This window comes from Pinus tabuliformis, chromosome 2_2 (genome assembly GCF_031772625.1).
Source record: "Pinus tabuliformis cultivar Carrire ecotype Pingquan chromosome 2_2, CPIR1, whole genome shotgun sequence".
Lineage (NCBI taxonomy): Eukaryota > Viridiplantae > Streptophyta > Pinopsida > Pinales > Pinaceae > Pinus > Pinus tabuliformis.
This window is the reverse complement of record NC_142300.1, coordinates 1,208,844,283-1,208,988,461: the sequence shown is the minus strand read 5'-3', so window position 1 is coordinate 1,208,988,461 and position 144,179 is coordinate 1,208,844,283. Positions and strand designations below refer to the sequence as shown.

Here is a 144,179-nt window from a genome sequence, read left to right as displayed (position 1 = left end):
TGAGAATATATTCACCTGAAATCCTTCTCATCCAGGAGACTAAGCTGGAGGAATCCCTTCTCCTCCAATCCAGTAAAGTATTTTGGCAAAAAGATCAAGGAAGAGCGGTTAGTGCAAGAGGGGCTTCTGGTGGAATAGCCACCTTCTGGAACAGCTCCATTTATGATCTCATTCAAGAAAAAAGCAGTCCCCATTGGCTTTTCACTCAGCTCCTTCACAAAGATTCTGGTCAACAAGTAAGTATGTTTAATTTATATGCTCCTGTTTTGCCAGGGGAAAAAAAAAATTGTTGGAACTCGCTTCAATCTTTTCTTTCAGAACAAAATCCAGGAAATATTATCATTGCAGGGGATCTGAATGTCACCCTTGCTCTTGATGAGAAAAAGGGAGGCTCCATTGTCAGGGACCCTGCTAGAGAATGGGTTGAAGATATTATGCTGGGCTGGGACCTGGAGGATATAAAACCTACCTCAGGCAAATTCACCTGGTCCAACAAAAGATTAGCCCCAAATCATATAGCTGCCCGTTTGGACAGATTCCTTGTCCATTCATCCTTCCTGACTTGCGGTCTAATGGCCACTTCTAAAATTCTTCCAAATCTCATTTCCGATCACAAGCCCATCCTCCTTGAGCTTTCAATGGATGGTAATTTAGGTCCCATTCCATTCAGGTTCAGCCCTCTGTGGATTCAGCAAGAAGGATTTCAAGATGTAGTTTCGGTTGCCTGGAATAGGCCCGTCCATGGGTCCCCTTTCTATGTGTGGGAAGAGAAAATTAGAGTTTTAAAAAGAAGTCTTAAGGAGTGGGCAAAAAGATTGGAAACACCTTCTGCCAAAAGAAAAGAATCTCTCAACAACCTTGCTGCCCATCAAACAGCAATGGAGAATAGTCCTGTAACTCAAAATCTCCTTCAAAAAGAAGTCGAGCTGCAAAAAAAGGTTCACAAATCTAGCAGGGAGGAGGAAGAATTTTGGAGACAGAAATCTAGAAATTTATGGTTAAAGTCCGGAGATAGGAACACCAGCTTCTTTCACAAGCAAGCCGAAGCCAGAAAACACTTCAAAACAGTTTCTGAGATACAATACCAAAACACAGTTATAAAGGATTTTGATGGCATCAAGAGAGCTGCTTATTCTTTCTTCAAAGATCTTTATTCGGCTCCTGAAGAAAACCCTATAGATCCCCAGGCCTATCCGATGGATTTAATTCCCAATAGCGTTAAGGATTCGGACAACGACATGCTGACTGCTCCGATCAGCTTGGACGAAATTAAGCATATTCTGGATTCTATGGAGCCTGATAAAGCCCCAGGTCCTGATGGGTTCACTGTCAGGTTTTTCTTGGCCTGCTGGTCGACAATCAAAAAAGATTTACTGAGAATGGTCAGAAAATCCCAGAATTGTGCAAAGCTGGGAGGTGGCATCAATTCGGCATTTCTAGCATTGATCCCAAAGGAGAAAGGCGCTTCCGACTTTAGCAGATTTAGGCCCATCTCATTGTGCAACTCTAGCTACAAGCTGGTCTCCAAAATAATTGCCAACAGGTTAAATAATATTTTGCCTTCCATCATCCCTGAAAATCAAGGCGGATTCATAAAAGGAAGAAAGATTTTGGACAACATTGTGCTGGTGCAAGAAGCTGTCCATTCAAGTTGCCAAAGAAAAGAGAAAGGTATGGTTATTAAGCTCGATCTGGCTAATGCTTTCGATAGGGTAAGACATGATTTTTTGTTCAATGTAATGAAGAATCTAGGTTTCTCATCCGCCTTCATAAACTGGGTAAATGCCTGTATTGCCTCGCCATGGATCGCACCTCTGGTCAATGGCCGCTCAACTGACTTCTTCCAAGCCTCTAGAGGCCTCAGACAAGGTTGTCCCTTGTCTCCTCTCCTTTATGCTATTCAGGCCTCGGTCCTCAGTTTCCAGCTTGATCACAATCAGAAGATTCAAATTCTTCCTGGCCTTAGAACGACTCAGAGGGTGAAGGATATCAATCATGCACAGTTCGCAGATGACACTTTGCTGCTTGGAGGAGCCAGCCTTATCTCTGCCAGATCCTTCAAGAAGGAGCTGGACATTTACAAATCGATCTCAGGAAGCAAAATTAACTATCGGAAATGCTCAATCTATGGCTGGAACTGCACGATTAAGGAGTTGTCTGACATTGCAAGGCTTTTAGAAATGGATGGAAATCGTAATTGGGAGTCTCTTAAATATCTCGGGATCCCAATCTTCAAAACCAAACCCAAACTGGCCCATTGGATGTCGCTGCTTGATAAGTTAAAGAACAGAATCCAAGCTTGGGGTGCCTCATGGTTGAATAATGCAGGGAAAGTCATCCTGATGAAGTCAGTCCTTATAAGTATGCCGCTTTACCAAAACTCAGTTCTCCTCGCCCCCAAATCCTTTCTCAGCAAAATGGACAGTTTGTTGAGAAGATTTCTATGGGAAGGTGGGAACAACAACGACAGAAGGATCCATTTAGTGAACTGGGAGACCATCAAGAAACCTCTTCTGGAAGGCGGCCTCCATCTGCGTAACTTGGCTGCTCAAAACCTTGCTTTGGGAACCAAGATCTTGTGGAATTTAGTTTCCGGTAAATCTAGTTGGAGCAAAAGAGTCATCTGGAAGAAATACTACCAAGGACAACGCTTGAGATGCCTGGATAAGCCTCCAAGAACCTTAAAAGGATCTCCGATCTTCAATCTCTGCAGTCATGCTATGGAGCAGTTCAGCCAGCATCTTTACTGGATCCCAGGTAATGGGAGAAAAATTAAAATCTGGGAAGATTCAATTCTGGGAGACCAACCTTTGATTCAAGTGGAGGGGCTTGCAAATATCAGAGCTTGGCTTCAGTCCTCCAACTTGCACACCTTGTGGGACATATCCACCTGGAAGAACGATCCTGATAGGCTCTGGGATTGTTGGAATTTAGGAGAGATTCCTCATATGTTGCAAGGAGAAGCTTCATTTCTGCTGGATCTGCTTCAAGGAAAGTCTCCCTCAAAGGCCACCTCTAAAGACAAAAGAGGCTGGGGCTCCCTCTCAGGCTCTTACACAGCTGCCGAAGGTTACAAAAGTATTATGGCTGTCCCTTATGCTCCTCCTAACCCAGCTATATGGAAATTCATATGGGATTTCCCCTCTCTCCCCAAAATTGACTTTTTCTGTTGGACTGTTGCGCACAATAGCATTCTCACCAGAGACAATTTGAGAAGAAGAGGGATGGAAGGGCCCTCCAAATGCCCCCTTTGCTTGGCTGCTGAAGAAAATGTCAATCATCTGTTGTTGCTCTGCCCTTTTGCCCAGGTAGTATGGAAGGGAGTTCTGAGGTTAAACCACGCAAATTTTGTTCTTCCAGAAAGCATCTCTAATCTATTCCAAACCTGGATCATTCTTCCTCCCTTTTGCCTTAAAAAAAAAAGTCTTCTCAAAATAAGCTGGATGTGGATCCCTAAGTTTATATGCTGGAAGCTGTGGTTGGAGAGAAATAATAGGATTTTCAGAGGAGAAAGCTGCAATCCTATACGGGTAGTTTCCAAAATTAAAGCTCTGCTAGGCGAGGCTTTGGATGTCAATTCTACTTCCAGGAATGAATTGAAGTTGGTCAAAGAAGAGGAGCAATGGCTCCAAGAACTGGTACCGAAACTGAACGAAAGATCCACACCTTCTGCTCCTATCCATGCCAACTGGGAGATCAGACTTGAGGAACAGGAGTTTATAAAGTGGAGATCATCCTTAGATGAATACTGTTTGTTCTTTGATGGGGCTTCTAAAGGAAACCCTGGGGCGGCAGGCAGTGGTGGGGTTCTTTTGAAACCTGGAGGTTCAACAGAGTTGCGATTCCATTGGGGCATGGGCATCGAAACCAACAATAGAGCAGAGGCTCTAGCACTGTGGCAAGGGATGAACCTGGCAATTAATCGAAACATCCTCTCTCTCTGTGTTTTTGGAGACTCTAGGCTCATCATCCAGGCAATATCCTCTCATAAGACTCCTCATCAGATCCATTTAGCTACTGTTTTCAAAAAAATACAACTCTTACTGCCTAAGTTCAGGAAAATATCCTTCTATCACATATTAAGGGGGCTCAACTCTCAAGCAGACTTGGAGGCCAATCTTGGCTCCCTCTGCAACCGAAGAGCACTGATGGTTAATTCGAGGGAATCCTTCTGTCCTATTCCATAAGGTTTATGCTGTTCGATCTGTTGTTTCTGATCCAATGGTTATTTCATTGCTCCGCCCTCCTCTGTTTCTCGGATCCCTCCCTCAGGGTAATTTCAAAGCTTTATAAAGTATCGATTTCAGGTCAGACAACCCTCTTTTCAATACACCGATCTCCTGTCAAATCTTCTCTTGCGGATTCAAAACTCCTCTATAGTTATCTCAGATCCTGACCGGAACCTACCCTGCTCTCTTACCCGAACTTTGATTTCCTCTCATATCTGAACACCCTCAAAGCTTTTCATTCCCTAATGGAGGCACTCGTTCTGTAGTTTCAAGAAATGCATTACTGTGCGAAGAAGATCCTCATGTCACCTGTATATCCTTCAAAGAAACCGAGGATTCACATAAGCTCGATTCACCTCTGCTAGCTGGTTCAAGGTTTGTCCAAAGAAATCCGTCGACCTCGGGCGATACAGCGATCAAAGCCGGGCAGCTCCTTCATCAATGCGGATTCTTCTCTTATCGAAACATCCAATGCTTCTGTAATGAATCGCCTGTTGTGTTTTTCCTGTTCTCGGCGTTAGTTTGACAGATCAGTTTCTGAATTCTCTTCTTAGGACAAGCTGAAATGTAATGCTAGCGGCAGGCAGTTTGCCGCCATAAATAAAATCAATACCCGTTAATGTCAAAAAAAAAACAATCATGATAAAAATCAAATCTTTGTTGAAAATGCGCAATTTCAAGAAAATTACCATAAGATTCCTTCACCTAATACAACAATCTTGTACCTACGTCACATAGTGCTTATTTAGAGGCAACCACAATCAATAGACATTGTTTTCCATCAACACCTGGTGAGTAATCATCGTTGAGTAATTCATCACTCTAAATACCATAAAAAAAATTAAGTGAGTTATGATACCAGAAAAGGGAGATAAAAATAGAACAAAATGACACCTTCCTGGACCGATCAACAAATTGAACACTCTAAATTTGTTGTCATGCAGATGCGAAAGTACAAAGAATTACCTCCACTAAGGGTACCACATCATTAAAGATTCCTAATTTTTGAAAGAAAGAACTCAAAGCATCATGCTCAAATCATCTTAAAACCATTATCCAAGAAATAAAATGATGAATTTTAGGGAAAGAGAAAGATAACCAAGTCATAGTATGCAATTAACTTTAATTCCATAGACATGGCCCTATTGCTCGCAGGTGCCTATAACCTCGGCAGGGATGTCTTTTAACCCAGCGAAATGCCTATGTCCCAATTACTAGATATATATTCAGAGTTAGCTTATTTTACTTTTTTAAAATTAGATGAAGGCCACTGTCCTGGCTTGGTAACCAGCTGATGGCAGTGCCACTCACAAGAAATAACACGGATGAACAGGTCGGCTCGTGATGAGACCTCCTGTCTTCTAGCTTTTCAGTTGAAAGCCATTATTCTGGCTTGGTGACCAGCAGCAGTAATGTCATGCATGTTAAGTCTCATGATTGTGGTAGGTCGGCTTAGCACGAGACCTCCTATCCTCCCCTAAATTATAAATTCTGATTGTGATTAACCTTAAAGGTTACTTAATAAGTGGGGAGACAGATCTACTCCTTAAGAGTACGCGATGACATGAAAAGTTAATAATGAATTCTTCTTAGGGCCTTAGTATTGGGGACCAAGGGCCTTAATATTGGTTCACCATGCTTAACTTTGTTGACTATGACTGACCATGCTAATAATAATTGACCATGTTGCCTCAATAGTTATGTCTCATTGCCACATTTTTGTTGTTTGTCTTGTGTCAAATTGGTACATTCTATAATGGTTACATTATAATATGATTTCAATTATGGTTTTTTTCATTATAATGTCCTAAAGGGTTACATTTGATTTCAATATTACCCAATAGTTATCACATTGAAATGATGATCTTAGCTGACTATGTATAATTGTTGCATTCCTCAATGGTTACACCATATTCTAACATAACCATTATGATGTGGTGTCTCCCAAAGATGACTTTTCTTGCCTATGATGACTACCACTCACTTTTTTGGTGATGGTTGACCTCGTTTGAAATATGTATAATTGTTGCATTCCTCAATGGTTACACCATATTCTAACATAACCATTATGATGTGGTGTCTCCCAAAGATGACTTTTCTTGCCTATGATGACTATCACTCACTTTTTTGGTGATGGTTGACCTCGTTTGATTGTACTTATTAATGATTCTATATTATGCTTGACAATTTGCTAACCTTCGTTGACTATGTGTTAATATTGGTTAGCTATTTGGGTTTGTACGCTTTAATTTTGTTTACTTAAATTTATTTATACATATTGACTTTAGTATGCTATGTTTGAATTTGCTTGATTCTACATTATAATTGTTTATTATGGTTTGACTATGATTGGAGTTGATTGTCAATCACTTTTTTTTAACTATAATTAATGCTTTTATTTTACTATAATTAATTTTGGTTCTATTACTTAGGTCATTGTTGATGAATTTGGTTTACTATGACAAATGTGTTTGTTTGATTTTTGTTAAATATGGTTGATTGATTTTATATACATCGAACATTGCAACTATAGTCATTTTTAATCGATTATGGTCGTATATAATTTAAATTGAGCATTTTCTCTTGAAGCACATAATTTACTCTATTAGTTTGCTTTAATGTTTTTGGATTATATTAATTAGAGGTTCAATTCAAAATATTTTTATAGTGTGGCATTAAGAGGTTATGGTTGGGCTACTTAATTAGTAATAGTGGTTGATTATTATTAACTATTGGTAGACCATGTAGACATAGCTGACTATTCTTGCATTTAAATGATTATGGTATTCTATAATATTTTAAAATGATGTTATGATTTAAATTGATCATTTTGTATTTAGAGCACATAATTTAATCTACTTATTTAATTTAATATTTTCAAATTATATCAATAAGGGTTGAATCCAAAATTTTGTCACAATGCAACATTAAGGGGTTATGATCAGTCTATTATAGTTAAAATAAAATAACGATTCATTCTTGTTAACTAATTTAAACCATGTAGAAATTATTTTACTATTTTATTATATCAATTATACATGACACTAAGGGGTCATGGTTGGTCTAATGTAGTCAATAACATTGATCGATTATTGTTAATAATTGTAGAACATGTAGACATGGTTTGATCATTTTTTATTATAGTTGATTATACTTATTTTTAATTGATTATTTTCTTATATAATTTAAAATGATGACAATATAAATTGAATTTTTTGTCTCCAAAGAGCATAGTTTAGTCTACTTATTTCTTTCAATGTTTTTATTATGAAAACGAATACAAAGTACACAAATGGTATATTTATCATTGTGATATTTTGTACATGGTATTAATTAAACTAATTAGGTATAATGCACATAATTGGGATTTTGTATGAATCAAAGTTGTTTGGAGAACATATTTTTTTTATATTTGCAATCTAATATTATACCCACAAGAATATCTCAAGCAATTATAGATTATAGATTACTATTTTAGCTTAAGTTAATTACATAATGAAAATGTATAGTATACATCAGAATTTTAAAGAACTTTATAATTAATATAACAAGTGTCAAAATAGAATCTGTTTTATTATATGTGGTTAAAGTTGTTTTTTTCTCATCATTTTATATAGAATTTTTTTATATAAACTGTCCATAGTAAGATCTATAAAATTAATGTGGGCACAAGATTTTCTAGTAGCTTACGAAAAATTTAGACATCGACTAACGATGTTATGTTAAAAATTTAGCCTATGCTTTTAAACATTTATTATCAATGATACTCTTTCTTGTGCAATCCATGATGTTGGACCATTTTTTATTTTAATTTATTTATCCTTTTATTATTTTTATACAAGGAGTGCCCATAATAAGATTTGCAATCAAAACTCAAATTAAATGTTTTCATAAAATTAAAGTTAAACATTGTATGACCAGTCTAAATTTAAATGAGTGATATATCTCAAGTTTCATTTTAAAAAATGTCATTAATAATGTTACTCATTATTAATACATTTTATAAATCAAACAACAACAACATCAACATCATATGAAAAAATATAATATACATGAATGATATCATATCAAATATACAAATAAATAAACATGAGCATTATACATGTGAAATATATATTTCATCAAAATCAATAAGTGTGTCATATATTTATCTAAAGTCAAATACATAATGATATGCAACAATAAGCTAGGTTTGTGTGGAGCACTGGAAAGGTATGTTTTTGACGAACAATTTAGTAACTTTTCAGTAACAATTGTAACCCTTTCTGCATAATGAGCTTAAAGAAATAAAGAATTTTAATAGAATGTGTGAGAATTAGCATGGAAAACTTAATCGCTGATAATTGTTATTTTTCCATGCAGGAAAGGGTGGAAAAGAAGGATTGCCATTCGAAAGGAAAAGACAAAGAAGCAACAACTGTTGTCCCTTTAGGAGGGAACCGGATGCGAACAAGATCGAACAGATCGAAGCAAGACGACCCTGGAAAGGAAGGAGGATTATCGACTCGGCGGAGCAGGGGAAGAAAAGTAAAGGATTAACGGCTTGGTGAATCCCTCAGGATCTTTGATCCTGAGGGATCGCTGTTTTGCTTATTTTTGTTACCTAGATACCTCCGTCGTTACTCTTATAAAAAGGGACAGCAGCGTTAAGCAAGAGGACTTTTTGTTCATATATGTAACTGTGAATTCCAGATTCAACTTTGATCATCGACTCTCACTAAGACTTGTTTTGCTGTACATTTGTTGATGTTTTAATACAAAAGACTTGGTGTTTATTTCATCTCTGCGTCTGGAGTAACCTAAGGCAGTGTGCCGTTGGAAGCTAAGGGCCCGGCTCCGAAGGACACTTGCTTTTGTATCATTATAATTTGGTTTCTGTGTGATTTGTTTATCTTTACAGTTCGGTAATCTGATATGTTTTTCATATGCTATTCCATGCTCTGTTACAATTAATTCATTAATGGTTTCTGTTGAGAAGATTTATATCGTGACTTTGTATTGCGTAAGTGAATCTCTTCAGAGTTGATTGCATGTTTGCAGTCTAAGCCAACTATTTCTGTTACAGAGCCTTCATGTTGAATATTGCTGTATTGGATTCATTTGAAATCTCAGTTATTGGAATCCGGAAGTAATATTATTCTACTTGGAAACATAGTCATATTCTCTTTAATCATCAGATTGCTATAGTAAGTGTGTTGTGTATATACGTTTGGTGATTGTTGTTCCATAATTCATTTGTGAATATTGTTCCATAAAGTATAGAGAGAAGATTGCTATTTGATTGCAGGATGTGAGTTTAATTCAATAGAGCAAGCATAGTCTGACTCGCGAGATTTAGTTTATTGGATTGCTGTTCCATTTCTTGCTATTCCATTTATTGTTGTTCCATTTCAGATTTGTTGTTCCATTTTACTTTCTGCCGATTCCAGTTACTTGCATTTACTGTTTTGGTGTGAGAGAAGGTCTAAGGCTGTAGTGAGCCTCAGCAAGTCGCTGCCTAGCTCCCAGACCTATGGTCCATGCTCTAATTTCCTTTTCATCAGTTTCTAGAGGGATGGGTTATCGCTTCCGTACCCTTGACTGATAAACTGCGTTGTGTGATTTTATTCTTTTTAAAAGCAATTTAGTCATAGATTTAGCAGCCGTTTACTCTTGTATTTTCTAGACACTGTACTACTAAGCATTACTCTGACGAATAGCCTCGGATTGAGCTACTCTTTGCAATAACAAAGCGTTCCCGGATTGACTTATTAATGTAGCATAACTAGAGGTGAAAGAGACCCTTGTTACAGCTCTACATTTTGGCGTCGTTGCCGGGGAAAGAGTACAGCCATTTGTCTTTTACAGAGTAGTGTACGAGTCTGCTAGGGGAGAGTTGGATTTTAAAAACGGAAGGTAAGAACCTGCGTACGGAGCATGTAAAAGCCCTGCTCCACCGTCCGCTTTCTTGGCAGAATTGTGGGTTGAATAGAATTTGGTAGTTTATAGAGTGTATGACTAAGCAGAAAAAGCCAGAAAAAATTATCAAACCTCCGTTCAAACCCGAAAAAGCCAAAGGGCCGGTGACCCTTGGCCGAACAACCTTCATAGACGAAATCTATAAGAAAACTGAATCTCAGCCATCAGTAGGGTTTAGGAAAACCAATTCTAAACAATCTACTAGCTCCCTTCAGGCCGCAGGATCACCATCTGTAGCCTTCGCTGAGGTGCATAGTCAGACTGATGAACAGGACTTTCAAGAAATTGAAAATTCTATTCCAGAACGACTGCAGGAAGGGAATCTAAGCAATCTTTGTGAAGGAGAAGGGGAAACAGGAGAAGTTGAGGAGCCAAAATCTCCTCCTAGGATAATTCATCCATTAAAAAGCCCAGATAAAGGAAGCGCTGTAAAAATCACTGTTGAAGGGATTCAATCTCCTCAAGCAACAGGGACTCTCATTATTCCAGATAAAGGAAGTACTATTAAAACAATCCCTGTTAAGACCGTTCCTTCTCCGCCTAGGAATACCCTCTTAGAAATCCCGGAAGGTTACTGGCACATATTCGATCCCATGGCACAGAATCAGCCAAACACTCAAACTTCTACATTACAATATCCTATAGTGGATTCCGCAGCAAATGCTCCTATGAAAGCAATTCCCCTTCAACGCATTCCTACATTTCATGGACTTACATCAGAGGATCCTGATGCATTCTTATTTGAATTTGATGTATTATGCAGGGGATATGATTACACCACTGACCCCCAGAAATTAAAGTTGTTCCCCTCCACTTTGAAAGGAGCAGCTTTAAGATGGTTTATGGGTTTAGGTGGTGGGGTTATAAATAACTGGGAGCAGATGAAAGAATCTTTCCTAAAGAAATATCAAGATTATTGTAGGTCTAGAGAACTGAAAGATGAAATATTTCAGATGACAGCTAGACCAAACGAAACACTAGAAGAATATGTAGAACGTTTTCAGTATAATTTGCAGAGATCTCCATATGCATCACTACCTCTGCCTGATAATGTGTTAAAAACAGCGTTGATTAGAGGCATGAAGGAACAATGGATTGAAACATTAAATATCATGGGAAAAGGGGATATTTATCAAGAAAATTTTGCTGACATCATTGATTTATGTATCAGGAGCTCGAGAGGTAGCATGCGGATAAAGCCAGCAGAATATGATCGGTTTGTCAGAGATAACAAAATACCAACAGAAGGAGTAACATGTGTAGAACTTGGGAATTTATTAGAAAATTTTAAAACTGATATCCTAGGGACATTGACTACACAACTTGATATTGTGCAGGCTAAACAGAAGCAGATAGAGGCAGAACAGAATTTGGCGATCTTCTGCCCCCGATGTAGAAGAAAACATAGCCACAAGGAATGTCCGCTGGATGCAGTTCAAACATGTGCTATTTGTACAAAAGATCATCTTACTGAAAGTTGCCCCTCACTTCCTGGATTGAAAGCAGTATATAAGGAAGCAGAAGAAGAGCCAGAATCAGCATACTTCGTTAACCAGCGTCGCCAATGGCAACCAAGGCAATCAGGTATGTTTTCATATCCAACTTCTTCTTTTCAGCCTCCACAATATAACGCTCAGCAATATAGTATGTGGCAAAACCAATCTCAACCTCCATTTCCGAACTGGTCATCACCACCATTTCCTTCTTCAAATCCATGGATGAATCAGCCAAACCAATTTGGTTGGCCAAATTTTCCTTACGCCCCACCATATTGGCAGAATAGCTCATACCCTCCGCAATGGACCCCCCCTACTTCACAAAGTTCACCCTGGCAGACAAATTGGCCAAAATCGACATATCAGCCAACAAGAACTATTCCGCTCCCTCAACCGACTCTGCCAGCTTTGCAACAAAATCCCCAGTCTAATCTGAGACCGCAACTCCCAGCCCAACCCAATCCTAATCCTAATAACAGGCCGGTCCAATCCCTCCAAATTATAGAATCAGCAGAAATCGAACCCGAACTGAGGGAGTGCAATGATCTTCAGTTAAGATCTGGACGTATAATAGAAACAGAGGGAGATAAAACAGTTCACATTGAAGATCAGTTACCAATAGAACAGTCGTTACAACAAGAGGGTGCAAATAAGGAGCAGACTCATCATCAAGCAAATACACCCTCTCCTCCCTTCCCAGAACGATTAGTCATACCACGACCTGTACAACATCCAGACTTTGACATTCTGGGAGAGCTACAAAACCTGTACATACGAATTCCTTTCCTCCAAGCCATTCAAGACATCCCTATATATGCAAAAACTATAAAAGAATTGTGCATAAAAAAACCAAGGAGGAATGTAACCACTAACCCAAGAGTCCAAGTAGTCGGTACTTTATCTGACCTGTTATCAGGAGCACCCATTAAATATGAGGATCCAGGAAATCCAATCGTAACTGTCCAAATCTATGGCCAGACCCTGACTAATGCTTTAGTTGATTTAGGAGCTGCAATTAATATTTTGACAACTTCTACTTGCCAAAAGCTCGGTATTACATCGGTAGAACCCACCTCTACTTTGTTAGAATTGGCTGACCGATCTGTAGTTCGACCAGAAGGAACTCTATATGATGTCATGGTCTCTATAGATTCTTGGGAATACCCAACTGATTTCCTGGTAATTAATCCAAAAACCCGACTGGATGGACACCCGCTAATTTTAGGTAGACCTTGGCTTGCTACCGCCGATGCTTACATTGGTTGCCGGCAGGGGAATATGACCATAACCAGAGGACCAGATATTAAAAACCTAGTCCTATACCCTCCAGCACAGCCAAGTCTGACAATGATAAAAACTAACCAGCACCCTGTATCATACCTTACTGACAATATCAGATCACCATTGACTATACAGAGGGCCCTAGACTTTAAAGACCAAACAGAAGATGATGCCATCAATAACTTTGTTAGTCAAACTGAATCTAGACCTCATGCACAGTGTTTTATGATAGAAGCTGCATTCGAGAACGAACTAGAAGAAGATCCCTTGAAAGATACACATGACCAAACGATACCTGTAACTTCTGTTGCCAATAGTAAAGCAGTGGAAATTGAACCAGGAAAAACGCTAAACATAAATGCCAACCTTACACTGGATCGAGAAATAAAACTCATCCAGCTGTTACGGAAGCATCAAGAAGCATTTGCGTGGGATTACCCCGATATGAAAGGGATTGACCCCCAATTATGCACCCACCATATTTATATAGAAAAAGATGCAAGACCTGTCCGCCAACCGCAAAGAAGACTCAACCCTCACCTAAAAGATGTTGTAAAAGCAGAACTTCAGAAGCTTTTAGATGTTAATTTTATCTATCCTATCTCTGATAGTAAGTGGGTCTCTCCACTTGTGGTTGTACCCAAGAAGAATGGGAAATGGAGGATTTGCGTGGATTATAGAGAGTTAAACAAAGCCACACAAAAAGACCATTTTCCCCTCCCATTCATAGACCAAGTATTGGACACGTTAGCAGGAAAGAAATTCTTTTCTTTCCTGGATGGCTTCAGTGGATACAATCAGATTCAGATTGCCCCTGAAGACCAGGATAAAACTACCTTTACTTGTCCTTGGGGAACGTTCGCCTATAGAGTTCTACCCTTTGGCCTATGTAATGCTCCTGCCACATTCCAAAGGGCCATTCTTAGCATCTTTGCAGATTTAATAAATGATGGGCTTGAAGTATACATGGATGACTTTACACCATACGGAGATGACTTTGATCCAGCTCTGGACACCCTAGAAAAGGTCCTACAGCATTGTATTGATACCAGACTTTGTCTAAGCCACGAAAAATGTTATATGATGATGACTGAGGGACTCATTCTCGGACATTTCATCTCAGCAGCTGGAATTCAGGTAGATCCGGCCAAAATTCAAATTCTGTTGCTTATCCCCACCCCCACTACTCAAACAGAGGTACGCAGCTTTCTTGGATTTTCTAGGTATTATAGACGATTTATAGAACATTATTCACACATTGCTGCACCTTTATATGCATTAACTGGTAATGTTGATTTCATGTGGACAGAAAAATGCGACCGCGCTTTCCAGGATTTAAAGAAGCTTGTATCAACAGCTCCAGTCCTTCGAGGACCAAACTGGAATTTACCATTCCAAATCTCATCTGATGCCTCAGACACAGCAATCGGTGCAGTCCTGGGGCAGGAGGAGGATAAAAAACCATACGCTATTTATTATATCAGCAAAAATTTATCCCCTGCTGAATTAAATTACACTGTCACCGAAAAGGAATTCCTCGCTGTAATACATGCTGTCAATAAATTTAGACATTATATTACAGGCTATCCCGTTGTTTTATATACAGATCATTCTGCTATCAAATATTTAGAAAATAAGCCTGTTACAAATGCTAGAATAACGAGATGGTTGATCTTATTGCAGGAGTTCGATATCACAATCAAAGATAGACCCGGCAAGGAAAACCCTGTAGCTGATTTTCTCTCACGAATACCAAAATCAATTGAGGCAGCAGCAGTGGAAGATCAATTTCCCGATGAGCACCTGTTTGCTGTTGTTGTTCAAACACCTTGGTATGCTGATGTTGCCAACTACCTTGCAGTAGGTAAGCTACCAAAACACTTAACCCCTAATGAACGTAAGCAGATTGTTCAGAAGAGTACTCGGTTTTCGTGGATCGGGGGTTATTTGTTCCACACAGGGGCAGACATGCAAATTAGAAGGTGTATCCGAGAAGATGAAATTTTCGACATCTTAGAAGCTTGTCATAATGGACAATGTGGGGGACACTTTGTCGAGAAACGAACAGCACATAAAGTATTGCAGACGGGATACTACTGGCCTACAATCTTTAAGGATTCAAAGAAATTTGTTCAAGCCTGTGACAGCTGCCAGCGAGCAGGACGACCTGGTCAAACCGACGAAATGCCTCTGAGGCCACAATTAGTTATTGAACCATTTGAACGATGGGCTCTTGACTTCGTTGGACCCATCAACCCATCATCAAATCAGAGAACATATATTTTGGTAGCCACAGAATATGTTACCAAATGGGTTGAGGCCGAATCATTGCCTAGAGCTACAGAAGATTCAGTAATACAGTTCCTGTTCCATTTGTTTGTACGATATGGCCTTCCGAGAGAAATAATCACAGATGGAGGACCACAATTTGTCGGAAACAAATTAGCTGCAACACTTGACAATTATCACGTCCAGCACAAAATTACTACCCCATATCACCCGCAGGCGAATGGGCAAGTAGAAAGTAGCAATAAGGTAATAGAATCAATCTTAACAAAAACCATTGCTTCACATAGGCGTGATTGGGCCGCCCAACTACCTGAAGCACTCTGGACCTATAGAACCACCTGGAGAAGCACCACTGGTTATTCACCCTATCAATTAGTGTTTGGGAAACAACCTATTTTTCCCATAGAATTCGAAATCCAAACACTACGAACTGCACAGGAAGTTGGCCTAGATTTAAGTGAGGCACAAATCAATCGACTACAGCAGATTAATGAACTGGACGAAATAAGGCTCTCTGCATTACAAAACACAGCACTTATTCAGCAGCAGCGAGCTAAATGGCATGATGCACTTATTAAGAATAAAGTCTTTCATGAAGGAGACTGGGCTCTGTTATATGACTCACGGTTTCAGGATTTCCCGGGGAAACTGCAGACTCGTTGGTTGGGGCCATACGAAATCCAGAAAGTACATGATAATGGGACCCTTACCCTCATCACAATCGATGGTTCTGGATATGCATTCAAGGTAAATGGCCACCGAGTTCGTCTCTATCGCAGGCCACTCACTAGGGAATCCTTCTGTGAGCAGCTACGTCAAGACACTGACATGGAAATTTTAGGAGAGGAAGTAAAACCTTCCTCACCTATAGTTCAGTAAGGAACGCATTTTTTTGACCTGTACATAAGTTCTTGTATATACGTTTTCTTAATATTTCTTTGATCTTTCTTTCTTAAGATTGCTTTTTACAGTCAGCGTGTTTTTGCTGTTCCTTTTCCAAAAAGGAACAGCAGTTGCTTGTTTCCGTGTTTTTGCTGTTCCTTTTTCAAAAGGAACAACATTTCTGTGTTTTTGCTGTCCCTTTTTCAAAAGGAACAGCATTTCTGGGTTTTTGCTGTTCCTTTTCCAAAAGGAACAGCAGTTGCTTCATCGTGTTTTTGCTGTTCCTTTTCAAAAGGAACAGCAGGTGTGAGTTTTTGCTGTTCCTTTTTCAAAGGAACAACATTTTTGGGGTTTTGCTGTTCCTTTTCAAAAGGAACAGCAGTTGAGAGTTACAGCAGTTGCTTATTTTCATGCTTTTGCTGTTCCTTTTTCAAAAGGAACAGCATTTCGTGTTTTTGCTGTTCCTTTTTCAAAAGGAACAGCATTTCGTGTTTTTGCTGTTCCTTTTTCAAAAGGAACAGCATTTCGTGTTTTTTCTGTTCCTTTCTCAAAAGGAACAGCATTTCGTGTTTTTGTTGTTCCTTTTTCAAAAGGAACAGCATTTCGTGTTTTTGTTGTTCCTTTTCAAAAGGAACAGCATTTGCGAGTTATTGCTGTTCCTTTTCAAAAGGAACAACAGTTGAGAGTTTTTGCAGACAGCACTCATGATCTTAGGCTGTTTCTTCTCAAAGAACGGCATCCCAACTATTTGCTTGCATGGATTCTTCTCTTTCAAAAGGAATACCATAGCCATATCTTTGCTCTCAGTGATGATTCATATTAAGGATGCTTCACGCCTATGATCTCTCCAGTCTTTAAGATACAGCTATATACTTATGCAATGAACATCAATTACAACATGCCGAAGTCAACAGATCATAAAATCGCTATCTTTATAGAGCCTAGTATTGATAAGAGGACAAAAGGAGGGACATACTTTACTTCTAATCACCATTGTCATTGACTTATTCCCATTGTCCTGGTTGGTTATCTTTATCATGGTGATCTCCTTAAAAATCTTTCTCTGATTATTACACAGGAATAAGAACAGAGGATTTATATCTTCTTGTTGGGATGATAAGACTTCTTCCACCATTCCCACTCTTAAGGAGTGCTGAACCACCCTTATGTGTAAATAAATAAGAAAAAGGTGCTTTGCAAAGAAAGAAATGATAATCAATATGGATTATTAATTGTCAAACGCAGGATAGGGGGTCTCATCAAGAGCCAGCCTACCATGATCATCAGGTTGGAAGCGAAGTGGCATTCCCAACATGGCCACCACACCAGGGATATGGTCCAAAGGTACACTAAATAAACAGACCTTGGAACAGGGGGTCTCATCACGAGCCGGCCTGCCCACGATTCGCACCCTCCTTGTGAATGGCATTATGGCTACCTGGTTACCAAGCCAGCATAATGGTCTGCGTTTTGACAAAACACTTTTTATACACATACAGGATCATGGTTCCACGGGTGAAATAAACAACTCTGCCAAGGTTATGAACACCTGTCGGCAGCAGAGCTCTGTTAATGGTATCGAAGTCATAATAGTTACACCAACAGGGATGATATTAATACCTCTTCGTCTCTTCTATCCTATGAATAATTCATATTTTATTTCCCGATGAACATATCGCACGAACACTCATTACTACCAATCATGGCAAGGGAACTGACAATGACTTCTAGGGATTTCGTACGATTGACAGACGTCCCATCCCCCGGCCTCGCATCATATTACGCAGGCACTTATGTAAAACGCGATCCACCTTTTTGCCTCGATTTCGGTATTTCATTGTCCATCTAAAACATGGCGTAATTCTATATGCTGTTCCTTTATGACTGGTTACACGATGGCTGCTGCTCCTCTATTTGACGGCTAGGGCAGCCTATCACATCGCGGGGGGGAAGGTAATCTCATTACTCCATGAGTTACGTGTCAGCACACTATTCGGGGTAGATAGTGTACGAAAGTATGGCATGGTCTAACGGTATGATAATTCTATTTTACGCAAAGTTGCCATCCGCAATCCATTTTTGTTGCATACTCTGTTTTTTTTCCACGACGATCACCTTCTCTGCATCCCAAAACAGCACAGGCAGTTGCTGTTCCATTGAAAATCCTTAGTAGAACCATGGGAGGAAAGGCAGTCCGAAGCGAACCTCAAGAATTGACAGTCTCTGCTGCTACCCGGGAGATCCTGGAAAAGGCTGGATGGCTGAATTATTTCAGTCGCCTACAAGAATCAAACGAGACAGTGGCGTTGGAATTTCTGCAAAACTTGCAGCAGGACCACTCCATAGTAAGAGAAAGGCGGATAGCGGTCACTGACGATGTAATTGCAGAAGTTTCAGGCCTACCAGCCACCGGACCGGTATGGACGCTGAAGAAAGAAAGACTGCAGAAGATTATGGAGATTTTTCAGGACGAAGGCCAAAGCTTGACAGTAAAGGGAAAGGGAGTTCTGCCAGCAACGTTAGGAGAACCCTGGACTGAACTAGCAAGGATAGTACAGAGCTACATTACGTGCGAAGGAAGGAGGGACGTGGTAAGACCACGCCATCTTAAACTTTTAGCTGTTTTGAAAGAGAAATGTTTTGTAAATATGCCTGCACTTTTAAATTCACTATTGCATGATGCGGCCCGAAGCCTGAAAACGGCACAGCACGTAGAAGCAGTTGTTAGCCACCATAGACTGATTCGATTGATAGTGAGCCATAGTCTCACTCAACAACAGAGCAGCTGGGAGGAGCTCGTTGCATTGATTGAAGGGAAATTGGCTGCACCATCCCCAAAACCTAAAACTTCCTCTAGCACACCGGAACGATCAGAGAAACGCAGAGAAGTGGCAGCAGGAAAACGTGTTGCTCTAAAACGAAAGCATTCTTCAAGTACACCGGAGCAACCAGAAAAACGCAGAGAAGTGATAGCAGAAAAACCTGTTGCTTGCACACCTGAACAACCAGAGAAACCAAGAAAGTCAGTCCGGCTAGCTCGAATTCGAGGGAGGCTGGAAAAGATTCGAGAAAGCACCAGCCAACCAATTGAGATCATAGACGAACCTCCAGAACCAGAAGGAGTACTTTCCGAAGAAAATGCTGGGCAATCTGGGGGCGAAGCTGAGCAAGCCAGAGGAGGAGGTGAGGAGAGAGAAGTGCACTCTGAAACAGAAACGGAAGCTGGACGCCCTAAGGTAGTCACTGAACAGGACAATCGGGAGGAGGAAGTAATACAGCCAGAAAGCAACCCGCTGCGAGACCCTGTCGGCGAAGAAGAATTGGCCGCAATCCTAGCCAGTTTGGGGGAATATGGCCAACCCTCCAGCCCAGCAGGTCCTCCCAATGAACCTCCAGAGGTAGACATACCTGAGGGTTCACATGCAGAAAAGGAAGGAGAAGAAAACCCGCCCATTCATGAGGAAGAAATAAGGGACACCAACCAAGAACAATCTGCTCCCAAGGCACCAGAAGAAACTCTAGATAGAATAGGAGCAGATTTAAGGGCCAGTCGCAAACCCTCTGCTGAAGCAAGGGAAATCAAGAAATTAAGGACTAAACAGCAGAGGCTGCTGAACACTATAGCCCGGCTCCGACAACAAATTCAGATTTTGAAAGCCAGTCTGAGGATACAAAGGACCACAAGGAAAAGAAAGAGGACCACTGCAGCAAAATCCCGCAGAACAAGAAGACGAAGGACTTACAGTCGCACTGTTGGTCGAAACCCGATTGGAAGATCTGCTGCTGTTCCAAATGACACTGAGGAACAAACTGTTGTTCCAATTGTCACAGAAGAACAGACTGCTGTTCCAAATGACGCTGAGGGACAGACTGTTGTTCCAATTGACGATGAGGAACAGACTGCTGTTCCAATTGATAATGAAGAACAGACTGCCGTTCCATTTGGGGCAGAGGGACAGGATGATGTTCCATTAACAGAGGAACCACAACAACCTTTCATTCGGGTTAAGAAAGAAAAGGAGAATAAGGAGATCCAAACAGAGGCACCGCCCTCAGGGGTGATCCGGGTTCTGAACTCCAAACAGCATAATAAAAAGGTTCAGGTAAAACTCCCGGCCTCTACGGCCCTATGGAAAAAGGATCCAAAAACACGAACCTTGCACAAGATGATGAAGCAAGCTCAGCAAGAAGCTGAACAGTTGAAGGAACAAACAGTCCCCCGGGAGAAATATGAAGAGTTGCAACAGCAACTTCGGGATATTAGTCAGTCCGAGAGCCAGGCCTTCGAAGGCTGGCAAAAGGAGCAAGAAAAGGTTGCAAAGGTAACTCGTCGATTAGATATTGTTGTTAGGCAGATGGACACTGTGTGTTCTTTGTATAATGACGTTCTGGCCTGTAGGGCCCCTGCTAAAAACTATGCTTTATTTTTGCTTGAACGATATTTACGATTAAAGATAAAAGCTGTCAGGGCAGGTGCCCCTATACAAATCAATATTGTTAATGATTTCATAGATTGTTGCAAGCATTATGGAGTTAAGGTTCAAAGGTTATTATGTGAATTTTACTTGCATAACCTCGTGCTAGACCAGGAAACTGATTTAAATCCTAGCCCTTTTGTTGGGGACATCCAATTGCAAGCCTTCGTTTCCTTCGGGGTTAATCAGGTAAAATGGCTCAGGGCTTATAACACTTTTCAGAGACAGGAAAATATCCTAGACTTGTGGGTAAGAGCCGAGCCTAGAGACCCAGTACTGTTATGGAGAGCACATAGGAACCTTATGAGAACCCCGGGTGTTATGGAGACATTAGGACCCATGCACGAGGACCTAATCCGACAAAATCTGGAATATTTTCTGACTATTAAAGACCTTGCCATTGATGCTGCAAAATTTCGATACCAGACTTCGAACCCAAACATCCAGCTCAGGGAACCATTCAGATATGAAAATTTTGAGCTAGCTGCCAGCCGATTGAACCTTTATGGCGAGCGTATTTTGCAAGCAGGGCCATCCTGGTTAGGGTATCGATTTCGTAGTCCAATTATTTGGCACCATGCACCTGGATATCAAGCCTTGTATGAAATAACTGAAGGTCAAACAAATCAGTTCTTTGATGATCTAGTTGCTCATCACGGCTGTAGGCCTCCACACGAGGTTCCCTCTCCAGCCTATTCTCTTACCGCTTTGCATGTCAACTATAATGTTTTCATGAGGGCATGAAACAGGGTAAGCAGGGGGGTGTGTGGAGCACTGGAAAGGTATGTTTTTGACGAACAATTTAGTAACTTTTCAGTAACAATTGTAACCCTTTCTGCATAATGAGCTTAAAGAAATAAAGAATTTTAATAGAATGTGTGAGAATTAGCATGGAAAACTTAATCGCTGATAATTGTTATTTTTCCATGCAGGAAAGGGTGGAAAAGAAGGATTGCCATTCGAAAGGAAAAGACAAAGAAGCAACAACTGTTGTCCCTTTAGGAGGGAACCGGATGCGAACAAGATCGAACAGATCGAAGCAAGACGACCCTGGAAAGGAAGGAGGATTATCGACTCGGCGGAGCAGGGGAAGAAAAGTAAAGGATTAACGGCTTGGCGAATCCCTCAAGATCTTTGATCCTGAGGGATCGTTGTTTTGCTTATTTTTGTTACCTAGATACCTCCGCCGTTACTCTTATAAAAAGGGACAGCAGCGTTAAGCAAGAGGACTTTTTATTCATATATGTAACTGTGAATTCCATATTCAACTTTGATCATCGACTCTCACTAAGACTTGTTTTGCTGTACATTTGTTGATGTTTTAATACAAAAGACTTGGTGTTTATTTCATCTCTGCGTCTGGAGTAACCTAAGGCAGTGTGCCGTTGGAAGCTAAGGGCCCGGCTCCGAAGGACACTTGCTTTTGTATCATTATAATTTGGTTTCTGTGTGATTTGTTTATCTTTACAGTTCGGTAATCTGATATGTTTTTCATATGCTATTCCATGCTCTGTTACAATTAATTCATTAATGGTTTCTGTTGAGAAGATTTATATCGTGACTTTGTATTGCGTAAGTGAATCTCTTCAGAGTTGATTGCATGTTTGCAGTCTAAGCCAATTGTTTCTGTTACAGAGCCTTCATGTTGAATATTGTTGTATTGGATTCATTTGAAATCTCAGTTATTGGAATCCGGAAGTAATATTATTCTACTTGGAAACATAGTCATATTCTCTTTAATCATCAGATTGCTATAGTAAGTGTGTTGTGTATATACGTTTGGTGATTGTTGTTCCATAATTCATTTGTGAATATTGTTCCATAAAGTATAGAGAGAAGATTGCTATTTGATTGCAGGATGTGAGTTTAATTCAATAGAGCAAGCATAGTCTGACTCGCGAGATTTAGTTTATTGGATTGTTGTTCCATTTCTTGCTGTTCCATTTATTGCTGTTCCATTTCAGATTTGCTGTTCCATTTCCTGTTTGCTGTTCCATTTTACTTTCTGTCGATTCCAGTTACTTGCATTTACTGTTTTGGTGTGAGAGAAGGTCTAAGGCTGTAGTGAGCCTCAGCAAGTCGCTGCCTAGCTCCCAGACCTATGGTCCATGCTCTAATTTCCTTTTCATCAGTTTCTAGAGGGATGGGTTATCGCTTCCGTACCCTTGACTGATAAACTGCGTTGTGTGATTTTATTCTTTTTAAAAGCAATTTAGTCATAGATTTAGCAGCCGTTTACTCTTGTATTTTCTAGACACTGTACTACTAAGCATTACTCTGACGAATAGCCTCGGATTGAGCTACTCTTTGCAATAACAAAGCGTTCTCGGATTGACTTATTAATGTAGCATAACTAGAGGTGAAAGAGACCCTTGTTACAGCTCTACAGTTTGGCACTAGAGCGAGAGGCATCAGTGCCCCGATTACTAGGGATGCTAGAATGTCTATCAATTTCAGTTTCAAACAACAATGACATTGAAGCATGAAATTTCTCTCCGTCAGTAGGTATATCACCCAATTTTACCATGCCATGTACAAAATCATTAATAAAATATCGTGGCATAGTTGTAGCATAAATGGAGGATGGGGAGTAGTGGGTGGCTCAATGGAATCTGGTGCAGTTGGTGACACATTCGGAAGAGGAGGAGGAGGTGGTGGTGAGTCAGTGGATGGTCCAGATAATGATGTATGTGGAAGAGGAGGAGGAGGAGGCAATGGTGGATTAGTGAATGGTCCAGATGGTGATGTCTCTTGAGGAGGAGGGGGAGGAGGAGGATGCAAACTGTGTCAATGTTGTGACAATAAGGGACATGCACCTAACACCCTTTGTACCAAAGGAATTTATCCACAATTATTCACTAGTAATTTGTAATATCGTCACACAAATAATCTATGGGCTGACATATCTCTGTAAATATGCCAGCTAGCTCTCTCTTGCAGTACCAGATGGTAGAGCAAGGAAATGGGGCCAAACCTCCCCCTCCTGGAAATCCTAGTGATAAAATACATGTCCTCCTTTATGAGATGATACCACATATTAGGACTAACCTTGAATACATGGCTCCCATGATCACACCAATGGATCAACTGCAGTAAAATTGGGAGATACCCCTCAAGGATGCAGCATCATTATAAAACTTGACGAGACCAACATCCCTCAAAAGGAGATGCATCTAAGGTGTAATAAGGCTAGGGATCCTCTCCCTTTCACTCCCCTAAGCCTTGCACACATGTACAAATATGTACATGTAAACCCATTGTTGTTTCTCCTACTCCTATACTCATCATCGTCATCTCTATTATCACCCAAAAAGTGATCACCTAGCCATTTTCTACTAGGATGATCGAAATACACCATGTAATATGGGTTATACACATTAAAACCCACTTTCACCTTAGGAAATAATTTAGAGAACCACTTTTCCTAAATCATTTATGTTTAATTCATTTACCCACTTGAAAATAACCCAGAAATCCATTTCAATGATTTCATGTTTTTTTCATGTTTACCTATTTTGTGAAAATAATTAAAACTATTTTCACCCATCAATAGGAATAATTAAATAAATTATTTATTTATTTATTATTCCTTAATCATTAACTTTTCTCCCTTGAAATATTATTAAATCATTATTTACTTATTATTCTTTAATGATTACCCTTCTCTCCTATGAAATAGTTATCAAATCACTATTTGGTAATTATTTCTAACTTATTTTTACCTTATCTCCTATAAATAATTAATTAATCATTTTCATTTTCTAATTATTTCACCAAATTTTCTTAATTAACTCAGTTAATCATTATTTTTTAGTTAGTTAAGTAAATAAAGATTATTGACCATTTCATTTATCTTTCCTCTTCTAAATATAATAAAATACTCATAACGGTTAGATCTTGATTTGATCTAATAATATTTTATTATTTGGTGAGATCTAGATCTATCCTAATATTTTATTATAAATAGAGAGGTTTTTTCTTACCTTACACACACGATCACCATCATCACCGTCCCTCTAATCACATAACTCTTGAGCTCTCCACATTGAGTTCTAGATGTTTTCTTCTTTTTCCCACTTGCAACCAAAGGAGAGAGAAAGCAACTATTTGAAGTGTAGGGACACAAAAGAACCCTCCTACGGAAGAGGATATTAAAGACCCAATTCATTTATGTTCTACTCCACAAGTGATATCTTTGATTAATAAAAAATCAAATTTGTCTTTCCATTGGGTTCTGTTTTGTTGTTTCTAGCATATATTTTCAGGTTCCACAAGCTTTTTGCGGGTTTTCTCTAAATTTTCTACAAATCTAAAGATAATTGTTGAAGATTAAAGGGTTTTGGAGCTCTTTTTTTATTTTTTTATTTCCAAAGTCGTTTTGAGGCCCTAAATGATGTTTTTTTGGGAAAACTGGGGCCAACATGTTGCATAGGCTAGTGTGGGCTGGTCGGAAGTTGTAGTCCTCGAATAGATCTTTCTAACGAGGTATTGTGTGTGTCAAACGAAGATTGTATGCCTAAGTTATGCCCCCGAGAAGTTGATGTACCAATTTACCCAAACGGGGCCCATCATTTTGGCGCTTCATCTCCTAGGGTTAGGTTTTTGGATGTTTAGGGTTTTCCATTGTTTCTCAATAATAAATAGGCCTCCGAGCCTCATTGTAACACAGTTCAGAGGCATGTAGCCACCACATCTCTTCTCAGAGATAAGCTACCATCACCCGAGCTAGTCTTATTTCCATTCTATTTGTAAGCATATTTCAGTGTTTGATATTAATGAAATGAAGTGTTATTTCTGCTGCATCTTTGTATTTATGGTTATATCTATAATTTCTTACGTTCCTATTTAAATTTGGATCAAATTAAGGTACATGAGAGATCCCCACTTTTGGCTTGAAGTTGAGCTTGATCTAGTTCTTCAACTTGTCACTACTCATTCTCTTCCCATGAAAATGTCATACCAGTGCCCATTCCCTCATCTAGACAATTTCAAGAAGTTTGGTTTTACCACCCAAGTTTAGGTTGATAACCTCTTGGCTCTTTTTGATACACTTACGCTTGGTTTTTTTCAATCTCTCCTATGACTGCAACTTGGCCACTTTCAAATAGAGGATGGGGCTCCACTTCAGAGCTTCAAGTCCAATATATTGCCAACAAATCCATAACCACAAAATATATCTTGACATCTAACTACAAAATTGTATAAGAAATCAACCTCATTATATACCTTATTTAATGGGCTTATAATCTCATAACTTGTGTACAATAAACTACTATCCTTATATGACTAGGCATTCATGTTGGTGGATTTGCATGATCTGGTTCATAATGCCTAGCGTGAGGTGAACCATTAATGTAATTACAAGCCTTGAAATGGTCACTAAAGAGACCTTTCTCCTCTTCATCCATTTGGCCCAGGGTCCCCTCAATTTGTTTTATAAAATCTCGTGCCAGCTCACTCAAGATTTCCATGGTGACCTCCTTCATCAACCTAGACCCCATTTGATACATCTAATCACAATATTACGTATCATCCAATTGACTTAAACTATGGTTAGGCCAAATCAATCCACTTTCTAATAAATTGTTAGAATAGTCCATCACTTCCTCCTCAAAACCCATTATGTAGTGCATGTAATCCTTGCCTAACAACATCAATGTCAAGTTTAGCATGCATCCTCCACAACAACTCTTGCGGAAATCCTCTGACCCTTCACCTCTCATCTTCAATTATCTCCATCTCTTGATTGCTTTCTCTCAACATAACCACACTTTATCTCAACCAGACATTTTAAAATATTTTCAATTATGACATATATACACCTACCTATATATGATGCATGTTCACATATATTTTCATCTATTCCCTAAAACCTACCTATGGTGCATTTTCACATGGGTTACTGCAATGTCCTTGTCATTATGCATATGAGATACAACTTATTATCATTTGTTTTATATAAGGGGGAATCGATAACTAGAACACACTATCATTTATGCCACTAAAGATTGCATTGCAGTGTCGCCACTATAACCCCTTATCCCAATATAATAGCTCACAAACTATACTAGATCATTTAGCCAAGATTTGAATTGAAGTGGGCTATATTAACATTGTTAGTCCCAACCACCCAAGCTACCCCGAATGAGAAAAATACATCTTATTGGGTCCAAAGGAGGGAGATGTGTAGGGGTTAGAAGTAAACAAATTTAAATTCATTTTTTTTTATATTGTAAGTTTGTTTTTATTAATAAAATTATTAACAAATTTTTAGATAAAAGAAAATCATAATATACATATCACATTAAAAATATAAATATAAATAATAGTTATAAACGAGCCTAGATCCATCTTAACTCCAGATCTACATCTTAACTCGAGATCTAATCTCTTTTCACTTTAAAAAATGTTTATATATCAAGAGATTTGATCCCTCTCAGGATTTGGTAGATCTAAAGTTAAGATGGATCTAGGCTAGTTTTAAAAATAATATAATTTATTGTTTTCATTTCATGTCTCAGATATATTTAAGTCTTAATGTTTTGTTTATTAAATATTATTTTTATCAACGAATATAAATTATAATACATTAATAGTCATTTATGTTGAAAATAAATAAATAAATATTAATTTATTATTTCTTTAAATTATTAACTTTTAATGGTTGAAATTCAAATTTGTTAATTAATAAAGATTAGTTATTATCTTAAACTTAATATATATAGTCATACATATAGTCACATTTTATATTAATTATTTTAATGGACCACACATATAATTTGTATAATAAATTTATCACTATGTTAAATTTTGATGGTCAAATTCAACTACCCTACATTAATATTAGTTATTTTTTATTAATCATAATTGATTTTTAAAATATTATTAGATTATCATTTTAATTTCTATTAAATGAAATATTATATATAAATATCACTTAAGTCTATTATTTACTAAACCATTCATTTTAGTGGCTCTATTTGATTTTGTATTTTATATTTATTTAATATATTAGTTTTTGCCCATGGTCTTGTTAGAGCCCATGGTTTTGTATTTTACATTTATCCAATTTATTAATTTTTGTTTGTTAAAATTTCTTTTTATAAATTAAGATGACCAAGATAAATTATTCTTAGGTGAAATTATTTGACTTTCGTTTACATTTTACATATTATATGTTTTCATTTGACTATTAATTAAAACATATGAAGCCTACCTTTTTTTTTGCTTTCTAACTCAGTATGGAAGAGATGATACAATGTCTGGTCCTTTAAACATTTTGACTAGGGCGAGTTATATAAAAATAAAATTAAAAATAATATAAAAAATAAAATTAATAACGTGAAAACATTTTTACTTGGTCAAAATAAAATAAAATAAAATAAATAAAAGCTTCATGGTATTGACCCATGGTATTCGTGTGGAATATAGCTTATTTAAAGGGGGAAATTAAACCAACCTGGATCCATCTTAACTCGAGATCTACTAAGTGCAGTAAGTGCAAATCTCTTTTAGAGCGAAAATATATTTGACTATAGTTATTAACAAGCTAAATCAATGTTATTATTAAAAAAAAAGGCATCAAGTTTCTAAAAGTGCAAATCTCTTTTAGAATGAAAATATATTTGATTCTTGTTATTAACAAACTAAATCAATATTATTATTAAAAAAAAAAATACAAACGTATTAAATTTTAGATATTAAAAAAGTTTTTTTTTAATATAGTTATTTATTTTTGATAAAATAAAGTTTCAATCTACTTTTTTTTTTTTTTCTTTTTTTTATTATAATTCTAATGATCTATTTCTTTTTAAAATATATTAAAATTTTAAAGATAAAATATATATAATCAAAATTCCATTAAATTAAGGAAAATTACAATTTTTTACAAAATAAATAAATTCACTTTCCACTGAAAACCATGATATTCATACAGGTAGGTTATACCTCCAAAAGTAGGTTATATAAAACACGTTATATTGTTTTTTATTTTGGTGAAAAACTTTGACTTTCAATTAGCTCATAGAAACAATATCGTCTTTCAAAGTCCACTATCCCTAAACACTTTTATAAGTCCAAGCACTTAATTTGTTTGGATCAATCCAAAATCCTAGCCTCTATTCCATTCTATAACTCTCTTATTATAGGTGAAGTCCTCGAAATAGAGAAGAATCCTCATAATTTTAATAAGAAGGATGGTTACAGCCAATCCTGTAAAGTGTAATCTACCATCTCACCCATTGATTCCTAACCCTCCCTTGGTTACATTTCCTAAATTGAAATTTTGGTCATATTAACATATTCTTAATTTATTATCTTATTAACTTTAATTTTACTTTTTATTTATTTATTATTTTTGATTGTTTAATTATTATCTCTTTTAAATCTTTTAACTTCTTTATGTTCATTTAATACTTATTTTAATCGTATCTCTTTTTTTCCTCATCTTTTATTCTCATTTTTAATCCTTATAATTTTCTCATTAACATTTATTTTATTTAAAACTTGTATTTTTTTTGTTAATTTTAATTAAAAATTTCATTTTAAATGTCAACTAACAACTTTTTTTATTAATTAATTCTTATTTGAAATCTTATTGATCTGAAATGGGGCACTAAAGACTTCTTGTCTACTCAACTGGAACCTCTCCCACTCCAAAGCTTATATATTCCCAAGATCTATGCTTATGAGTGATAATTTATGGAATAAATAACTTGAAATAGGTGTATGCTTGTGTTTGTACTTTAACTGTTAAGTGCTTTAAGTTTATTTGCTTGAATTGATATAAAACATATAACAGCAAATACAATGCAGCAATAAGCAATCACACATAACAACAATATAATATGGAGTTCACCCAAACCTCTTGGGCTACATCTCCTTGAGCTCTAATCAACTCGATTAGACTCTTTGGGATTATGGCTGAATTCTTTTCCAAGTTCCACACTCAACTCTAATAGGTTACGATTGAACCATTGGGCTTAGAATACCATTTTTATCCTTGGTCGTTTGGCTTTCTAGCTCTCGGCTCTTGGCTCTCGCTCTCGGCTCTCGCTCTGGCTCTCGGCTCTGGCTCTGGTTCTTGGCTCTGGCTCTGGCTCTGGCTCTTGGCTCTGGCTCTTGGCTCTGGCTCTGGCTCTCGGCTCTGGCTCTGGCTCTGGCTCTCGGCTCTGGCTCTGGCTCTACAACTCTGCTGCGCTCAGCTCTCTGGGAAATCACCCCTTTTTTATCACCCCAACCTCTGGTGGCTTCTCGGATTTCACAAGCTTCTAGTTTCACTCGACCTCCAAGCGACCCCTTCTCAATTGTGCTCTCTATGTTATCTCTTGGCCTTTGCAAATCCCTGCTAATTGTGTTCTTTGTGTTTTTATAACACATTTGTTTTCACCTCCCAAAAGCATGGAAGACCGATCATTTGATCAAAGAATCCATTTTCCAATTGAAAGGAACGGCAACACGGGGTAACCCAATTGTTTTGCCTTCCTCCTACAGAAATCCCGAATTCGAACACGTAATGGCAATACATAGGAAAACTCACGAAAACACATCATGAGTCTTTAAGCCGGATCTCAAATTATATGAAATCACGCTTATAATCCCATCGGGTCCGCCTTTGGTCACAATATCACAATCGCACAGGCGTAAGCCCAAGAAACCCAAAAACACAGAAAGACAAAGAAAATCCGCAAATCCGGATTCAAATTATATGCAGTCGCATTTATAATCCCATCAGGTCCGCGCTTTATCGCAAGTCGCAATCGCGTTGCGTAAGGGCCAAAGGTATACCTCCCATGCTTTTTTCCTCGATGCAATCAATATCGCCAATCCCTTTATTGGCATATCGCGAGTCGCTTTATCGGCATATCGGTCCCATCGCATGTGATCCGATCTCCGATCGCTCCGATCGACACTATCAGAGTATCGCAATATCACTTATCGACGTTTCAGCATATCGGCAGTCGACATATCGCTGGTTCCATGGCCCGCAGTCTTGCCTCTCCGATTTGCGATCACCAATTGCATATCGACTGTTGATTCCCTTTTGCTCCAACGGCTGACAACGCTCATCGCAATCGCCCCATCGCAAGTCTTCACGCCTTTGGTTAAGTCTTCCCTTTGGCTTTTGCCTGATTTCTTTTTCGACCAATCAAACAAGGCCATGTGGCCCAATCCCGACCTGCCATGTGTTAGCTGTGGATTGGCCCATGAGCCTATACCAAAAATCAACATTTTCAATATAGTTTGAAGATTAATGAAATTGTCTCCTTTTCTAAGGACATTGGACAATTTTCATTTTACAATAACTCCTTCATCCGAAGTCCGTTTTAGCCCATTCAAATTGCGTTAGATTTAGAATGAAGAGATCTATGCAACGAGACTATTTTTAAAATCATCCAATGACTTTCATTTTTCATCTGTGAGGAAAATTCATAGACTTAGAAGTCTATGTTAGATCCATTTTGGATCACGCCTTCCCACTAAAAAGATTTTGGACTCCAAAAGACTGATATATTGATCTGAACAGTGAATGAGAGTACCTAACCCTCTTCTTTCAGCCTCCATACACTTGCCTTGCATAGTGCCTCTGGACCAAAGCCTTTGAACACTCCCTTCTTGGATGTGCTTGTTCTCCTGGGAAGAACTGTCTTCCTCCTTGACTTCTTGCAGAACTCCTACTGAGAAGGTCACAGAAGGTAGTTTGAACTTCTCTGCCTTGATCATTGATCCAAGGTGGCTCAAACCAATGTGAAGTTACATCTGCTTCACAAAATTTTCATTTGTACCTGTTTGACATACTGTCAACAACAACTGTTAACAACAATAGGATTACATACAACAACTGGATGGCCTAAATTCCCACTTCAACAAAAGAAATAGATTCCACATTTTGTGAACACCTCCATGTCTTTACATCTGCATACAAATGATTGACTAGATAACAAGCCAACAAAACATGCCTTTAAAACAATTGACCCTTCAAGTCAAGCATGTAGAAAAAGAATTCTACAGTTCTTTTTCAAAAATGAAACACTTCATCATCATTTCCATCTTGGAAACCAAATCAACTTTTCTCAAGTCAATATTGCATTACATGCATGTTTACAACAAAGTAATCAACCCTTCAAGTTAATCACACATACATGTTCAAATACAAGGAAATCATCAACATCCATGTGTTCATGCATTTCACCTTTCAACTTTCGCTTAAGTACACTGTACTTTCAAAGCTGAGATGAACATAATGTTGCAGCAATAAAGTGAGTCTCCTACTCAACTTTTCCATTCACCTTCTTGGTAAACCCTGCAACTTGCATTCCATTAACAAAGAAATGCAAATAGATGCATTATATCAATAAACATGCAACCTTTAACTGGATAAGAACTCTAACCATTTCTTACCAGTCTATTTCTTACCAATCCATTTCAAAGGTCCTTCCTTTGTCTGCACATCAGCATCAACATGTGAATCATCTTGAAACACATCACTCATGGAATCTTTCTTTCCATTCTTGTCATTCTCTCTTTCTACCTTCTTCAAGTTTTGTGGAAGCATTGTTGGATTCAAAGTCCAACACTTTTCAACAATGTGTCCTTGCTTATGGCAGTAAGTGCAATGCATGTGCATCTTCTTGACAACATGATTTGCCTTGTCCAGTGGACCTTTGGCTTCTTGCTTCCTTTCTTTCAAAAGTTTCCTGTATGTGGTCATTCTCTTCCAACATCTAGAAACATTATGGTTATCCAACCCACAAAAGGAACATGCAATTCTTTTCCCATACTTATGTGGAAATTTACCATGCTGAACATAATCAAAAGGAATATGGTTAAAACCAGATTTATACCTTTCTCTTTCACCTTTATTGCCTTCATGAGGAGGTGAATTGAATGAAGAAGTAGCTCCCTTTGGAACACCATCAACCTCTTCAATGGTTTCAGAGTTTCCACAACTCTTTGGTTCAAGTGCATGCTTATGAACATCTTCTTCCTGAAAATGATGTTTCAAGCTATTGCATTCCCCAAGAATACAATCTTTACACTTTTGAGATAGAAGACCTGACATGAAACTCCTTCTAGGAACTATTTCAATTGTCTTCATGGCAGCTTTGGAACTTTCTCCATAAGATTGTCCATAGCCAAGACCCAAATACTTAGGCCTTTCCTCAACCATTATTGGCTCAACAATATCCTGTGCATGTTTGCCCAAGCCTTTTCCTTCATAGCCCATCTTGGACATTAACTTGGAACCTATGCCTTTGGTATGTTTTTGAAAAGAACCAATATAAACATTCTTAGAAGAATTTGAAGACAAAGAAGAATTGTTTACCTCTTCTTCAAGCTGATACTTGACTAAGGCTTCTTTGGCAACAAAGAGTTGTGTCTCAAATTCATGCATCCTTTTCAGGTTCATATTTGCAAAATGAAGTTGCCTCTCCATTTCCTGCAGTTTGTCAGAAAGCAACAGCTTCTCTTCCTTCATGGAATTCAACTGCTCTCTAAGTATGATGCTCTTCCTTCCATCCTCATACATTTCTCTCACCCTATCCATCATGGTGAACAAGTCTTGCTTCATGTCTTCATCAAAGACTCTTGTGAAGAAAGAAGAATTTGAGGACTCACTTGTAGAAGTTGTCATTATCTAAATGATCAAAAGAACTTTAACAAAATGCAATAGAGAACTTCAATACAATTCAGAATAGTACTTCACTAGATTCTGAATCAAATGAATTTAGAGTCAAGCTCTTATTCAAGCAGCCTTTTGCAACAAACCCCTTGTGCTTCAAGGATTTCTTTGAGGTCCTTTGGGATAAGAAGAATGCCTTCAACCCTTCTTCCTTCTTGTCCTCTCCTGGACTTAGCTATCAATAGCTTTCACCTCTGCAAACTCAAACAATAGTCAATTTACAAACAACCAAATAACGAAATTCTTTCTACTGTTTGAACACCTTTCAAGTCAAACAAGCATATACTGGTACCACTTGCATCATGATACCACCTGCTTCATGATACAACCTGCTTTGGTATAACTTGCTCTGATACCACCTTCTTTGAAGGTGGGTTTAATCAACTTGATGCTCTGATATAACCAACTTTGATACCACTTGATCTGAAATGGGACACTAAAGGCTTCTTGTCTACTCAACTAGAACCTCTCCCACTCCAAAGCTTATATATTCCCAAGATCTATGCTTATAAGTGATAATTTATGGAATAAATAACTTGAAATAAGTGTATGCTTGTGTTTGTACTTTAACTGTTAAGTGCTTTAAGTTTATTTGCTTGAACTGATATAAAACATATAACAACAAATACAATGCAGCAATAAGCAATCACACATAACAACAATATAATATGGAGTTCACCCAAACCTCTTGGGCTACGTCTCCTTGAGCTCTAATAAACTCGATTAGACTCTTTGGGATTATGGTTGAATTCTTTTCCAAGTTCCACACTCAGCTCTAATAGGTTACGATTGAACCATTGGGCTTAGAATACCATTTTTATCCCTGGTCGTTTGGCTCTCTGGCTCTCGGCTCTTGGCTCTGGCTCTCGGCTCTGGCTCTGGCTCTTTGCTCTGGCTCTAGCTCTGGCTCTCGGCTCTGGCTCTGGCTCTGGCTCTACAACTCTGCTGCGCTCAGCTCTTTGGGAAATCACCCCTTTGCCATCACGCCAACCTTTGGTGGCTTCTCGGCTTTCACAAGCTTCTGGTTTCGCTCGACCTCCAAGCGACCCCTTCTCAATTATGCCCTATGTGTTATCTTTTAGCCTCTGTGAATCCCTGCTAATTATGTTCTCTGTGTTTTCATAACACATTTGTTTTCGCCTCCCAAAAGCATGGAAGACCGATGGTTTGATCAAAGAATCCGTTTTCCAATTGAAAGGAATGGCAACACGGGGTAACCCAATCGTTTTGCCTTCCTCTTGTAGAAATCCCGAATTTGAACACGTAACGACAATACATAGGAAAACTCATGAAAACACATCATGAGTCTTTAAGTCGGATCTCAAATTATATGAAATCGTGCTTATAATCCCATCGGGTCCACCTTTGGTCGCAATATCGCAATCGCACAGGCGTAAGGCCAAGAAACCCAAATACACAGAAATACAAAGAAAATCTGCAAATCCAGATTTCAAATTATATGCAGTCGCATTTATAATCCCATCGGGTCCGCGCTTTATCGCAAGTCGCAATCGCGCTGCGTAAGGGCCAAAGGTCTACCTCCCATGCCTTTTTCCCCGATGCGATCAATATTGCTGATCGCTTTATCGACATATTGCGAGTCGCTTTATCAGCATATCGGCCCCATCGCATGTGATCTGATCTCCGATCGCTCCAATTGGCACTATTGGAGTATCACAATATCACTTATCAGCGTTTCGGCATATTGGCGGTTGACATATCGCTGGTTCCATGGCCCGCAGTCTTGCCTCTCCGATTTGCGATCACTGATTGCATCTCGACCGTTGATTCCCTTTTGATCTGACGGCTGACAACGCTCATCGCAATCGGCCCATCGCAAGTCTTCACGCCTTTGGTTAAGTCTTCCCTTTGGCTTTTTGCGATGCGATATAATATTGCCCGATTTCCTTTTCGACCAATCAAACAAGGCCACGTGGCCCAATCTCGGCGTGCCATGTGTTAGCTGCGGATTGGCCTGTGAGCTTCTACCAAAATTCAACATTTTCAATATAGTTTGAAGATTAATGAAATTGTCTCCTTTTCTAAGGACAATGAACAATTTTCATTTTATAATAACTCCTTCATCCGGAGTCCGTTTTAGCCCATTCAAATTGCGTTAGATTTAGAATGAAGAGATCTATGCAATGCGACTATTTTAAAAATCATCCAATGACTTTCATTTTTCCTCTGTGAGGAAAATTCATAGACTTAGAAGTCTATGTTAGATCCATTTTGGATCACTTATTTTCAATTCTTGTTTTAACTCCTACTCTTTTTAGATCTTATTTTCAATTAATAAACATTATCAATAATTTAAATTTAAAATTGTTTTCAGTCATTAACTTTGTAACTAACTCTTATTATTTAATTCTTAGACGGATCACAAAAACCACACAGTTCTATTTCAGAAATCTTCATATATATATATATATATATATATATATATTATTTTTTTATATTTTGATTACTATTTTATGTGATTTTAAATTGAATTGTCTAATATACAAATTATTTCTACTTGCGAAGTGCCATAATAATTTATGATTTTTACAATACTGTGGTCAATACCATGGGTTATCAATATCATATGCCCAAAAACCATTACTTATAAATATTTTATTTTAATTTAATTTTATAACATTTTTAAATTAAAACTTAATACTATAACAAGATTTTACTCTATTTTACCATTGATATTATTAACTTGTAAATAGGCTTTGATATAATACCATGGGCCAGTACCATGGCTTATCAATATCACTTGCCCAAAAACCATAATTCATTTCAAAATCAAAATATTTTATAAATATTTTATTATGTTAATTTTATTTGGGTGGGGAATTGAACCGGTGACTTCATGGCTTATCAATATCACTTGCCCAAAAACCATAATTCATTTCAAAATCAAAATATTTTATAAATATTTTATTATGTTAATTTTTTTTTAAGCTTAGTAGGACTACATCTTCATCATGTCCAATATATCACCTAATTTGGGTGGGGAAATGGGGAATTGGACCAGTGATTCCACATCAAGGAGTGTAGAACACCCAATTACTACCTTTTTCACCAAAATTCGAAGATACGATCTCAAGCAAGATTGTGATTTTTTGTAGTTTAAAATACATTTTTGAATACATAAATAGATTTAGTACTCTAAAAACTCCAAAACATCACATTGACAAATTAAACAGTTTAAATTCAAATTTTTAAAATTTCTACCTCATTTTAATTAAAATTAACTAAAAATATATTATAAAAAAACTATTTCATTTATAAATTAAACTACACTTATATTATATATAATTTTAAATTTATCAATAAAATTATTATTTAAAATTATAAATTATTTTTATATAAAAATCAATATATAATAACAACACGACACTCCATATTATATTTATTCAATATCATACACAAAACATAAACATGATACACCAACTAAGAAGATGGCAAATAGTTAGGTGAGACCTTGGTGGGACTCTCTCATCAATAAAATATCACATAATCGAAAAATATTTGCCATTAAAAGAACAAAACACGTGCTCAAAATTGGATCAAACTTCAAGTCAATGGGCACATATTCCAAGTTGGTCGAGCGTGCTGCAACTTTGAACTAGTGGAACTTTTTATAATGGCTCCAAATTAGATTCTCATTGCTTTGGCATTTGTCTTTTTTAAATAAGATTTTGGAAAAATATATTTTATCAAGTCTTTGTAATTTAATTTTTTTATTAAAATTTACATATAGAAGAATAATAAAATAGTTAATTTTATTAAGAAAATGTATATTTCCATATTTCCAGACACTCTTGTTTGATTGGATTGAGTAGAGTGTCTTTCAATCCAATAGCACAGAACAATACTTAGAAATAAGACATTAATTTAGTTAATTTTATTTTTAAAAATTGAAATTAAAAATTAATCTTTTACAAACCTAAAGAAATAACACTAACACATTAATTTAATATTTTAAAATTGAAATTAAAAATTATTATTTATTTATTTTTTTTTTTTTTTTTTCCGAGGAAAAAAGCAAAACTCTTTATTAATGACTATAAAAAGTTTTTGTACATATTGTTCATGAGCCATGCATTGGCTCATATTGGTCCCAAACTGCTCAACCCATAGGGAGCTATTCTGCTGTTATAAAAATCTGTAGGAGTCTTCCTCCCGGGAGGATGCAAAGTCAGTATACAAACATGACATAATGAAACCTGGGGTCACCTTCAAACGAAGGATAAACAACCCCATACTACATCAAAAAGAATGTATAAGTCTGTTATCCAGTGATAATATAGCAAAAAGGAATATATAGAGTCTGTTATCTGTATGCTATAAACCGGAAAAAAGAAAACTGTAAAGTAAAATATATACAAAAGCAAAATCAGATAACAATATCTGAGAGAAAAGCTGTCAAAAATGTAGTTATAAACTGAGATCAAAGAGGCTGTGCGTAAGGAGGCTGTTCTGTTCTGTAAGACTGTCCCTGTCTGGTCTCTTCTATTGCCCAGCTGCCCGGATCCTGTTGAAGACCAGCTTTAGAAAGCTGATCTGCCTCTTCGTTCCTGTCCCTGTATATATGGCAAATTGTAAACCTGTTAAAATAAGTCTTCAGATAAGAAATTTCTTCTACAATTGTTTTCAAAATCTGGTTTTGACATGTTGCAGTCCCATTGACCCAGTTAATGACATTTAGTGAATCTCCAAAAATCTGAATGGTGTTGATGTTTCTGTGATGGAGCCAGCATAAAAGGTATCGTAAGGCCGAAAGTTCAGCAAAGTTGTTTGTGCCTGTACCCAACCCAACAGAAGCTTTTAAAGAATGTTCCGAATTGATGTGTATACACAGTCCTGCACCAGCTCTGTTATTTTGGGAAGCCCCATCAAAGTATCCACACGGTATGCCCTCCTGAATATTGATATGTGTTTGTTTTGATTTGGGTTTTTTGGCCTCGGGTGGAGGCAAGGCAGAATAAATGGCTGAGATATTAGTGGCTATAACAGAAGAAAGTGTATCCTTATCTTGAAACAGGCTCTTGTTTCTGGCAAGCCATACTCCCCAACAGAAAATAAGGGGCAGGTTCCTCATATTCCCTTCAGGATAGGATTTCCACCATTTCCTCCAAGCCACATCCAAAGGATCATGCCCCCACTGAGCTTTTACCTTGAGAAGAGCAGTGACCTCCTCCCATATCTTCCTTGAGAAAACACAGGTGGTGAAGAGATGGCTGGTAGTTTCCTCATCAGATTTACATAAGGGGCATCGCCCTGGCCCAACTAAAAACCTTGTCTGTAATGTTTCCCATGTTGGAACCTTCCTTTTTAAGATGCACCAGAGAAAGAGCCTAGACTTGGCAGGGCATTTTAATTTCCATATATCTTTGGCCCACCAATCCGGAACTCCCCAGCCTTTCTTTCCCATTAGAAAAGAATATCCATCTTTTGGGGAATACTCCCCAGAATTGCTTTGTGCCCATAACAAGCAATCAGGTTCCTCCTTAATCCTGACATTAGATCTTTGCAATTCTTTAATGAAACCCGCCCATTCATTCTTCCATCTAATGTTTAACCCTAATTCTTCATCATCCTTCCATGCCTGTCCCCAGATAGTGGACTGGCCCACTCTTTCCACCTGATTTAGTGATGAAATACCTTTAGAATCAAGGTGTCGAAGAAGCCCTGGGGATAAAGCAAAAGCTTCGTTGCATCCTATCCAAGGGTCTCTGCCAATCCTGATCTGTCTCCCATCTCCCACCTTCCAAGCTAATCCTTGCTCAATCACTGAAAAGGCTTCCACCGTGGCCTTCCAGACTACTGAAGAATTTTTTACCTTCTTGTTTTGACTCCGGATCCACTCTTCCAAAGGCATTGGATCTATGTACTTCCTTTTCACCACCCTTGTCCATAGGTTTTCCATGGTTATTAGTCTCCATCCTGATTTTGCTGCTAGAGAGATGCTAAACTCAGGGAGTCGTTTTATCCCCCATCCTCCCCATTCTTTAGGTCTGGCTACTTTGTCCCAAGCTACCCATGGTAAACCCGAGGAATCCTTTGTTCCTGCCCATAGGAATCTGCAACAGATTCTTCTAATTTTCTCCATTACTCCTTTGGGAATCCAAGTTAGGGCTGCCCAATACACTGGGATGGCTAATAGGACTGATTTAAGAAGGGTCAATCTACCAGCTCTGGACAGCCATCTAAAGCTCCAGTGAGATATTCTGGATTCTATCTTTGCTATGAGCCAGTTCCAATCATCTTTTTTGTAGGCAGCTGGCTTTAACCAAAAGCCCAGATATTTGAAGGGAACTTCCAGGGGTTGACTAGGGAAAGGAAATAGTTCAGCCATTTGATTCCTTCCCCTTCTTTCAAAATCTGCCATACAAGCTTGTGATTTCCCAGAATTAATCTGCATTCCAGTTGCTTTTAGAAATAGATCAAAGATACATTTTAATTCCTTTAATTCACTACCAGTACCATTGGTGAAAATCAAGATATCATCAACGAAAAGAAGGTGAGTGATGTAGAGATTAATTGCTACCTCGATACCTTTTACCTTTTCCTCTCTTCTGGCTTTGTGAATCAGTCTACTGAGTCCTTCTGCCACAAGGAGGAACAGGAGAGGGGATAAAGGGCACCCTTGTCTGAGACCCCTCTGGCTGTTAAAGAAGGAGGAGGCTGCTCCGTTGACCAGTACAGCAAAGCTAACATTTGTGATGCACCCCATGATCCAACTGACGAAAGGATAGCTGAAGCCCACATGTGTTAGTAGCATCCTTAGATATAGCCAGCTGATCCTATCATATGCTTTGGAAAGGTCGATTTTAAGAACAGCTCCCTTCTTTTTCTTCATTTTGATACTGTGGATAACCTCCTGGGCTACACCAATGGCTTCATGTATTTGTCTGCCATCCAAGAACCCAAATTGTTCCATTGATATATTTCTTGACAGAATTGGTGCAATTCTGAGAGCTATAACCTTTGAAATAATCTTGTAAATGCAATTACATAAAGAGATAGGTCTAAAGTCTTCAAAACTGTCTGGCTCATCCTTTTTGGGAATAAGGGCAATAAAAGTAGAGTTAAAGGGTCTGTAGACAACTCCTTTCAGTCTGGACTCTTCAACTACTTCAGTTATCTCTGCTCCAATCTGTTCAAAAAAATGGAGAAACAATTCTATAGTCCAGCCATCAGGGCCTGGACTTTTGTCTTTGCCCATAAGCTTCATAGCTGTTTCAACCTCCTCCTTAGTAACCGGAATTGTAAGGTCTTCTGCTTCATCTTCCTCAACGAATCTAGGAAAACTTTGCACAGTTTTGAATACTTCTGCAATAGTAGCCTCCCCCGGATCTGCAAAAATATTTTGAAAATGTCTTTTTCCTAAGCCTGAAAGCTCTGGAAAGGAACTGACTTCTCTCCCTTCTTCATCTTTAAGGTGCCAGATAGTATTTGAAGATTTCCTTCCTTTTGCAAAATTATGAAAAAACCTAGTGTTCTCATCTCCAGATTTTAGCCAAATTGCCCTACTTTTAATCCTCCACTCCTCTTCCCTTTCCAACAGAAGTTTGTTTTGCTGCTTTTCTAATTGAAGGATTCTGTCCTTTGAGACTTGTGAGGAGTATCCATCTGACTCCATACTCTCCAACTTCTTCAGCTCCTCCCTTATACTGATCAACTCCTCATTTTGTTTTATTTTCCTGTCCTTTGCCCAGGAAATTGTAGCTTTCTTCAATCTTTTTAAATTCTCCATGAATAAAAAACATTTATCCTCTCCAGCATTGAGATCAGGGTGGTTCCAAGATTCTTTAAACAGATTGCCATAAGTAGGGTCTTGGAGCCAAGCAGGATTGAACTTAAAAGGAGCCGGGGGTTTGTGAGGAGGAATAGATATGTCTAAGAAAATTGGGAAATGATCCGAATTCCCTATTTCCTCCACCCACTGTCTGATCAAAGGAGCTTTTGAAGATAATGACTCCGTTAACAGAAAGCGATCTATCCTTTTGGCAATCCGTCCTTCTCCTATCCTGCGATTTCTCCAAGTAGGCTTAATCTTAATTGGGGAGGGATCGATTAAATTCTTCTCCGTGATGAGGTTATAGAAAAAATCAGTAAGGGGATCTTCTCTCGCAGATGGGCCCCAAGCTTCAGCTCTACCCATAGAAAAATTTAAATCACCTCCCATGATCATCAAGTGTGAATTCATAATAGTTTTTGTCATCAATTCTTCCCAGAAAGATTCCCTGCCCTGACATGGCCCATAGATATTTACAAGGGTGATGGGAAAAGAGAAGTCTGGGGATATTATCTCCATACCCAAAACATTTTTCATCCCCCAGTGATTTAAGACTTTTACCCGCCCTTCTCTGTACCCGATTGCAATGCCCCCCGAATGGCCAGAGGCATCCATAGCAATGAAAACCCACCCAGGCAGAAGGGTTTTAAGCATAGGTTCAATCTCAGAAGCTTTCCCCAGGGTTTCTTGTAGAAAAATAACATCTAATTTAGAATTAGTTATCCAATCTTTCAAGGCCAGTTTTTTAGGTTTGCTGGCCAAACCTCTGCAGTTCCAGGATGTCAAGATCATTTAATAACACCCTCTGGGGGGTGTGTTGCTCTAAGAACCCCCGTGATCGAATGTTGTTTTCCATCTGCAACATCCAATTTTGCTTTTAGCTTTGCCTTGGATATGTCTGATTTCCTTCCTCGTTTGTTTTTGGAACTGTTTTGTAAATGGATTGGTCCCAAACCACCTACAGGCCCCTGACCCTCATGGTTCCCTCCCGATGACCTCAGGTTATAAGGGCAAGGTGGTCGGGTTACAGTGAGTGAAAGTGGAGGCCATTTGTCTTCACAATTTATATCCAGGGACGGTAAAGCTTCGGCTATGGTTTCCACACTTGGGCATGTCATTGTATGATCCATATTATCATCATTAATATTATCTTGCTCTTGATTTGATAAAGAAGCAGTATTTACATTAACAGAGTTTTGTTCAGGAGGATTAAGAGAAGGAATAGGAGTCCCGGAAGACATACCCTTTTCCGGTTCGTCGAATAGAACTTGTTTTGCATATTCTTTCTCAACGAACTCTTCCACCGCTTCCGCTTCTGTATTGGTCTTCTCCACAGCTACCTCCGGATTCATGTCATTTACCACAGCATCCTCCTGAGTTTGAACTCCTTCGTCCTCTGGCTCCTTTACAATCTCCTCTGTCTCCATATTCTTTGGTACTTGTGTTTCCGGCATTTCGTGCTCCATCGTCAACTGAACCTCTGCTTGTGCATTATCTCTATTAGCTGTAGTCCTTCGGAAATGTCGTCTTCTTCTCATCTGTGGGCAATCTTTTGCCAAGTGCCCATACTCATGGCACCGATGGCATCTGAATGGCAGGTATTCGTAGTCTAATATCTGCTCGTATACATAGTCATCGAATTGAAGGTTGATTTTTTGTGCCAATCCTCCACTCGGGTTGAGCATGACAAGAATGCGTGCTATTGCCCTGTTCTTCGATGTCAAATATGTCATATCCGCTTCCAGATAAGCCCCCAACCTGTTTCCAATAGTTTTGAATACTTCCTCTGTCCATAGAAAAGATGGTAACCCCGGAGCACGCACCCAAACTGGAAACTCGTCCGTTCTCTCCTTTATTGCATCAAATAGAGGGTTCCATTTCTTTAGCAGAACTGGAATGTTCCCTATGTGCCAATTTCGCTGAAGCACCCAATCTGCCGAGTCTCTATCTTCGAATCGAAGCTTAAACCATCCCTTTGCAAGTACTAATGCTTCAAACTGTAAAGGGCTATCTGTTACGAAGCATTTTTCACCCCAATCTTGTAGAAAATCAGAAGTGAATTTCTTACCTCTGGCCCTGCCGACCAAGGTACAGTCTGCAACAGCTAGGGCTTCTACCATGGACACCTCCATCCCAAGGATCAAATTACCTGCAATCGCCTGAGATCCAATGGGTCTCTGCGGCTTCCTTTTTGCCCCTTTGTATCTACACTCTTCCTTCGGAGTTCTTATGCCTTCTCGTCCATCGTTTCTCGCAGGTGTTAACTGTGCAGTGCCCAAATGGGGTTCTGACTCCGGCTGAGACGGGATCTGACCCAAGAGCCCCGATTCGCCATTCCCAGAGGGGAAGAAATCCGACTCCAGCCCATCATAACCTACCTGCCCCCCTACTGTAGAAACTCTGGGATCCCTTGCTGAAAAACCTATTTGGTTTTGGGGTTCTCTTGGAAGGGAAGCCCTCGAAAGTGAAGTAATGACTCCTTGAGCCCGAGTATGTACATTGCCTGCCGTGAGCCCTAAGTGGGAGATATTTCCTAAACCCTTCGAGGCTGTAAACCGTGAAATCGGAGTTTTCCCTTTTGGGTCAGTGGACAGACCACCCACATTCGCTCCTCCCGGCACTATTACTTTCGCGACTTGTATGGGGGTTCCCTCTGAACCAGAACTGTGTACCCCGTGACCCGAATCCTTACCATGGGGCAAAAACTGTTGGGTTTCCACCTGTGATAACGCCTCCAGACTTGGAAGTTCAAAGGGTCCAAAGTAATGTTCAATGTTGTGTTCAGTGACATCCTTCCCCCACATGGAGAGGAGGTCTTCTACATCCGGGTCCAGTGCTAACAACTCGGCGGGGTTAACCATGGTTGGGGCCGTTCCAATGCAACCGACAGTCAAACGAGGTAACCTTCACGGGAGACTTGTTGTTGTAAACGGAAAATACTGGCGGATGAGGGTAACAGTATGGAGATTAAACTTACAAAACAAGAGCATTTACCAAACTCGCGAAACCTCCACCTGCCAGTTGACGAAGCTGAAAGGTATTCCCCGCGACGGCAACTGTGCAGAGCTTCTGACCCGTTCACCTAACCGAGACCTGTGCGCGGTTCCGCCCTCTGCCCAGGTATCGAAACCCTAACCAGCTCATTAAAAATTAATTTTTTACCAACATAAAGAAATAAATTAATAATTTAAGAGTGAGAGAAAATTTACAAATTTAAAAGTATTTAACAAAAGAATTTAAAGGTATTTAATTGAAGTTAAAAGCTAATCTTGTATGAATATAAGAAAATAGATTAATATTTTCATGATTTTTGAATAGTTCACTTAGCACTCATTGCATCGGGTGATGCTCAAAAGGGTGAAGAAGTGGGATTGAAACTAGTGAAATGAATCACATAGTGTCAATCTTGCACCTAGTAACTAGGAGTTCCTGGAGGTCACCCATCCCAGATTGTCTCTGGCTCAAGTGCGCTTCACTGTGGAGTTTTCCCCACAATACTTGCTAATGTTTTGCAAATGGAGTAGTAAGCTAAGTGGCCCTGATTGTGGGGAAAACTCCACAGTTAAGCGCGCTTGAGCCAGAGGCGATTTGGGATGGGTGACCTCCCGAGAAGTCTTGGTTACCGGGTGCAAGCCCCGGAAGTGATGATTGACACTATGTGATTCATTTCACTAGTTTCAATCCCACTTCTTCACCCCCAGAAGTGATGATTGACACTATGTGATTCATTTCACTAGTTTCAATCCCACTTCTTCACCCCTGTGAGCATCAGCTGATGCAATGAGTGCTAAGTGAACTATTCAAAAATAATGAGAAATTAGTCAGTTATGACTACCTCTCATGGAAATGGTCATGTGATTCATTTCACTAGTTTCAATCCCACTTCTTCACCCCTATGAGCATCACCCGATGTAATGAGTGCTAAGTGAACTATTCAAAAATAATGAGAAATTAGTTAGTTATGACTACCTCTCATGGAAATGGTCATAGATGAATGACTTACTTAACGCAGTTGAATCCCAAAATGATATGAGTGCTAAGTGAACTATTAAAAAATCATGAGAAATTAGTTAGTTATGACTACCTCTCATGGAAATGACGCAGTTGAATCCCAAAATGATATGTAATATAATGCACTGCGAAAACCCCTCAATACTTAAATTCAAAATAGTGAAGGGAACTCTACTTGAATGGTTCATGAGGCACAATACTTGCTAAGGTTTTGCAAATGCAGGTAGCAAGCTAAGTGGACTTGATTATGGGGGAAAACTCCACAGTAAGCGCGCTTGAGCCAGACGTAATGGGTGACCTCCCGGGAAGTCCTGGTTACCTGGTGCAAGCCCCAGAAGTGACTAGTTTCAATAACCGGAAGTGACTAGTTTGAATCCCACTTCTTCACCCAATACAATGAATGCTAAAACCCCTCGTACTTAAATAGATTAATATTTTAAGAATTAGAAATAAAAATATATGAAAATGAAACTTAGTAGGAGTAAAAATTTAGAATAAATCAATTCACTCTGCTCATAAAAGTAAATAATAATGACGTCATTAATAAATAAATTATAATAATTTTTTTATTATTAAAAAATAAAAATAAAAATAAAAAACCCATCTTATCTTTTTATAGGACTTCATTGTAAAAAAATGCAATCTCTAAATTTTCGATAAACGGTAACCCATAGAGGCCCTCGATCCTTACCTTCGTGCATTTCCACGAAATTACTGTCGCACCCGTGTTCTCCAGTGGTACTTTGGCCGGTTCAACATTTCCAAGAAATAACTCTCTACTGGTACTTAATTAATTCAAGCGATTTCAATGCCTATTTCAACCACCAAAATCATTTGGTACTTTCGTATAAGCTAATGGTCCTCATCCAACCCTGAGCGTTATTCGGCCGCCTACATTTTCTTCCTCAGATCAATCATACTGCTATCTGCATCGCCCACACATTCACTTTTCATTGGCTTTCCCCCCGACATCCAGCTATCTGCATCTCCCACCCATTGAATTATCATTTCAGCTTTCCCCACCTCAGTAAACTCTGACACTATTCTTGATTCCCCAGAAATCGCTTTCTGATCAATCACCCCCTTTTGGGAATTCCGGATCTCACTTCTTTCGCATTGCATTTGCCAGTCGAAATCACCCCCCAAAAAAACCAGTTTGGGAGCTCTCTCTGATCTATACAATTCACACTGGTATCATTATAGATCAATGGGGAACACGATCACCCATCGTAGAAAACGAGACAGCAGCCACACGGAGCACTCTGCGATTTCAAGCTCCCATAATGCTGCTGCCTCTGCACATACAAAGCCTTCTTCCTCAACACCCCCTACAAGACCATCAACAACCCCTACAGGACCACGACAGACCACCCTAGGCAGGCCACCGCAGGATTTGAAGTCCCAGACCATCCTAGGCAGGCCAATGGAGGATGTGAAGTCCCATTACACTATTGGCAAGGAATTAGGAAGAGGGCAGTTTGGGGTCACATACATGTGCACCCACAAGCAGACCAAGGAGCAATATGCCTGCAAATCCATTGCAAAGAGGAAATTAATTCACAAGGATGATAAGGAAGATGTCAGGAGGGAGGTCCAGATCATGCATCATCTGACTGGGCAGCCAAATATAGTGGAGTTAAAGGGGGCATATGAGGATAAACATTCAGTGAACTTGGTCATGGAGCTCTGTGCTGGTGGGGAGCTCTTTGATAGAATTATTGCGAAGGGGCATTACAGTGAGAGAGCAGCCGCTTCACTATGCAGGACCATGGTTAAGGTGGTTCACACTTGCCATTCAATGGGTGTCATCCACCGTGATCTCAAGCCGGAGAATTTTCTGTTTCTCAGCAAGGATGAAAATTCACCCTTGAAGACCACGGATTTTGGCCTTTCGGTCTTTTATAAGCCAGGTAAGCCTCACTTCCCATTGCTCCTATTTTAATTGTCACCCATCAATATCTTCTATAAAACCCTCATATTACTGTAAAGGATGCAATTGTCCGCCTGAGAAGTATATTATAATTTCTCAGCTATCATTAAATTAAAATAGCTCCCCTTCCTATGTAAGTAGGAGAATTGCATAAGATCTATGTTCTATACCCAGCTTTTCCATTTTTTTTGTCAGATAATCAGATGAATTCGACATTGTTTACCGTGGGGGTTTGGACATTGATTAATTAGTTGCTTTGAGGTTTTACTGTGCATAAATTTCTCAAATATTTACTAAATAACTTGTAATAAAATTATAATCTGTACTTTATGTAATTTCAAGTGATATGTATACTATAATTTCATTGTTCTTGATATTTCAGTAAATTGGAGAATCGATAAACAAAGGAATCTAGATCTAGAAAACATAAAGCCTTCTTAAAGTATAGTTATGTATATTTTAATGGCTTATATAAATTTAGAATGGCATCATTTTTGGCTTCTAAAAAGTGGCAGTGAATATGTGCATCAGAAAAGACAGTTTTCAAGTGCTATCGTTATACACTTTCAGAGATACACAGAGACAGAAAATAGAGAAAAATACACAAAATCAAAATTATAAATTTGCAAACAGGTATCAATGTGCTAGTCTTTTAGGTTTTGAAGACAAAGATGAATGATGGTTAATTCATAATTTCACGATAAAAAAATACATATTATTATCAATTCTTTTGTGAACATAACTGTCAAAATTACAGTCTACAAGCCAAAGTGTTAAAATTATAAAATTATAGGACTTGAGGACAAGCACAACCTGAGTGGCCCCTGTCAAAATTATAAAATTATAGAACTTAAGGACAAGCACAACCTAAGTGGTCCCTGACTTAGTGATGAGAAGCACAAGCACAACGTAAACCAGATGCAAATGCAATAGCACTAGTAGAGGCAGTCATAGTTTCAGAATTAACAATCTCCCTTCAAGTTTCAAAAGCCCCCAGAATGACAGTTGCCCCCACAAATTCAAGCTTTTCAAAGGGAAAAAGAAGGCAGGAGAACTCCACAGCCGAAGGCAGACTGAAGAGTGAGAGTATGATTTAAGTTGAGAAATACTCACGAAAAACTAAGAAAAAAGTTCATTACACACACATACACCAGAAATGACAGAGACTAAAATACCTTAATATGCATATACTTTGGGGCCTGGGCCATTAATTTCATTCTCGGATCCCATATGTTTAAAACAAGGCTGTCCTTAATGACCTGATCAGGCCATTGCAAAATAAAACTGTAATAAAAACTTGTCTGGAGCTGTCCCAGTATATAATCTAAAGATCTTAACCATCTTTCGTATCATAAAAAACACAGTTCCTCAAAACAGTTTGTGCCAAAAAGCAAACGTGATCTACCTCTACCCACTAGATTTCTGCAGCCTTACCTAAAAATCTGTGACAATGGTTAACTCCCTTAGGATCCTATAGAGGTAGGATATGATAGAGGAAGGAGAAGAGTTTGGCTTGTTTTTGATCCTCATTTAATATATCAGCTGGTCTGGTCGAAGTGCTTCTGATTGGGTCCAGAAGGGCCTCGAGGCTGCTTGCTTTTGTGGTGTTATGGCTATCTGTACAACAGCCTGCATGAGCCTGATTATCCTCTCCCCAGGTGTCTTGTACTATCCCATCATCAGAAATCATTGTCCATAGCTCTTTCTTAATCATATTGCCTTCCAAATCGATCCAGTCGGAGGCTAAAGGTTATTCTCCCCTTTTGGCATCTGCTCCGGTGTTCGCTGATTTATATGCCACCTTGTTTCCTACTCTTTGTACAGGGTAGAAACCAATTCTCCAAAATGACTTCTTGAATTGAATAACCTCCTCTTTTGGGCAGTCGGGTGTCAATTTTCATCAAAAGGGATCAGCACAAGGATCTGAGAAAGCCATCTGAATCATGTTGATGATAACATTAAAAATTGCAAATACAATAACAAAATTTGCAGATCAACAATAGAGAGAACCATTTTGATGTGTATTCCAAAAGATGTGTCTACATAGCTCCAATGAGGGTGACTGTTCATTTCATATTCCCCAATACCTAATTATTAAGTAGGACATAGTTAACATAAAGTCTGGACAACTTAACTTTATAACATGACTTTTTTTCAGAAGGAAAAAAAGCACTATATTATATTGAGGCAATATATACAAGATGTTCTGATGGATCTCATAGGAAGATCGCTTGTGCATTCAGCATGATATCAGTCGGAGACCTGAAGCAACAAAAACTTAATAGACACAATACAAGATATTCTGATGGATCTCATAATAAGATCGCTTGTGCATACAGCATGATATCAGTCAGAGATATGAAGCAACAAAACCTTAAGGACACAATACAGAAAGATGAGAGCCCTCTGAAATCAAGGACACAAAATCAGAATTAATCTCCACATATACTGCATTCATCGGATAGCAGGAAAAAGAGCTGAGATAGAAGACAGAACATATTTGGAGGAGATATTTGAATCCTCAAAGATTTTTAAGTTCCTCCACTTCCAGATGCTCCATATAGTGATGGGGAGGATTGGTCGCTTATCAGCTTCTTGTCTTCCCCACCAGGCAAAAGCTGCATCAACAGAGATGAAGTTTAGATGCGGAAAAGAAAAAAACAGCGCTAATTCATACCAGATTTGTTGGGAGACCTGGCACTTGAAAAACAAATGATAGTTTGTTTCCTCCTCCATTTTGCATAAGACACATCTGCTGGGTCCGTGCCAAGATCGCTTTCTCAAGGTATCCCAAGATAAATTTTTGTTGTAATAGACTAACCAAGAGAAAATAATAACTTTGAGGGGGCAGCCAAGTTTCCACCAGAACTCTGGAAAAATCTGTCTAGCCAGCCTGATTTTTTTGGAGATGAGGTCCAAGTAAATGTCCTTACAATGGCTCGAGAGTTAGAGAGAGATAAAGACCATACCATATGGTCATCAATCCCAGACCGCGTTAAGCCACCCAGTTCGAGGGAGATTTTGAGGTTATCCCATAGGAAAGACAGGGCCTGCGGAATACCAAGATCGCCAGCATCCTTAAGCGAAGGAGAGGGCCCTCTCCATTCCTTGATAACTCTGTTCCAAGTGAAAATACCAAATCTGTGGAGATAAAAAAGAAGAGGAGCTGGAACCTGCAAAATACCCCTGAAGCCAGCAAAAGAGTCGAAACCAATGAGGATTTTCCGGCCAGAAAAGATCTTCCATTTGAGATTGTTTAGAAAGTATTGCTGAATTCGCCTGAAACTAAGCCAAATAGCAGACCCCTGCTGGATACCAATGGAGCCGAACCTGAACCAGAAGTCCAAGCTTCTTCCTTTTTGATATTTTTGGCGGATAATAGCGCTCCAGGGATTTGAGTCAAAGATGCCTCTCCATAAGGATTTACAGACAAGAGCTTTTCCAAAAAGTCTTATGTCCAACTTTATAACATGACTTTATTGTGAAATAATTTTTTTAATCAAACTCTTAAGTTACAAAGTATGACCTTTATTAAATATCTACTTTATCAGCCTCCCTTAATGTAATGGTCATGTTAGACACAATTGATTGTTCTGACAGAACCAACTTATTTGGACCAAGCAAGTTGTAGAAACTCTCTGCAACCTGTGAGTTGCACAACCAGTCAACAATAGAGTAAGCTCTACAACTTCCCATTATGTTGTCTTCTCTATACACCATGTATCCCTCTTTGATGCAACCACAGCACAAACCTGTGTCCTCTATCGTTGATACCAAGGCATCAACTTTCTAATTCTCCATTGATTCACTAGATGGTTGGAGTTAATGATGGGTAAAATTTTTAGAGTTTCTACCATTGATGCAGAGTCAAGTTTGTCCAATAAACACACCCTTACTTTTCTTGGAGTGCAACAAATTGATGCTAACAAACTAGTCCTTTTGAGCTTAACGTGACCTGTAAAGAGCCCAAACTTTCCATTACACCTCTAGCTGAAATTCACCATTATTTACATTTATTTTGAAAATTCCACCAACCAAACTAAACTCCCATTGTTATCTTTTTTTTCCTCAGGAAAAAGCACAATTTTATTTAATATATAAAATTACATTCTGCACATACATGACAAGCATGTATTCAAATATGAGGATCCACCAGGATGTGTCCAAAAAGAGAGGCCATATAGCCACACAAAAACTGACACAAATATTGTCCTCCAAAAGAACTTGAACTCCCATTGTTATCAATATGTTTTTAGAAGAATTTCTTATTGGAGTTATTGAGAATTATAGCTCGGACAGAAATTTCCACACACGATCATTGTGAACATGCTAGAAGTTGTTCAAGATATTTTTGAAAAATAACTCAATTGCTGGAAATAGTAATTCTATTTTGCAAGCCACTTTAGTAAAAAAACATAAGTCTTATATTTAGCAGTTGAGTCTAAAATTGTATCTCATGCATGACTTATACTAGGAGAAATTTTAAAAATAGATTTTCTGTTTAAAAGTATAAAGAATAGAGGCTCTCAACACATATGAGTAGTTAAGCAGGTTGAGCGGCAGAGAGAGGGAGAGTGCATAGATGGCCAAGAAAGGGGCATTTCCAGGTAGTGTGCAGTCCCATACAGCATACAGAATGGTTTCGTACAGTCAAACAGAAAGTACCATACAGATCCATACAGTTGTACAGAATGAATACAACAGTGCTGTATAGCTGCCATATAGTCAGTACAACAGGGACGTACAGCAGACAGCTGTTGTTTTTGTTTCCCAGTAGTTGTACCTCTCAGACAGCTTGTAAAAGCTCAAGCGCGGGGTGCTTTTGATAACCGTGCAGTGTTGTTATTTTTTGGGAAACGTGTTGAGTTTTCCTTGTAAGTTTTTTGAAGGAATGAAAAGCTGATTTGAAGGAGTGATTACCGATAGATGTGTGAAATTAGTTATTGTGGTTGCACTATTTAATTTCTAACTATTGTGCAATTGATGCTATGGCTTGAAATTTAATTTCAGTGTTCGTTAAATTCAAAATCTACTTGTTTGATTGAGATCATAAGGACATTAGTTGCCTATGGCTTGCAATTTTAAGATGGTATTAGAGCTAGATCTTTGATTCAAATTCTTAGGCATTTGCAGCAGTAAATCTATTGTAGGGAAGAAGGACCAGTAGTAAGAGACTCGAATTTTATTTTATTTTATTTGGGAGTTTGTGGAATAGATCTCAGAGATGGCAGCAGTAGGCCTCCGGTTTGAGGGCAGATTGGATGGTGCCTCAAATTTCTTAGCATGGAGGGGTGAGGGTTGCACTTTTACTAAAAGAGAGTGATTTTTGGAATATTGTGAAGTGACATTGTGACTCGGCCTATAGATCTATAGGGCTTCACGACTCACAACAAAAAGGAGGTGAAGGCCAAGTGGGCAATAAAGGACCATTTGATCCCTTTTGTATCTGAGAAGAAGACGAGAAAGGAGATGTTTGATGCCTTGGTTAGTTTTCCCCAGAGTCAAAACATAAACAGGAAGAATATTGTAGAACAAGCTTAAATCCATAGAGATGACTATATTAGACGCAATCATTAGTTAGCTTATGAAGATCAGATAGGTTTGTGATTAGCTTGCAGCAGTTGGGGAGAATGTTGTAGATGCAGAGCTAGTGAACATGGTGTTGAATAGTTTCCCAACTTCATGGGAACCATTTGTGAAAGGTATTAGCACTTGGGAATTTTTCCTGACTTTGAAAGGCCATGAGATGGCTATATCCAGGAGAAAATTAAATGGAGTCAAAGGCTAGCAAGAAGGGTGGTGATGAGAACCTAGTTTTATTTGATTAGTCAAATGAGGGTAAATAAGATAAGATAAGATGATTTTATGTTTGGACAAATACTTGCCATTCCTCAGAGACACTATTTAGTGCCAACCTCACTAGCTCTGTTGGTTGAGGCACTGCCCCAACAATTGCGAGTTGGTCTCGGACCTCCTGAATCCTGGTGAGGAAGGGATCTATGCCTTCCCCCTTTTGCATCCAGATACATCTCATCTTCTCCTCCACATCTTCCGTTGCTTAGAAGTGTCTTGATATAGCTTGGCGAGAGCATCCCACATCTCTCTAGCAGTATCCTTGCCAGCTATGTGTGAGACAATATGGTCTCGGACTCCATCCAGGATCAACCGCTTCACACACGCCATCTCCTTCTTGTATTCCTTCAGCTGATCCGCATCTTGGGGAATTGCCACAATGCTGTCTATATAGAGCTTCAGGCCATATTCATCCAATAGGAAGGACATCCTGACCTTCGAGATGATATAGTTGGAGGAGCTGTCCAACCTATCTTGATCTCTAAGTCATGCTGTGGCCATCTCTGATAATGTCAAAAACTCCCTCTTTCCTTGTGCTCGGTTGCTACTCTGCTACTTGCACTCCCTTCTGGAATGCGTGATCCTACAAGCTGCTACAGCCAATTTGCAACTGGAAATTCGAACTTCTGAGACTCAAAGTTCCCCAAGGAAAATTTTCTCTCTTCTGTGTGTGCTTTTCTCTTCCACTCGACGCTGGTTTTGCTCTAGCGAACTGCTGCAAAACCCTCTGTGTCCAACCAAAAATCTTCCTATTGAAAAATCTGAGCTGCTCCCTTTGCTTGCTAGAATCACTGAGTCTGGAAAGTCAATTTTTTGTTTTTTGTTTTTTGTTTTGTTTCTCTGAAAAATCGAACTTCCTCAAGTAACTCGGCTTGCCTAGCAATGGACTGTGTTGCCCTAGGGAATTTCGGCTTGCTGCTCTTATTGAACAATGAAATTCCTTCTTTCGCTTCTGAGCTCTCCCACTGATCAGTCATGCTTTGATACCATGTGAAAATCCCAATATGGAATCCTATTGCAACAACTGGTATTATTTCTCCTAATTGATAAATTAATTATTCAATTTATTGCTACGACAACATCGAAATAAACACACTGCAACCTTCACAAATAAAATTGCAGAAAATAAATAGTGTTGGAACTGAGAAAACATTAGCACACACACATAAAAATTAACACTGATTTTTTGGACAAAATTCCCCGGAAAAACCCAATGCTGGAAAACCGGTGCAGCAGATGAGCGTTTTATTATATTATGCAGCAGTGAAAATCTGAGTACATCTATGGATCCCTGATTGGCAATCCAAACAACAAGAATATCTGGGAAAAATTATTGAAGGGAATTACCCTTCCTCCACAAGCAATCCTGACACAACTTGCCTCCTGAAGCCTCTGCGCTGCTCTGTGCAGTCTCTTTGACATCAAGCCTCCAACCAGTCTCTGATGAAGTCGTTCTGCTTGCCTCTGCTGATGAAATCCTCTCTCCAACACTCTTGAACCTTTGCCCGACCTCTGGATTTAAGAACAAATTTCTCTCCAACAAATCGAACTACCAATCTAAAGCAACTGCGCAGTCCTCTACGCAGCCTCACTGGGAATAACTCGGCCCTCTTGTTGCTGCCTCTCCAGATTTGGAAAATCTCCTCTAGACTCACTGTCCCTACCCCTCACTCACTGCTTCGATCTCTGGCTCTTCGACAACTGATTGCTGCTACTCTAGAAATCGATCTGCCAAGGAAATCGAATTTCTGGTGATCTCAAGTGTATTCTCCAAGTGCCCATCGACTTCCTCTTATAATCCATTGTTGGAGCACCAACGACCAAGATTAAAACTTAATCGATGGCTAGGATCATCTTGGAATCGATCTGTGTGAGTTTCTAGATGATTCTCACCTTGACTTAATTAATACTGATTAATTAACCAATTTTACTAAGTTTAGACTTAAGAAACATTTAAAAAATTGGTTAATAATCTAATTAAGTCACTTCTAGGTGGAATTTCCAAAAACGATTTCTGGGTCTTGGAGATCTCATGTATTCTAGCCTCTCCACCAAATTTCGTGGCTAGAATATATTTGATGCTACAAAAACTAACACGCCTTAAGACAACTATCCTCTTGGTAGGAATATATATGCGATAAGACTTGGAAGTTTCATTGTAACCCACATGAATACCCTTCTGTGTGGTGGGTTCTAGCTTTGTCCTCTTCTCTTCAGGGACATGTGAATAGGTAAGGCACCCAAAAACCCTCAAGTGCTCAATCTTAGGCTTCATCCTAGAAAAAGCCTCCTCAAGAGTCTTACTCCCCAACACTCCGTGTGGACTCCTGTTCTGCAAGTACACTGCAGTGTTACACGCCTTAGCCCATAAAAAGAAAGGTAGCCTTAGATCATGCAACATAGCTCTCGTTGTCCCCACTATGGCCCTGTTCTTCCTCTTTGCCACCCCATTTTGTAGGAGGTTAGAAGGCACCGTATACTTTCTCTTGATGCTTGCACTCCTAGAGAACTCCATTTCATTGGAGGTATACTCACCCCCATTGTTTATCTTCAAGGCCTTGATGTTCTTCCTTGCTTGGTTCTCTACAAGAGCCTTGATGTTGTCAATTCTAGAGACAACCTCTGGATTGCGAACAGACCATTGCCTAGTACATCTGAATCTGGTGCATCTCTGATAATTCCTCAAAGGATTTAAAACACCATATACAATATTTCTTACAAATAGAACTTGGTTCAAACAACTTAGGAAAGACACAACCCATGAGTTCTTTATATATGTATGAGGTATACAGTGATATAAATTATCAATCAACGTAGGCCAAAATCACCCAAGGACTTACAACTCATTTACTTTAATGTGAATGTGATAGTAGAAGAAATAACAGAAGTAACCCATCATATAGAGCTCGAGATATCGAGTATTCTATAGTTATCTGGATTCAGAAAGAAATGACAACTATGGAATGGTAATGGATGCAAAGACTCACGGAGCGCATTTAAAGATCTAGCTTCCAAAAATTCATACAGGCATTTCCATTAACATCTTAATTCAAATGAATTTGCATAAAGAAGGAAACATGTCTGGCAGTTACATTACGTGAAATCGAAGAAGAATAGGAACATTTATGAAATTACAAAAGAGAGAGGACATACTGTAATCCCGGAATGAAGGAATTACCATTGATATGTATTAATATTCTAAATAACACATACATCAAAAGAACCAGAACGTTCTAAAAAATAACACAGAGTTTCTTTCCAAAATCATGAACCTTTCCTTTGTTCAGCAAAATCACATATATAGGCCTCTGTAGACAAAAATAGGCTGTTAGAGCGATATTCTTTCTTGATTCAATTCATATGTCAAAAGTATCTTAAGACTTCAGCTTTTGCGCATGCACAACTGTTTCAACTAAAATGTACTCATTATAACTGATCAAAGTAAAAAACAGTAAGTAAAAATAACACAAGAGTAGTCTAAAATGCAAAAGCTTGGCATGATCTGGAGAATCTTCAAGAGCGGTTGGATGATGAAGCCTGGTGAGATGCATGCGAAGGCCGAGGACAAACCATTTGCCTGATAGGTGGATTAGCAAACTATTCACGTCTTTCCCATAAGGCCGGAGGAGGCTGAGGAGCAGAGCTAAATTTTTTATAGTTGATCTTGAAATCGATTACCCTAAGTAGTCCAACTTGCGGTGAAACGAACTCCTAACCATCCCTAGTAATTGAAATTCATTCTTTAAGAAATTTACCACAATTGTTCCTTTTAGAGTAGCTGTTTTCTCGTGAGATGACCCTGCCTTACTCTTTGCTTCTATCATCTTCTAATTGTACTGCTCCCATGGCAGTAGTTCCCCACGAGGTCCCCAAAGGTTAGGTAACCCAGCCTGCAGGATCTTATCGAATTCTTCATTGAAAGCAACCACGTCCTTCTGCAACCTGATGAGGCTCTGCTTCGCTTTGACTCGAGCTTCTTCTTTTGAAATTACCTTAGAAATATCCACGACTGCACTGATCCGATTTGCTATATCCATTGGCCTCTCATTCAGAGAATGAATGAATTTCAATGCAAACTGAGAGTTCCTTATACTCATCTCTTTAGCATTTGTCAATGGTGGTCCATATTCTACACTGATGGCTCTTTTCTCATGTATCAGAGTTATATGCTCCCAACTGAGATTCATCTCTTCGATGATCTCGTCCCATACCAATTGCTTGGCTTCAAGGAGAGACATGTTCCCTTTCAACTTAGCCTTTAGCTCAGTTATTTCGTGTGTAGTAGCCTCCAGAGTTTTAGTGACATGTTCAGCATTTGTAGATGAGGCTTGCAACTGTTTCTCCTTCTGAGCTAGCTGGGCTTTGGTAGTGTCTAAGTCCCTTTGGATCTTCTTTAGTTCACCTTCAGAGAGATGAAACTCAGTTAAGGCCTGAGTGAGGCGATCAGTGGGGTTTTGGGGATCTTCGGGCACCACTACTATGCATACATGAGAGTCAATCCTTTGCTGTAACTCGACCACAGATTGTTCCAAAGCCAATACCCTCTCTTTACTATCTGTCAACTCCTTTGTCAACTGTTCTTTCTCCCTTTCCATTTGTGCTAGCTTTGGTGTTTGAACATGTTCACTGTCGGGCATCTTTAGTATGTGCCTTAACCCTTGGTTTTCCTTTTGAGTTGCTTGTGGGATGGCCTCTAATGCTGATTTTTCATCTGGGTTTACACCTAGCTTGATAATCAAATCCTTATATGACTCTTTCTGTAGATAAATAGCTCTTGAGTTGGCCTTTTCTACTTTTATTTTATTGGAGACCTTTGCTATGTATGTCTCTGCTCTATTGATAGTCATAAGGTTTTTACCCAAGTCATTATACAACATCTCACCAACCTGCTTATGTAAGTTGACTTTGTCTGAGAGAGGGACACTGGCAATTCAAGGATACATCTAGGGTCTTGAAGTGAGGTCCTTCAGGTAAGATTTGTACTGATGGATGCCTTAGTGAAAACTTCATTTCATCCTTCTCTAAGTCCATGGCAGTCAGTAATCGGGTGTGACGAGGAGTAGATTGGGCAACCATTGTTCTCTGCAATCTCTCTTTGATCTTTTTGTTGCTCTCATTAATGGCCCTTCCTAGGGGCCAACTAGGTCTTGCAATAGCAGCACTGTCTTTAGGATCTGGAATGGCTACTTTAGTTGTTGGTGAAGTAGTGTCTGCTGGTGGGTTCTCCAGGTTGATTTGAAAGCCTAGGTGATTTGAAACAGGCTTCTCTAACTGTCTTCCTGCTTCCTCCTCTTGTTCTTCTTCTTCTAGATCCTGAACCTTAGCCTTTTTATTTATGTGATCTTTCACTGGATCGACACTCCCTGCTGAGTCAGCAACCCTCTTTGATGCTTTGCCCGTACTGATTGAGGACTCAGTCTCCATCGCTGTTTTAAGAGGCCATGAGTCAAAGTTAGCTTTCCATTCAATTTCGGGCTTAGGGTCATGCACATAAGTCGAAGCTTTAATTTTTTCTCTCCTTCGGGCAATGATGCCTTGGGAATCGTAGTGCCAAGTGTCACCCTTTTCTAGCTCCATGGATTCTAGTAAGGCCTCAACTGTTTTAAAAGCCTGCCTCGTGTTTACCACAAAAGGGCCTACTACTGTCCCATTTTGAAGATGTAACCCTTCTTTGCTGGTACAAAATGAAGCAAGTCTACACTGAGGATTTGTCGGATGAACTCAAGGGCAAAGATCCTCATTGGCATGAATACTGGCAAACGATATGGACGAAGTTCACAACCGTAAACCCATATTTCTGTGTAATCCTCATAGAGGTACCAATCCCCTATCATGGAATCTTTGCTGAGTTGGAGGAACTCCTTCTGCTGTGGGAAGATTTTGGGAGGAGGGTTTCCATGAATAATACGGTAAGAAATAGCCATGAAAGTCGAGATAAATTGGGAATACCCACCTAAGCTAGGCCTCTTCCTCATTGAGACATTCCAGTCAAAAACAAAATTTTGTTGTTTGTTGGGAGAGAACACTTGGAGATCCAGACATTGGAACTCCTCGACATGAGTATATAAGAACAGGTAAAACAGAAGGGAGTAGTAACGAAAATAGGAGGAAGGAGGGAATAAATGAAGTTGAAGGCTTATGGCAACAGATAGGTATAACAAGATATTAAGTAAACAATTTGGTTGCTTCATCTTATGCATAAACCCCAAGGTGGCTTTATTTACTATTTGTGAGTCATCTTCACCCATTAAGCAGGTAATTGCAGTCAGGATGGGTCGAACAGGTTTTTGAAAGAGGGTTATAGGGAACCACTTCTCAGAGGGAAGGGATTTACTTTCAGGGGCAAGGATTTTGTCCAGGAAAGACTGCTGCTCCTCAGGGGGAAGTGTAACGAAGTGATGAACCAAGTTGGCATTGGTGAATGACTGTAATGTGGGGGAAGTGGGAAAAATTAACGCCCTTTGAATTAGGGTAGGGGTTATTTCCAGAATTTTAACCCCTGAGGCAAAGAGGAAGTATTTTTTGTCATCTTGGTACGCTTCAGCCAACCAGGATACAAATTCGGGGAGATGGTGAACAGTAGGTGCAATTTGGAAGTAGAGACTGGAATTGACAACCATAAAAGGGTCTTCTTTCTTTACGTGGTTAGCAAACAACTCACAATGGAGGTCGGCAAGCGAATAAGGACAAGTGGGGTCTGCAATTTGACTCTCTGCATCGATCAAGGGTTCGAGACCAGTGGACTTGACCTCACGGGTTATGGGGGTTGCGGGAGCGTTCTGCTTCATTTTATTGAGTGAATAAACAAGAATACAAGTGGTCGGGGTGTCAGGTTACCTGGAGCCCACAAGAGTGTTCGAAAGTGACTTTGGAGGTGGTCCTGTGTGTTGAGGAGTACACGGAGAGGTAAATCTTGCGTAGGTGACCAAGCGGGGATATTCTTACTGAGACCAAATAACAGCTGTCAGGGAGGTTAATTTAGGCAACAAGTGCTTATATAACAGAAGGGCGCAACTGTCCAAGTGGTGAATTTTGGATTGGCATAGGATGACACGCGACAATTAAGGATTGGTCTACAACAATGATTGCGAGTTTCGAAGGCATGAGCAAACCGACGCTTTTACCTTTACTTTTTACCTTATACCTTTTACCTTTTACGCCCTGTGGCCTCCGATCTTGATGAGCAGGCAGGAGGAGTCCACCTGGCGGGTGGTCCCCATCGCGTTACGGTGGGTAGTACTGTGGATGAAGCAAGCCTCTTGCTAGCTATCGAAATTAGTCATGACGGTCAGATCAATGCTGACCTTTCAACGCTGGGGCTCATCATGCTGTTATCCTTCGTGCATGTGACGCTATCAAAGTTGGTGCAAATGAGTGGGGGATGCAGATGGAGGGTGATCCAGTTTGGAGGAGTGCGTCTTTACTTGGGGGAGGCTTAAAAGAAATCATCGAATGCTTTGGATTATCGGAGTTGTGGTTAAGTCCGAAACCCCTTTCCACAATACACATGGTGCCATGAGTTAAGTGCTAAAGAGAGATGAATCCCTTTATTGATTTTGCAAGCTTTACACCATTACAATCCTTTAAGAGAGGCGCAATAAAGATGGAGATAACACTCTACAAGAGCCTTAAACTCTTGGAACCTCTTGAAGACCTGATCCTTGGTCTTCATAAAGAAAATCCTGGTCTTCCTGGAGTAGTCATCAATGAAAGTAACATAATACTCAAATCCACTCAATGATATAGTAGACATAGGACCATACACATCAGAGTGTATCAAATCCATAATACTTGCTACCTTGCAGTGATTTCTCGAGAAAGGTGTCTTGGTGTACTTTCCCAAAGCACACCCCCTGCACACATCATGATGCTCAGTGCTGAACTCGGGTAAGCTAGTAACCATCCCCCTTAGCATCTTGAATGCTCCATGGTGTAAGTGGGCCATCCTCCTGTGCCATAACTTGCACAAATCATTGCGGCTGGTCTGCGCCACTAAGGCTTTGGTAGTTTGAAACATGAACCTGTAAAGTCTCCCACTGTGGACTCCAATCACTCTAGCATAAGTGATACTAGATCCCCTGGGATATATAAGCACCTATCCACCTTAGAACACCACTACATATCCCTTGTCCTCAATGCTGCAAACCAAAATCAGATTCCTTTTCAGCCCTAGAACATATAGGACATTTGTCACTTTCAAATGTGGTAATGGTTCCCTTTGAAAGGATACAATCCCCACTTTCGGTGCTCTGACCTTGGAGTTATCTCCAAGCACCACCTCCAAGTCTATATCATCCTTTGTAAGACTCGTAAAGTGCTCCCTCACTCCAGTCATATGGCAGGAAGCTCCATTGTCTACAAACCAAACACTGGAAGATGTAACACTAGTGGCAAGGCTCACTACTAAAGCAAACTTTGTGTCAAACTTGGTGGAAAACTCATCAACCTCTGTTGAAGCTGCAATGCCCTTCTTCTTCCCCTTCTTGTTTGGACGATGTAAGGCATAATGACCCATCTTCTGACAAGCAAAACATCTCACTTTGCTCATGTCCTTCTCCTTCTGCTTCTGTTTACCCTTTTGCTGCTTGGCCCCACTAGAAGACCCCTTCTTGGCCTTCTTCTTGCCCTTAGTTGCGAGGGAAACATTCTTCTTCTCTTTTACCCCACCACATTGACTGCCACTCTTGGCACTCCTCTCAATCTCCTCCTGGATGAAATCATCCCACATCTTGCTCCAACTAGGAAAATGCTCTCTAGCAACAATACCATCGATGAATCCATCCCACTGCTTGGGAAAACCATCCAATGCTGTCCTGACCAATTGGTCCTCAAGGATAATCTCTCCCACTGCAGCCAACTCATCTCTCACCTATGTGATCTTGGTAAGGTATGAGGTCATTGTGTCAGTTTTGGTCATCTTGGTGTTCTTCAGTTTCTCACGCAACACCATCTTCTTGTTCTCATTGTTACTATGGTAAAGTGTGATTAGGGACTCCCACATCTCATAGCAAACTTCCCTGACACATGAGGTATAAGGTGGTCTCTAATAGCATCTAGAAGGATCCTCGTAGCCTTTATATCTACCAACTTAACTTGATCAGTAGGTGGTTGTACTTCCCTCTCGACAATATCCCACAACTCAAACTCCTCAAGCAACAAGACTATCCTTTCCTTCCAGGGGCCAAAATTTTCAGCCCCACTCAACCTATCCTCCACCATCAAACTAGTAGCCATTTGACCCTCTCAACCAACAATGCTTCTCAATCACTGAAAAGGAACAAACACATCCCTCTCAACCCCAAATCTCTGGTATACAAGGATTTTTCTGTTTGCTGGTCATTGTTTTATCAACTGTGGTTCACAAGTGCTTTGATACCATGTAGAAATTTTAAGGTCTGATGTCGCCCCTCCCCATAGTTCATTGCATATTTAAACATGAATGCAAATTAGAACAAAGCACTGCTAGGCTACTTCTACTGTACTTTCACATTTCAACCGATAATAAAATTTAGACAAGCATTCACACAATTTTGAGACACTTATTTTTGGTCAAATATAGACCCTGGAGAAATCCAAGTTGAAGGAGATTTATATTTGCTTATCTCAGAGAAATTAATTACAACATTAATTACACTTCAAAGTACTTATCTCTTCACTTGAATTTTGAGTTAGCTGATAGGCTTTGATTGCCTAGAAAATTGTGCCATAGTCTGAACTTTATCCCCTCGATTTTTTTGCCACAGTGAGCAATCTCTGCCTTCAGAAATCGAGCCTTTGTTTAACAAGTTTTTCCTTAAATTGCATGCCTGCCAGTCAACTTCTCTCCCTCGAAAATAACATCCTCAGACCCGAGTTTCTGTCCTTAAAATGCATGCCCAGGTTTGCATTGTTAGACTTGATATTTGAGCCACAGTTTCAACGAACCTCCTCCTTGAAATTCACACAGGTCTCCTTGTTTCTTGGCCTATCAATCTCCTCCTGTCAGAACCTGCATTAAATGAGGCCTGTTCTCCTTGAAACCTGCGCTGTATCTTCCTCAATTTCAGCGCTTAAAATTACTTTAGCTGCCTTGGTCTACGTGCTAGTGGTTGCCTGGAAATTTGGGCTTGTTTATGACTTCTCCTTGCTGTAAGTATGGTCTCTCTCCTTCAACAAGATCTTTGTTCTCACAACCTCTTCACTTCTCCTTCTCTTCTCTTCCTCTCCACCAATCTTGCACTTGAATAATGAGAGCTCCCCTTTCCCTTTTCCTCTTTTTTAGTTTCCTTAATGATGAGAAACCCTATCCCTTAGATCAAGGGCTGAGATTAGATCTCAGCTCTCATTGATCAAGGGTGCAGATCTATTCTCCCATTGGCCCCCTTTTTATGTCTCCCCTTCATTAAGAGCCTCCTTAGTCACTTTAATGTTGTTTTTATACTTTGTACCTTTTTCCACAAAGTCATTTTAAAAGCATAAAGTAACTTTAATATAATAAAGTACCATGTACTTTTTGTACCTCATAAAGTGACTAAAAGTCACATGACTTTAATAACTCATAGAGTCACACTAAAAGTGGGTCTCATGTGTTTTCTTTGGCCAGAGGCAAAAAGCACTAGGAAACACCTCCTTGGTACCCTTTTTCTCAACATAAATACCCACAACAACTCTCTTTCATTAATTAATCTAAGGAAAATTAGGGTTTCGACCCATAAAGAAATTACAAGGAAATATGCGTTGACTAGAACCTATAATTGAGCCCCGCTAGAAGAATTTGTCTCTAGGAATTCCGGCCTATTAGATATTAGCCTCTGAAGAAATTTGACTTGGAGAATTTTGGCCCACTAGTAATTTAGCGCTGTGCCTTCCCTTCGAACAACATCCGTGCCTTAGGAAATTCGGCCCTAGTGAATTGGGCCTCTCCAACAATTTGATTTCCTTCTCGCTTCAAAAACTCGACTGTGCAATCTCCAACAATTTGGCATCTTGGAAATGGTCCCGAATCAACTTGCAATCTTCCTCTTTATCCTTAGTCTATATGAACCCCGTGCTCTTGAGAAATCGCTCTCCCTCTTCGAGAAAATCACTTTTCCAAAAATGCAGTAGCTGCCTCTCTCTCTCTCTCTTGTTGTTTTGCCTTCACCTCTCCATTAGGCTTTCATTTATAATCTTTATCAAGCCCAAATCCCTAACCCTAATATCCCCTCTAGAAGATCTAGGAGATCAACAATTGAGATCATTTCTAAGTCACTTAAATAATTTAATTATTTATCCTTATAACTATGGCTATATTAGAGCCATGACTAGCTATTAAATAATGTAGTGTGATGAACAAGCTTACCAATGTAGAACATAGCAATATAGGAACTACAATCACCGACATTTGAGTGGACAGTGAGTTGCTATTCTACAATTGTTGAGAAAAAGAGTATCGAGGAAGTGTTTCCTAGTGCTTTTTGCCTTTGGCCTAGGAAAAGACATGATACACCTTTTTAGTAAGTGACTTTATGAGTTATTAAAGTCATGTGAGGTGACTTTATGAGTTATTAAAGTCATGTGACTTAAAGTCTGGAACGAACAAAATTCGCACTTCAAGTTAAATACTCCAGAAGACTTGGAATATAAGGATCTCCATTTGAGATACAAGAATATATATTAAAAAGTATGAATGAGAATGATTACAACAAGGGTGAGGGCCTGCTTATATACCCTAGGAAGGTACCTTTTCACCAACAGTTATGTCCTTAGGGACATACCTTTTCATTAACTAGTTACTAATTAATCATTATTTATTATTATTATAGTTTTACATCATTTATATTATTTTATATATATTTTTATTCATAATATTGCCTTCCTCTTCAAAAAGCTTTGTCCTCAAAGCTTACTGATGAAAGGGCTTGATCTCTTTTCTTGTTTTGAGTGTCTTCTCGCTGCGGAATTGTCATCTTTGTTGACACAAGACAATAGGATCCTCCGAGCGATAGATAAAATTGTCGGGTTGAGAATGGATTTGACCATCCTAGATTAATCTTTTGTGGAATGTTCCGATCACTGGAAATTGGTAATGAATTGTTATCATAGGACTGGATTTTGCAAACTTCAGTATTCCTTGGAACATAAATCTGTTGCTTTCGTTTTGATTGGTTCAAATATGTAGACTGACTTAGTTGTCTACTTTTGTGATTCAAACGTCGATAAAGAGTTCTTCTGGTTGGACTTTCCCTTATCTTGTGTGGCAGTTTCTTGATTTACTTCAGGCACTGTTGTAGTTGAATTGGCTACTGAATCATCACTTGGAATTTCCACTGTTTGAACTGCAACTTCTGAATATGTTTTAATTTCTATTGGTCTCTCATCTTCTTGAGTTGTGATATTGACTGGATCGTATTTGTTCCTCTTTCTTCCACTTGGACTGAAGACTTCGACACTTCTTTCGTGATAAGTTCTTCTAATTTGTTTTTCAATGATTTCTTATCATCCTTAAGTTTCTTAATTTGAGTGAGTAGACTTTGATTATGGTTTTTGAGATGTAAGAGTTCCTCATTTTCTAAATCAACTTTATTTTGGACTTCAAGCTTCTCATCTTTTAAACACTTGATTTGTTCTAATAACCTTTGGTTAAGGTTCTTTAAGCATAAACTTTCCTCTTCTTTTCTTGATAGACTTTTGTTGAGTTTCTTTTCAGAAATTTCTTTTTCTTGTTCTAATTGGTGTTTCTTAGCTTTACATTTTCTCACTTGTGCAAGTAGTTTCTGATTATGCTCCTTCAAACATGAATTTTCTTTATTTTTGTTGGATATGACTTTTTCAAGCCCTTTTTGCTTCTTTGTTATTATTTCTGGATTCTCTTGAAACATGAGTTTCGCAATATCCTTAAGATCTTTTCATGAAGAAATTATTAGTTCTGATTTCGTTGTCATGTCTTGGAACATGACCATCTTCTTTGTGTAAGGGAACATCAAGATTTTTTTTTTTGTTTTTTTTTGTGTGTTTAAAATGAACGTACCTAATTCCTTGAACCAAGGTCGACCGAGAATTATGTCAATCTCTTTTTCAAGCATAGTTAATTGAGATATGTACTCATAATGATCAATTGTCACTTGTAAATTATTAATTTCATATTCTTTTTCGCCAAAAAGACCTTTTTGTTCACTTATATTTGGCTCTAGAACTAATAATTGATTTGCCAAATTAATACTATTGTAATTATCCTCGATGTTTGGATTAATAGAGATACTAATCTCTTTCCTTTGGATACACCCTTTTAATGTAAATAATCTAATATATACAATTGGGATACCTTTATAGGAGAGACTTCCTTTATTTTCGAATTAGTCTCCATTTTTTTCTTTTTTCAGAGATTGACTCAATTTGTATTAGTCAATAATTTGGTTTTTTTACTCCCTTTACTCTTGAAAAATGTTTCCTTTATTTTGATTTATTTTAATTAGTTCTTTTATAATTGAATTGGAATTTTCCCCTTCCTTCTTTTTTTTTTTTTTTTTTTTCCCCGAAGTTTTATAGAGCTAACCTTACGAACAACACAGGAAGTTGGCTTAGATCTAACCGAGGCACAAATTAATCGGCTATAGCAGATCAATGAATTGGACGAAATTAGGCTCTCTGCACTACAAAATACAGCATTGATTCAACAACAACGAGCTAAATGGCATGATGCGCTCATCAAAAACAAAGTCTTCCATGAGGGAGACTGGGCTCTGTTGTACGACTCTCGGTTTCAGGACTTCCCTGGGAAACTCCAGACTCGTTGGTTGGGACCATACGAAATCCAGAAGGGACATGACAATGGGACCCTTACTCTAATCACCATTGACAATTCTGGATATGTTTTTTTTTTTTTTTTTTTTTTTGCCCCGAAGGTGGCAAAACCTATCAAACTCAGGTGTCAAACCAACAGTGAGGACAGCCATCTCTGGCTGCTATCCGCGAATGTCGGTTTGACTCATCACTGTTATCAAGGAAAACCACGCCACCTGTAATAACCCGCTGGTGGTCCGTAAGGGAGCAAGCTTTCACTCCTGCCAGATGCCTCTGGGTCTTGGGCCGTTAACCTGTTTCCTTACGTCCGAGGAAGACGAGCTCTTAGCCAAGCAGAAGCAGTTTTACGGCATACTCCAGGCCGATCCTTCCTTCTTCTTACATCAACCCTTTCTCTCTTTTTTTTTTAATAATTTGTTTTAACTTTTTAACTTTATTTTTTATTTTTATGTTTTTCTATATATATTTATAATTTATAATTTTTTTCTTTTTGAAAAGTTATAACCCTAGCGAAACGTGGCTATTCACCTCTTTGGGGTGTAATATAAAATATATGTCTACTTATGTGCCTTTGACTTGGTGAATTTTCTCCATGTAAAAAGTAAAACTTACCATTCACATAAAGAGATTTTGTATTCCTTTTGTTTTTCTTTTACCTTGAAAATACCATGGGCAATTACCATGGGTTGCTAAAACCACGAGCTCGTAAACCACTTAATAGAGAATCAAGTTAATCTTATCTACTCTTCTTTCTCTTACGTATAGTTTTAAAGATATTTGGGAAGATTCCCTTTTGACTTTATCATGCACTTTTTATCAATAATGTAGAACCTTTTTACATGTATGAATCAAGGTTACTTGGGAGCGGGAGCGACATTTTCAGAAGCTCCCGGTTTGGGAGCGATTCCGGGAGCGTTTTTTTATATAATATATATATTTTTATATTTTGATGCATATATGTCAACAAAAGCATGTAGAATGATGAATTAGATATAAAAAGCATAAAAACATAGATTGAACCATATAACAATAATCATCTACCATGTCCACAAGTTAGTAACATACAACATATTGAGTCTCATGATTTATCAATCTTAAAGTTTCAAGCTTTCAAAATTCAATATATAACATTTATTATAATTGATCACCAAAGTTGTACTTGTAAGCTAAGTGTAACCATTACAACAAAGAATATCTAACCTGAACTGAAATGAAATGAAATGAAACAACTTTCAACTTTCACGAAGCATCATTTTCATAATTCATTACCAATGAGTTATAATTGCCAACTTCAAACTCAAATTGTCATATATTGTTTACAAAAAATATCATGATAAATATGAAACTAGAAAAGACAAGTAAATCTATCATCTACAACTTCCTCTTGCCGCCACGAATAATGTCTAATTTCTGAGCAGGTCGTGGTGGTCTTCTAGGAGTCTCCTCCCGCACAGTCCCACGACTAGAACCAGAAGGCAAATGCCCTCCACGTGTGGATGTACATGGAGGTGGCAACAACAAAGGAACAAGACTTGGAACTCGAGCACTGCTACTGGATGGTGGGGGTGGCATGGTTGTTGTTGCTTCATCTTCATCTCTCATAAGTTTTGCTTCCAGTTCTTCAAGATGTATAGTGCCATCCTCCAAATTATTGTCCTCTGGGTGGTTGTCCCAAATTTTATATGTTGGATCCTCATAAGCCTGATCACAATAATGACTCAACAACCTCAAGTTGTAGTGCACATAAACGAAGCTTTATGCCCAGTTTTCATTGAGTTTTCACATTATGTACGAAGTTGTAGGTGCTCTAACACCTCTGCAAAAGAAGTATTTACAACCTCTGAGAGAACTTTTTTTGCCAATTTTGGCAAAAGTCCAATGCCGCCATATGCTTCTCACCATGTGAGAGCATCAAATCTATCCCTATCTTCCATTGCATGCAAAGAACCAAACAAACTAGTGCAATTGAAGTATCTTCCTAATTCAAGACACAGATTGGCACACTCATCCTTGTCAGGGACCAACTTGTCTAATGCTTGCATATATCCTGTAGATACCTCTGGATCTGTATGGGGTTTGACCCTAGCCCTACCCCTAGGTGTAGGTTGGCCCATCCACGATGGAGAGTAGTATTTTGGCATAAGGATATACGCCAAGGCATGTAGTGGAACATTAAGTTTATTCCACCGTGCACACACACAATTGTGAATCAGTGCATACAAGTTGGGATCATCTTTATAAACAATATCTTTTATTTGCCCCAACATGGTATCCATCTGCTCATACACCTTCCCAATCACTGGTTTATCTGTATCTGCAAAACGAATCATGTTATAAATGGGCTTGGTGAATTCCAGTACTTACCTCACATGTGCCCAAAATAGACCATCAAGAGCGGTCTCCTCCACCAGTTCAAAACCTTGCTTGTCAGCTGCATGTGTAGCCCTTTCCTTTAATCCATGCTAGTGTGGACTTGATACCATGCTACTAGCCAATGACTCTCTTACCTTCAAAAGGCGCTTGAAGGTGAGGTAATAGCTAGCAAATCTAGTCTTCGTGATCTTCAACAACTCCAATCTTGAGTGACTGTGGAAAAGCCCATGGGTATTGTTATGATTTGTAGTAAATTTTATCATTTGTTTGCCTCTCTTGTACAAATCACCAATCCATTTGTATTGTTGGTTTTTGTTCTTAATAATATCACGCATCAAAAGGTTCATTGTGTGAACCAAACAACCGAGACCAAAATATGTTGGGGTATTTATCCTCAATAATTGCTCCCACTGCCTTACAATTAACATCATTATCAATGATGAATTGGATGGCATTGTATGGCCTTAATATGTTCAATTGTTTCAAGTAATGGTTCTAAAATGTTGATGTCGGTCTTGAACTTCTTTGGGTAATCATACGCTGAAAGAAATGTTAAAATTTGATGACTAAAAGTTTCCTATCCCAACCTGGTTTTAATTTCACCTTATCACTCCCATTCAGTTAAATGCCCTTTCCCATAAATATACATTTAACATATAGAATTCTGGAAATGAAATTTTCAGATTAAAACACATGGGACTGTCAACACATGCTAAAAATAAATATGGACATAAACAGACCAACAACACAAAAAAAACACACAGATTTTTGGTCAACTTAGACCCAGGCAAAAACCCTTCAATTTTCTCTGGGGAAAACCTTGTTAGAGAGCTCTTCAAATTTATTTATCTTTCAAGTTTAGGAAAAATACATTTGCAGACAAAACAAAACAGCAAAATACAACTTATCTATTTAGCCCAAAACTCCTTGAAAACTGTGCCCACTTTGCCTTGATTTCCATGCCCACTTGAAGCTGAAAATATGTACTATACGGATACAGATTGTACAAACTGTATTGTACAGATTTTGCACGAACTGTAAAAAATTTTCAATTTTTTATTTATTTTTCTCAAAAATTCCTCTCGAATGGCGTGTAGCTCACAGTGTTAAATGCTGTTCGTACTATATCTTTTGCTGTCTTCTATGCCTTGATTTCCGTGCCCAACGTTGCCCATAAATCACTCCTTCAGCTTGCTGCAACAAATTTCTCCTTTAGAACTTTTCTCTAGCTCTCAGACTCCTTTTTCCAATCTGCTCATGAAGAATGAATACAGTCTCTCTTTTCTTTTCCTCCTCTTGTTTCCCTAAATGACTTTTGGGCAACCCTAAGATCTAATGGCTCAGATTCATTTAGATCAAGGGATGAGAATAAATGTGCATTTAATACTCACTTTTTATTTTTTAACTCATCCATTAAATAAAGTATCCACATTGTACTTTATGTCTAAAGTCACTTTTCACTTTATAATTTAACATTGGCTTTATCACTTATAAAGTCACTTTCACTTTATAAAGTCACACTTTAGAAAAAAATTATTTTGGACACTTTTCTTTAGGTAGAGACTAACCCATGGGAAACCACTTGTCCAAGGTACATTAAAAATCAACAAGAAAGATGACACCACTAACAGACACAACAAACACACTTATCAATGGCTTGCCCTTTACATTTGACCATCTATCAGATACAATGGACACCCCATGCTCAGTCCAAGAATTTGTCATTCTACTCAAAGAATGTGATATTTTTGCTTTTTCATAATCAAGTCCAACGGTTCTAGCCTTGTCATACCCAGGGCTCTTGTATCCTTTAGGGGCATCATTTATGGCAGAAACCATTTCATGCCAATATGGTGAGTGAAGAACATTGAATGGTATCCCACATGCATAGAGAAACCTGTAAACTTTTGAATCCACATCATTCCTACACCCTTCATCAAGGAAATCTGATATGGTTCTACGCCTTAAAGAGATGTTTGGTGACCTTGCGCCTTGATATCCACTGCCATGGGAGGATGCTAAAGGAGTTCTTTGTGCATGTTGATGTGATTGTGAGCTTCATTCAAATAAATCCTTTGGTTTTTAAGATTTGTATTGGGCTTCCTCCTCCTCCCTTATGTATTTGGCTCTATTTGTTGCTAACACACTTGCACAAGTTTTGATTCCTATTGTTTTATCTTCATCCCATGGCCTTTTCCCACAGAGGTGCCTTCTGGCACATGTTGAAATTTGGTATCAGAGGACAGGTGGTTCCCTAGGGCTTTGATCTTTGGCTTAGGGAAAAGTGTCTAAAAGAATTTAATTTTTCTCCTAAAGTGACTTTATAATTTTTATAAAGTCAAATCTAATTTAAAAGAGACTTTAAGTGATAAAGTTACTAAAGTCTAATTTTAAAGTGACTTTAATAAAGTCAATGTAAAATTATAAAGGAAAAGTGACTTTGGAAATAAATGACTAAGTGGGTCTTTATTAAAGTGGGGTGAATTAGAAAATAGAAAGTGAGATTTAAATGAGCATTTAATCTCAGCCCTAGATTTCAATCTATTTCAGCCATTGGATTTAGGGATCACCCAAAAGTCACTTAGGGTTAGATTAAAGGAGGAAAATGAGGAAAAGGTCATTCATTCTTTCATGAGCAGATTGGGAGAAGGAGAGCAAGAGAGCAAGGGAGATTTCTGAACAGGGAGGAGGAGGAGGCAGCAGCTTGGCACACATTCCAAGGCAGCATTCCAACAAGTCCGTACAGCTGAGTTAGCATACAGTGAAAGGCAAATTTTTGGGCACGATTTTCAAGGAGGCCATACAGCAGTTTGCACAGAAATTGAGGAGCAGAAATCTGAGTTTGCTAGCATGATTTTCAAGGAGGCTGTACATCAGATTTTCAAGGAGGCCGTACAGCAGTTTTCGGCACAGAAATCGAGGAAATTGTACAACAAAATTTCTGGCAACTTGCACGATTTTCTAGGTAGGCCGTACAACAGAATTTAAGGCTGAAAATTGGCACAGAAATCGAGGAGGACGTACAGCATTTATTGCTGTTCAGATTTTGTTGTTTGCAAGTTTTTCCACTTGGCTGTGAGGCACGGAAAACGAGATAAGTTGTAAAAGTTTACTTGCTGATTTTTGCTGAATATTTCTCACTGTAAAAAGCATTTTTTCAGAAATAAGGAGCTCTCGAACTGGTTTTCCCCAAGAGTTGTAGGGGGTTTTTCCAGGGTCACCTTGACAAAAAATTACTGTGTTTAAATGTGTTAAATGACTGTTTGTACCTGCTGATTTTTTTATTTCTGCATTTTCCAACATTCTGTAAAATTTCCAGAATTTGTGTTTTCAGTAAAATTTATTTTTCAGTTGTTGAATGTATGGATATGGGAAAGAGCATTTAACTATTTTGGAGAAATAAGGTGAAACTGAAAACCGGGGTGGGAAATGAGAAATTTTTACATGGTATTAGAGCTCGAGTGCTGAAGTGCAGTTTGGGACAGCAAGGAGGAAAACTACAGCCTGCTGATTTTTCACTCAGAAAATTCCAGCAAGCTGATTTTTCACAAACAACAGTTTTATCTTTACTACGGCAGTGCTATTTTTCAGTTTTAAGACAACAGGATGTCATTGGGATTGAAGGTGGAGGATAGGTTGGATGGGCATGCAAATTACAGCGTTTGAAAGGAGAGAATGCAGAGTATCTTTGAGGAGGCAGAAGTCTGGGACATCATGGTACATACCACACAGAACCCTGTTGTTGTGCTTACTAATGCCACTCAATTGGCTGAGTATAATAAAAAGAACAAGGGCAAGAGACTGATTCTAGACGGAGTCAAAGACCATTGCATTCTTCATGTGAGAGGAAAGAGAAATGCCCATGAAATGTGGACAGCGTTGTCCAATCTCTTCCAGAGTACCAATGAGAACCGGAAAATGGTCTTGAAGGAGACGCTGAAGACAATTAAGATGGGCAATGATAGTGTAGCTGGATATTTCACAAAGATTACTAATGTGAGAGATGAATTGGCAGCAGTTGGAGAGGACATTCCATGCACTGAGTTGGTGCGGATTGCAGTGAATGGCCTCCCCCGTTCATGGATGAACTCCGCTGATGGGGTTTGTGCATGTGAGACCCTTCCCACATGGGAGAGGTTTTGGGATGATTGCATTCAGACAGAGATCAGGAAAGGTCAGCTTGGGGCAGCCAAGCCAGTTGAGCAGGATGAGAATGTAGCACTGTCAGCAGGAGGCAAGAAAGGCAAAGGGAAGAATCAGGCTTCCACAAGCAATAGTGGGGGCAAAGGCAAAGGTAAAGGTAAACAAGATAACACACAGAAGGACTATTCCAAGGTGAAGTGTTGGAATTGTCAAAAGATGGGACACTATGCAGTTGTGTGTCCGAAGAAGAAGAAGAAGAAGGGGAAGAACCAAAGCGTGGCAGCTTCAGTAGAGGTTGAGGACTTTGCAGTTCGTTATGACCGGGAGTTTGGGTTCACTGCGTATGAGTCCTCTAGTGCAGGATCACTTGCCACACAGGTTCAGAGGGAGCATGCTTTTCCCTCGATTAGCGGAGCATCTTCGGGTATCTGGTATGTGGACAGTGAGGCTTCATGTCACATGACAGGAGTCTGTGAGTACTTCTCAGAGCTTTCAGAGAGTGGCACTGATATAGAGGTAGTACTCGATGATGACAGAGTTGTTAGAGCAGTCGGTGTGGGGACACTGACATTTCAGAGGGAGTCCAAACCTCCCTTGAAGGTGTCAGATGTTCTTTATGTGCCAGGGATGAGGAAGAACCTCATATTTGTCTCAACTTTGGAGGACAGAGGATATGAGGTACTGTTTAGGGGAGGACAGGTGTTGATGTATCCCAGGGGCACTCCAGCTGATTCAGCTAGAGTGATAGGTGTACGCCATGCAAAGGTGTACAAGTTTGCATTCCAGTCCCTTTTGGCATTGAGCAGTAGTACTGACAGTAGAGCTAGCAGTTCTGAGTTGTGTGAGATTTGGCACCGCAGGATGGGACATATGTATCATGGAGCCTTGAGAACCTTGTGGGAGATCACTACAGGTGTGCCAGATTTCAGTACTGATCACTTTGATACTTGCAGAGGATGTGCGATGGGCAAGTTTGCGAAATCCCCTTTTCCCAGCAGTGACAACAGAGCGATTGGGATACTTGATTTGATTCATTCCGATGTGAGCGGTCGGATGTCTCATGTTTCCTTGAGTGGATATGAGTACTATGTTTTATTCATTGATGATCACTCCAGGAGGACCTGGATTTATTTCTTGAAGACCAAGAGTGAGGTCTTCAAGCGGTTTCAGGAGTTTAGAGCTCTTGTGGAGACACAGACAGGTCGGAAGATCAAGTCCCTGAGGTTGGACAATGGGGGAGAGTACACCCTTGGAGAGTTTGTTGACTATTGTGCGGAGGCAGGCATTAGGAGGGAGTTCACTGTTCCTTACAACCCCCAACAGAACGGGGTTGCGGAGAGGAAGAACAGATCCATCGTAGGGGCTGCCAAAGCCATGTTACATGATCAGGGGTTGCCATTGTTCTTGTGGGCAGAGGCCTGCAACACAACTGTTTATTTGCAGAACAGGAGTCCGCATCGTGCCTTGGGGCACATGACTCCGGAGGAGGCTTTTTCTGGGAAGAAGCCTGATATTGGTCATCTTCGTATCTTTGGATGCATTACATACTCCTACATACCCAAGGAGAAGAGGACCAAACTAGAGCCCACCGCAGAGAAGGGTATCTTTGTGGGCTACAGTGAGACCTCAAAGGCCTTTCGGATTTACATTCCTGCACAGAGGAAAGTTGTTGTCAGGCGGGATGTGAAGTTCGAGGAGGACAGGGCCTTTAGGAGGTCACGGGAGTTAGAGTATCTGGATCAGCCAGACCCTTAGCAGCAGTTGAGTCAGTCGCAGGGATCCAGTGGGCAGGGATCAGGAGGATCAGGAGGTACATCTATGAGGATGTCAGGTCCGTCAGTGAGCAGTGGCTCGCCGAGCCAGAGGGGTGGTGCTCCGGGCAACATGCAGAGCAGTTCACTAGGGAGTCCATTGATGGACAGTTCACACGGTACCTCAGCTTCTACAGGTTCAGGTGCAGGCAGGAGGACAACAGACAGACAGTCAAGAGTTCAGGCTCTTGATGATGATGAGGAGGAGTTTCATTCTCCAATGGGAGAAGTGCGCTCAGGGAAGAGGAAGCCCAAGTGGCTTCAAGACACCTTGAGAGATGCCACATCTGTTGCTGAGCCTAAGAGGCTAGTCAGAGAGAGTAGACCACCTGAGAGGTTTTGTAGCTATATGGCAATGGCTACCAGCATCCTTGACTCTGAGCCTTCTAGCTATGAGGAGGCAGCTAGCCAGCAGGTCTGGAGAGAGGCCATGCAGGAGGAGTATTCTTCTATCATGAAGAATGATGTTTGGGAGGTGGTGCCGAGGCCTGAGGGCAAATCCGTGGTTACTTCCAGATGGCTTTACAAGGTAAAGCATGCTGCAGATGGCAGCATTGAGAAATTCAAAGCGAGGTTTGTGGCTAGAGGGTTCTCCCAGGTAGAGGGAGTTGATTATGAGGAGACCTTCGCTCCCGTGGCTCGATATACTTCAATCCGCTCCATTATATCGATAGCAGCAGAGATGGGTTGGAAGATCCACCAGATGGATGTGAAGACTGCATTTCTCAATGGCTTCATACAGGAGGAGGTGTACATTGAGCAGCCACAGGGCTTTGAGGTGCATGGGAATGAGTCCCATGTGTGCAGATTGAAGAAGGCCCTTTATGGCCTGAAGCAAGCTCCCAGAGCTTGGTACTCCAGGATAGATACATACTTCCAGGGGATGGGTTTCACAAAGAGTGAGGCAGATCCGAACCTTTACTTTATTGTGATTGGTGAGGAGCCTCTCATTCTGGTGCTGTATGTGGATGACTTGGTCATTACAGGTGCAGAGAGACTCATAGAGCACTGCAAGAGAGATCTTGCGGCGGAGTTTGAGATGAAGGACATCGGCTTGATGCATTACTTTTTGGGTTTGGAGGTGTGGCAGGAGGAGGGACATTTCTTCCTGGGGCAGAGGAAGTATATTGTGGACATCCTTGGCAGATTCCACATGGAGGATTGTAAACCCATGTCGACACCGATGATTACCAACTGGAAGAAGCTTCATGCTTCGGATTCCGAGTTGGTGGATCCCACATTGTACAGGGAGTTGATTGGTTCCTTGATGTATTTGGTCAACACTAGACCAGATATTTGTTTTGCAGTCAACACGATGAGTCAGTTTATGTGTGAGCTTAGGAAGGTTCACTGGGTGGCTGCAAAACACATTTTGCGGTACTTGCAGGGGACAGTGGATTATGGTCTGGACTACAGGCAGGGGGATGGAGTGAGATTGGCAGGTTATACCGATTCTGATTGGGCAGGTTGTGCTTCTGATAGGAAGAGCACTTCAGGGTGCTGTTTTGGGTTGGGTTCAGCAGTAGTGTCATGGTTCAGCTGGAAGCAACAGTCAGTAGCATTGAGTTCAGCGGAAGCATAGTATATGGCAGCCAGTCTAGCTAGTTGTGAGGCCATTTGGCTTTGCAAGATGTTGTTTGGCTCATTTGGTCAGCCGTTGAGACCTTCAGTGATTTACTGTGATAATCAGAGTTGCATTAAACTCACGGAGAATCTAGTATTTCATGACAGGTCAAAGCATATCGGGATCAAATATCATTTCATCAGAGACTGTGTTCAGAAGGGCGCTGTGAAGCTTGAGTATATTCCCACTGATGAGCAGGTTGCAGATATTCTTACCAAAGCCTTACCACGGGGCAAGCATGACTACTTCAGAGACAAGATGGGTGTGGTGAGGAACACCTTCTTCGGTAAGAGGGGGTGTTGAAATTTGGTACCGGAGGACAGGTGGTTCCCTAAGGCTTTGATCTTTGGCCTAGGGAAAGGTGTCCAAAAGAATTTAATTTTTCTCTTAAAGTGACTTTATAATTTTTATAAAGTCAAATCTAATTTAAAAGTGACTTTAAGTGATAAAGTTACTAAAGTCTAATTTTAAAGTGACTTTAATAAAGTCAATGTAAAATTAAAAAGGAAAAATGACTTTGGAAATAAATGACTAAGTGGGTCTTTATTAAAGTGGGGTGAATTAAAAAATAGAAAGTGAGATTTAAATGAGCATTTAATCTTTAGCCCTAGATCTCAATCTATTTCAGCCATTGGATTTAGGGATCACCCAAAAGTCACTTAGGGTTAGATTAACGGAGGAAAATGAGGAAAAGGTCATTCATTTTTTCATGAGCAGATTGGGAGAATGAGAGCAAGAGAGCAAGGGAGATTTCTGGACAGGGAGGGGAAGGAGGCAGCAGCTTGGCACACATTCCAAGGCAGCATTCCAGCAAGTCCGTATAGCTGAGTTAGCATATAGTGAAAGGTAGATTTTTGGGCACAATTTTCAAGGAGGCCGTACAGCAGTTTGCATAGAAATCGAGTAGCAGAAATCTGAGTTTGCTGGCACGATTTTCAAGGAGGTCGTACAACAGATTTTCAAGGAGGTCGTATCGCAGTTTTTGGCACAGAAATCGTACAGCAGAATTTCTGGCAGCTTGATGATTTTCTAGGCAGGCCGTACAACAGAATTTAAGGCTGAAAATTGGCACAGAAATCGAGGAGGACTTACAACATTTATTGCTGTTCAGATTTTGCTGTTTGCAAGTTTTTCCAGTTGGCTGTGAGGCACGAAAAACGAGATAAGTTGTAAAAGTTTACTTGTTGATTTTTGCTGAATATTTCTCACTGTAAAAAACATTTTTTCAGAAATAAGGAGGAGCTCTCGAACTGGTTTTCCCTAAGAGTTGTAGGGGGTTTTTCCAGGGTCACCTTGACAAAAAATTACTGTGTTTAAATGTGTTAAATGGCTGTTTGTACCTACTGATTTTTTTATTTCTGCATTTTCCAGCATTCTATAAAATTTCCAGAATTTGTGTTTTCAGTAAAATTTATTTTTCAGTGGTTGAATGTATGGATATGGGAAAGGGCATTTAACTATTTTGGAGAAATAAGGTGAAACTGAAAACCGGGATGGGAAATGAGAAATTTTTACGGCACGGGTATATGAACCTGTGTAAGTTTTGTTGCAATGGGGGCAGTCAAATTTAATGGTTTCACCCCCTTTCCCTGCTTCAGTCCTTGAAACATATTTCCACAATGGGGTTTGGTCTTGTTTAGTTTTTTGGGCTGAATCATGTTCACTGTCATCCTCCTCACCAAGGTACTCCTCGCCTGGGGTTTTCATCAAATCCACTATAACCCACTTCTTCTTCTTCTTCATTATCAACCCTCTTTTACTCTCCAACACCATAATAACCAAAAAAGGAACTAAGAAGAAGAAAATGCCAAAGCCATATAACCATGATGTTTGAAATTTGAAGTTTTGAATTTGCAAAAAAATGGAGGAATGGGAATGGGAAATAGAGAATATACTTATTTATTTATTTAGTAATGAATATAAAAAAAATGTTAGATTAGAATGTAGATCCTACCTCTTTGGCCTTCAATCCCAAGCTGCAATCTCCCCTTGCAAGCTCCTTAAGCTCCTCTCTCACCAAGCTTCAAACTCTTTCTTGCTCCTCTTGCTTTCAATGGATGAAGTGAATAATGGGAGGGGAGAGGGTCTATTTATCCCCCCGCCCCCCCCCTCCCCTTTCCCTCCCTTTCCTCTCTCCTCTCCGCCGCCGACCGTCGCCCTTCCTCTTGGCCGTGCGACCTTTTTTCGCTGGACGGGAGCATTTTTTCGGAGGGGGAGTGGTCGGGAACGATTGCTCCTCGACTGCTCCCCCTCTGAAAAAACGCTTCCGGAGCGTACATGAGCAGTCAAGGAGCGAACGCTCTGGCAAAACCAAGGAGAATTTTTTTTTTGTCGGGAGCGCTCTTGCCCGGAGTGCGAATTGGGAGCGGGGACATGAAGGGGGGGTCGCTCCCCTGCAACCCTGATATGAATGTTCTCCTTCAAAATTTACATCGGACTATTTTTTTTTTTACTCGTGTAGCGAAATGCTTTAGTTGCGACAACAAGTTGATGGCCAAAGGTTGGGATCTGCCAACGTGCCTCTGATACCAAATGGAATGAACAAAGTTTGTACTTCAAGTGGAATACTCTAGAAGACTTGGAATATAAACATCTCCATTTAGATACAAGAGTATATATTAAAAGGTATGAATGAGAATGCTTACAATGAGAGTGAGGGCTTGCTTATATACCTTAAGGAGGTGCCTTTTCACCAACGGTTATGTCTTTAGGGACATACCTTTTCATTAACTAGTTACTAATTAATCACTATTTATTATTATTATAGTTTTACATCATTTATTTTATTTTTTATATATTTTTATTCATAACAAAGGCACTTTACGAGATTCAAAAGTACAAAGCACTTTATTATATTAAAGTCACTTTATGTTTTTAAAGCGACTTTATGAGAAAAAGGACATGGTACTTTATATTATTAAAGTGACTTTATGTGGAAAAGGGAACGATGTACAAAAACAACATTAAAGTGACTAGGGAGGCTCTTAATGAAGGGGGCATGAAAAAGGGGGTCAATGGGAGATTAGATCTCTACCCTTGATTAAGGAGAGTTGAGATATAATCTCAGTCCTTGATCATAGGTTTGGGGCTTCACTTTATTACAGAAGACTAAAAAGGGAGAAAAGGCAAAGGAGAGCATTCATTCTTCAAGTGTAAGGTTGGAGAAGAGGAGAAGAGAAGAGGAGGCTAAGAGAGCTTTAGGAGGAGGCTGAGATAACCTTTGCTGGTGGATAGATTCTACACCAAGAAGAAAGAAGAGAGGCTGAGATAGCTTCAGCTGGAAAAGAGAATCTACCTCAAGAGGAGAATGATAAGGAGTTGAGATAGCCACCATAGTTTTCTCAAGGAGAGTGCACATCAATGTTGTTAAAATCGCGATATTATCGTATAATCGCGATATTTTCAACAAAAAGATAAATTCGCGCTTAGTACTCAGATAAAAAAATTTTTGCCCGATTTTTTGAGGTGACCCAAGCTACCCCTATCACAAGTAGAGGATGTGGTCTACCTCCTGTAGCTCCTAGTTCTTCAGCTTCTAGAGCACAGTAGACTCCATAGTCCACTGCGGCCTGCCAACTCCACCGACATCTATATCTAGAGGGGCAAAGGAAATTAGTAGTATTAGACTTTAGTTATTTGGTTCATTTCATTGTATATGACATTATGACTCATGATATGAGATACATTATTATATTTTTTGTTGATATTTTGAGGTTGAGTTGGGACTCAGGAGTCAGGACTTACTATTCAGGACATGATTCACTGTTATGTGTGATTTTAGCACTAGAAATGATATTAAACATCTTATATATTAGTTCTTTTATTATATTTATGTGTCAATGTATTTATTTTATGTTGTAGATGGTTTAGATATTAAAAAAATTGAAAAAAAAAGAATTTTTTTGTGCCAAACGATTTTTTCCCAATTATTACCAATTTTTTTCCAATTATTATGATTTTTTCCGATTTTTTCCTCGCGTCGATATTATCCCAATAACGATTAGTGTAACATTGGTGTACAACAAGGATTTTAAAGTTGAGATAGATGAGTATTGCATCAAGGATAGCATCAGCTGGCACACATCCCAAAGCTGGAACAGAGGCATGAATTCTGAGAAGGTTCAGGCAGACATTTCCAGTGCGATTCTTTGAGGAGCACCAATAGATTTGTTGCTGTAGTAGAGGCTCAAAAATCTAGGAGATCAAGCATGCACTAGGCTGGGACTGAGGGACAGATACCGAGAAGGTACAGGCAGGAATCCCTACATGAGTTTTAGGGAGGTTCAACTCAAACATCGCATTTTTCAACGCTGTGTTATAGTGGGAATTTCGAGGCATGTTCTATAAAGAAAATAGGAGCATAGAGAAAGCCAAGAAATAACTCGAAAGAGTTCTTTGTATTCGGTGTACTTAATAAGAGAGCAACCACTTTCTTATATAGGTTACATTAACACTGAGTCAATCCACTTTATGAATGTGGGATTGATCAATAAAACAAAAAGCAAAAATATAACATAAAGTTAAATGCCTAAGTCTAATTTATTATTGACCATTATTAAATAATTTAATACTCTCCCTTAATGGTCAATTTACTAACTACACCAAGCTTATCCTAGAACTTTACATATTTTTCAGGACCCAAAGGCTTGGTAAGAATGTCTGCAGTTTGATCTTCTATGGGACAGTACTGCAGCTGAATTGATCCATCTTCTACATGTTGTCTGATAAAATGACAGTGTATTGATGTTTTGATTGCTAGTGGAAGACTGGATTTTTGGCAAGTTTCATCACCACTTGATTGTCGCAGAAGAGGGGTGTGGGCTCGGTTTGTTGCATATGCATATCTGAAAGCATCCTCCTGAGCCAAACTGCCTCACATGCTCCTTTCACTGCTCCTCGATATTCTGCTTCTGTTGAGGAAAGGGCTACTGCATGTTGTTTCTTGCTGGTCCATGTGACTGCACCTGTGCCAAGGCTGAAGACATATCCAGAAGTGGATTTTCTGTCATCAACAGAACCTGCCCAATCTGAATCTGTATATCCACTCAACCTAGATTCTTTGCTTCTGTTATACAGAATGCCAAAGTCAAGTGTCCCTTTCACATATCTCAGAACTCGTTTTGCTACGGTCCAGTGTTCTACTTTTGGTGCTGTCATGAACCTGGAAATGTAGCTCACAACAAAACATAAGTCAGGTCTAGTGGCTGTAAGGTATATCAAGCTCCCCACTAGTTTCCTGTATATGGACTCATTAACTTCCTTAGAGTCCGTCTGGGCTGAAAGTTTCAACCCTTTCTCCATAGGTGTAGATGAGATTTTGCAATCTGTCATTCTGAATCTATCCAACAAACCTTTGGCATATTTTGATTGTGATATGAAGATGCTGCTACCTGTTTGTCAGACTTCTACACCTAAACAGTAGTGCAGGAGGCCTAGATCAATCATGTCAAAAGCTTTTCTTATATTATTTTTTATCTATTCTATAGCCTTTTCTTCACTACCTGTGACAATGATATCATCTACATATATAACTAGAAGGATGATATCATTACCAACTCTTTTGACATACATGTTGGAATCTGAAGGACTCCGCTGGAACCCTTGTTCATCCAAATATCTGTCAATCTTAATGTACCACGCTCGAGGTGCCTGCTTCAAGCCATATAGAGCCTTCTTCAGTCGACAGACCAAATGCTCCTTTCCTGAAACCTGAAACCCCTGTGGTTGCTGCATGTAGACTTCTTCCTGCAAATCTCCATTGAGGAAGGCACTTTTCACGTCCATTTGATGGACTTTCCAGCCAAACTGTGCTGCCATGGCTAGAACAAGACGAATGGTGCTCATCTTTGCTGTGGGAGCAAAGGTTTCCTCATAGTCGATGCCTTCTCGCTGAGAGAATCCTTTTGCAACCAATCGTGCTTTGTGTTTGTCAAGTGTACCATTTGCTTTGTACTTGACCTTGTAGACCCATTTGCAGCCTATGGGTTTCTTCCTTGGTGGAAGAGATGTGAGATCCCAAGTCTGATTTTTCATCGAACTCTCATGTTCAGATGCCATGGCTTGCTCCCATTCAGGTCTTCCTTTTGCCTCCTCAAAGTGCTGTGGCTCATAGATTTCCTGTAGGTTAGCTATAAGAGCAAAGTTAACCATAGATGGTTGTTGTATGTTCTTTACTCTGGATGATCGTCCCTCAATCATTTCTCCTATCCGAACATCCCTAATGGTGTTGTGCCACCATTTTGGTCTTGTCTTGGAATCTTCCCCACCCAAATCAGTGTTGCCACCATGACTTGTGCTTCTTGTAGGAATAGCATCTGACTATTGAATCACACTGTCAGGAGTAGAAATCACCAAACTATGAGTCTCATCTTCCCCCACTTCAGGTGGAGCTGCCTGAAGCCTGATACCTGAATCTGTTGGTACCTCTGGGTGTTTGGTAATTCGGGACTCAGAAGAAGATTGGAAAGGTCCAATATCTTCATCAACAACATCTCTGCTGAAGATCACTTGATGAGTGGCTGATCAACCAACCTGTAAGCCTTGTGAGTGTCACTGTACCCTATAAGCATCAGTTTCTTGCTCTTTGGATCTAACTTGGTTCTTTTCTGAGCTGGAATCCAAGTATATGCAGTAGATCCAAAGACTTTCAGATGACTCACTTTAGGTTTTCTACCAGACCATGCTTCCTCCATTGTCTTCTTCTTTACCGACATTGTTGGAGATCTATTCAGCAGGTGAACTGTTGTGAACACTGTTTTAGCCCAAAACCCGTGTGGAACAGACCTGTTTTGCAGCATACATCTGGCCATCTCCGTGATGGTGCGGTTTCTTCTTTCAACTACTGCATTCTGTTGTGGATTGTAGGGTGTGGTGTATTGTCTCTTTATGCCATGCTTAGTACAAAAGTTTTGGAATTCTTTGTAACATAATTCTCCACCATTATTAGACCTAAGAGTGGTTATGTAACAACCCGACCCTTTTTTTACTAATGCTATGAACTTTTGAAATTCATTAAACACTTCAGATTTTAATCTGAGAAAATACACCCACATTTTTCTACTAAAATCATCAACAAACAACAGAAAATACCTGGTACCAGTGATTGATGCCGTGTTCATTGGTACAAAAACGTCCGCATGAACCAGCTGAAGGACCCTTTGCGCTCTCCAAGCCCGTCCTTCATCAAATGGTGATCGATGCTGCTTGCCAACTTGTCAAGCTTCGCAAACTCCTTGGATCTTCAGTGATATATCTGGAAGTCCATCGACTAGTTTCTCTCGAGCCAACTGGTAGAGATAAGTCATATTGAGGTGCCCATACCTCAGGTGCCATAGTGTACCAATATCTGATGTAGATTTGGCTACCAATGCATGTTCTTTTACCTGACCAATGTCTACCAACTTGAACAAACCATGATCTTCTATACCAAGAGCAACAGTCTTCTTGGTGTTCCTGTCAACTATATAGCATTTATGATTGCTAAAGTTGATATCTATATTTGGACAATGTCACATAATCTGACTAACTGATAGCAGATTGAGTTCCATACCTGGCACATAGTAGACATTGAGAAAGAGTAATGCTTTTTCTCCAAAGGAAAGCTGAATATGTCCTTTACCAGCGACCTTATACTCGGCCCCACCACCAAATATTACTGAATCCTTGGATGAGCATGCCCCGAACTCTGTGTACCAATCCTGCCTGTTGGTGAAATGTCGGGATGCTCCAGAATCAATATACCAAGCAGATGATTTGGACTGGTCTGCTTGGGTTGTGGCATTGAAGGCATAGAAGGTTGATTCCTTCTCCTCAATGTGCTCTGCAACATGAGCCTTTGGCTGAGGCCCTCCCTGGTTGGATTTCTGGTCAACCAACCTTTTCCTGCAGTATTTCTTCACATGGCCTGTCTTGCCACAATAATGACAAGTGATGGTCTTCTGTCCCTGGGGACCATCCGCCCCGCTTTGCTGGCCTTTCTTCTTGGCCCCATTTCCTTTGCCTTTGTAATTAGCTGCAAAGGCCTGCTCAGAACCCTCTGTCTCAGTGCTGCTGCCGAACTGTTTCTTCCATCTGTCCTGCTGTAAGAGTTTATTACAAATCTCTTCGAACTTCAGGTCAACATTCGTAGTAGTAATGTTGAGGGTTTCAATGAAATGCTCATAGGCTCGTGGTAAGCTTTTCAGCGTGATAACCACCATGTCCTCTTCCTCCATCTTCCGACCAATGGCTAGCAACTGATCTCGGATGTCCTTGATCTTGAGCAAATGCTCCTGCAATGAGGCATCCTTGATCTTGAGCAAATGCTCCTGCAATGAGGCACCTTCACTCATCGTGATCGAGAACAGCATGTTCTTCAGAAAGAATGCTCGCCCTTTGTCAGATGTCTCATGAAGATCTTTCAAATGCGTCCAAACTGCAGTTGAAGTTTTGCCTGTTTGAACTTCAGGAAGCATCTCATCAGTAACTGACAGTTTGATAAGCATCATGGCCTCTCTGTCATAGCTGTCAAACTTGTCCTGATCTTTACCCGCAACTGTGGGTTGGGTAGTTTTGCCTAGAACCACCTCATCCAAGCAACGGTACTCAAAGATTGCAAGCATCCGTTGTTTCCACGTGTTGTAGTTCTTGCCAGAGAACTTCTGGTTGTTTTCCAACATGATATTGTTCAATGAAGCCATCTCTGCAAGTCGAATTTGGGAAATCTCCCACCAAACTGATCAAAAGCGCCTCAAAAACGCTGAAAAATAATAGATCAGACACTAAAAACACCAGATCTGCAAATCTGGTTCACAAATCAGTTACAAGCAGATCCAATCTGCTATAAAACAATCTGATTTGTCACAATTCGAGAGAAATTGCGGAAATTACAGCAAGCAGTTTAAAAAATTACAGACCGTATGGCTGCTTGGTGGCTGTTTGTTGGCTGTACAGCAGCTGTTTGACAGCTATTTGTACAGAAAAAAAATAACAGCACAGGAATTGACTGTTGTTCCGTACAATTCCGTAGTACTGGTTTTAAAACCTAAAAATCACTCGATTGACTCGAAAAGCTTTTGGTTCTCCACTGTGCTACGATGGCGATCCCTCGATCCTTCACTGCCGGCAGCAGTCCCTCGAATCTTCCGGCAGCAGTCCCTCGAATCTTCGCTCTCACAGTTCCGTGGCTCGATAACCTCGCTTTGATACCATATAAAGAAAATATGAGCATAGAGAAAGCCAAGAAATAACTCGAAAGAGTTCTTTGTATTTGGTGTACTTAATAAGAGAGCAAACACTTTCTTATATAGGTTACATTAACACTGAGTCAATCCACTTTATGAATGTGGGATTGATCAATAAGACAAAAAGCAAAAATATAACATAAAGTTAAATGCCTAAGTCTAATTTATTATTGACCATTATTACATAATTTAATACTGGCCTGAAAATCAAGGAGTTTACAGTTGTCTGACAACACAGTTTTTCGAGGCAGAAAAGGGGCTGTCAGTCAGTCTGCAAACATAAAATTCGAGGCTGAGTTTCTGAGTCTGTGGCCTGTTTTAAGGAAGAAATTCAGGGTAGAGGGGCAAAGTTTGAGGGACTGATAGGCTGAACAGTGGCACACAGTTCTAGAGCAATGGTTGCTGAACTGTGCACAAGTTCCATGAACAGTGGCATGGTTTCCTAGACATCAGCAGGGAGAGATAAGTACCCTGTGAAATCAATGCTGTATAATTAATTTCTCTGTGAAGAGCAATAAAATCTCCTTCTAGACTGGTTTTCCCCTTGTGGGTTTTTCCAAGGCCAGAGATTGACCAAAAACAAGTGTTCATTTGTGTGCATGCTTGTGTGAAATTTATTTGATCAGTTGAAAGTTAAAGTTAAAGTTAAAGATCAGAGATAGCCTGCCAGCGTTTTATGTGAATGCATATTTATGTTTATATATATCAGCTACATTGAAATGGGTTGTGAGCATTAAACAATGATATGCAAAACAATCTGAAACCGGAGGGGCTACAGGGACCCTAATAGGGGTCGAGTTCATTATTTAGAGACTTTATGCAAATACCCTAGAGCCCAAGTAGTGCCGGGTACAATCCTCACACGAGAGTTCCAGGTCATCCTATATCCATTATCATTTGCAAAGTATAAGATATCATGAAGATTTGCATTGGCAAAATATTTATGAACAAGAAGGTGCTGCCCTTTTCTGCAAAACATCAAGGCTTTGATCTGTAACATCTTTATAGAAAATCATTGCAGTAAGTTTGTAGCCCCAACTTTGTTGGTAAGCTAAATTTTATTTTTTGGGGGATGCAATAAGTTGATTTTATTCTCAACACAAACTCCTCAAGGCAGCCAGGGCATTCATTGAAGTCTGCGTGCACTGCCTTCTCTGAGTTAGATTTGGCTCTGGAAATACTAATCTGATGTTGACACTTTACTCAAGAAGTTGCTGACTTGGAGCAATTTTATATCAACCTATAAATACAAAGATGCTGCTGTCATGATACAGAACACTGGAATGTTGGAAAACCTTCTACAGGTTTCCTTTGTGACAGATGTATTGGATACCTGACTTCGTGTTATGAATGATAAGATGAACCTTTTTTGTCAACAAAACAAATTTATTCGGAAAGCAGCTACAATATTCTTGAGCAGCCTTCACAAACATATTTCTCAGTGCAATTTAGTTGTAAACTTGTAGCTGTTAATAAGTTCTTTAATGCACTTGTCATGTGATGATAATATTGCTAGCCTAGAAAATCAATTACCCTTCGATACACATGGTTTATGCACTCATTGGAGTTGGCTGATATTAATCTTTTAATAATATTTGGAGGACCATTTATTTTGTTTTGATCTTCAAAAATTTGGATGAATGTGAAACGAATGGGTGGAGCACAAAGGGACAGCTTTGGAATACAAAGAGACAATATGTTATATAAAGGAAGATTTTGGAATGCAGAGAAGTTAGAAGATTGAATTTTGTGAGATGTAGTTCGTGAATTCCCTGGCAAAGAGAGAAAGAGGAAGAGGAGTAGTTGTGAAGCAGAATTAAGGAAGAGGAGCAGAGGAGATAAACAACTGTAAAGGAGGCAGCGACAAAGTACAGAACAGAGTCAAAGACGGAAGAATTCAGAATTTAAAGACCAGCTAAGCTAGCAAATAAAACTTTAATGTATTAGGGGATTGGTGTCTCCTTTCAGGTAGGAGCTTGAAAAATAATAGGTTGGAGCTTGTAAGAAGTGGGAGTGGGTGCTTCCAGCAAGTTGTAGCTTGCAAAAAAAGGCAAGGTTGAGGCCTCTTGTAGGTAGGAGCCTACAAAAATTGATGTAAAAAGTGGGAGTGGGTACTTCCAGCAAGTTGTAGCTTGCAAATCAAAAGAGAGGTTGAAGCCTCATATAGATCGGTGCCTACAAAAGCTGATGTAAAAAGGGAGTGGGTGTTTGCGTTTACATCACAACAAAAATTCGTGGTTTTTCCCTTTATGGGTTTCCACTTATATCTGGTGTCTATATGTGTTGCTTGTGTACTTGTTTTAGTTTTTATGGTTAATTGCTGAATATCTACGAAACTCTACTTATTGTCAAAGGAAAGGTTAAGAGATTGTTAAAATAATTAAAATTCGCCATTGTTAAATGATACTATTACCGATTCACCCCCTCTCTTAGTGATTGCCTAGTTTCCAATAGTAAACACCTAAAGAGGCAATAAATAATTTCCTACATGCTAAGACACCAAGCCTATGCAGAAGACCTTCCGAAGCTACCGCATGTTTCAATATTCCCTCCTAGCAAGGGATGGATTCTCCACTACCCCTAGCTTGTCTCTACACTTTACAAACTTCCCTTTCACTAGAGGCTTAATGAGAATATTTGCCACTTGCTCCTTTGTGGAAATGTGCTGCAATCTCACAACACCTCTTTGGACTCTGTCTTTGATGAAGTGATATCTGATGTTGATATGCTTGGATTGATCATGAAACACATGATTCTTGGAGAGCTTAATGAAATTGAGATTGTCCCAATGAATCACTGTTGTCCCCATCTCCAAACCAAATAATCCTACAAGCATCTTGCGAAGCCATACTACCTCACAACTAGCCATATTTGCTTCCATGTACTTTGCCTCTGTTGAACTAAGTGCCACTTGATGCTGCTCACCCTCAACAAGTACATAGTACAAGTTAGAGTCCATGTCACTCTTGGTGAAGCCCAAACCAAGAAGATATCCATTGAACCTAGCATACCATGCGCGCGAAGCCTACTTCAGCCCATAAAGGGTCTTCTTCAACTTGCATACATGAGACTCTCTCCCATGCACCTCAATGCCCTGAGGCTGCTCAATAGACACATCCTCCTCAATCACCCCATTGAGGAAAGTAGTCTTCACATCCATTTGATGTATCTTCCACTCCATCTTCGAAGTAATGGACATGACTGCTCTAATGGATGCATATCTGGCAACATCTACGAATATCTCCTCATAGTCCACTCCCTCTTGCTTGAGTTAAAACTTGAGGCCTGAGGGACTATCCACTGTGATCTGTCACCATCGCTTGGAGTTGGAGGAACCGACGCCGAGGCAACTCTTGGAGTCGAAGAGACCGTTTGGAGACTCTCTGTTGTCACCACCATTGGAGTCAAGGAGACCCTCCATTGTCCATCCTTTGGCATTTGCTGTCACGGTTAAGTGTTCACTGCTTGGAGTTGGAGACTTGAGAGGAGACAAATAACTACAAGAGCGGTAAAGACTCGAGAGGAGACATACAACTGCAAGAGCAACAAAGGCTTGAGAGGAGACCGACTCTAGAGGTATTTACCAGTGTTCCATGGGGACGCGTCCCCCAGGGTCGGGTGCGCGCACCCCTCGCACCCCACGCACCCGGGACGGGGAGTCTCTTGGGGGTGCGTTTCCCCACGCACCCTTTTTGGGGAGTCTCGGGGAGACGCAAGGGGGTGCGTTTCCCCAATGTGGGAGTCTAGACTCCCCAAGACTCCCCAAAAAGGGTGCTTCTGGGCGTCCCCCTTCAGTGTGGGAGTCTAGACTCCCCAAAAAGGGTGCGCCTGGGCGTCCCCCTTTAAATTTGTCTAATAAGATTTAAAAATTAAAAATCAAAAATCAAAAATTCAAAAATCAAAACCATTAATTTTTTTTTTTTAACTAAAATTAAAACTAAATAACTAAAACTTAAAAGTCTAAAAAAAAAAATTAAAATTAAAACTAAATAACTAAAACTTAAAAGCCTAAACCTTAAAGTTAAAAGCTCATTTCATTTCAACCCAAAGTCATTTCCATTTCACTCTTAACTATTTTTGAGTTTGAACTTTGAATTTGAGTTATATAAATTTAGTGTTCAAACTTTGAAAATATACTAGTATGTTTTGCTTTCAATTTAGATTCTAGAATGATGAATGATGAATTTAGTTTTTAAATCAATGTAGATTGTAGAATGATGAACCATTGAATAATGAATGATGAGGATGGATCAATGATTCAAATTTCAATTGTCTATTTAATATTTTTATGCTTTCATTATTGAACAGTGAACAATGAATATGAACTTGAATTTTATATATATATATACCTCGACGACTCCCCGCACCCCCGAAATTTCCCTAAAATTTGAGGGTACTCCCACACGTCCCCCTTGTGCGTCTCCCCGCACCCGCGTCTCCCTGCACCGGAGTCTTGGTGGAACATTGGTATTTACTCAATACAATGTTATATTTTAGTTTCACACCAACTCTGTTTTGAATCTTGATATGATGAAAGCACTACTTTTAAGTTTTACAAATTTATATGGTTAATGCTGTACATTGATCTATGCTCATTACCACACGGCATAAGACCCAGGAACCTTAAAATATAAATTTATTTTCTTAAATCCTCTTTCAACTAGTATATTGATTATATCAAAGCACACCACCATCATTCTATGATTCCTCTATCATTTTTGTTTTTATTATATTTATAATGTGACACACTTGTCATTGGAAAGGTAAATACTAAATACGTCAGATGTGTTGTGTGGTTAATTAAGGTCCTACTATAGCTAGGATTAGCAACAGTGTCTTGACTCTCCCACTGTTTTGAGGAATTGACAGGGCAGTTTATCCAACCTAAGGGGTTTGCCATTCTTCATTGTGTTCTTAGAAAAGAGCCATTGCTTGGTAATTTCTTTGCTCAACATAGCCCTTTCAACAAATGAAACTTTTGGGTGACAAATTTACGTTTGTTCTGTCGTGAGAATATGGTATAATGAAAATAGGTAAATTATAAAACTGTGAGAAAAAATGATTTAGCTTTTCTGTCTTGATATAACGAAAATAGGTAAAATAGGTATTTACTCTAGAGGTATAAACTGGCATAAGAATATCAATAGAATGGATTGTTAACTTATAGTTTGTAAATTTGTAATGTGTTGAACAACAATTACTCGTATAAGACTTAGGGCATAAATGGAAGGCCATTGCTTTGTTGTGAATTTGTTGTTGAGTATTATGAAGTTAACCTTAGATGCATTCAAATAGGCCTATATGACCAATATTCCAAAGTGAGAAATTAGGATTAATGTGAGTAGCAAGTACTATTTCTTAGTTGATTAAAATTCTCCATTTAAATTTGACACAAATTCCTCAATAAATATTTTGTGCTAAATGTGAATCTTCTACGTAGATTGATTTTCTAACTACTTTATATTATAAGTTTGTTTAATACTTTCTTTAATGTGTTTTAATAATGATTGTTCTTTTTCAAGGCTTGTAACTTGTTTTGAAATACATATTTATCAATTTTATTTTGTGGTTTCGTTTACATCATCATCATGGCAACTTCAAGTTCAACCATTCGTGAGGCAGAGGAACATGAAATTGAATTTGCCCCTAAAATTGATCGGAAGTCACCACTTTGGAAATATGTAACTGTTGTTGGGAAGATCCAAGGAGGGGGATCATTGGCATGGGTTTGCAGTGAGTGTAAAAAGGAGTATAAGGGATCATACACCTGGGGTAAAGCACATTTACTTGGGTTAAAATGTGCACTGGCCCATCTAAAGAGAATGGGACAGATGGAAATGGTTTAAGAAAGGAAAAAATTGCCAAATAGTAGAAAGAACAATACGAGGCAGATGCTAAAGAAAACGAGGCAAATTTTGCCTCTCAATTCAAACAACCAACAAGGTTGGGAGCATCTTCATCAAAGCCTCCACTTCCCTCTTATGGAATTGGCAAACCTGGTTCAAAGCGGTCTAATTTGGGACCGCTTGAAAGGGGTTTTAATAATGATGCTCGAGAGATGGTAGATGCAACTATAAGTGAATGTATTTATGCAGATGACCTTCCCTTTAACCTTGTGCAATCTCCTTACTAGGCAAAGATGATCAAAATAGTGAATGAAGCCCCATAAGGGTACAAGAGCCCTGGATATGAGAAGGTCAGCACTATAATGTTGAGTGCTGAGAAGTTAGATTTGGAGGCTAAATTATGCACCATTCATAATTCATGGCACATTTTAGGGGTGTCCATCATTTTTATTGTAGAGAAAGATCAAATGAATAGGCCTTTGATCAATGTGATTGCTCAGATCCCATAGGGGGCAATGTTTTTGAAGGCAGTGGATTGTGAGGGGCAGCTGAAAGACTCCCAATTCATTGTTGACATCTTGATTGAAGCAATTGAAATGGTGGGGCCAGAAAATGTTGTCCAGGTAATAACTGACAATGCAACGATGTGTAGAGCAGTAGGCCTTATTATTGAAGGCAAATATTAGCACATCTTCTGGACCCCTTGTGTTTTACATTCATTGAACCTCATGTAGAGCAAGATGGGGACGCAAATTGAGTGGATTCAAGTTACTTTTGAAGAGGTAAAAGAAATTCAAGCCTTCATCACAAACCACCACATGTCCCAAGGCATCCATAGGGATTTTGCGAAGTTGGAGCTCCTTAGGATACCTAAACTTTAAAATTTATTTCATAAATTCTAATTTTTATGACTCTAAATTCAAATATGTAAATTGGATTCTCAAATGTCATGATTCGTCAATCATAATAGGTATTCAATCGATTATGATTTTTAATTTATCGAAACATTGACACTTGCAGGTTGCCGAGACGCGTTTTGCTTCTCACATCATAATCTTATAATCAATGGTATGCAATTCTCTTTGGAATCAGTGGTGGCAATCCCAATCTGAAAAAGCACAAGCAGTGAAAATATTGGTTGTTGATGATGAATGGTGGGATAGGGTGGAGTAGCTCTTGGCATTTACTAAGCCAATTGTGGATTTGCTCCGCATGTTTGACACAGGTAAGCCTAATTTGGGAGAGGTGTATGAGGGCATTGATTCCATGATAGAGAAGATAAGGGTGGTTATAAATGCCAAGGAGAAGGACCCAGATGAAGTATTTTACAAAGAAGTAAAAGATATATTGACCAAAAGGTGGAATAAGATGACCATCCCATTGCATCTTTTGGTCTATGCAGTGAATCCAAAATATTATCCTATAGAGTTGCTAAGTGATCCGGGAACAACCACACCAAACAAAGTCCTAGAAGCCTCACGAGGATTTAAACAAGCTTTTGGAAAGCTTTTTGTAGATCTTGAAATTGGGATTCAGATTTGTTCAAAGTTTGCTCATTTGTGGGAGCAGAGGGTTTCGGTGCTGATATTGATTGTATGCGGTAGTGTGGAAAAAGTCTACAAAAAATCGCGATTTAATCCTAAAAATGCGATTTTTTCAACTAAACGATTTAATCCCCCGACTTCTTGGCGACTTTTTCAGAAAGGAAAAAATCGCGATTTAATCATTATAATCGGGAGTCGACCCAAAAAGTCGGCCTCCCTCCTAGGCCGTGAATAGGACAGAGGCCACCTCAAAAAGTCGGCAAAAGTGTTTTTTGCCGACAGAGTGTTTTTTCTACAATTTTAAGGTGTTTGGATGTTAGCATGATCCATTAATGTGGTAGGGGAATGTCGAGGCATGAAAGAAATTTTGTACTTTGTCAAGGGCATTCTTGATGGGTTGGAGGATTTCCAGATATTTTGTCCTTATTTGTTTTGGTAAATTAAAGACTTTTTATATTAACATACAACAGTGTGCATTGTCACACTCTGGCTTCACTACCTCAAAATTAAAGTTTCATTGTTTGATGATAAAGCCAAAAAAAGCTTTGTTTGACAACATTAGTCTCAATCCTTGTCGATACTAGCTAGACTTTGCCTTACCATGCTTGATCATATCATAGATTCAGTTTTAGGATTTGATATTTACTAATTACAGAGCAAAATAAAATAACAAAATTTTCAAATCTCTGAAAGGACTACTGGGCATACCCATAGAGCCCACTATAATCTTTAAACTAGCAAACTAATCATCAAACCGAATCCTATATATATGTTTTCGTAAGCAAAGTTTAAGGCTATCCCAAATCAAACAGCTAAAAGAAATATCAGAATGCTTAACTGAGTTGGCAGCATTTTCGTCCAACAAACATAGGGAATGTGTCGCTTGATTGGTTGCTTTGCACTGTTGCAGAGCCCTCATTCCATCTTCCACATCAGTTTGGTCCTTGTCTTCATTCCATGCTTCTACTATCAACTTTTTCTTCAGGAAGCTCACATGTGTTGTCGAAGTTGGCAGGTATCCTTTAGAGAATGGAAGCATTCATTGATGGCAATCCTGATGCAGAGTCTTTAGGTTGTTGTTTGTTACGCCAAGAATCCCATGAGGACATACTTTACCATCCATTGGGAATCTATAGGCACCTTGAAGACATTCTGATATCCTGGAATATTTTTTGGGTTGTCTGGTGAGAATCAGAAGGGTTCCTCATCTCTTCTTTAGTCTGTTGTTCCTTCATAATTCTGCTGGCATGCTGCCAAGTGTAAATTTGTGGTGTTGGATGGCAAATTCTAAATGCCCGTTCATGTCTTCCCACTAGATCTTCATACTTGAAGAGTGGATGACAGATGACCTCAGTTCTTCCCACTAGGATGCGTGTCAGTGGCCTCAAAACCACCACCCTGGAGTTTCTCTTGTGCCCAAAACATTTAGAGGAGGTGACACCATCTAGGATGGGCAGCAGCAGCATAGGACAGAGGCCACCTCTTCCATCAGCTTCTAGAGGACGATTGAGTCCATTTGTATCCCCAGGGGCAGGGCCTTCTTCCTCTAGAGGAAAAGGCAAAGCCATTCCCTATTCCCGTAAAAGGGGAAGAGGATCTCAGTGACTGATTACTTTATGACTTTTAGATGACTCATGATATACATTTATTATATTTTTTGTTGATATTTTGACTCTTGAGAGTTGAGACTTAGACAGGACTCAAGATTCAGGAGTTGATTCACTATTTTGATATGTGATGTAGCACTAGACTTCATATACATATTATATATTAGCTTTCTTTACATGTTTATATGGAAATGCATTTATTTGATGTTGTGGATACTCTAGATGTTAAAAAAATAAAAAAAAAGAATAATTTTGTGTTTTTTTAATTTTGTCGACTTTTTCAAAAAACTCATGATTTTAAGGAGCTTTTCAACTTTTGGACCCTTGCCGAATTAATCCCGACTTCGACTTTTTCCACATTGGTATGCGGGACAAGACCGGATTAAGTCCAATTGATTGGTGGAACTACTATGGTGGGGAACTTCCACATATCCAAAAATTGGCCATCAGGATCTTGTCACAGGTTGCTAGTTCCTCGTTAGCAGAAAGGAACTGAAGTACATATGGCTTCATCCATTCGGTGAGGCGAAACAAATGGGGCTCCAAGAACGTTGAGGAACTAGTGTATATCCATTCGAGCCTTAGCTTTATGTCACACAAGAGTGACGAATACAAACATGGGCCCACCAAACTATGGGATGTGGAACCATAGTTGCCTAACTTGGATATGACATTGAATGCTGAGTCTCATATGACTTTGTTTGTTGAGGATGCACCAATAGTTGGATCTTCAAGTGGACATGGCAACAATGCTCCCACTCCTGGAGAGGATGTGGTTCTTAGTGACATGAATGAAGACATATTTGATGATATGTAGGTGTAATTTATGATGGTGTTTTAAACTTTTGAACAATGAACATTGAATACCATAATATGCCATATGAATTATGAATAATGATAGTAGACTGCCAATCATAGTTCTTTTGTACTTTGTACTATATAGTGTGCATTATTAATTTTGGTGATGGTGTTGTAACTTGTCATGTTGATGATTGAAATTTGAAACAGAAACTTTATGATATGTTGAATCATGAATGTTATAATAATCATTAATGATGATGACCATGTTTATGTTGAATTGAAGGTGATGATAGATGATAATTGATTATGTATATTTATATATAGAATCTAGATTCTAAAAGATGAATGATAATATGAAATTCTTGTTTTGTTATATACATCTCTGTGTGTGTGTGCTGTTTCCTTGCCATATCGTATCTAGATTTTTTGAAAATTTGTCATATCCATTTCAAACCCTGTATTCGTATCCGTTCCCGTATTCGTTTTAGTGCAACTTAGCTTTCGTGGTGCTCCAATCTCCAAACCCCGAACCCTAGGGCTTGGAGTACCTCCCAAGCTACCAAATCTCAATAGGTAGAAGCTTCAACAAAAGTTGATGACTTCGTAAATCGGTTCGAGAATGCATTCTCGTTGATAGCCTATCTTTCTAGCTTAGCCACCACAAATAGTTGGTATATAGATAGTGGTGCTTCATGTCATATGACTGGAGCATGAGAGTACTTCACTAGTCTAATAGAAAATGATCTAGACTTCCACATTGAACTTGGCAACGATGCCAAGTGCAGAGCAACATGTGTTGGGACAATCACATTCTAGAGGGAGTTTGGAAAACTGTTGACGGTGAAACAGGTGTTGTATGTCCAAAGGTTGAAAAGGAACCTCATATCAGTCTCAACATTGGAGGATAGGGGTTATTTTGTTACTTTCTAGGATTGGAGTTAGAAAGGGAAAGTTGTTTCTTACAAGTTTTGAGAGGCTCATAAGCAGGTGCAAGGAAGATCTTGCTTCGATGTTCGAGATGAAGGACTTGGGACTTGAGCATTATTTCTTGGGGTTAAAAGTGTGGTAAAGGGAAGGTCAAGTTTTCCTCAGATAGGGAAAGTATGCTATTGAATTCCTAAAGAGATTCAGGATGGAGGATTGCAGACCTATGTCTACACCTATGGAGACCAACTAGAAGAAGGTTGATGCCTCTATCTCTGAGTTGGTGGATCTAACATTATATCATTAGTTGATATGTTCTTTGATGTATTTGGTCAACACTAGGCCAAATATTTGGCCAAATATTTGTTTTGCTGTGAACACTCTTAGTCAATTCATGGTTGGCCCTAGGAGAGTGCATTGGATAACAGTGAAACGAAATACATATGGGGCACTGTAGTGTATGGATTGAACTATGTCAGGGGAGATGGAGTCAGGTTGATGGGCTTATATAGATGCAAACTGGGCAAGCAGTGTATTGGACAGGAAAAGCACTTCAGGGTGTTGCTTTAGCTTGGGGTCAGGAGTTGTTTCTTGGTTCAAGAAGAAGCATAAGTTAATGGCGCTTCGTTCTGCAGAGGTTGAGTATATGGCAGCTAGCTTGTCAGCGTGTGAAGCCATCTGGCTTCGTAAGTTGCTCATTAGTATATTTAATCAAGAGATGGAGCCCACAACCATACACTGTGATAATCAGAGTTGCATAAAACTCTAAGAGAATCCAGTGTTCCATGACAGGTCAAAACACATCGAGATTAGATAAAACTTCATTCGAGACTGTGTTCAAAGAGGAGATGTAAAGCTCATACATATTCCCTTAGGTGAACAAGTGGCAGACATCTTAATGAAGGTTTTAATGAAAGGAAAGTTTGCATTTTTCAGAGATACGCTGGGGGTGGTGCAGAACACCTTCCTTGCTAAGACGGAGTGTTGAAGTTAGCTCGGACAGGTGCTTCCACATAGGCTTGGTGTCTTAGCATGTGGAAGTGGTCCAACACATGCTTTTTCCCAATATGACTTTATATTTATAAAGTAACTTTTACTTTATGACTAAAAGTGACTTAAGTTGCCTTAACAGAAGTTTAAGTCACAACCGTTGATCTCAAGAGGGCAAGATTTAATCTTGGCCATCCATCTCTTTGGAGATCTAAGGTTAGGCATTTGGTCATAAAGAGATAAAAGCAAGTTGGGGGAAAAGAGAGACACATTGAACACACAAGAGAACAGATGAGGTTTGAGGCTGAGAAGGAGAAATAGAGAAGGAAAATTGAATTGCAGAGGCTGAGAGATTGCAGATCAGATTGAGGTCAAGTTTTCCAGCAGTGCATGGCGCACGCATCCCAATGAAACCATACTGCATTGCACAGATCTGTACCATACAGATTCTGTAAGTCTGTACAAGCATACAGATGGCTGTACAACTGCACATTGGGGCAGCGTTAATCTCAGATATGAGGTTGGACAGTTGGAAGATTGCTGGGCTGAAATCTGGGCAGTTTTCTCAAGAATTTATGCGCTGTTCCAGATTCATTATTGCTGTAATTAATTTCCTGATTTCTCCAAGAGTTGAAAATATTAAACATCTCTTTGCTGGTTTTTCTTTTTGAGGTTTCCAGGGTAAAACTGTCTCGTTTAGTGTGTGTGGTTGTCTGTTTTACCTCTGCATATGTTTTCAGTGTGTTGCTGTTCATAAAAATTAGATTTGTGAAAATATTTACTAGCTGAAAATATTTAAATATGAGCATAAATTTTATTGGAACATCAACCATATCTGAAACCTATGAAAAACTTATAGTGGGCATTGATTAATGAGGTTAGTGGACTTTTTTTAGTGAGGCTACTACATCAACCACCTAGTGGACCTTACTTAATCAGACCACCTTACATTTATTGATTGCACACTACCTAACGGAACTTATTAAATAAAGACGGTTACTATACATTAAGTAAGAACCTATTCCCTTGACTTGGGTGGGACCCCAATAGAAGTATCAATTGTCAGCAATGTATTTGTTGAATATTTATTATAATTATGAATCAGATACATAAGCCGAAGCTGAAGATACAAGATTTCTTCTCTCTTTCCCTTTATTTTTATATTAGAAGCTTTTTTCAGGCCAAAGGGCCATTGTTTTTCTACATGCATTTTAATCATAATTACAATTCATATAATCAATATATGTCCCCCATCTAATCAATGCATTTTTTTTGGTTTGTAAATTCATAAAACAGAGTGGGTATACCAAAAAATATACAATTAAATATAATTGCAAAGAAAGAAGTAAAGAGGCAGACTTTAGAGGAGTCACGGATGCGCATGACATGTTGATAGAAGTGGATGACTGTAATCCCCACTTGAATTCATGGCGACAGGATCATATCAATTCCATAATGTTAATTAAAAGAGTAGATGAATCATACTATCCCTCATATGCAATACTTTGAGCTATAGAAATGGTGGTTGTCGTGGTTAGTTTCCTCAGCATAACAGTAGATGAAATGTATACAATAAAGACACTTCTGATCATAAGCATGGCAATCTTTAAGGCTAGTTACCCAGGTGCATTGGTACAGGTTGTAAATCTGAGATGCATTATATTGCATGTATTTTTACGAGGCACCCATCTAGTAACTCAAACAGGGGCGTTCATATATCAATTTGGTCATGGTGTCTCGCTTGTTTGTGACCTTAAAATTAGATTATTATTATATTTCATGGTGCCATTTTTTTCAAAAGTCTTTTCTTAAGTCAATACTTTAGTGATGTCATTATGATATTATGTTATTTGTCAGTGGGAGCTTGCCTGTTTGGTAAACAGGTAGTGATATTTTCCCCCACCAAGGTTCAATTTTCCTGTAGTACATGTTAATCCCTCATGGGCTGCCATGTCTGTGCAAACTGGCGGGATGTGGTGAAGGGCAATTACCTAGCCTGAGTGCAAATGGCTTTCCACTTCGGTGTTGATTGGGCAGTACTCATAGTCAAAGGAAGCATAATAGAAACATGTCATTAGGTTATTCAGTACTGTATTGTTAAATGATAGTTCGAAGTGATTAGTATCTGTCCCCATGGGAACCTGCTGATACTGAAGATAGTTTCCAGTTGTGGAAGCATTCTTGACTTGTTGAAGCCACATTCTCTTGAATCATAGCCTTAATGAACTATGTCAAATACAATAATAGTGGCTTATGCATTAATTAAATTAACGAAGTGGGCTCTAATGATAAGTTTCTTTTGTCTGCTTTTGTTAATTTTTCATTTTACACTTTATATATTGGTTCTCTCCATTTTAAATAGTATTTTGGTGTCTTCTAATTCTCTAGCCATACTGGAGACACCTATCTTAATCGCTTCATCTGATACAGGTGATGTATTCAAGGACATCGTGGGCAGTGCATATTATGTGGCTCCTGAGGTATTGCAGAGACGGTATGGACCAGAAATAGATATATGGAGTGCTGGTGTGATATTATATATTCTTCTCTCTGGTGTGCCTCCATTTTGGGCAGGTTGGTATAGAAATAGTCATATATTGAAATGTTGTCACTTACACTGTTGGCTTACGAGCGATCATGTTGCACGCCTTGGGTTTATTTTTAATGTGATAAGATGATATGCGAGTTTGCACTTGACAGAGACGGAACAAGGCATATTCGATGCTATATTACGTGCAAAGATTGACTTTGAAAGTGAACCATGGCCATCTATTTCTGGTGGTGCAAAAGACCTGGTCAAAGGGATGCTTGAACATGATCCCAAGAAACGTCTTAAGGCTGCTGATGTTTTAAGTACGTACCATATTATAAAGGACTGTTGTTAGATGCTAAAGTGCCCAATTTTGGTGGAAAATAGGTTTGTATTTGATTTTTAATGGGATCATCATACTTTTTCATACTTGCTAATCATTGTTGGTCCTGATGCTAGGCCATCCATGGATGAGAGAAGATGGTGAGGCACCAGACAAACCACTTGACAGTGCTGTATTGGTTAGGATGAAGCAATTCAGGGCAATGAACAAGCTTAAAAAAGTTGCTCTGAAGGTATGTTCCTATAATATCTAACGAGACAAACTTGCATACCTTTTGTACGGTCTAAAGCTCTTTATCTCAATTCAGGTGATTGCTGAAAGTCTATCAGAAGAGGAAATAAGAGGTTTGAAGGAGATGTTCAAGAGTATTGACGCTGATAACAGTGGGACAGTCACATTTGAGGAATTGAAGAATGGCCTTGCAAGATTCGGGTCTAAAATTTCCGAGTCAGAAGTCAGGCAATTGATGGATGCTGTGAGTACCTAAGCTTTCTTTTCCCTTTTATAAATTTTATCTGTTGTGTTGATCAAGTCTAATGACTCTAATCTTCATGTTCGTTCTGCATGTTTTTGATCTAGTGGTGTCTCCTGGCTTTCTATTCATATGCTATTTATGCTTATTATTCCAGGCAGATGTAGACGGGGATGGGACAATTGATTACCTTGAATTTATCACTGCCACAATGCACATGAACAGAATGGAGAGGGAAGATCATCTTTTTACTGCCTTTCAGTTTTTCGATAAAGACAACAGCGGGTAAATATCTGTAGATGCTGATACAGATATAAGATGTTTTTGGTATTGATTTTGATTCCATCGTATTAAAACCTGCTATTCGCGAATCTATTTGGGTTTTCCTCAGGTACATTACAAAGGAGGAATTAGAGCAGGCACTGAAAGACTATGGAATGGGTGATCAAGAAACTATTAAGGATATAATTGCTGAGGTGGACACAGACAATGTAAGTACCTTCATGTTATTGTGGAATGCCATTATATTAAATTGTATCACGCACACAACAAAGCCTAACTGATGCTTATTCTCCATGTGCTTGAATGTTTAGGATGGACGAATTGACTATGATGAGTTTGTTGCAATGATGAGCAAAGGCAATCAAGACAACAGGAAACATGACATAACCGTTGGGGCTCCAAGACGTAGATAGTGCTAGACACAATATGTACTTTCTGAGGATTGAAGAAGTATTTATGATGATCCACACTTTTCTAAGGGATCACAATTTCAACCAAATTTAAGGTTAATATAAATTTACACTTTCTTCTACTGCTAATGCATTTCAGAGTTGAGTTACAGTTATTCAATTCTGCGATTTACGAGTTGAGTCTTTAGAGTACAATCTGGATTGTAATTTCATAAATGTCTGTTTCCTTTTGAATCATTAAGTTCCATTAGTTTCTTGTTTAGATTGGGGTTCTCTTTTGGATTGGATTTTGATGTCAGGTCTTTGTAATCCCTGTGAGGTTTGTAATTACTTTGGCCTCACTTTTCATAACTGGAAGCAATCAGCATATTTCATTATCCTTCGGTAGAATCTGGATAGAGTGTTTGTAGTTGTATGTGTCTCTGCCATGGAAAAGTTGTTATTGATATACGACAATGTATTCAAAATTTCAATGTATGTGCAATGTTTATAATGACTAACTTTACATTGTGTTGATACCTTTGCTGAAAGATAAAAAACTAATAGCATTCCTCAATTCACTTTGACACGGCAGTTGATAATTTTTGTAGTGACTTCTTTTTTTGCAATCATCATTACTCTTGCTTTCAGCATCATTAGGCTTTTACTACTGTAAACATAGATCCGCATCGTGATGCAAAGGCCACAACTTTGTAGTTGTTTAATCATTAAATTAGACCAAGGAGGACTATTGGATTTAGTAACAATCTGATTTTCTTTGGTTACTAGAGTCCCAAGATCCAGGTTTTATGTTGCTAATAACGGTGTTTATTTTAATGAGGATGATTTTGCTTAATTGCAGATATAGTCAGTCACAAATAAATCATCACACCACTTAAATTATAGACCAGTTAAAAATTCACCGATTAGGAATGCAATCATATGGTAAGATGTTCCAGTAGTGGCAAAAAATCTATTTACATCAAGAAGGATCATATGAGTTTAGCGTTGCAGGTTTTCCATAATTTCTACCTATGGTCAACTTAGCAGTGTATCTGTGAAATACATACACAAATTATTTGCTCCCTGTAAATTGGATTTCCTGCATATAATATGCTCAAGGCAGAATGATATCTTCTATTGCATGCTATAACTTTTAATCTCGAGAATGTATAAAGATTTATGCCGAGTGCAAATTCTATTTCTTTCTATGTATCTCTAATTATACAATCGACTGGAATACTTTTATTGTATTTGGAAATTTTGTCAAGGTTTCAAAGCTTTTTTGTTTTTTGTTTTTTGGTTTTTTTATCTATTTGCAGAGATACACATAGGGATTTAGAAATTCAACCAATATTTTTATTTGATAAAAAAACTCCAGATTTTTAATGTGAATCCAATTTGGGGAGTTTGTTGGATCTTTGGATTGCTTCATTTATGGTTATCCACTTTAGTGGGTATTGCAGTATGATGCCCTTAAGTGTCTTTTTACTGGCTTTTTTAACATAAAAACTTATGAAAACTGATAGCTTGGAAACTTGAATGTAAAAATACACACAAGTATTTGTAATAATAATTTATTTTATATATAAAATTGTATAAGATGATATATGATGATTTGAATGTTGCAATGAGGCTCTGCTTTTATACCTCAGCAGGTGACCTTTCGTGAATGGGCATGTCTTTTAGACATGCCTTTTCACCTAACTTTTTTTTTTGGTTTTAATTATATATATATAATTTATACATCGATTTATGTAACTTTATATATATATATATAAACTTTAGTTATATTATAAAGTTTTTAAAATGGTCATATAAATCGATTTTTTTGTTTTGTTTGTAAATGTCGATTTGCACGTAATTTGTTTTTTTGAACTGGGGCTGGCCATGTCTATTGGTCACGTCAGTTGAGCCCGTAACCTCACCGCGTTTTATTATCGTGGATAAAATTCCAATTCTCAATTACATAACTCGATGGCACATAAACGGGCTTTACTCTATTTAACATATCAGCCTGGAATTCATTCGTATTAGCAGCAATAATTTCGAATGGATCATAGTATGGGAGAATGTCTATGGTGCATGGCTTCCCTTTAGAGAATTCTGTCATCCAGTCCCTCTCATCTCTGTTCACTGATCCAAGAAAATCTCTTAATTGCCATCGAGCCTTTGGAGCGAACTTCGCTTTCATTTTCCCGTTAGCAGAATAGTCTAGGATTTGAAAAAAATCGTGTACTGGTAAAGGATGAGGTGAGTGTGCATTCTTTAAAAACTCCACTGCAAACCTCATAACATAGAACCCACAATCCAGCGCATTCGATTGTTGTGGAGACAAGATGTCATGCTAGGCTACGTATTTTACATCAACGCGGGCCTTCCTTGCAACAGCTCTTGCTATGGCATATTTATGACTTCTTGATTCTTCAGGGACCGCAGGTACTGGAAAATTCCGTAGAGTTCCTTCGTCGTCGTTGTAAAGCCATATGTAGAAGGTGTTATACTAAGGGTATTCCAGGCTTGTCGCTCGAACTTCAGAAACAATGACATCTGTGTCAATGTTACGGTTCACTTCTGGATCACCCTTAATACCAACAAGACAATGTTCTTTACTGTGATTCAACCAGTGGCCTGTTCTCCCTGTTCTAATAATTCGCTGAAGCTGATTAGTCTTCACCCAGATAAGCTCTTCAATGCGACGATAACCCCATAGTTCCAGACATTCTCGTCCAAGTTCCATTGCACGTCCAGTAACCCAAAGGAAAATGAGACCATCAATCTGTAGAGTTGGCACATTCAAATTCCTCATCTCATCATCAGCCATTGTTCCATATGGCAATTCCATGTGAATATCCCAGGGTGGGTCTGCCATAATAACACCAAACTGACCCAAAATATCCATTCTGAAATTGCGTATATCACAATTGATCCATTGTGGCTCCCCAAGCTCAATTTCTGAGCAATATTCTGCACGTAAAGGTTTTTGATGTATTCTAGAATGAAATGGGATCTCAGAAATATTGCTATCTGTTGACATGTTTTCAAAAATGCCAGGACCACATCCCATATTTGGAGAGGCTTCATTGGTTGTTGTTGAAGGCTAAGCTTCCTGTTTAGATGTGGTATTTGAGGCCTTTCGGAAACCCATAATTATCTGTCCTTCTGGTTCAAGCTGACTGAAGATCACTGTATCACCAGCGTGTAATTGCATGGACTGTATATAGGGTGTTACTCCTTCTAAAACATACATTCGACTATTATTATTGGGCCAAAATCGAAACTGAAATACCCAATCCTTTCCATTAGCATCTTGAATTTTTAGAGGTACTCCTTCTGGCTGTGATATTGATGGAAAATATGCCTCAACACATGCTTTTGGAAGAATTAAGCGTCCTATCCGACCTGCATCACTTGCACTTAGTGTTTTCTCAAAAAGAGGTTTAATAATAGAGTTTGAATCGCCACATATTTTTTGAAGTTCCTGGTTAGTTATCCTGGGCCGATATCATCGCTGTAATTGATTTTGGCTCCCCTCACTGGGTATCTGTGCAACTTGTATTTGACAATGCACACCATTTCCTCACTGAGAATCTGTATTAGGGCTTCCATCAGGTGGCCTGGGAATGAACTGGCATTGTTGTTGGAGCTGTGAACAAGTAGAAATACCTTGATTTTGTTACATTGACAACGATCAACACCTGTAATCAGAGTAGATGAATTATCACTTATTTCTTTTGGGTCATCATTGTGATCAAAATCTTATTCTTATGCTTTCCCTTGTTCCTTTTCTTCACTGTCACTATTCTCTTCCTTATTATCGATTTCCTTTTGACATGCTTTAACTTCTGCACATGATTTTTCTAAATGATGAAATACTTCTTGAACACTAATTTGTTCAACATAATCAGGATGTGAACGTAGTGGCACATTGTGTGGCGAACTACGTTCAAAGGCCAGCATGATTATATCGTGTGCCATGGCTCTGATACCACTGTAACATAAAAACTATCGCTGAAGTATGAACACTGATAGCTTGGAAACTTGAACGTAAAAATACACACAGATATTTGTAATAATAATTTATTATATATATAAAATTGTATAAGATAATATATGATGATTTGAATGTTACAATGAGGCCCTGTGTTTATACCTCACCAAGTGACTTTTCGTGAATGGGCATGTCTTTTAGACATGCCTTTTCACCTAACTTAATGACTATTTTAACCTAATTAATATTTATATTTATTTTATTTATTTAATTGTTATGAATTATATTCATAACACTTTTCCCTTAATTGTTGATCAATGCTCTTTAAAGTTCTTCTGAAAGGTTTGCTATCTCTCCCTCTTGCAGATGATCTCTGTGTTTTTATGCCCACAACAATGTTCCAAAGTTAATGGCCAGTGTCCTCCATAAATTCTCAATTTTCTCCACTGGCAAAAAATATCGAAATCCCATTTCCTTTGGCACGATTCCCAAAAACTAAAATTGTAATGCAGATTTTGGAGATCCAGAGGTTTACTCTAGCAATTCTTCAATTTGGTATCATGGGGACCTAGATATCTTTTACACTTGTGCTAGATTCGGAGATCCAGATGGTATCATTGATCTGTATACCTTTTCACTTTAATAAGAAATCCAGATATTTGGTGATCTGGGTATTGGTGCACTTCGTCGAGCTCCGGATACCTCGTGAACCCATACCTACTTCTTTTACAGGTTAACTCTTAGGGCCCATCTAACTTTTGACTCGGATATCTCTTTAGTTCAGATTGACGACAATTTGCGATGAACACTTTTACGTCTCCTTTAACTAACAAACTTTGGGAAAAGTGACAAATCTGGTTGTCTAGGGATCCACTCTTCGGTTTAACTTGCAGTGGGGTCCACCCTAGATGTGTTGATGCAAGAGCATTCGAATGAAGAGGCGACAACTGGGAAGTATTTTTGTTCTGTTTTAATTTGTTTCATTTTAAATTAATGTTGAATCAACGATTGTTAGTTCTTAAATTAGGCAAACAGATTAAGTTAGGATTAGTTAAGAACTGTTTGAAGAAACTGTTTCATAATTGAGGAACAGTTCCTCGAACTGTAAAAGAAACTGCTAATGATGTATTGAAAAGAAAACAAGAGAGAAGAGTAGGGGGTTAGCCGAATTGAAAAGGATTGTAAGCCTACGCGCAGAATGTAAGAGAGGCCACTGGTGTTAGGCGAGTAGACCATAGAGAGAGACAGAGTTTCAGAATATATCCTTTGTTTATTTGTTATGTGCAAAGTCCAATTCAAAATCTGTGTAATTGTGTATTTCGAATGATTAGAGGATGAATTAACTATGAATTATAGCTTCTGTATATATATATATATATATATATATATATATGCAAGTGAATTCGGCGGACTCAAGGAGGCGAAAGCACACATAGAGAAAACTTGCTTGTGACGCAGTGGAAGCGTGAAAAGCTCTGAACAACAGAGGAGCGAAAGGTTAAGAAGGTGACGCTCAGGGACCGTTGGATCCAACAGATCAACGATGGAGATTGAATCAGCGGAATTGAAATCGGCGATTGGAATAACGCCGACCTCAGGCAAACGCCGATTGCGATCAAGCGATTGAGCGAGGACCGTTGGATCTGTGGGAAAGATCAACGACGAAGATTTAGTCGGCGGATTTTGATCGACAAATGTCGACGTGATCATCGGCGTGGTCGCATCGCAACCTTTGAAAGGAGTCTATCGGCGGAGGAGTATGGACGCCGGCGAAAAGGCGGACCCGATGATATTTCTAAGCCCCAGTGCATAAAATTTGAGATCCGACTTAAGTGATCGGAGCGGATTTTTCTGTGTATTCTCGTATTTCCCAAAATTTCCGATATAACAAAGGGAGCGGGTTTTTAGTGTAAAAAGCGTGCCTGTAGAGTCCCGATAGTGTAATCGCATATCGGGGAAGTGGAAGGAGTGGGTACTGTGACCCACGGAGGGGCCGATACCCGATTGTGATAAAGTGAAGCCTTCGAAAACTGTGCCAAGCCTATGGATTAAGTGGGGAAATTGTTTGTTACGCGTGTTTTGTGCGTAAATCCTTCATAAAGGTTTTACAACCATGATAGCGCCGATTTGAAGGATTTATATAATAAATCCAAACAACCAAGGTTAAAGAGGGGCAGTTACATGTATGCAGGCGTGAGGGCTTGAAGGGTTATAGAGGGACTGCAGAGTTCTGATAGGAAGAATCGGTGAAGGGAAAAGGTTGGGTTACTGTTCTAAAACCCTCCACAGAGACTGTTTAAAGGGGCCGTAACCAATAAGGTTTGGAGATCGGTGCAGACTGTAAATTGACGACATCATTTTGGTATCAGAGCAGGGTTTTTCCTTTCTCTCAGTAAAGATGGAGGTAGGAAGAAGGGGTCAAGGAAGAGCTGTCAGAAGAGCAGCAGATGAAGGGTTAAGAGAAGAGATTAGAAACTTAATTGCATGTTTGGCAGTGTTGGAAGCAGGGAGGCGTAGAGAGACGAAAGGTGGGGATGATAGTGAGGAGGAAAACATAGCCATGACAGATGGGTCAGATGATGAAGGACCAGAAATTAAGCTATTGAAGTTAGTTTTGTTGGCTAGCAGCAAGCCAAAACCAGAGCTCTCTAATTATGATGGTAGTTTGTCCACAAAGGCATTGTTAGACTGGATAAGTGAATTAGATAAATATTTTGAGTATGAAGAAATCAACGAAGATAAGAGGGTCAGGTTTGCTGTCACCAAATTGAAGGGACATGCAGCATTATGGTGGGATAGTGTACAGGCAGAAAGGAGGAGATTAAACAAACCCTTGATTAAAAAATGGGACAGGATGGTTGCGAAAATGAAGAGCAAGTTTCTGCCTAAAGATTATCAAATTGCCCTTTATAGACAAGTACAAAACCTAAAACAAAGAATGATGACTGTGAAGGAATATACTGAAGAATTTTATAAAATTAATTTGAGAGGTGGTTATGTTGAAGATACCCTTGAGAAGACAACGAGGTTTGTAAATGGTCTACGGATGGAGATCCTAGACGAAATTAGCATTCTTTCCCCTAAAACCATAGAAGAAGCTTATCAGAGTGCTTTGAAGGCAGAGGAAAAGATTGCTAGGAAACAAAATGCCAGGAGAGGACGTGGTTCTGGTAGAGGTCTAGGATAGACCTTTGGCAGAAGTAAGACTTTCAATAGTAATGAAGAGGGTAGTGGTTCGAAGACTGCGGGACAGAGTGAAAGGGAAGGTAACACCAGAGGAGAAGGCCATACCAACGAGGAAGAGATAATGGCAGAGGCAGAGGAAATGCCTATCAGTGTTACAAGTGGGGACACAGGTCCTTTGAATGTCCTGAAAACGAACAAACTGGGCAGAGGGGAGCATATGTCGCCCAGGCCGATGAAGCAGAGGCACCACCACAGGATGTGGAAAATATGCTAGAAATCAGGGAAGCCTTGGTGTTGAACAAGGTGTTATTTGTTAGTGTTCCACCCTAACCCCCTTATTTATGTAGTAGGATCGAGTCATAGTTATAGTTAAGTAAAGAGTCAATAAAGCCCATATTAATAATTGTAAGTGGTTAACCCGCAGTTAATGACGGGACCACAGTTAGTTGCAAATGGGCCATGGTATTAGATAGATGGTATTAATAAGAACCATGGTATTGCTCCATGGTATTACATGTATGAGTCATATATAAAGGATAGAGACTCCCTGCGAGGAGCATTGTGTCTTATTTTGTAATCGAGCTCTGCTCTATTGGAGGTTGCCCCCTCGAAGAGGCAAGTGAACATTACTTTCTGAACAATAAAAAACCTGCTGTTATTTCTCACTGTTCTATGTTCTGGGTATATTTCTGCGCATATTTGGTATTCTTGTATCATCTTGCAGGTTAAGAGCATAACAAGTGGTATCAGAGTGCTTTCCAGGGCCGGTGGGATCTCCATTTTTTAGCAATTTTTTTTTGGCTAGAGACGTGTTCCGGTGTCTTTAAACCACAGGATCTGTCGTTGAGCGCATAAACATGCGGATTTGGGGAGGCATGCACGCAAGAAATACAAGAAGTGGTCACGCTTGTTGGACTCCCTTGTAAACCCTGTGGGTACCCCTTCGAGTAGTAGCGCATTAGACAAAACCGCGCATGGATTGTCTTCCAAGTACCCTCTGGTATATCGGAAGCCCCCTAGCTCCCTTGAAACCTCGCCATAGATAAAATGTCGGCCGTCTGGTTGCTACAGTACACCGAGAACAACGCTTGGAGAGATTACTCGCCCGTACGATAGGGTAGTCGGGTTGTACGGCTAACGGTACGGTTGATCCTCCTTGGTTAGTGCCCTGAAAAATTGGGTCGAGTACTACTGTCAGACCCTTATGTATATAGCACCTGACACTCCTCGAGACCATAGTTCCATTTTCTATCTCTGGAGCACGCATAATCTCTGCCAGATCAGATCTCGCAAGTGGGGTTTGCAGCAGCAGCAGAAATCAGTACCGTAGCTCAGATTTAACAGAACAGCCATTCAGATCTATTAGATCCATAAGATCCGCAGCAGCAATCTGTTCCGCCAATCAGATTTATTCGATCAGCCATTCAGATCTCTCAGATCCATCAGAGCTGCCATCCAGATCTGAGTAGTTGTGTGGGTTCCTATACCGGGGCGTGATTTTCGCATGACTTTTGGCAGAATTAACATTTTGGGGATTCGGCTACTGCAGTATTCCTAAGCAAGGAGTAAAACTCCGTTGGGAGTTTTCAGAAAAAAAAAAGACCCCTCGGGGCGCTTATTAGTGATCTAGCCCATAAGAATCAGGACGACGCGCTGAGCAAGGTGGTACCGTTCAATTATTAGTGCAAAAAAAATAAATTTTGGGCGGTCCCAAATTTCAAGTACATCGGATCGACGCATGGCATAAACTAGAGCTCAAGCTATGGCCAATGAGAAGATCGACAAACTTGAACAATCCTTGAAAGACCTCCAAGATCAACTGACGACACTAACTAACGCACTCTCAAAGGGCAAGGCGGAAGCTCGCGAGGAGGCATATATTGGCAATGAACACAGTGAGGGTGTCTAGCCACTCTCTTCACCTCTGGGGCACCCACCAACAATCCCGTCTACGACCACCCAAGTTGGATATGCATAAATTTGATGGTTCTCACCCGGCAGCATGGGTAGCACAAATGGAGCAATATTTCAATCTGAATCACATCTTAGATAATGAGACTCAGCTTATGGTGGGGAGCATGTACTTGGACAATGAAAGATGACAATGGTGGCAATCGTATCAACGTTGCAATGGAAGGTTCTGGACTTGGGACACCTTCAAAAAAGCTCTTATAGAGTGCTTTGATCTCATGACTGTGCTTTTTTGGGTCGTCTCACTAAGCTTCGACAGACTGGCACAATGGATGAATATATTATAGCCTTTGAAGCCTTAGCTTTCCGCACTACGGGTCTCCAAGATGCGTTCTACACGGAATGTTTTATCAGTGGTCTTAAAGAGGCCATACAAGCTCACGTCCCACTGCACCACCCTCCCACATGGTCGGAGGCTTGCAGGGTAGCTCGTAAAATTGAACGTGCGTTAGCAGCCCAGTCCAATCGCCCAAATTTCACCGCCAAGGGTTGCCCCCCACAGGCTCACAGCACTACTCAAACATTTAAGGTTCAAAAGGTGTCACCTGCAGAAATGGCAGAAAGAAGAAAGCAGGGATTATGTTACTACTGTGACGAAAAATACTCCCCAGGTCATAAATGCAAGGAGCCCAAATTTTTTCAAATTGATGCTACTGATTACAACTCATCGGAGGAAGCCCCACCACTTGAGGAACCTGAGGAGGACGAAGAGGACAACCAGAAGGACAATGTCCTTGACGAACCAGTTATTTCGCTGCATGCTTTGGCAGGGATTTCTTCACCTCAAACTCTCAAAATCAGAGGTTTTATTAAGCACCGCCCAGTAGTAGTCTTGATTGATAGTGGAAGCACACATAATTTTATCCATCAAAGAGTCGCGGAAGCAGTGCATTGTTTTGTACGAGCCATTTCTAACTTCCAAGTCCAAATTGCGGATGGGGGAACAATGAAATGTGAAGGTCGCTGTGAAAATGTCAAACTTCAAATGGGGGATTATCAGTTGAAGACCCACATGTTTGCCATACACATAGGAGGGTGCGACAATGTCCTTAGTGCTGAATGGCTTTGCACACTTGGGCCAATCACAATGGATTTCCAGGAGTTATATATGAGCTTTAAGCAGAACAACTCCACACATACCCTCCGCGGACTCCAGGCGGGAGTTCCCTCTATCATCAGCTCACATAGGATGGAAAAATTGTTAAAAAAGGGTGATCATGGAGTTATAGCTCAATTTAATGCCATCTAGGCCGTCGAACCCAATTCGCTTCCGATTCATCCTGAGATGCAACAAATTTTAAATAACCATCTGTCAGTCTTTGACAAGCCTCATGAGCTTCCACGCTCGAGAGGGGAACATGATCATAGCATCACTTTGGTCCCAAGGGCCCAACCACCAAATGTGCGCCCATATCGATATCCGTTCGCCCAAAAGAATGAAATAGAAAAAATAATCAAGGAACTTTTGGAAGCAGGAGTCATTCGTCCCAGCATTAGTCCTTATTCATCACCGGTGGTCATGGTGCTCAAGAAAGATGGGGAATGGCGTATGTGTCCAGAATTCAGGGCCCTCAATAAGTTGACCGTCAAAGATAAATTTCCCATCCCGGTTGTTGATGATTTGCTGGATGAACTAAATGGGGCTCAATTCTTCACTAAGCTGGATCTTCGCTCAGGCTACCACCAAATTCGCATGAAAGAAGTCGACATTCCAAAGACTGCATTCAGAACTCATGAAGGCCATTATGAGTTCCTGGTCATGCCATTCGGTCTTTGTAACGCCCCATCTACTTTTCAGAGCTTTATGAACCACCTCCTCAAACCATATCTCAGAAAATTTGTCCTTGTTTTCTTCGATGAAATCCTCATCTACAGTTGCACTTGGTCTGCACATCTTCAGCATGTAGATCTGCTCTTGCAACTGCTCCGCAAGCATAAATTATTTGTTAAGATGTCCAAGTGTTCTTTTGGCATGGAAGAAGTTGAGTATTTGGGCCACATTGTGGGGCGTGAAGGTGTCAAGATAGACCCCAAAAAGATCCAGGGAATGCAGGATTGGCCTCAACCTAAGACCTTGAAGAGCCTGAGAGGATTTTTGGGTCTCACAGGCTACTATCGCAAATTTTTCCGCAATTATGGTCGCATTGCGAAACCCCTCATTCAACTCCTCAAGAAAAATTCATTCCTCTGGAATGATGAAGCACAACAGGCCTTTACAGCTCTCAAAAATGCCATGTGTTCCACTCCAGTCTTAGCACTACCCGACTTCACCAAATCTTTTGTCATTGAATGTGATGCTTTGGGTACGGTTATTGGGGCGGTCTTAATGCAGGAAGGTCGACCCTTGGCCTTCACAAGCCAACAACTAAGTGGGAAGAATCCGGGACAATCTACCAATGAAAAGGAAATGATGGCCATCTTACATGCAGTAGATACCTGGTGACCTTACTTATTGGGGCGACGTTTCCAAATCTGCACAGACCATCATAGTCTTAAATATTTTTTGGAGCAACGCCTATCCTCACCACAACAAAATAAATGGCTCGCCAAAAAGCTGGGATATGATTATGAGATCATTTACAAGAAAGGGCGCGAAAATATTGTAGCAGATGCATTATCTCGCCAATTTGAGGAGGAAAGTACCCTGCTCGCAATTTCCCTTCCCATTCCAGACTGGATTGAAGAGGCTCGCAGAGAATGGTTTTCACATCCCTGGCTCTCCCAACTCATTACTCAATTGCAGGCGGATCCAAATTCCACCAAGGGCTACTCGTGGCAGGATGAGATTCTTCGCTACAAGGACAGAGTTGTAATATCACCAACATCCACCCTCAAAAGCCGCATTTTGGCGGAGTTGCACTCATCCCCCACTGCAGGACATTCAGGCTTTCAGAAGACGTATGCTCGCACTAGAAGATCATTTTTTTGGACAGGCATGAAAAATGACATTCTTACTTTTGTAGTGGAATGCGATGTCTGTCAGTGCCACAAAGGGGAGATAGTCAAAGCACTAGGCACATTACAACCATTGCCCATCCCGGCATCAATATGGACGAAGGTTTCTATGGATTTCATTACAGGTCTTCCAAAGTCAGGGAACAAGTCAGTCATCATGGTGGTTGTGGACCGACTTTCTAAGTATGCTCATTTTTGCGCCCTACCCCACCCTTTTACACCGACTTTGGTCGCTCAATCTTTCATGGATCAGATCTTCAAATTGCATGGCATGCCCACTTCTATTGTGTCTGATCGTGACCCGATCTTCACCAGTAATTTTTGGCAAGAACTCTTTAGGCTACAAGGTACCCAACTAAAACTCAGTACTTCCTATCATCCACAAACGGATGGTCAAACTGAAGCAGTCAACAAATGTCTGGAAACCTACCTTAGGTGTTTCACTTCAGAAAAGCAACATCTTTGGGTACAATGGTTACCTCTAGCTGAATGGTGGTATAACACCAACTATCATGCCACCACCAAAGTGACTCCCTATGAAGCACTTTATGGTCAACTCCCTCCTTCCCCTACTTCTTATATCAAGGGGTGCTCAAAGGTACAAGCAGTGGATCAACTCCTACAGAACCGCACAACCATGCTCGCCCATCTTAGAGAGAATCTTCATCAAGCTCAAAACTGCATGAAGCAACAGGTAGATCAACATCGCTCAGAACTTCAATTTCAAGAAGGGGATCAGGTATTTTTGAGGCTACAACCATATAAGCAAACATCACTCAAAGACAAGGGTTATCAGAAACTATCTCCAAAATTCTACGGACCATATCGAGTACTTCAGTGCATTGGAGAAGTGGCCTACAAGCTAGCTTTGCCACCCACTGCAAAAATCCATCCAGTTTTCCATGTCTCATGCCTCAAGAAAGTGATTGGGAACAATTGCAGAATTCAAACCAGTCTACTTGAATTGGATGACGAAGGGTCAATCTGGCTGCAACCGGAACAGGGCTTCGACACACGAGAATGACACCTGCGTGGCCGCATGATCAAGGAAGTCCTCGTCAAGTGGAAAGACACCTCTTCGGAAGATGCAACCTGAGAACCAGCGACTATTCTTCAGCAGTTTCCGTAGCTTCAGCCTTGAGGACAAGGCTATTCTTAATGGGGATGGCATGTTAGGGTCCCACCCTAACCCCCTTATTTATGTAGTAGGATCGAGTCATAGTTATAGTCAAGAAAAGAGTCAATAAAGCCCATATTAATAATTGTAAGTGGTTAACCCGCAGTTAATGACGGGACCACAGTTAGTTGCAAATGGGCCATGGTATTAGATAGATGGTATTAATAAGAACCATGGTATTGCTCCATGGTATTACATGTATGAGTCATATATAAAAGATAGAGACTCCCTGCGAGGAGCATCGTGTCTTATTTTGTAATCGAGCTCTGCTCTATTGGAGGTTGCCCTCTCGAAGAGGCAAGTGAACATTACTTTCTGAACAATAAAATACCTGCTGTTATTTCTCACTGTTCTATGTTCTGGGTATATTTCTGCGCATATTTGGTATTCTTGTATCATCTTGCAGGTTAAGAGCATAACATTATTAAAACCAGCCAAGGAAGTAGCTGATCAGACACATAGGAAAGCATTGTTCTGGACTGTTATGTAAGTCACACGGAAAACACTGTAAATTGATTATTGACAGCAGAAGCACCGATAATTTAGTAGCTACGGAGATGGTGGAGAAACTGGGTTTGAAGAGAGCAAAACACCCAACTCCATACAGGGTGTCGTGGTTGCAGAAGGGACACCAATTGTTAGTTGATGAACAATGCGAGGTAGATTTTCAGATAGGCAAGTACAAGGATAAGGTGACTTGCGACATAATGCCGATGGATGTGTGCCATATTCTGCTGGGCAGACCATGGCAGTACGATAGAAAGGTAGTCCATGATGGAGTGGAAAATTGTTACAAATTTGTCAAAGATGGGATAAAGCATACCTTGGTACCCATGAAAGAAGCCAAGGAAGGAGAGGAGACAACAAAAACAAGTGGAATGAAAGCATTACTGCTAGGAGGAAAGGAGTTTCTGCGATGGATTGAAGAAAGTGAAATGGGTTATGCAGTTGTGAGAAGACCAAGAGCAGTTTTAGTACATACCAACCTCACTGATTTACCAGAAGAGATACAAAACATGTTGCAAGAATTTAGTGATATTGTGGTAGATGATCTACCAGACAAATTACCACCGAAGAGGAGCATCAGTCACCATATTGATTTTATTTTGGGAGCCAGTTTACCAAACAATGCTGCCTACCGGATGAGTCCAAAGGATAATGATGAAATCCAGAAGCAAGCACTGGAGTTGTTGGATAAAGGACTGATTCGGGAGAGTTTAAGCCCTTGTGCAGTTCCAACTGTTTTAGCTCCCAAGAAAGGAGGTGAGTGGAGAATGTGCACGGATTCCTAGGCCATTAATAAGATTATTATCAGATACAGATTCCCATTACCTCGGATGGATGATATGATGGATTGTTTGAGTGGAGCAACGTACTTTTCCAAGATAGACTTGAAAAGCGACTACCACCAAATCAGAATTCGAGAAGGTGACGAGTGGAAGACAACTTTTAAGACTAATGAAGGCTTGTACGAATGGTTGGTTATGCCGTTTGGATTGAGCAATGCCCCTAGCACGTTCATGCGATTGATGAACGAGATGTTGAAGGAATTCATTAGTAAATTTGTGATTGTGTATCTAGATGATATACTTATATTCAGTGAGACGAAGGAAGAACATTTTCGACACGTGAGGTATGTATCAGAAAAATTGCAGTAGAATAAATTACTGATAAATTTGAAGAAATGTTCTTTCTTCAAGAAAGAGTTAATTTGTTTTGGATTTGTGATTTCTAAGAATGAACTAAAAATGGATCCGGAAAAGGTTGCAGCTATAGTTAGTTGGCCATTTCCCAAAAGTTTGTTTGAGGTACAGAGTTTCCATGGATTGGTGAGTTTTTATCGAAAATTTATTAAAATTTTTAGTGGGATTTGTGCACCCATGCCGGACACCATTAAGAAGACAAATCAACGTTTCCATTGGACAGAGAAGGCAGAGAAGAGTTTTCAGTTACTCAAAAGGAAGATTACCGAAAAACCAATTTTGAGGTTACCAGATTTTAACAAACTTTTCCAGGTTCGTTGTGATGCTAGTGGGACAACCATTGGTGCAGTATTGAGCCAAAAGGATAAGCCGGTAGCCTATTTTAGTGAGAAACTAAATGAAAGTAGGCAAAAATATATGTCCTATGACAAGGAATTTTATGCGGTAGTTCAAGCACTAAAGCATTGGAGACATTATCTGTTGGCCAATGAATTTGTTTTATTTTCAAACAATTTTGCGTTGCAGTATATTATGCAACAGCATAAGCTGAACCATAAACATGCGAAGTGGGTGGAGTACTTGCAGAGGTTTACATTTGTGTTAAAACATATCAGCGATCAAGCCAACAAAGTGGCAGATGCGTTAAGCAGGAGGAATCTGATGTTACAGGAAAGTACCGTACAAGTATTAGGATTTGAACATCTTAAGGACTTGTATGAGGCAGATGCAAAATTTAAGGAAGCTTATGAAGCTTGCCAAAATCCATTATTGAGAGATAACAATTCATGGCTGGACTATAACATGCAGGAAGGATTGTTGTTCAAAGGAGGGCAGTTGTGTATTCCGGAATGTTCTATGAGAGAGAACTTAATCCAGGAAAAGCATAGTGGAGGTTTAGTTGGGCATTTTGGCATAGACAAGACCTTGGATCAGTTGAGCCATTTTTACTATTGGCCGAAGATGCGCAGAGATGTACAAAGGTTTTTAACTAGATGCAAAATGTGTCATCTTTCTAAGGGACACAGCGAAAACACAGGGTTGTATACGCCCTTACCTATTCCGAACAGACCATGGGACTTAGTCAGTTTAGACTTTGTCTTAGGTCTGCCAAAGACACAACGGGGATTCGATTCCATCATGGTGGTGGTGGATCGTTTCACTAAAATGGCACATTTCATTCCATGCAGGAAAACCAGTGATGCCACACATGTAGCGCATTTGTTCTTTACCGAGATAGTCAGATTACATGGCTTGCCAAAGTCTATTGTTTCGGATCGAGACGTTAAATTTACAGGATATTTTTGGCGAACCTTATGGAAAAAATTAGACACCAAACTAAACTTTAGCTCAGCTTATCATCCACAGACCGATGGCCAAACCGAAGTGGTGAACCGGAGTTTGGGATTATTGAGGAGTTTGGTTGGAGAAAATTTTCGACAGTGGGATTGTGTGCTTGCACAAGCGGAATTTGCTTGTAATGATTCGCCCAACTGGAGTACAGGCAATAGCCCTTTCTAGATCCTATACGGAATGCACCCACGTGGAGTACATGGGTTACGGGATTTGGGATAGTTGGAGTGCAGGAGTGCTGATCGTAAAGGCAATCAATGATCTTCATGAACAAGGGAAATTAAAATTACAGAACAACAGCCAAAGATACAAGCAGAAGGCAGATTTGAAAAGGCGGGAGGTGCAATTCAACGTGGGAGACCTGGTATTAGCACACCTACGCAAAGAGAAGTTTCCTAACCGAAGTGGTGAACCGGAGTTTGGGATTATTGAGGAGTTTGGTTGGAGAAAATTTTCGACAGTGGGATTGTGTGCTTGCACAAGCGGAATTTGCTTGTAATGATTCGCCCAACTGGAGTACAGGCAATAGCCCTTTCTAGATCCTATACGGAATGCACCCACGTGGAGTACATGGGTTACGGGATTTGGGATAGTTGGAGTGCAGGAGTGCTGATCGTAAAGGCAATCAATGATCTTCATGAACAAGTGAAATTAAAATTACAGAACAACAGCCAAAGATACAAGCAGAAGGCAGATTTGAAAAGGCGGGAGGTGCAATTCAACGTGGGAGACCTGGTATTAGCACACCTACGCAAAGAGAGGTTTCCTAAAGGCGAGTACAACAAGTTGAAATGGAAAAAGATTGGGCCTTGCAGGATTCTTCGGAAATTTTCTGCAAATGCTTACGAATTGTAGTTACCCCTAGGCATTGGAATTTCACCCATTTTCAATGTAGCAGACCTGTACCCCTACATTGCGGTAGAGGACAAAGACAGTTCGGAAAGACGAACACGGGACACCCAGAAAGAGAATGATACGTGGATTAAACAAATGCCCCCAGTAAAGCCTCTAGAGATCGAACAGATCTTAGATACCCAGGTGGCTAGACGGACTCGACGGAAGGAATATTTGCAGTACCTAGTCAAGTGGAAGGGTCATCCGATTGAAGATAGTTCTTGGTTAGATGCTGGTCAGATTCAGAGCGCCGGGTACTCCATTGAAGAGCTCATGGATAGGAGCCATGAATTTCATTTACCCTGGGAGCCTGATGCAGGAGCATTCGAATGAAGAGGCAACAACTGGGAAGTATTTTTGTTTTGTTTTAATTTGTTTCATTTTAAATTAAGGCTGAATCAACCATTGTTAGTTCTTAAATTAGGCAAACAGATTAAGTTAGGATTAGTTAAGAACTGTTTGAAGAAACTGTTGAGCAACTGTTTCATAACTGAGGAACAGTTCCTCGAACTATAAAAGAAACTGCTAATGATGTATTGAAAAGGAAAACAAGAGAGAAGAGTAGGGGGTTAGCCGAATTGAGAAGGATTGTAAGCCTACGGGCAGAATGTAAGAGAGGCCACTGGTGTTAGGCGAACAAACCATAGAGAGAGACAGAGTCTCAGAATATATCCTTTGTTTATTTCTTATGTGCAAAGTCCAATTCAAAATCCGTGTAATTGTGTATTTCAAATGATTAGAGGATGAATTAACTATGAATTATAGCTTCTGTATATATATATATATATATATATATATATATACATGCAGGTGAATTCGGCGGACTCAAGGAGGCGAAAGCACACATAGAGAAAACTTGCTCGCGGCGCAGCGGAAGCGTGAAAAGGCCTGAACAACAGAGGAGCGAAAGGTTAAGAAGGTGACGCTCAGGGACCGTTGGATCCAACAGATCAACGACGGAGATTGAATTGGTGGAATTGAAATCGGCGATTGGAATAACCCCGACCTCGGGCAAACGCCAATTGCGATCAAGTGATTGAGCGAGGACCGTTGGATCTGTGGGAAAGATCAATGGCAGAGATTTAGTCGGCGGATTTTGATCGGTGAATGCTGACGCGATCATCAGCGTGATTGCATCGCAACATTTCATCGCATCGCAACCTTTGAAAGGAGTCTATCGGCGGAGGAGTATGGACGCAGGCGAAAAGGCAGACCCGACGATATTTCTAGGCCCCGGTGCATAAAATTTGAGATTCGGCCTAAGTGATCGGAGCGGGTTTTTCTGTGTATTCCCGTATTTCCCAAAATTTCCGATATAACAAAGGGAGCGGGATTTTAGTGTAAAAAGCGCGCTTGTAGAGTCCTGATAGTGTAATCGCATATCGGGGAAGTGGAAGGAGTGGGTACTGTGACCTGCGGAGGGGCCGATACCTGATTGCGATAAAGTGAAGCCCTCGAAAACTGTGCCAAGCCTATGGATTAAGCGAGGAAATTGTGTGTTACACGTGTTTTGTGCGTAAATCCTTCATAAAGGTTTTACAACCATGATAGCGCCGATTTGAAGGATTTATATAATAAATCCAAACAACCAAGGTTAAAGAGGGGCAATTGCATGTATGCGGGCTTGAGGGCTTAAAGGGTTATAGAGGGACTGCAGAGTTCCTATAGGAAGAATCGGTGAAGGGGAAATCGGTGAAGGGGAAAGGCTGGGTTACTATTCTAAAACCCTCTACAGAGACTGTTTAAAGGGGCCGTAACCAATAAGGTTTGGAGATCGGTGCATACTATAAATTGACGGCATCATGTGTTATAGCTTGGATATGAACTTCGATCCAAAATCTGGGTGATACCTTGGTTGCTCAAACTTTGGCATGCAAGATACTTTTCCAACCGGATACTTATTACCCTAATAGAAGCTATAGGCAGAATTTGAACCAGTCCCCCTTGAGTGGAACCAAGACTGGTTCATTTGCGAAAATCGATTATTCCAAAACAAAACAAGAAATTGATCTCATTTGTATGCAATTTAACACAACCTCAAACACAACTTAAAAATACACACAGAATATATTAAGCCAGATTGAAGGGGAAGATTACAATTTGGATAGTTTGTGCATAGTCTTCCTCCACACCATATCCCACTCTTCAAAACATAGAATCTCTCTACATATCCTGAAATGCATTGAAAATCCATTACATAAAGTTCTCGTAACCAACTCAACAAACTCAACTTGCTTCGCTAGTGACGAAGTGAAGATAAGTATTTTTATTAAGAGATAGTTCACGTAATCATTTAATTATCGTCCAGTACCAAAATTCCTACCAAGTGGTATGCTTATGCATAAAACCTACAAGTGGTGGCAATGAAGGTTGACATGTCAAATCATTTTAATTATCATTGCCATAAATTTACCCAATTACTGGAGTGAAAATCTTATAAACAAGATTAATGATCAATGAGGTTTTCCTATCAAAATCTGATTCTGCATCAATTTTGCGATTTTGCGGCAATCTTCCGATTTCGCAGTAGAGGCTGTTGATATCACAGCAATTGTGGAACCAGTTTTAAAAACACACTCAAGGGAAAAACTAGGCCCATAAAAATATTGCAATGGAAATCAAACCCACTGTGCTTAACAAACACACCATTAAATCTACTTGATTGATCACAAATCTATTGAACTTTAACTAGATTAAAAATTGCTAGAAATAGACATATATATAAACAAATAATTGAAAAGGAAATATGTGCAGAGCCTTACCATGAGTGGGCCCAAACTCGGGGTCTGGCCTGCACCCAAAGCTCAATTAAACACATGAATTCAACTGAAGTAACTATGCATCCAGGAGCAGATATTATTATCAAAATTATAACGAAGTTTTAACAATTGTTCAATCCATCAGATTTCACACATATTTATAAGTATAGGGGAAATCCCAACCCTAACAACTAATCAAACACTATCCAAAGAGCATGCTCAAGTTGCTAAATTAGACCAGACATAAGTTACATATAATTGGCATGGAGAGCCTTGGCATCCAAGTTGTTTAATACATTAACCCTCGGGACACAAAACACTTTCTTCGGTTCAAACAAAATCTATAGGAATAACAAACTCTTTCAATTGGCTACGAGCAATAACTAAAAGAGATGCCATATTAATGCATAACAAAATATGGCAATGTCATAAAAAGATGCTTGCTAGCTGCTCTGTTCATCTAGCACTTTGTCTACCTCTACGTGTCAATAATCCAAATAACATATACCTGTAAAAGTGTATTTCTGTGCCCTTGAACTATCGAAAGCTAGTGTCTTCAATTTATTCCATATATACATATAACATCAAGTAGTCTTTAACTAATTTTTAGCCTTTTCATAACGTAAAATATAAAACTAATGAGACATGCATTATACCTTAATAGCTCGTGGTAACCATGGGATCAAAAACATTTGGGAAGGAAAATGTAAGAAAAGGGGAAATGATTTTGCAGCGAAAATAGTCGACTTCGTAGCAAAAATGGTTCATTTTGCAGCTCAACACCCCTCGCTGAGCTTGATGCATGGAAGAAAAGGGGAAATGATTTTGCAGCAAAAATAACTGATTTCGTAGCAAAAATGGTTCATTTTGCAGCTCATCACCCTCTCCTTCAGGCACTCCTGCATGCACATGGTTCCAGGAATAGTCCGAATGGCCAAATTCCCCCAAATAATATTAACCATGGCATTGTTCTAATTCCTTCCATTGTCTTTGCTCTTCTAACTTGTCCCAATTGACAGGAGCTTGGTTGTGCCTAGTAGGGTACTAGAGGATGGGGAAGTGGAATATGAACCCTATCCAACGAGCTCCATATTTCATCAAGGAATGACAATATAATTCAACCCTATTCAATGCCAAACAGAGGTATGGATAACCCATTGGAGACCTTTGCTAAAGGTATTTCAGAAGTCCATCCCATAAATTTTGAGTAATCAATAAAAATTTACAAGTCTCAGCTCTAGCTACAACCCTGTGTTCAGTGACAACAAACCTTTGATTATGTACAATGGTTGTTGCATCTCTTGGCTCCATCCTTAGCTGATTAAGACTGTTGCGAATTGTCCATGTTAGAGGGTACTCCTCTCTAACTACAAGGTTCAAAGCTTCCTCTTTTGCTGCATAAAAACTTTGGGATTTCTTCCATTGTAATAAATTGTTGATATAAGAAATTAAAGCTTGGAGATGAATATCCCCTACAAATGGGTTCAGATTCCACCTCAAATTGTCTGGTAAAATAAAATTAAAGAGATACAATTCACACAACAGGTTCTGATAAGAATTATCAATATATACACACATATCCAAGAAGTCTTGAGGTTGTGAAATCTTATAAGGTTGCCCTGTTGCGATCTGTTGCAAATGAAAGTTGACCCAATGCTCATGTAAATAGATGGAATAAACTCGTGAAGGAATCCAGGTAGTAAGCCCTTGCATAGCTAGTTCAACTGCGATTATCTTAAGCTCTTCTTTCTTCGAGGCTTTGTCTTTCCACTTGTTGATTTCAGTACCCCACTTAGCTTCTTGGCCAAAGTACACAGTGAACCATTTTTTCTTTATTTTCTCAATTACCGGTTGGTGAGTCTCTGTCAATTATCCTTAAATCAAAGAGTTCATCCTTCTCTCAATTCGGGAGTTCAGACTTGAGTTGCAAGAATGCGTATGTGTTGGTTAAGATATCGTTGGGGATAGCATTGATAACATGCCGTGCCTCTGCTGCACACTTTGGAATATTGAGTGGCTTTTTCCTCAAGCCCTTTACCTTCATCAATAGCTCTTAACAGGGTATCCATATTTTGTAATTTAGGATTGAGCTTATGCAATCTAGCATTTAACCTCTAGTTTTGCAGCAAAAGCCTTCTATTTTGTTTCAACAACGCTTGGTAGGCAGGGCTACAAAACCTGAAGGGTTTGGGCATTACAGCGTTACCCTTCTATTTCTCTCTTGTCATTGACAAACCCAAATTGAAATTGCATATCCTCTTGTAATGGGCAGTCACTTTCATTGTAAACTGGAAAAATTCTTGACACATGTATCCCCTATATCCATGTCCGTGGGTTTAGAGTCTAGTCCCACCTCATCGTCACCTGTAAGATCAACGAGGCTTATCCCCAATTTGTTTTCCCTTTTCTTTTTGAGACACCCTAGTGAGGTAATGCAGTTCGGGGTTCGACTGTGGAACAATGTCCTTTTTCCGTCTAGCTGCCAATTTCTTTTTGAAAGGCTGAACAGATGCCCATGACTTCAATTTTCCTCTTGTGAAAATGGTCCCCACATGAGCCCTCTTGGTTAACTCATCCTTCATGATGATTTTGATAAGCCCCTGGTGGAACAGTGCTAATTCAGGGTTCTTTTGCTTACAAGCTGCTGCGACCATATTAGTCAGGCTCTTAAGAAGAAAATAAGGCATATTCATTAGTTTTATGCCAACTAGATGCATGGGAATGCGGACATGATAATTGTAGACTTTGTTGTAACGACCTTCACACAATTTTTTTTTTTGAATAAAATACACAAAATTCTGCCATACCAGTTGTAGTAGCTCGCTCTTAACTCCCTGCTTCACGTCAGGTAATGATGTAGGATCTTCCAAAAAGGGGTGCCAACTCGATCAGAATCTTCAAGTTCTTATACCATTTTTCGCCAAGCACAGGGGAGCCTAGTGCTTGCGGCTAGGATCTCTTCGTTCAATGGAATGGTAATGGTATGAACCAGGGCCTTTTCGCCGTCAAAAATCTTAGAAAACTCTAACGCGATCGTAGTATCGACACCCTGGAACTTCTCTAGAAATAGAACGCATTCTGCCTGAACAGAGATGTCCCACGAAACCTAATTAGCCTTAATGATCTCGACGTTGTCAGACTTTGTCCTTACTATGGTTCCACCCATCTCCTCTGCAACACTGCTTGTTGACACACTGTGATAGCCTGTATGATGCCTTGCCCCAAATGATCACTGCTGGTAACTTGCCTTCGCATTAATTCAACCCAAAACAATCAATTCCCTTGCATTAATTTTCATTACTACCCTCTTGTTTCGAATCCCCAACCGTTTTGATCACATTATTACAATTGGGTCTTTTCGCTAACGCATGCTGTAAAATGATGTAAAAATAATACCGCTGCAAAATGATGTGACTGCTGCAAAATGATGGATAGGGGTATAGTGTACCATATAATATGATTATTTTATCTCGAGGGTGGCCATAATGGTAAAGTCTTGTCGTGATGAGTGAGTTTATTGAGGATATGATATCGGATGTGGGTAGTTTAGGTCAATGTGGGTATGATAAAAAAATTATGCCAATGTCAAAATATTATAAAGAGGTATCATGTTAGGCATAGGCAATTGAGCATGGTAGATAAAAAAGTATGGTAGATGATTGATAGGAGAATAATACAAGATAAGTTAAGAGGGTTAATTAGATAGAAAGTGGAATAGTTAAAACAACAATTAGGTGGATAGGATGGATAGGAGAATGATTAGAACATGAGATAGATTTATAAATAATAATCATGTCTTTTAGGTGGAATAGCTACATATTAGGGTTAATGTTCAGGTATACCCATAACAATCACATGTCATTAGTTCCTATAAATGTTAGGAAAATAAACTAAGAAATTTTTAAGAGTACCTGGCTCGTGGAGATTGGCATGCCATAAATTTTGTTGCTTTCTGTCTTCATTGTGAGATTCGATCTTAAAGGATAATCTAGGATAAATGATAACCATATCTTCCTACAAAATGAATTGTAATGATGTCAAGTGGCGCCAAGAAAAATCATGCCAATCTCCACCTAAAGGACATGATTATTATTATTTATTATTATTATTTTTCTTTTTCTTTTTTCGAACTCTGCCAGTTGGAATCCCAATTTTCCAGCACAAACCTGTCCAATTGCGCCTAGAAGGGTTTTCACAATTCAACGTCTTTTTTTCCTAGTGATGCTAGCTAGAGTTTGGTTTTCTGACATTACTAGTGTTGGTAGCATATGGAAACTAGGTTTTCACTGTTAGATCTTTTTCCTTAAAAAAAAAAAAAAAACTAGACTGGGGATTCAAGAAGCTGTAAAGGGGAGTGGAGTATCCTCTTGCTTTGATTTTTATATCAGATTGTTGTGCTAATCCCTGAATAAGTTCTTCCTTGGATTGGGGTTTTTGGACCATCGAGTGTAAAGTTTACTTTTGAAGTCCTTGTATCTAGAATCGAACAAAAGGGCCCACTCCCTTTCTTTAAGTTTCTTTTTCTTTATAAAATTTTCATGCCATTTCGCGCGCTGTTGTTTTAAAACTGTCGTCTAGTGCAGGGCATCCCGTTGAATGTCATTGAGCTCATTAAGTTGATTTAGTTGATGTTGTTGTGCTTCAGAAAGATCCATTCCCACTTGCAAAATAGTCCTCGACGTTTCGATCTTGAATTCAATAGGGAGAACAACTTGTTTCCCATACACAAGCTCATATGGAGTGAAATCCATAGTGTTCCTCTAGGTGATCCTATAAACCCACAAGGTTTCTAGAAGCTTTTCAGCCCAATCCTTATGATGTTGTTGTATGATTTTAATCAAGATATTTTCCAGTACCTTATTGGTAGCTTCACCCTATCCATTAGCCTGTGGATGGTAGGGGGTAGATATCCGATGTGTGATCCTAAAATTTTCGGTGAGATTTTGAATAAGCTTGGAGGTGAATTGAGTTCCTTGGTCCATAATGATTTCTCAATTTCTCGAGGCACACCAAATCGAACAAAGATTTCTTCATACATAAAATCAACCACTGCTTGTTTAGTTGCCTTTGGTACGACCTTTGCCTCCACCCACTTGGTTACATAATCAATACATACCAAGATGTATATCTTTTGCCTTGATAGTGGATTAATTGGTCCCACAAAGTCAAGGGCCCACTTCTCAAAGGGTTCCAACATGATATGAGGTTGCAGTAACATCTTGTTAGACTATACTAGTTGACCCATCCTTTGACACTTGTCATAACTCTTGACATATTTCTTGACATCCCTGAAAATGGTAGGCCAATAATACCTTTGCCACATAATTTTGTTTGCGGTCCTTTTATTAGCAAAGTGTCCTCCATAAGGCTCATCATGGCAAGCCTTCAAACTGTCATAAATTTCGTCCTCTTGGACACATTGCCTAATCACCTAATCAAGCCAAGCTCAAAATAAATATCTTTGAATCACTATCTCTTATGACTTTTTGTCATTCTATAAGCGAAAAATATTGTGGAAGTCTTCCTGTAGCCAAGTAGTTAGCAATATCCATGAACCAAGGTACTTTAGTAGACAACGTGAATAAGTGCTCATCAAGAAAAACATCTTCTACATAATCAAACTTGTCTTCATTATAGAGCCTTCATAAGAAATCAACGACAACATTTTCTTTTCCAGGTTTATCAATAATTGTAATGTCAAATTCTTGCAAAAGAAGTAACCATCTGGTCACTCTACCATGAGTGATAGGTTTTTTCATAAGATATCAGATCACTGAATGATCAATGTGCACAAACACAGTGTATCTAGATCTAGCAATGTAATGACGAAATTTGTTGATGGAGTGGACTATAGCAAGGAATTCCTTTTCGGTGACTATATAGTTCAACTCAATTGGGGTTAGGTTCTTACTAATGTAATAAATGACATATGGTTTTTGATATTCTTTTTGTCCTAGTATAGCCCCAATGGCCGTGTCTAAAGCATTAGTATGGATATGAAAAATTAAAGAACAATTGGGACCTCGAAGAATTAGGGCAGTGGACATTTTTTGTTTAAGTCTATCAAAAGCTAGTTGACATTGATCTCTCCAAGAAAATTCTGTAGCCTTTGTAAGAAGATGGAAAAGGGGAGAGAATATATCGGTAAAGATTTCTATAAATCTATGATAGTATCTCGCATAACCTAAGAAGCTACAAACATACTTTTGCGTTGTAGGGGTAGCTAGCTTTAGAATGACTTCTATCTTAGCAGGGTCCACTCTAATTCCCTCACTTGAAACATGGTGTCCCAGAACAATCCCTTGATTAAGAAGCATTTGACACTTTGCATCACTAAGAGTGATATTAGTTTCTTGACAACAAATTAGTACTTTTTCTAAATCATTTAAGGCTTCCTCAAACATATCTCTATAGATAGTAAAGTCATCCATATAAATTTCGACACATGCATGGATTAAATCAGAGAATATACCAAGGACCACTCATTGGAAAGTTGTTGGGGCATTAAATAAACCAAATGGAAGTAATCGATACGCATATGTTCCCCATGGGAAATTACTCGATACACATATCCGCCACTTCCCATTTTTCTTAGAGACAATAACTAAAGGGGAAACCCACTCGCTATCAGAAATATGATAGATAAAGTTAGCATTAAGCAATTTATGTAACTCTTCTTTCACGATGTTCTTTAGGGAAGGGTTCATCCTCCTCTGAGGTTGCCTTACTGGTCGAGCATCCTCCTTTAGATAAATATGATGAGTACAGAGGTTAGGGGAGATACCCTTCATATCATTGTAATCCCAAGAAAAAGAATTACTATTCCTTTGAAGCATTTCCACCAGTTGCTTTTGCTGGGAAGGTTCTAAGTAGGCATTAATGTTTAGAGTTTTTCTAGGGTGTATTTCTACAACCTCACTTTGATTATAACACTTGGTGAGGCTAATGAATCTAACTGTTGTACTAACTCAATAGTTGAGAATGTTTCCCTAAAATTTGATTATATTGCAAAGGATGGTCATCATGAGACTTGGTTAAAGTAGTAAAAATCAATTCATCTTCATCACCTTCTTTGAAAATATCAACTTGTTCCAAATTCAAGAGAGGTTGGGTAAGTTCTTCATCAATATCTTCAAACCACGCAAGATTCTCAAATTCCAGTGAAGGTTTGGAAGGTGGGTACAAGGTAAGTTTTTTTGTGGAGTTCCCATGTGAGATGGTCATGTCGCCTGACCTACAACTATTGTAGGCATATGTTGTGGCCAACCAATGTTGGAAAATGTAACTAGGTTCGGTCTTCATTAATGTATTTGAGTCATCATAAAATGTACTTGTCAAAAGAACAAAGAAAAGATTTTTATTATTGTATCAATGATTTATTAAAGCATGGGTTTCATGCTTGGGTCATCATTATATTAGTCAAAGTCCCCTTTGTGGACTCTTAGGATTAATATTGAGTTTCTAGAGTCATTGCACATTCAAAGAGACCATTCTTGGGCTTTTGAATCATGTAAAAAGGTTTACTATTGAATCAAATATAATTTATGTAACCTCCACACCAAGTTGGCCTAGAAGAGATCAAGTCGGCCTATGGACACCAATTCAACCTCACTCGGAGCCTATAAATAGAAGGAAGTCGAATTCATTTGGAGCATCTCATATCAAGCTAGTTCGATATCCCTAAGGAAACTGGAGAAGTGCGAAGTGGGTCTAAGGAAGAAAAAGGAAGTGCGAGTTGGGTCAAGTCTAAGGAGAATAAGAAAATCAAAGTTTTGGAGCCTCCCTCTCTCTATTTCGTGCCCTAGTCATTAGGGGAATTTTGAGGTCTAAAATGGGCCTCCTAAGAAAAATGTACAACCAAAATAAAATTTATAAGAATCAATAGGATTCAAGATGATGATGTCAACCATGGGGGATGATTCACCATTTTTGGAGTAAAAAGTAAAAAGTTTAAAAAATAATAAAATAATAAAACTACTTTTTCAACTCATATTTTCAACTTATCTCACTAAGTGTTTACTCAAATTTCGAATGGCAATACTCGTTGGATGCAAAATTTGATTCCTCATCTAAAGAGTACCCATGTTGCATACTTTTGATGGACCTTGCTATATGAAAAAATGAGAAATACATGAAAAAACGTGATTGCAATCACATTTTTCATGTATTTCTCATTTTTCATGTAGCAGGATTCATCGAAAGTATGCAACATGGGTACTCTTTGGATGATGAATCACATTTTGCATTCAACGAGTGTTTTTGCTCTAAATTTGAGTAAACCCATAGGAAGATAAGTTGAAAAAATAGTTTTTTCTTTTTTACCTCCAAAATTTGATGATGTAATCTAATCTTATTTTATTATTTCCACTATTATTTTATAATTTCCTTAAGAGGCCCATTTTAGACTTCAAAGTTCGCCTAAGAGATCAAATTCTTCCAAGTTTTGCTACTACGTGATGTTAGAAGTTGTTGCATAGTCGAAGTTGTTGGGAAGGAAGTGCTACTAGAAAGAGATTGAAGATCTAGGAGGCTGACTTGGTGTGGAGGGAAGGTTTGGTCTTTGTCTAGGGTGAAGAATCTCAAAGAACCCTGGTTTTTCCCCTTGAGTGGGGTTTTGCCCTGTCATAGTGCCTACATCTTGTGTATCTTGTTTCGTGATCTTCATACACACATAATATGGTAATTGCTTGATGAAAGATAAGATAATAAAAAAGTAAAAGAAGCCAACATAACTCACAAGTAATTATCAAGTAAGAGAAATCAAACCCTATCTACTTTCATTGATTTCCCAACATGGTATCACAACTAAGGTCAGGAAAAGTTGAAGATCACTTTGTTGGCATGGATTCTCCCTCTTTGATGAACTACATAAGAATGGGTATCGGCGCTGTTGGAAGCTGGATCAAGAAGGTCATCCATTACTTACTCAATAAGGTCAAAAGTCAAGGATTCTTGGCTGCTCTTACAGGTTCTCTTAATGATGACAATGCATGAATCATTGATAGTGGAGCATCAAGACAAATGGCAGGAGAAAGTAAACAACTTCATACACTATCAAAGGAGCCATCTTCTCATGCAGTGGAATTGGGCGACAACAAAATCTATGCTGTTATAGGCTTGGGATCAACATAGTTGAAGCTGGAAAATGGATCGAAGATGCACCTCAACAACATTCTATATGTTCCAGGTTTGAAAAATAATATGATTTATATTTCTTGTTTAGAAGATAAAGGGGAAAGAGTTTCTTTTGTTGATGGGAAAGTATTGGTTTGGGGAAAAGATTCTAGCATTGATAAAGCTAGGGCTATTAGAGTTTGTGAAGGAAGTCTTTATAGAGTCATTACACCACCTCCTCAAGCTTTGGTTCATATGGAAATTAATCCCATTGAGCTATGGCATAGGAGGTATGGTCATATACATTATAAGGTCATCCCTACCCTTAGTCAAATGGTTCATGGTATCCCCACTATGAAGTTAGATCATGAAGGTGTGTGCAAGGGATGCTCTTTGGGAAAAGATACAAGAAAGCCATTTCTGAAAGTGAAACTAGGTATAAAGAGATATTAGACCTCATTCATTCTGATGTGTGTGGGACTATGTCAGACAAATCAATTGGAGGTCATCTCTACTATGTAACATTCATTTATGACCATTCTAGAAACACATGGCTCTACCTTCTCAAAAGAAAAGATGTAGTATTTGATAAGTTCAAGGAGTTTAGGTTCGAAGTGGAAACCCTAATCGAAAGAAAGATAAAAAATCTAAGGTCCGTCAATGGTGGGGAATACACTTCTAAGGAATTGATTGCATATTGTAAGGAAGCAAGTATTAAGAGGGAGCTTATTGCTCCCTATTATCTCGAACAAAATGGATTGGACGAAAGGAAGAATAGGTCAATTGAAGAAGAAATTCGAACTATGCTCCTTGATCAAGACCTACCAAAATTCTTATGGGGAGAAGAAGCAATGACAACCATGTACATTCAAAATAGAAGTCCTCATAAAAGTCTTAATAATACAACACCTGAAGAAGTATTCAAAGGAAAGAAGCCAAGTGTGGATCAACTCCGAATCTTAGGAAGTCCAACATACATCCATGTTCCAAAGGAAAAGTGAAAGAAGTTGGACTCTACAAGTAGCAAGGGAACATTCGTTGGATATAGTCTCTCCTCAAAAGAATATAGAATCTACATTAAGGAAGGAATACATATTGAAGTAAGAAGGGATGTCATATTTGATGAAAATCAAGCATACAAGAAATCAAAGGATATTCCTATTGATTTTGATGATGAAGAAGTTCCCATAATTTTGAAGATGAAGAAGTTCATCATGAAAACCGTACTACAAATCAAGAGGAAGAAGAAGGACCAATTGACCCTATTCAATCGGTGGTCATCACAACCACAAGGGAAAGACCAAATTGGTTAAAAGCTACATTAGAAGATGTCGAAGGAAATTAAGTTGCGAAAGGAACCTTTAGGGAGAGTAAGAAATCGAAAAGATATTCTAGTTATGCTGCATACATGACAAAGTTAATTGAAGCCGAACAATCTACATTCAAGGAAGTTGCTCATCAAGAGGTTTGGAAGAAAGCAATGCAGGAAGAATACCAATCCATTAGGAAGAATGGGGTTTAGGAAATCATTCCTAGACCTAGTGAGAAATCAGTTTTCACCTCCAAATGGATCTATAATATCAAACATGTTGTTGATAGAAGTATAGACAAGTACAAAGAGAGATTCTTTGCAAGGGGTTTCTCTCAAAAGGAAGGCATTTATTAGATATTTGGTTTCATGGATGCTACAATGGGTTGGAATATCCATCAAATGGATGTGAAGACCGCATTTCTGAATGGGACCAGCGATGAGGAAGTGTATATCGAACAACCTGAAGGCTTTGTAGTTAATAGCAACGACTCTCATGTTTGGAAACTTAAGAAGGCCCTATATAATTTGAAGCAAGCACCTAGGGCATGGTATGCAAGGATGGATGCATACCTACTTAGAATTGGGTTCGTGAAGATTTCTAATGATCGAAATCTCTATATCAAGGTCGTGAATAATGAGGTTGTTGTTATTGTACTATATGTGGATGATATATTCATCACAGTTGTGGAGCGAAGAATTCAATAATGTAAGAAGATGTTGGCAGGCGAATTTGAAATGAAGGATCTAGGATTGATGCACTATTACTTGTCTCTAGAAGTATGACAGAGACCTGGGAAGATATATTTGGGGCAAGGAAAGTACATCATCAAGTTGTTACAAAAATTCAGGATGATGGATTCCAAGCCGATGACTACTCCTATGATCACCAATCTTAAGAAGTTGAGGGGCTTTGACTCTAGTCTCATGGATCCTACCTCCTATCGAGAGTTGGTGGGTTCCCTAATGTATCTGGTAAATACTAGGCCAAATATATGTTTTGTAGTAAACATTCTTAGTCAGTTTCAGTTGGAGCCTCGTCATGATCACTGGATCACTGCCAAACATATATTGAGGTATCTTCATGGCACTATACATCACTGCCTAAAGTATGATAGTAAGGAAGTCAAGCTAATTGGCTTCACAGATTTTGATTGGGGTGGAAATGAGATTGATGGAAGGAGCACTATTGTAGGATGTTTTAGTATGGGAGATGCTATGATCTCATGGATGAGTAGGAAGCAAGATCCCATTTTTTTAAGTAGTGTTGAGGAAGAATATGTTGCTGCATGTGAAGTAGGAAAGGAGGTTGTTTGATTAAGGAAGCTTCTGACAGATTTGTCTGATAAGTCTCTCGGCCCTACTGTGATTAATTGTGACAATCAAAGTTGTATCAAGATGTCTAGAGATCCCATGTTTCATTCTAGAATGAAGCATATCAATAATAAGTTCCACTTTATTAGGAACCTGGTGTAGGATGGGATCGTGAAGTTGGAGTATGTCTCGACAGATGAACATGTAGCAGACATACTAACAAAGGATCTTCCTAATAAGAAGTTTGAATATCTAAGGAACCTGCTTGGTTTAGTAGATTGTGGCTTGGTAGAGTAGATATTACTGATTGTATTGATGATAAGATATTCGAAGAGCTTTTTTGAGGCTTTGCGAATGAAGCATTGCCTGGGAGGACATCTGGATGACACTTTGTGTTGATGTCTAGGTCCCAAAGTAGGGAAGGTGGCGTGGGTCGTAGAGCTCTGACCATGGATATGCACCTAGGTCCCTGGGTTGGTGGTTAGCAAGTAAGACCGATGGTACCTAGAGAGGCTGAAAGCTTGAGTCCACCTTATTCCCACTTGGATAGATTCCCTGGTCAGGAATCTAGTCTGTGGCATTGTGGTGCCTAAATTGATGAGAGACCAATGTATAGATTTCCCTGGTCAAGAATCTAGTCCATGGCATTGCGGTGCCTAAAGTTCTTTATTGTTCACATAGTTTGAGATCTTCCATTATATTTGTATATTATGAATACCTCCATAGTTTCGAGGGAGTGTTGGAAAATGTAACTAGGTTCGATCTTCATTAATGTATTTGAGTCATCATAAAATGTACTTGTCAAAAGAATAAATATTTATTATTATTATTATTGTATCAATGACATATTAAAGCATGGGTTTCATGCTTGGGTCATCATTATATTAATCAAAGTCCCCATTGTGGACTCCTAGGATTAATATTGAGTTTGTAGAGTCATTTTACATTCAAAGAGACCCTTCTTGGGCTTTTGAATCATGTAAAAATGTTTACTATTGAGTCAAATATAATTTATGTAACATCCACACCAAGTCGGCTTAGAAGAGATCAAGTTAGCCTAAGGACACCAATTCGACCTCACTTGGAGCTTATAAATAGAAGAAGTCAAATTCATTTGGAGCATCCCATCTAAAGCTAGTTCAATATCCCTAAGGAAGTTGAAGAATTGCGAAGTGGGTCTAAGGAAGCAAAAGGAAGTGCGAGTTGGGTCAAGTCTAAGGAGAAGAATAAATTCAAAATTTTGGAGGCTCTCCTTCTCTGTTTCGTGCCCTAGTTTGGCAGATCGAAGTCTTCCAAGTTTTGCTACTGCTTGATGTTGAAAGATGCTACATAGTCGAAGTTGTTGGGAGGGAAGTGCTGCTGGAAAGAGGTCGGAGATATGGGAGGCTGACTTGGTGTGGAGGGAAGGTTTATTCTTTGTCTAGGGTGAAGAGTCTCAAAGAGTACTATTAAAAGGAAGATACATTTTGACTGGGTTTTCCCCTCGAGGGGGGTTTTTCCTTGGCATAGTGCATACATCTTGTGTCTCTTGTTTTGTGATCTTCATATACACATAATATGGTAATTTATTAATGAAATATAAGATAATAAAGAAGTAAAATAAGCCAACATAACTCATAAGTAATTATCAAGTAAGAGAAATCAAACCCGATATACTTGCATTGATTTCCCAACAACTAGGGCCTCCATAAAATTAATGGGGAACCACTGAGACTAGCTTTACGTTGAAGAATTATAAAATCAACCGAGTATTCACAGGAATATATGGAAACAATAACATCTTCCACTACCCCTTCCGACTTGACAGTGGACTGGTCAACTAGTTGGAGGACAGTAGGATCAGTCTTAAGCCGGATAATCCAAGATTTTCCATAGTTTCTTTGGTCATGTCATTGATAGCTACACCTTTATCAATTAAAGGATTAGCTACGGGGGTATTACTGACATTGACTGTCACAACAAGACTCCCGAGATCTCCATATTTTGTCATGAGTACCTTCCTTGACATTAAATCAGATAGTTTCCCAATGACTTGAACTGTCTTAGGGTCCTTCTTTTTCCTTCCTGTTTTTTTCAAACATAGTTCATAGACTGTTTTTGCATATATAGGAACATCTCTAATGGATTGAAGGAGTGGAATTTTTACACATAGATTCCTTAGTTCCCCTAAAGGTCGAACTCAGGTTGTACAATGGTTTTTTTCAAACTCAAACTCTCTGGGTAAGGAGCAAGCTCTTTTTCAAGAGGTTGCTTAATTTTCGCATCTTGAGTTTCAGAGGGAAGCAATTCTAGTTCTGGGGAAGTATCTTCCTCATCTTGTTCTTGAATGATGGGAGAAGTCTGATTTTGGAGTACCTTCCTAGAACATAAATGGATATCTTTACAATCCAAGTTATAGGTTTGGAAAAAGGGTAACTCGATGTTGTAGGTGGGCTGAGTTACTTTATTGTTTGGGTTAGGCATCAGTTGAGTTGACAATTGAGGTCTTTGTTGAGTTTGAGCCTGAGTGGGTTGATTTGAAGGTAATTGAATCTGTTGTATATATTTCTGAGGCAGTGCTTGTGGTGTCATATTCCCATAGGAAGAGGGGTCCTCTCCATCTTGTAACCCACCCTTGGCTTTGCAACTGAGGTTGCCACTGTGGCCAAGGTATAAAGATATTTCCTAGGGTGTGTTTCTAGATGATCGAGGGGGCCAAGGTTTCTTTTGGGCCACAAAGCATATTTGTTTCGTTCCTTCACTAGATTCTTGAAATATAGCCTTAAGCTCTAGAAGAGGACATTCTTAGGTTAAATATTTTTTCTCACAAATGTTTCATGTCTCAACATTGTTTAATGGGAATTCTCATAAAGAATGTATTTTGCGGCATTTAGAGAAGAATATAGAAAGTGCCAAGTCAACTTCCTCTTTCTTTTTCTTGGCTTGAAAAACATCCAATTGGGAGCTTAGGGTGCTAAGGATATCAATTTTAAAATTTTCTAATAAATTTCCTAACTTGGCTTTTGTCACCCTTGCTCCACTAGATTTATTAACTCTAGAAGTCACATCCCGAGGATTTCAGTTATACTTTGAACTTCCTCTGGAATACCTTGTACATAACTCATAGATCTTATCATAAGACAACTGAGAGACATCACCTGCCCCCATAAGATTTAGGTTTTCAAGGAAGTCTTCTCGTATCCATTTCAGAAAAATAATACGCAAGGTGTTAGGATCTAGGGAGTTTTGCTTTGTCCTTTGTAGGGTATGCTAGAATCGTTCCACATAATATTCCAAAATTTCATCATCAGCTTGGGACATTTTAAAGATTTCTTCCTTAATATCTCAAAATTTACAATAGTCCCGATATTTTTTCAAAAATATCCTCTTCATTTTAGCCCATGTCCGAATGGAGTTTCCTCCAAGTCCCATGAACCAACAAAGTGCAGAATATTTTAAAGTTGCAGGGAATAAATTCAATTTTTATGCATCCGTGGAGTAGTCATAACTATGAAAAAGGACATCAAACTAAAAAAAATGTGTCAGGGTCTTCCTTAAAAAGGCCATGAAAGTTAGGTAGGGAAGAGAGAGGAATATTCTTCATTTTTACCATCACATCAGGATCTTGGATGGGAAACTCAAAATTAACAGGACCTTGTGGTCCATTTACCTCTTTTTCCGACATCTTTTCCTCGTCTGTAGTTCCAGGGGTTTGGACTTTGTTAGATGCAGAAGAAATTTTTGTTCCTTCATGGAATAAAGTTCCTTCCCCTATTGGTTCCCCACCTTTCAGTGGTTTCCTAACACACTATTCTGCGCAAAAGGGCCCCGCTCAGGTTTCTCTTCTTTGTCTGCTAGCACATTAGTATGAGTGGCTCTGACTGTACCATGTATTAGGGCTTTTATGGATTTTTTCTTTCTTCTACCTATGGTGTCTACTTAGCATGCTCTAAATGTAGGAAATTAAGGATGTAGGTTACTGAAAGGATCACTAACTACTTCTCTTTGTTTTCTTTAACTCCTAGTGTTATTTCCTATTGGATAGGAACTTTTAGTACTTTGAGTGCCTCCTCGACAACGACACCAAAAATGACGGTCTGAAGATATTTATTTTTATTAAGAGAAAGTTCACGTAGTCATTTAATTATCGACCAAGGTTTGTTATCTTGTGAGGACTCAGTGCTATATACACCAATGCCAAAATTCCTACCAAGTGGTATGCTTATGCATAAAACCTACAAGTGGTAGCAACCAGAGTTAAGATAGGGAAACTATTTTAATTATCCTAGCCATAAGTTTACCCAATTATTGGAGTGAAAATATTATAAACAAGATCAATGTTGTTTTCCTATCAAAATATGATTTTGCAGCAATTATGCAATTTTGTAGTAGTCCGCCGATTTCACAGAAAACACTGTTGATTTTGCAACGACCATGCAACCACTTTTAAAAACACACTCAAGTTAAAAACAAGGCCCAGGAAAATACTGCAATGGAAATCAAACAAACTATGCTTAACAAACACACCTTCAAATCTACTAGGCCGATCACAAATCTATTAAACATTAACCAGATTAAATATTGCAAGAAAGAGACATATACATAAACAAATAATTGGAAAGGAAAGGTGTGTAGAGCCTTACCTTGAGCGAGCCCAAACTTGGGGTTTGTCCTGCTTCAAAACTCAATTAAACATAGGAATTTAGTGGAAGAAACTATGCATCCATGAGCATATATATATTATCAAAATTATAATAGAGTTTCAACAGTTATTCAATCCATTAGAGTTCACACATATTTATAAGTACGAGGGAGAATATCAACCCCAACAACTAATCAAACACTATCCAAAGAACTCACTCAAATTGTTAAAATCAGACCAAACATAAGTTAGATATAATTGGCACAGATAGCCTTGGCAACACATCAAATGATGCATGCCAAGGCATCCAAGTTGTTTACTACATTAAAACTCAGGACACAAAACACTTTACCAGGTTCCAACATCTATAGGAATAACAAAGTCTTTCAATTGGCTATGAGAAAAAAACTAAAAGAGATGCCATATTAATGCATAACAAGATATGCCAACATCCTAAAAAGATTCCAGCTGGCCGCTCCATTCTTCTAGCACTTTGTCTACCCCTATGTGTCAATAATCCAAATAAAATATGCCTTTAAAAGCGTATTTTTGCGACATTGAACAACACCTATAATTTATTCCATATATACATATAACTTATATCATCGAGCATTCTTTAACTAATTTCTAGCCTTTTCATAATGTAAAATAGAAAACTAATGATACATGCATTATACCTTAATAATTAGTGGTAACCATGGGATCAAGAACATCTTGGAAGGAAAAGGAAACAAAAGGGGAAATGATTTTGCAACAAAAAGAGTTGATTTCATAGCAAAAATGGTTCATTTTACAACTCAACAACAAGATTATCTAACAAATTTTTAATTTGGCTAAGCCTATCCCTTTACATAGCAACTAAATGACACTCGTCTAACTTCCTAACAACATAGATACCTTCTAGATTATATTTACGAAAATATTACAAATTAAATAAAATTAAAGAAACCAACTTCCTTTGGTAAATAGATTTTGACCTAAGAAAGTCAAAAATGGTTTTGATTAGTAGATGCTCTTGCATCAAAATCCCACTCGTTGGAGTATTAAGAGTTTTTTGATGCTTTAGCATCATTGGACAATGCATATTATATGCACAATGCATTAAGCTCTTCAAGACCTTGTGAAGATGCTCTTTCATCGTTTAAAGGTGTTTTTTAATGCCACCATTGCACTCGGTTAATTTGGGCTGATCTTGAAACCCTAACACGGTATTAGAGTTGTGGTTTTGAGAGGAGTAAAACTATGTCATATGTAATGTAATTTTGATTTGTGTAAGGTATGATAGTGTGATATGGCTGAAACGATATTGTTTTTTGATGTGCATGGTCATTGCATGCCCTATTTTGTGGCAAGACTTGTGTTCATTGAGAAGAAATCCTAACATGGTATTAGAGTTATGGTTTTTGTGAGGAGAAGAAAATGGGTACGACACTGTGATATGGTTGCAATGATAATATTTTTAATATGCAGAGTATAGTTGTTGTGTGCCCTAGTTTGTGGAAATCTCAGTATTTCCGAGCCTGAGCAAAATTAAATGAAGGAAAAGTAATGGCATAAAGATAACATAGATCAATCAGACAACACAATATTTACATGGTAATAACTGACAATGTATTAAAGAAACATCCATGGGGCAAGATATGGCATTTTTTTAATAAAAAAAGTATAACTTGAAGTGACAAGACTTATAGTTGTTGCGCTTTTAAAATTTAAAATACACAATGTATTGTAAGTAATATTTTTATTAATAAGATGAAATGTACAAGTATGATTGAGTGTTACAATGAGGGTCCACTTATATACCTAGGCAGGTGCCCCTTCATGACTATACATGTCTTTTTAGACATTCCTTTCCATTTTAACTAATGTCTATTTAAAATATAATTATGATTATTTATTATTTATTTGAATTTATTAAATTTTATCTAAATTATATTCATAACATTTCCCCTCTCTTCAAAGAGCTTTGTCCTCAAAGCTTAATCGTTAAAATTTTCTTCACGTGCCCATGACATTTTGGCATGTGTAAGTCACCATTATCTCAAAATCGAAGTTTATCCATTTTCCCTTCACACACACACACACACACATTATTATTATTTTTAAATTATCTTTATAAAAATCCATTATAAGTAACTTTATAATTTTAATAATGTCACCTTAACAATTTTCATAAAGTACTTTATGATTTATTATAATTCTTTTGTTTATTTATATTTATGAGCAATAGGTAAGTCTAAGTTGGCACAACACTTCGACTAGAGTCATTTCCACACGACGCTTCGACAGGGCTCTTGTTCAATCAGATCATAACTTCCCACAATGGATTCACCAATGTCATAATATTCGATGCACATCTAGCGAAAAATGGTTGCATTATGTTTCCTCATGGATTTGGAACAAGTATGAATAAAATTATACCAGCTTTATATTTTTCCAGTGCCACCAGTGATTCAGTTTTGAGAACAATGTTCAAAGTCTCTAACTCCCAACATTTCTCTGCATCTTGCAATGCTTCTATGTATCTTTGTAGTTCAATGTACGCACAACATCTATCAGAGAGCATCTTGAATGCATGATTTAACCTCTGTTCATGGACAATATTTTTGGAAGGGCCGCAAAGTAGGGCTCTGGTGTAATTTCGAACACATTCGTTCCATTCTTTCTCTTTGTGAGCGCGATCCCCATCAATAAACCACTGCTTGAATTTTTCATTAATCATACGTGAAGGTGAAGGAAAATTCTCTACCCTTTCAATGGATGAAGGATTGTCCACATCAATGAATATGAAACCATTCTTGTTTTTAACCAGGCAAGGCTCCTTGAGAACAATCTTCGTTCCCTTGGGATAAGTTTTTCTGGCGAAAGTTTGATTAATTGATAAGGGATTTGAAGAAACAATAGCAAGAGTCACAACATCCTCAATATCGGCCTCTTTCATTACAGTCTGGATTTTCCCAAATTTGAAAGGAATGACAGGGTTCTCCGTAACAAACCACGCATTCGTTGAGCTTCCCAACAATCAAATCTCTCAGATGCATTGGAACAAGTTCCTTTGCGACTTCTAAACATCTATATTCATTTTGAACAGGGTGGGATTCTTCTTCAACACCACACAAAATATTCTCCCATGGCGACTTGTGTGAAATACCTGAGACCTTTGTTGTGGATTGCGATTAAGGCTTGTTTGTCAAAATTATTGTATGCCACAGTTACAGCAGATCCATAACCTAGTCCGAGAATGCCAACAAGCTTATGGAAATATGGTGGAGGGTTTGCCTTCTTAGCTTGTTTTGGTGATTTTATGCCCTTGACATTGTTTGAAACCCCAGGAACACCCGCTTGTGAGTCTAGATTTGCTGGAGGAAACATGAGGTAAAATAAAATTTTAATATCCTTGATTTTTCTGGGTTGATGCCGTAGGTGTCCTAGTGATTCAAATTCTTTATTGTCCTCAACTTTCCCCAACCTTTCAAATACACTTTTTCTTACAAGTTCTGTAATATTATCCTCAATTTTTTTTCTTCTTAACACATAATATTTATGCTTTGTGTGCATGTGAGGTTTTGTTTTGGATCGATGGTAATTAATTTCGTTAAGCTGCTGTTCATCTGCAAAATATTGTGGTTTGGGCTGACAGTCCCTTTATTATTCTTCATCCTCCTCTTCTATATGATGGCTTGTTTCATTCAAGTGATACATATGGTATTTTACACTCTCAAAATGTTTAAAGTGACTTGCGTCATGACAAATACTGCTAGATAAGTCACACATTGTGTTTTCCTATGTCTGCTGCAAATCAACTGTATTGGAAATAGACTTAACAAGATCAAAATCCACGATGTCTTGGCTTGCAACATCAATTTTGTCATCTTCTTCAACAGTCTTATCTATGTCACCTTGATGATTTCCTAATCCAACATGTTCAAAATCAATTTCCTGATTAGAGCATTCATTATTGTTAGTCCCTTTCATGTCCATGTCCTCTTCCATTGTAGGTGTTGAATTTGGTGGTTTGAAAGCCTTTAATGATTTTATTTATTTGTTGTAATGCTTCTCCAATTTCATTTAACATTTTAGATTTATGATATTCACTTAATTCCATGATTTAAGGACCTAAAATTAATGGCATATTGTGCAACGAATAACATCCAAAGGATTAGATGGCTCTGATACCACTGAAGCGACAACACTTATAGTTGTGCTTTTAAAATGTAAAATACACAATGTATTGTAAGTAATATTTTTATTAATAAGATGAAATGTACGAGTATGATTGAATGTTCCAATGAGGGCCCACTTATATACCTAGGTAGGTCCCCCTTCATGACTAGACATGTATTTTTAAGCATACCTTTCCATTTTAACTAATGACTATTTAAAATATAACTACAATTATTTATTATTTATTATTTATTGGAATTTTTTTAATTTTATCTAAATTATAATCATAACACACCTAATTCAACCATCTCCTGGGCTATATAGATATATCTATCTTAGCACTATTACATGTGAAATGTTATTAGTTTCGTAGAACAAAACCATTATACAAACTACCAATGATCCACATGAAGCAAATTTCGGTTTTTACATTATAGTAATTTATTAATTGTTGTCACGAATTTTAACAATCTCCATCTTGACAATAATTCCTTGCCCAAGCCCATTCATTACCTCATGTATAACCCACGAGAAGTTAAACACCACAACAACTTATTTAACAACACTGGGTTTGTAAACACGTTTGCACAATTTTCTTCAATGTGGACCTTTTTACTCCATCATCAATTACCTATCTTATAAAATGGTACTTAATATCAATATCCTTAGTCTTACTATGATAAGTTGGATTTTTATCCTAATAGATATCACTTTGGCTATCACAGAGTATAGTTACACTATTCGACAGTCTTCCAAGTGTCCCTAGAAGACCTTTCAACCAAATTTCATCCTTGCAGGTGTTAGGGTCCTGTTAGGGCCTAAATCTACCTCACGGTGAGAAAGGCAGGATCTAGGGTAACATCAAACCACGCTTAACCTGGTAGCTAGCCCTACCAAGTCGGGAGAGGGCTCTCTCCTTGTCAATCTCAGAAAAGATGGCCAATGAAGCTTGAGATGACTGATGTAATGACTGATTTTAGGCTAGGTATGTGTACAGAGGTGTTTGATTGAATTTAAGATGGGTTTGCTGGCTCAATTGTGAAAGGCAGATTTGGGTCCGGGGAATGGACACAGTCTTGCAGAGATCTCTATGGGGCGAGGTAGGCAAATGGTTTAGCACTTCAAATTGAATGAGATGGAGAGCTTTTAGACTGGTGAGGAGTTGGAGAGGGCATGAAAATCTCAGGGATCCTCTTCAAACAACTGAAAACATAGATAACTAAACAAACCCTAGGCAGAGCACTGCAATTTCAATGGATTCTACCTTTATCCTTGTTTGATTTAGTTAAGATGAAGCAAAGAGAGATGATGGCATACATAAAACACATGTAAAACTTGCAATTATAGAAGAAAACACAATACCAAATCAAGATGCCACAAGAATCCCATAAAGTGCTGCAAACCTTGGTCAATTCCTTTGCCAAACTGCTGAAAATGAATGTACAATAATGCTCAAAGCATTCACAAGAGTCCAACCTTTCTCAATGACTGAAAAACTATTAGATATAGGCATCAAACAATGCATGCTAGGCTTGAGGGGTCGAGTTCATGAGTTTAGGAGCTGTTTCAACAAGATCTAAACTAAGAACTAAAAAGTAGGTAGTGGAACAACATGCCTCTAAAACCTAGGAAACTGATTCATTCAGTTGCAAACTACTTTTTCATGATGAATCTACCTATATGAGTGAAAATTTAGCATAATTACATCAAAATCCATCAAATCATATTAAAATACATCATGAGTTTGACTACTAGAAGAGAAAAGTCAAACTGTGAAGAAACTAGGCGAAAAACAAAGTTTTTGGACCAAAATGAGCAAATTTCACCCTATGCGCCGCGCTGATTTCCCTATGTGTAGTGCCTTTTTGTAGTTGATTTTGGAGGCCTTCCCGTGCACCAAATTTGCTCCAAGTGGGCTTGTTGGAAAGGTCTGTCTGTCTACTTTCAAGAACAAATGGAATTTTTGAATTTGGCCTCCATTTTCCCCTCCAAAAATGAGTTATCCCAACACTGCTTCCTGTGTTTCCAAAAAGGGGCAGAAAGGTCATTTTTGAGGTGTTTTTGACCTTTTTGGAAGCTCAAAACCTGTCAAAATTTCTTGGCCATGTGAGGGCATTCATATTTTTCCATGA

The 144,179-nt window shown here is 39.1% G+C and overlaps 3 protein-coding genes across 3 annotated transcripts; 2 read left to right on the top strand and 1 right to left on the bottom strand.

Annotated features, from left to right (window-relative positions):
• Positions 1–572: 572 nt before the first annotated feature.
• LOC149197827 (uncharacterized) lies at positions 573–4,187 on the top strand. Its single transcript, XM_089408824.1, has 2 exons — positions 573–1,543; positions 1,712–4,187. Exons 1-2 carry the CDS (start codon positions 573–575, stop codon positions 4,185–4,187), a joined length of 3,447 nt encoding a protein of 1,148 aa, XP_089264950.1.
• A 41,592-nt stretch (positions 4,188–45,779) lies between these two features.
• LOC149197826 (calcium-dependent protein kinase 1-like) lies at positions 45,780–102,037 on the top strand. Its single transcript, XM_089405985.1, has 8 exons — positions 45,780–47,005; positions 99,954–100,097; positions 100,224–100,376; positions 100,513–100,628; positions 100,704–100,871; positions 101,026–101,153; positions 101,260–101,359; positions 101,462–102,037. The coding sequence occupies exons 1-8, from the start codon at positions 46,303–46,305 to the stop codon at positions 101,561–101,563; spliced, it is 1,614 nt and encodes a 537-aa protein (XP_089262111.1). The 5' UTR covers positions 45,780–46,302; the 3' UTR covers positions 101,564–102,037.
• A 2,005-nt stretch (positions 102,038–104,042) lies between these two features.
• On the bottom strand, positions 104,043–104,606 carry LOC149197825 (N(6)-adenosine-methyltransferase MT-A70-like). The gene has a single exon (XM_089408823.1). The coding sequence runs from the start codon at positions 104,604–104,606 to the stop codon at positions 104,043–104,045; it is 564 nt and encodes a 187-aa protein (XP_089264949.1).
• Positions 104,607–144,179: the final 39,573 nt, after the last annotated feature.

What these genes read in the sequence shown, in the direction of transcription:
- LOC149197827 (XM_089408824.1), top strand. Translation starts at nt 573, where the DNA reads ATGGCCACTTCTAAAATTCTTCCAAATCTCATTTCCGATCACAAGCCC. An exon ending in TCCAAAATAATTGCCAACAG is followed by an intron (nt 1,544 to 1,711) that starts GTTAAATAATAT and finishes TGCTTTCGATAG; the next exon opens with GGTAAGACATGATTTTTTGT.
- LOC149197826 (XM_089405985.1), top strand. Translation starts at nt 46,303, where the DNA reads ATGGGGAACACGATCACCCATCGTAGAAAACGAGACAGCAGCCACACG. An exon ending in TTCGGTCTTTTATAAGCCAG is followed by an intron (nt 47,006 to 99,953) that starts GTAAGCCTCACT and finishes CATCTGATACAG; the next exon opens with GTGATGTATTCAAGGACATC. An exon ending in TGTGCCTCCATTTTGGGCAG is followed by an intron (nt 100,098 to 100,223) that starts GTTGGTATAGAA and finishes TGCACTTGACAG; the next exon opens with AGACGGAACAAGGCATATTC.
- LOC149197825 (XM_089408823.1), bottom strand. Translation starts at nt 104,606, where the DNA reads ATGGGATGTGGTCCTGGCATTTTTGAAAACATGTCAACAGATAGCAAT.